This window comes from Centrocercus urophasianus, unplaced genomic scaffold, assembly GCF_019232065.1.
Source record: "Centrocercus urophasianus isolate 14NV4802_14NV808 unplaced genomic scaffold, USGS_Curo_1.0 seq_12, whole genome shotgun sequence".
NCBI lineage: Eukaryota > Metazoa > Chordata > Aves > Galliformes > Phasianidae > Centrocercus > Centrocercus urophasianus.
Window position 1 is genome coordinate 251,742 of NW_024884364.1, and position 144,179 is coordinate 395,920.

The 144,179-nt window shown below is 40.8% G+C and overlaps 4 protein-coding genes across 9 annotated transcripts; 1 reads left to right on the forward strand and 3 right to left on the reverse strand.

Annotated features, from left to right (window-relative positions):
* Positions 1 to 4,209: 4,209 nt before the first annotated feature.
* Positions 4,210 to 69,894, reverse strand: TEAD4 (TEA domain transcription factor 4; the record flags this gene model as incomplete). The annotated part of the gene is made up of 12 exons (XM_042809597.1): positions 4,210 to 4,449; positions 6,962 to 7,114; positions 8,529 to 8,669; positions 20,956 to 21,129; positions 22,352 to 22,482; positions 23,252 to 23,307; positions 25,330 to 25,373; positions 26,134 to 26,268; positions 30,077 to 30,139; positions 31,001 to 31,065; positions 54,073 to 54,327; positions 69,690 to 69,894. Coding segments are annotated over 12 exons (1,536 nt in total), but the record flags the coding sequence as incomplete, so codon positions are not given.
* Positions 69,895 to 78,921: 9,027 nt separating this feature from the next.
* Positions 78,922 to 113,763, reverse strand: TULP3 (TUB like protein 3). 3 transcript variants are annotated; one of them, XM_042809970.1, is made up of 12 exons: positions 113,564 to 113,603; positions 98,366 to 98,417; positions 96,836 to 97,028; positions 93,072 to 93,234; positions 90,838 to 91,014; positions 89,020 to 89,153; positions 86,909 to 87,106; positions 86,302 to 86,414; positions 85,841 to 85,955; positions 84,506 to 84,604; positions 82,066 to 82,237; positions 78,922 to 81,560 (listed from the first exon to the last, which is right to left on the reverse strand). In XM_042809970.1, exons 4-12 carry the CDS (start codon positions 93,184 to 93,186, stop codon positions 81,427 to 81,429), a joined length of 1,257 nt encoding a protein of 418 aa, XP_042665904.1. In that variant the 5' UTR covers positions 93,187 to 93,234; positions 96,836 to 97,028; positions 98,366 to 98,417; positions 113,564 to 113,603; the 3' UTR covers positions 78,922 to 81,426. The 3 variants fall into 3 exon arrangements, with proteins under 3 accessions (XP_042665904.1, XP_042665903.1, XP_042665902.1); XM_042809969.1 differs by lacking the exon at positions 96,836 to 97,028 and having other exon boundaries at positions 89,101 to 89,153; positions 113,564 to 113,763; XM_042809968.1 differs by lacking the exon at positions 96,836 to 97,028 and having other exon boundaries at positions 113,564 to 113,763.
* A 200-nt stretch (positions 113,764 to 113,963) lies between these two features.
* RHNO1 (RAD9-HUS1-RAD1 interacting nuclear orphan 1) lies at positions 113,964 to 118,194 on the reverse strand. Of its 2 annotated transcripts, none has more exons than XM_042810555.1 (3): positions 118,137 to 118,194; positions 117,011 to 117,279; positions 113,964 to 114,786 (listed from the first exon to the last, which is right to left on the reverse strand). In XM_042810555.1, the coding sequence occupies exons 2-3, from the start codon at positions 117,176 to 117,178 to the stop codon at positions 114,157 to 114,159; spliced, it is 798 nt and encodes a 265-aa protein (XP_042666489.1). In that variant the 5' UTR covers positions 117,179 to 117,279; positions 118,137 to 118,194; the 3' UTR covers positions 113,964 to 114,156. The 2 variants fall into 2 exon arrangements, with proteins under 2 accessions (XP_042666489.1, XP_042666488.1); XM_042810554.1 differs by having other exon boundaries at positions 117,965 to 118,186.
* A 153-nt stretch (positions 118,195 to 118,347) lies between these two features.
* FOXM1 (forkhead box M1) lies at positions 118,348 to 128,839 on the forward strand. 3 transcript variants are annotated; one of them, XM_042811045.1, is made up of 9 exons: positions 118,348 to 118,428; positions 120,784 to 121,377; positions 122,383 to 122,531; positions 122,733 to 122,933; positions 123,352 to 123,480; positions 124,047 to 124,088; positions 124,981 to 125,059; positions 125,523 to 125,704; positions 126,807 to 128,839. In XM_042811045.1, exons 2-9 carry the CDS (start codon positions 120,831 to 120,833, stop codon positions 127,854 to 127,856), a joined length of 2,379 nt encoding a protein of 792 aa, XP_042666979.1. In that variant the 5' UTR covers positions 118,348 to 118,428; positions 120,784 to 120,830; the 3' UTR covers positions 127,857 to 128,839. The 3 variants fall into 3 exon arrangements, with proteins under 3 accessions (XP_042666979.1, XP_042666981.1, XP_042666980.1); XM_042811047.1 differs by having other exon boundaries at positions 125,523 to 125,686; XM_042811046.1 differs by having other exon boundaries at positions 124,984 to 125,059.
* Positions 128,840 to 144,179: the final 15,340 nt, after the last annotated feature.

Consider the following 144,179-nt stretch of genomic DNA (forward strand, 5'->3'; position numbering starts at 1 on the left):
TCATCTTTATTACCCTCTTTGGAATCTACTCTGACTGTCTGTGTCTTTCTTGTTCTGGGAACCCCAGATCTAGTACTCCAGGTGAGGTCTCATGACAGCGGAGTACTGGGGAGAATCACCTCCCTCAGCCTCCTGAACATATTTCTTTTGATGCAGAGTATGATTGTCATCCTGGTCTGCAAGCACATATTGCACATTCATATCCAATTGTTCCCAGTTTTTCATCCACCAGTATCTCCAAGACATTCCCTGCAGGATTGCACCTAATCAGTTCATCACCAAGTCAGTGTTGGTATGAGGGATTGTCTCAACCCAGGTGCAGGACCTTCTATATAGTCTTCTTGAATTTTATGAGGATTATTCAAGCCCACTCCTCAAGCCTGTCAATATCATTCTGGATGGCATTCCTTTCTTTAGAAATGTCAGCTGCACCTCTCTGCTTGCTGTTATCCACTAACTTGCACTTGATCCCACCGTCCACATCACGGATAAAGTTCTAAAGACATCAGTCCCAATGCAGACACCACTTGAGAGTCACCACTAGACCTGGACATTGAGCAACTGACTATGACCCTTCAGACACTGACATCCAGCCAATTCCTTATCCACTGAACAGGCTATCCATCAAATCCATGTCTCTCCAATTTAGAGACTAGGATGTTCTGGAGGGACCGTATCAAAAGCTTTACACAAGTCAAGCTAGACAATGTCCATTGCTCTTCCCTTGTACACCAGTACTGTCATTCTCTCATATAAGGCCATGTGGTTAGTCAGGCATGATTCACTCTTTGTGAAGCCATGTTGGATGTATTCAGTCACCTCCCCATAGAATAGAATCATAGAATTGGTCAGTTTGGAAAAGACCTTTAAGGTCAATGAGTCTAACCACAACCTAATCAAACTACCCTAATTCTAACAACCCTCCACTGAATCATGGCCCTGAGCACCACATCCAAACGGTTTTTAAACACATTCAGGGAGAGTGATTCTACAGCCTCCCTGGGGAACCTATTCTAGTGCATAACAGCCCTTTCTGTAAAGAAGTGTTTCCTAATATCCAACCTCAACTTACCCTGGTGCAGCTTGAGGCCATTTCCCCTCGTCCTGTCACCTGTGAGAAGAAACCAACCCCACTCTCACTGTAAGCACATGTCAGATATTGGAAGAGAGCAGTACTGTCTCCCCTCAGCCTCTGGTTCCCCAGACTAAACAGCTCCAGTTCCTTCTGTTGCTTCTCGTAGGGCATGTTCTCCAAGCCCTTCACAAGCCTTCTTGCCCTTCTTTGGAATTGCTTGGGCACCTCCAAGTCCTTTCTGTACTGAGGTGCCCAAAACTGAACACAGTACTAGAGATGAGGCCTCACCAGTGTCAAGTACAGGAGCAGGATTACTTCCCTAGTCCTGCTCACCACTCCATTCCTGATAACAAGCCAGGATGCTACTGGCCTTCTTGGCCACCTGGGCACACTGCTGGCTCATATTCAGCTGTCTGTCCATCAGTACACCAAGGTCCCCTCCTGTCAGGCAGTTTTCCAGCCACTCCTCCCCAAGCCTGTAGGGTTGCCTGGGGTTGTTTTGCCCAAAATGCAGGACTTGATACTTGGCCCTATTGAAACTCATGCAGTTGGCCTTGGCCCATTGATCCAGTCTGTCTAGGTTCCTCTGTCGTGCCCTTCTCCCCTCAGGCTACTAAAACATTTTACATATACCCTCACATAGTTTTCAGGGGAATCTGTCCCGTAGTTTTATCAGGCACCAAGGTGAGGCTGATTGGTAGTTAATTCCTGCATTTTCCTTTTTAACCCTTTTTAAAAACAAATGTTATATTTCCGCTTTTCCAGTCACTGGGGACTTCACTTCACCAATGCTTTCCAAATACAATGGACTATGACTTAGCAAACTTCAGCTACCAGTTCTCTCAATACTCCAAGGTGAATTTCATCATGTTCTGTGGACTTCAGCATGCTCAGATTCCTCAGATAGTCTCAACCCTGGTCTTCTTCTATGATGGGTGGCTGCCTTGAGATTCTGTGACTTGGGAGATGTGGAAGAGACAACTGCCAGTGAAGACTGAGATATTAAAAAAAAATAATAAAATTGTTGAGTAACGTGTCTATCTTGACTTTGAAGTTGAATTTTACTAGCTTGTTCCTTACTGTTGCTTGGACATGACTTCCTTGTGAGGAATGAATTCACCCAGCTTCAATACTGATTCAGAAATGATTATATTCAATCTTAGTTCATAAACTAAGTATTACAAACCCAGAGGCAGTATTATAGGCCTGAATAAGTTTTACACAGTCCGCAAAACCCTTTAACCATCACAGTGAGATTTGTAGAAGGGAGTACCACCAAAGCTCATTAATTCTCAAAAAAAATCAGATTTCATATGCATATGTCTGAAGTCCTCCTTACCTTCTCAAATTCCAATAAATCCTTTGATTTTAGACAGTAGCTCAGTTGCCTGAAGAACCAGTAATTATTTTTCTCTATGCCAGTGAGGTATCTTCTTGAGGTATTATGCTGCACTGTGAAAGAACACATCTAACACCACCTCTTCAAATCTGCACTAATAGACTTTACCTGGCCATAGGCAATAAACTGCCTGTTCAGTGACTGCCAGAGTATATCACTCCATCCGCCTCTTCCCTCAAAGTAACATAAATGGCTACCTTTTCCCCTCCGTCAGTAGCACTGTGGGAACCAAGACTATTAACTCACAGCAAGTGAGTTAAGTCAGTTACCTGAGTAAACAATCTCAATTTACAACTAAAGGAGAAGGGTTCGGTTTGATTACCTTGGGAACAGTGAGAGAACCACTTGTGATCTGCTGCCCAAATGGCATTCTTGGCAATACTTGTGCACCTCACTGTCTGCAGCCAACAGCTGTAACAAGTTATATTGAGATGGTTATTTTGTTGGTGTGTAAGGAAAGAGCAGAGTCTAACTCCTAGAGCAGGACTAACTGCATTGGGAAAACAAAAGTGAAAGCATGAGGAATTGTTTTAGTTAGTCAGGAGAGCAGATCTAACACATGCAGAAAACCTTCTAGGCAAGACAATATGGTTTAACAAACCAAGTTTTCTAAGCATAAATGCATTTTAAAGGCCAGTTTAAAAGGCCAAAGAAAGGATGCTCTCTCACTACTACACACAGAAGAGTGGGAGACCATGTCCAGCCTCTAACAGGAGGAAGGCTTAAGGAGCCTGTAGCTGCCTGTCTACTAAGATGGACAGGTAGGCCGGCCGGTGTGCAGTTTATATGTGCAATCTCTACACCCATGTTCCCATGCATATCTACATGAACAAGTATCTATATACAAGAGCTTATCTGAAAGTAATGCCTCATATTTTATTACGCTGGCCCACAACATCAGAAGCAGATGCTGGGGGTATGGTAGTAAACATTGATCCTTCCCAATGATAGTCCATTTTGTTGCCATGCAACAGATGGCAGCAGAGGGGCAATCTGACAAAATGTCATCAGATAAGGAAGTGCATGTGAAGGAAAGGTGTGAAATTGAATTCTTCCATGTGGAAAAAATGGCACCCACTGACATCCACTGACGTGGATGCTTGCTAAACATTTATGGAGACTAAACACGGTGAGAGGGTAGATGGTGCATTTCAGTAATGGTGACAGTAGCCATAGATTGCCTCCACTGTTGCAGATTTTTACAAGCATGGCATGCTGGCTCTTGCTTATTGCTAACAAAAATGCATAGCTAATGGTGGCAGCTACATTGAAAAATAGTGTTTTGTAGCTGAGAGTGTGCTCTGTCGGGAAGTGTTACTGTGCACGTTGCAGTTTCCATGGAAAAAATAGGAAGCATTACTTTCAGTGCAACCTATCAAAATGTAAGCATGCCTGTATGTGTGTTGACCTCCAGAGGAATGTATGTGAGTGCACACACTGTGATCAGACATAGCATACACCTAGCCAAGCTGTATGTTTGTGGTCCAGCTTGTGAATGCTGCCACCACTGCCATTACTGTATGTATATCACTCCTTCTATGTCTACAGTCACATCTGACGTGTGCTTTAAGGGCTAGATTGCAGAATGTGAGGAATACATTCCAGAGAATGCTGTTTAAGTGAAACTCTTAAGCGATTATTTGACTGCTTCTTTGACTCTAAGCCTTTCCACCATTTGCACAAACCTGGAGATACATACTTATTTGCCACTGTGAATCATAAAATAGATTGGAGGTGCTTTTCTGAAAATACACAGTATCTGCAGTTTATTTTTCAATTTGGTGAAAAGAGACAAGGGATATTCAAGCACAGACTTTTTCCTCAGATATGCATCTCATGGATGACTCAGGGCAGATAGTCTCTAGTCCTTCACCAGTCGGTAGATGTGATGCTGGGCACCATGGTCACTAGCTGACACCTCAAAAACATATGCTATGCACAGCAAGGTCTCCTGTGTGTCCCTGTTTGTCACAACCTAGACAGAAAATGAGAAAAAGCTGAGATCATATCTGCTATTACACTGCTTGCACATTTTAACACAGAGAGCAAAATCAGTAGTAAGAAAAGAACAGAATTCTCCACAGGAATCACACATAGCTCAATCATCACATCTCCCAATCCATGTGCTCACACAACCAAGCAAAGCACTTCTACAATGCTGGGGCTACAATGCAATGAAGAGATAGGGAGATGAGCAGAATCTACTGAGGATGAAAGAAAGTTGTGACCAAGCAGTGACCAACCAATATGCAGGTCTGCTATTCCCCAGCTCCCTGATGTTAGAGATTTCAGCAGAGAGAAGGGATTTCCAAAAAAAAAAAAGAAAAAAGTTTTTGCTCTGCTTGTTGTGTTTAGAGTGGCCACCTTCTGTGACACACCCATTCCTGCTCCTGCATTGGTATACCACAGCCATGACCAGTTCTTTCCCATCATCTGATCCTGCTTATTAGAGGTAAACATAGATAATGAGAATTAGATTGTATCTCATTTTACAGGAGACTGACACATTTGAAACTTTTACATCTCCCATTCCATCCATTGTAGGTATCAGGAGTATGGCTGCTACACTGATGTATTCTTACAGTAGCTAGTTATTTCTCTTTTCCCATTTCCTTTTTTAATGACACTCAGGAATATAAGCTTCTTTGCAGCATGTATCAGGCCCACTGTCAGCAGTACAGTGATGAAAAGTACTGTCCTGGTTTTAGAAGCATGTACTGCCTACACTACATTTAGGGACAAACAAAATACTGTACCCAGAGCTCTTAGCTGAGCTTTCCTCTCTCTGTCACCACACATTTTTACACATTCTTGTAATCTGGGTTTGTGCCTGGCTGAAGCTTCATGCAGTTCTCTCCTTTTGGAAAAGACTTTTTCTTCAGCTGTAGTACCAACTTAATTGCAGAAGAAAAGCATAGCTGGAGGCTTGCTCTGTACCAAAGCCCGACCATTCTTGTAAAAATAGAAGGAAAAGAGCTGTTCTCAAACTCATGAATAACTATTTCCTTCGTTTTGGCCTATTGTTTTCTTTTCTTACTTCATGACTTTTTTTGCAATTGAACTAAGCCTTCTTCTTTCTGCAGGTATTTCTGAGTTATGGCAAGACATCAGAGACTTTTGGTAATACTGTGCTCCGAAATCTTGGAAGGCTTGATACAAAACAATTTGCAAATCAAGATTTCAGCTCCCCAGTCAGTGTGTAAAATTTCCAGCCCATTGCTCAGGATTGCAAGACTACAAACACAGTATATAAAACACTGAGCTAGCAACCATATGAGATACATCTCTCTGTGACAGGAGGTGAAGAAAGCACATGAGATTATTCAGTGCCCCAGAGGGGCTAACTTTACACCAGTCTTTGGTGTGACTGAGGAAAGATGCAGGCAGAAAGCAGTTACAGCATTTCTCTGCATTCACACACATTTTCAAACTTTCCCTGCTCAAACCATACTTCTGCTCATCTAAAAACAAAAACAAAAACAAATCCTTTATGCCTTTATACTCCTTTTTTCTTCCACATGCTGAAGAGCTTAATAGAAACATAAAAGAGTAAAGCCTTTTTGCCTCATACTCTGCGAGATATAAGGACATCATTAAGCTTGTATTATAGCTGAGATTCCTTTGCCACAGTACGGAGTAATGAGTTGCCTGAAGTCCTACAACATCTTCAGAGGATGGGATGAACACTATTTCCCTTCTTTGATACAGCCTCCAGAATCAACTCCGCTCACCCAGCCTCAGGTTCTTTTTGGTAAAGATCTGCAACGCATCTTGCAGAGGTTAAAACTCATGGTCAACTAGGAGAATCCACTTTTTAAGATGACTTTGTCCTCTTCCCAAATTTGGCTGCATCTGAGCCTGGAAAGACTAATAGTATAACACAGACACTGATGCAATCTAGTTACGGCAGCCTTGCAGTACTGCCCTACCAAGGAGTTGCAGTGATTGATTCATTAAGGTTTTCTCTAACATGCCTCTTCCTTTTACTTCCCTCAGTATTCTTTTCAGATTCAGGACATTTTTGAGGAAACATGCATTTTAATTCCAGCTGATACGAGTGAAGAACTCTCACTGTGACAAAATTTTAAGGCCACTTAACAGTGTTTTTGCTTTCCTTTTTTTTTTTTTTTTTTTAACCTTGTGTAAAAGACCAACACACAGAAAGAATAAACATACACATCCAGTAGTGGAATGAGCACTTCCTTCACTATGACCACTGCATCTTTTTCCTTCCCATATCTCTCTGGCTTATTAATTTTCCCTTTATCTTTCTTTTTTTCTCTCTCTCTTACTGGAGGTCTGCTGTTTCTCTACATGAGCTAAGATCTCCCATGTTCCTGTCTTGAGGTATAGTACAACACTTGAGAAATATCAAGTACAGCTTGATACTGAGCTGAAAAAGGAAATCTGCTTAGACTCACAAGAGAGAACTCTTGCATGAGGCTTACATGTTTCCAAGTTCCAAGGAAAACGGTTCTAAGTCCCACCTGTAAGATAGTAAAGTTCTCCAGCACACTGTTCATCATATACTTCTCAGGAAGGTGCTTGAGTTTATGAATGAAATTTATCATGTATTCACAGAGAGGAGAACGATGAATGCGATAGGAATAGTGTCCATTTTCGTAGTGTGCATACTCTGTCTGCAATTTAGAACAGAAAAGGGACTTACGAGGTTAATGCTATCACATCAGTAGCAGTCATATAAACGAACTCCAAACAGAAAAATTATGACTTTTTCAAGTCATTTTACTAACAATAATGAGCTGATCAATCTACAGTTGTAGATTAATCTGATTTGTCTACAGTTCTCTGTACCAAGAGAAGACCTCAGTCTTCCTGAGCCCAACAATTTTTTCAGCTTGTTTTCTTTTCTCTTGAGAACAGAAATACCAGCTTATGAGTAGAAAACTGCCAAGGAACTATGAAAGGAAACTTAGAGGAGCAGGCCACTTGTCAGCTATGATATGGTATGCATCTCTGCTAGAAAAAAAAATTAAGTGTGAATAAATTGGAGAAGTCAAAAACTGCTGCTTCAGCAAGACCAGGAGGCTCCTAGTGATAGTGGTAACTATGCTCAGGATGCATCATGCCTGAAATGGACTAAGGCCTTTTGCACCTTTGAGAGAGAATACAGCATCTTTGCTATCCTTTAGGAGAATGTTTGGCCAATGTTACACAGAGGGATTTTTTTGTTAACATTAACATCTTAGCTTCTAAATATTTCATCTTCCTTTGAATAGAAACTAATGTTGGTTTGTATCATGATTTTTAAATGCCCTTTCTCTCCTTTCTCTCCTTTCACCACAACAGCTTGACCTCTTTTCTCATGCACTATGATAGCTTTTCTTGATCTACATTGTCCCATCATATGCAAATCCATAGCCAGATTCCAGATACATTTCTCATATGACTGGAGATGCTTTTTGGGAAATAATGTAGCTTGACCTGACTGCTGACAACAGAATATGTGGAGTTCTGCACACAGCTGCTCCCTCTGCATCTAAAAGCTCCTTGAAAAAAACAACAGGACAAAGCAAGTCAGAGCAGGTCTCAGCAGCTGAACGTAGCATTAGAAAGAATTTCTTCAATGCCACATATACATATAATTATGCTGCTACTAGAACTGTAAATATGCAAGCACTAAAATAAGCCTCATAAAATCACAACTCCGTATTCTATAAATGGTCACAGTCTATAGTCACAGACTATAGTCTATAGATGATCAATTTTCACCTTTCAGGACTAAGTAAATCCAGATTTCCTAGCTTTTCCTTGCTCCACAAGAAGTCCAGAAAATCACCAACACTTCAGAAACTGAGATTTAAGGAAAAAACATCAAATACTATCATATCTTCCATTGAGTCCTGAAAAATGCCATGCTGGAGGCTGAAGCAGTTTTATAACTTCATGTCTCGGAAATAATAATCTATGGCATCCATCTCCCTGGTGAGAAGTATGGGCTATATTTACCTTTAGATATATTCAGCATACAGATACTTGAAATAATAGAATAGCAGTCAGAGAGAACGTTGTACAAAGGCGCCTGCTCCTTACCTCCACTTTCTCCACTACCTGCTTTCCAAAGGAACACACTTTAGTGGAACAGGTAATGACCATGTTTTCTGGGCTCTCATATTGGCTGGAAACACCATAGAAAGATCTGGATTCATCTTCAATATTGGTGTTCAAATCAGCCTGTCAAAAAAAAAAAAAAAAAAAAAGGAACAAAAAATAGATGGTTATCAAGTACCCTTGTGGTGGCTTTTTTTGCCATGAACTAAAGTAATCTTCTTTAGCCAGAAGTTTCCAAAGATCCAAAATATATTGATGTGCATCAAGATAGCAGTAGAAATCTGAAGAGTATGTATTAAAATCTAGTTTGCACTTCAGAAAATGTTGGTGGAAATTTGCATATATTTGGGGGATAATGAACATTAAAAATGTACAACACAGTCTCTTACCTTAGCTGATATTTATCACTTGGTCAGTGCCAGGACAACGTGAAGGTAAACAAAGCATGTGGAGAGCAAATAAGAGGGCATTGTAAAGTCAAAGCAATGCAACAAGATAGACTGGACTGCCTCACTTAGGAAGAAAAATAAGGGTGCAGTAACTGTAATAAAGCTCTTCCACTCTGAAGATGCATAGAAAGATACAGAATAGGGAGAAGGAATATGTGAGTGCACACACATTAGCCTCAGATGTTATTTATACAATGATATGAATAATGTAAGTAAATAAGGTGCAACATAAAGAATGTACATTCTTCATGGATCCAGTCTAGTTCCATCTGAATAGAAACCCATCTTCATTAGCAGCCAGTTTCAAATGTCTGTGTCAAAGTTTGGCAAACTGAAGTCTTGTGTTGGGAACTAGCTCCTTAAAATCTGGTTCTTTGAAGTTTCCACGAGGGGGCATTCAGCTATGAAAAAAGAAGTGATAGTCGTTCCGAAAACAAAGGGCGTGTACGAATGTGCAACTTGGCTTCCTCCCTTTCAAAACTAAGAGAGTATAGCTTCTCTGTACTCTGTGAGCCTCGCTGCTAACTTACTTCAGCAGAAAAGTAATTATCATTTCCCATAGGCTATTTCAGCCTATTCTGTTCTTCATCATGAACTTGCTTACAATGAGACAGTACTGTTAACTTATTCCTCTGAGGTGGCAATTTCACAAGAGATGTTAGTCAGTCTACACCTCTGCTGCTGATAGAAAGTGCCAATCCAGCCTTCTCCCCCGATCTGTAGCCACATAAGCCTGCTGCTACCCTTGTGCTACCATTAGCAATTGTACAGCTCTGTGACTAAAGGAGAAAGCTAATTGCAGCCAAAAGAGTTTTTAAATTTTGTTCTAGTTTCCATAAGGTAGTTTCCAGTAAGACAAGAAAGCCCATTTTGATCATTACAAGGGTTAGAAGATGTGAGAACACATACACAGAAGGTGAGAGCACAAAAAGTGCCTATGCTGATGGCAACCCATACTCAGGATGGATCTTGGAAAACTGTATCTCATAGGTATATTTTGATGATTATCAGGCTGGTCCTTTCACCAGCATAGAGTAGTCTCAATGCCCTCTTGTTCCTCTTGCACTGGGACAAACTTTTGTGTAGCTGTATTACAAAACTCACTGAGGAACCCATAGAATCATAGAATCATAAAATGGTTTAGGTTGGAAGGGATGTTTAAGATCATCTAGTTCCAACCCTCTTGCTATAGGCAGGGGCACCTCCCACTAGACCAGATTGCTCAAAGCCTCATCCAGCTTGGCCTTGAATGCTTCCAGAGAGGGAGCATCCATAACCTTGCTGGCAACCTATTCCAGTGTCTCACCACCCTCACAGCAAAGAATTTCTTCCTAATATCTAGTCTAAGCCTACCCTCTTCCAGTTTAAAATTATTTTCCCTTTTTCCTTCACTACATGGCCTTATAAAAAATCTCTCCCCAACTTTTCTATAGACTCCCTTCAGGCACTGGAAAGCCACTAAAAGGATCCCCCAATCCTTCTCATTTAGGCTGAAGAACCCCAGCTCTCTTAGCCTGTCCTTGTACGAGAGGTGCTCAAGCCCTCCTCTGGACCCACTCCAACAGCTTGATGTCCTTATGTTTCAGGCCCCAGAACTGGATGCAGTACTCCAGATGGAGTCTCACAAGAGCAGAGTAGAGAGGCAGAATCACCTCCCTCAACTGGCTGGTCACACTTCTCTTGATGCAACCCAGGATACGTTTGGCATTCTGGGCTGCAAGCACACATTGCCAACTCACGCTGAATCGTTCATCAACCGACACCTCCAAACCCATCTTCTCAGAGCTGCTTTCAAGCCATTCTCCACCCAACCCATATCTGTGCTTGAGATTGCCCCAATCCAGATGTAGAATCTTGCACTTGACCTTGTTGAACTTCATGAGGTTGGCACGGGCTCACTGGTCCCAGCATCAAATCCTGAGGAATGCCACTCCTCACTGGTCTTCACTTGGACATTGAGCTGTCAACTGCAACATTCTGAGTGTGACCATGGAGCCAATTCCTTATCCAGCAAGTGATCCATCCATTAAATCCATTTTATATTTTGAAACTATGGCTGGAGGAAGACTGGAACCTTTTACATTGTCAGTGGTCACCAGAAAGATTGTAAGGCAGTGTTATGCTCCCATGGTTTGTCTAAGCTTGAGCAGTATATGTGGATAAATCCAGACTAGCTTTTACCTTGTAAAAAGGTGTGAACTGGAATGAGGCATAGGCATTACAAGCTTGATCATGATTTAAATTGCCTACTGAATTGTTAAGTTTATGCTGAAGACCTTCCTATCCAATTTTCCACACTGTATTTATTCAGCTATCTCATTTGTGCAACAAATATGCATATATTAGAGTGTGGCACTGTTCTCTTCATTCTGGTTTATGTTTCTATTGAGTTATCGCAATGTACAGGATAGTCAATTGTATTACTTATTTGCCCTATACACAAGCTGTCTGAATAAAAATTAATTCCTTCCCCTTTCTAAAGAAGAACAAGATTAGGAGTCCTTCACAGCATTGTACAGATTTCCCTTGGAGACAATAAACAAAACAAATGGACCCATAAATGGAATTCCAACAACTCCAGGGAAGGATGGAAGCAGCATATTTGCAGAAGAACAGAGCTGCAACATCTGAAGACACATACTGCTGGCCTTCCAGTTACAGCTTGCAGACACTGGTTCCCATCTTCTCATGGAAGCTACTGCCTTTGTATGAGAGATGATTTGACATACACGTTATGTGCTCCTGAATTACTTTCAACTTGGTTTATGTAAACTAAAAATGCCAATTATGCGTATGAATACAAATCCAAAGAACTGGAGCAACTCAGGAGTGGAATTCCAATCTGTTAACCTTCCTTGCTATGGAGATGATGACCTCCTTTAACAGAGAAAAAAGAAACCACTACTATCAGCAATAGCCGATTTAACTTCTAAATATCAGCTGGACAGTCCAGTAAATCTCTAACAGATGCAGTTACACTTCCCACAGTTGCATCAGGACAAAATCTTACTCCTCACAATGGAATATTTAATGGCCAAAGGAGCTACTGCTTTTAGCTAAATGTTTAAAAATTCTGCAGCCTCCATTCCTGGATTCTTATGAACCTCATCAGCGGGACTGGAAATGGTACTGATTCTTTGGCAAAAGGATTATTTCTTTCTCTTCATTTTCAGTGTTCCTTTCTCTTAAAAATATTTGTTGCATGTCACAACCTGTCATGTACCTACTCACATCTTTCCAGACTTTTCCAGACTGTACCAGGCATGAAGATGAGCAAAGGAAGGTCTGCTTTGCTCTGTCCAGTATATTCCATGCCTCAAAAATACAAGGCAATAATATTAACTATGACTTAAAGTGAATTAATCTTCTCATACTTCATCAATTAGGAAAGGCCAGTTCTCCCTGTATATTCTGGGAATAAATTAACTTGCTGAACTTGTTGGACTAAATGTGATTCAGACTAGCAGGATAAAAATTAGTCTCTGAGCAAACGCACCGTCAAATGCACTAGTATACCCAACAAGTGAAATAACTCGAGTACGTTCCTTGTGCTATCCTAGGCAGCCAAAGAAGTGACAGTGAAGATTTAGGAAAGCACTCACCCAGCGGTCTGAATTGCTTTGTCCCCACCCCAGGCTCCTACCAGCCACTACTAGCAAGGGCAGAATCACAGCAGGAGCAGCACAGCATTCAGCTGGCTGGGTAGTATCATCACTTAATCAGCTGATCATGACTCTTCAAGGGCAAAGGCAGAAGAACAAATAGGGAGGCTTCTCTAAAAGTAATGCCTTTTACTGTATTATGGTGACAGTGTGCGTGGCATTAGAGATTGAATCCTCCCAACGATATTCTGTTACATTTTGTTGTCATGTGGCAGATGGCAGCAGAAGAGTAATCTGACAGAATGGAGACTAACATGCAAGCATATATGAAGGTGTGTAATTGAATTCCTCCATGCAGAATAAGTTGCACCCATTGACATTCATTGATGCTTGCAGAACACTAATGGAGACTAAACAGCAGATGTTAGCACAGTGAGGTGGTGCATTTCAGCAGTGGCTACAGAAATATGGCAGATAAGCCATATTCTAAGCAACCATGCAGATTTTTATGAATGTGGCGTGCGCACCCTTGTTCATCACTGTCAAAAATGAACATGATGAAAAACAGTGTTTTGTAGCTCAGACTTCGCTATATCAAATAGTTTTATTGTACCATTTCATCTGTTGCGGTCTCCATGGAAAGAAATAAGAGGCATTACTTTTGGAGCAACCTACATAGAAAAGGCTACACATGATTCACAAGCCACCAACTAGACCAAACAACTTTATTGCGCAAAGTCAGGGCTGTTGCTTTCTGTACAGATGTCAAAAGGTGTGCACATTCTGGCTAGCTCATAACAGCAATCTGATGTGTCTGAGATGCATTCAACTTACTGTAGAAGTTCAGGACAGATGGCATACTTGTCTTCAACTTGCTGTTGAGTTCCAAACATGCTGAAATTAACAGTCACTGATATCTGCGGAAACAGATTTCAGATATCTACAGATTGTATGTAAGACAGCTGATCTGCCTGTTTGTGGGGTAACACCAGACTCCTTCTAGAGAAGCAAAATTTTTAAATATGTGCCGAACAAGATTTTCAAAGAGAAAAAAAGAGATTTTTTCAGGGAAGGGCATAGTAACCCTGAAAAAGGGTAGTATTACTTTCTCTCTTTTTTCAGATTATCTTGGTTGTCAAAGTTCTTAGCAGCTCTGCTGTAGACAGCTCTGAGAAGGCGGGAGTTTATCACTCAATACCTGCTACCCCAAGAAAAAAATGCTTACAAAAAACTTGGCATTGTGCAGTGTCCTAACCAAACTGAGTTTTCTTTCTGATCTTCAGTGGGAGTGAGTTTCACAACTGACTGCTGAGAAAAGCCTCATTCCTGCTAGGATGCAGCTGCAAATCAAAATTTCTCTGTAACTCTTCACAGAGAGAAATGTGACCCTTGAGGCGCAGTCTTCAGCTTATCTGAGGCGTTGAAAAACAATGACTAGGCAAGAGTCCAAACTACAGTAACGCTGTGAGAAACTATAGCTTTGCACATATGCCCCCTGTGGTCAGTGGAAAAACTGAACAAATCTTTAAGAATGCTTCAAAACTGGTGGCACTACCTCTAAGAAAGTGCAAGATGGAGTTTGTAACCTAGAAGGTAATAGAAGGCCTCACCAACAGTAAGAATAAATGCAACTTCGCTACTTCCAAGGACTGTGTCATTTAGATACTCAGTATCAATTGCCTCAGCAATTCGGTCTGCTTTCTGCATCCAGCAATGTCTTCACTGTTGAACGTTCAGGGGAATTACTTTGTGCCACTGACATAGAAATCCCTTACATACGCTATTGCTAGGTAAGAGGTTGAGATGTTGACTACAGGTGAAATTAATGGGCTGTCAGATCCATTCTCAGAAAAAAATGAGCAAAGATCATAAAAATCAGGATTGAAGGCATAGGGTAGATAAGAGAGGATGACAAAGAGAATTTGCTGCTACCAGGATGAAGAGGCGGACAAGACATTTTATAAACAGTTGAAGTCTCAAGGTCTCTCCCCCTTGTTCTTGTGGGGGACTTCAGCCCAGACATCTGCTGGATTTGTAATACTGCAGATAGGGAACAGTCCCAGAGGCTCCTAGATTGCGTGGGAGATAATTTCCTGATGTATCTGGTGAAGAAGCCGACAAGAGAAAGCAAAATCCGTGATCTGCTGTTTGTTAACAGAGAAGATCTTGTGGGAGATGTTAAGGTTCGAGGCCGCCTGGGGTGTAGTGATCACGAGATGCTAGATTTCTTGGTCCTCATTGAACCATGGAAGGGAGTCAGCAGAACTGCCACCTTGGACTTCTGGAGGGCAGACTTTAACATCTCTAAGACCACGGTTAAGAGGGCCCCTTGGGAGGTAGCTCTGTAGGGTGTGGGAGCCCAGGAAGGCTGGAAATACTTTAAGGAAGTAACTTTGATGGTGCAGTAGCTGACCATCCCCAAGTCATGGAAGACAAGCTGATGGGCAAGGAGGCCAGGCTGGCTGAACAGAGTCCTTTATCTGGAACTCAAGAGCAAAAGGAAAGTTATGGTCTCTGGAAGAGTGGGCAAGCTACTTATGATGATTACAGGTACATAGTAAAGCCGTGCAGGGACAAAATTAGAAAAGCCAAAGCCCAGCTAGAACTGAACCGCTAAGGTAAAGGACAATAAATATTTCTATAAATGCACCAACAGCAAAAGGAGGGCTAGGGAGAATCTCTATCCCCCGTTGGACGCCAAGGGCAACACGGTGACCAAGAATCAGGATAAGGCTGAGGTACTCGATGCCTTCTTTACCTCAGTCTTCAATAATAAGATTTGTTACTTTCTGGCAACACATACCCTTGTGCTGGTAGATGGGGATGGCAAACATAATTGGCCCTGCATAATCCATGATGAGATGGTTTGGACCTGCTCCGAAAGCTGGATGCTCACAAGTCCATGGGGCCAGATGGACTGCACCCTAGAGCACTGAGGGAGCTGGCGGATGTGGTTGCCAAGCCACTCTCTATTATTCTTCAGCAGTCCTGGCTAACCAGAAATATCCCGGTGGACTGGAGACTGGCAAATGTGACATCCATCTTCAAAAAGTGTGGAAAGATGATCCTGATAGCTACAGAGCTATCAGTCTCACCTCAGTGCTGGGGAAGGTCATAGAATGGATAAACTGGTGAGCCATCATGGACCAATGCCAAAGGCCAACCAGCGGATCAAACCCAGTCAGCATGGGTTTACAAAAAATAAAGCCTGTTTGACAAACCTGATTTCATTCTATGACAAGGTGACCTGCTTAGTGGATGAAGATAAGGCTGTTGATGTGGTCTACCTGGACTCCAGTAAGGCCTTTGACACTGTCTCTCACAACACTCTCGCAAAGAAACTGGCTGCCCACAGTTTGGATGGGCACGCACTCCACTGGGTAAAACGCTGGCTGGATGGCAGCACCCAAAGAGTTGAGGCCAATGGAGTTAAATCCACTTGGCAGCTGGTCACAAGTGCTGTACCCTAGTGCTCAGTACTGGGGCTGCTTCTAACATCTTTATTAATGACTTCGATGAGGGGATTGAGTGTATGCTCAGTAAGCTTGCAGATGACACCAAGTTGGGAGGGAGATCTGGATAGACTGGATCAATGGGCCAAGGCCAACTGCATGAGTTTCAATAGGGCCAAGTATCAAGTCCTGCATTTTGGGCAAAACAACCCCAGGCAACCCTACAGGCTTGGGGAGGAGTGGCTGGAAAACTGCCTGACAGGAAGGGACCTTGGTGTACTGATGGACAGACAGCTGAATATGAGCCAGCAGTGTGCCCAGGTGGCCAAGAAGGCCAGTAGCATCCTGGCTTGTTATCAGGAATGGAGTGGTGAGCAGGACTAGGGAAGTAATCCTGCTCCTGTACTTGACACTGGTGAGGCCTCATCTCTAGTACTGTGTTCAGTTTTGGGCACCTCAGTACAGAAAGGACTTGGAGGTGCCCAAGCAATTCCAAAGAAGGGCAAGAAGGCTTGTGAAGGGCTTGGAGAACATGCCCTACGAGAAGCAACAGAAGGAACTGGAGCTGTTTAGTCTGGGGAACCAGAGGCTGAGGGGAGACAGTACTGCTCTCTTCCAATATCTGACGTGTGCTTACAGTGAGAGTGGGGTTGGTTTCTTCTCACAGGTGACAGGACAAGGGGAAATGGCCTCAAGCTGCACCAGGGTAAATTGAGGTTGGATATTAGGAAACACTTCTTTACAGAAAGGGCTGTTATGCACTAGAATAGGTTCCCCAGGGAGGCTGTAGAATCACTCTCCCTGAATGTGTTTAAAAACCGTTTGGATGTGGTGCTCAGGGCCATGATTCAGTGGAGGGTTGTTAGAATTAGGGTAGTTTGATTAGGTTGTGATTAGACTCATTGACCTTAAAGGTCTTTTCCAAACTGACCAATTCTATGATTCTATGACCTGACTGGATTTACTTGGAATGAGAGAGAAAACGTGTGCAGGACATCTCTCCCACCTACACCTCCAGCCCTTTCTACAACAGTATAATTTATTTAATAGAAAGAATCCGCTCATTAATTTAACATATTCACCATGCCTATTACTGATGAGAAGCTATGACATACATTCGTCACTGGCAGAAAAGTTGTCTAGGCTCTTCCACTGGTAACACTCATCTGCAGATATTTGCTTTAGTAAAGTACATTCAGTCTTGAACAGTCTTGTCTTAATTTTCCCTGTATCTTCTAGCCAGAGTTTCACAACTTCTGAAAGCTCTACAGTGCAAGTACACCATTCTAGTAACATGCAAAGCCCTGAAAGCTGCTCTTCCTTAAACTATTAATAACGATGCATTTAGGAGGAGTTCATGGAAAGAAAAAAAGTAACAGGTGGCAAAGATAATATTACACTGGAAAAGAGCAGAGCAGCCACAGCCCATGTGTTGGAAGGTTAATGTCTCATATTCATTGTCATGTGCTAGAACGTACTTGGAACATGAAGAAATGTCATGGAGATGTCATACACAACTTGCCAATCCAAGTCCAAGAGTTAGTTCATTTTATCAGGCTCCCAAAGCCAAAAATCAAGGCAGAATTACAAACACTATTTATGTTTCAAATTAGTCAACTTTTAGCTGTTAGCTGTTGTATAAGTAATTTACTGCACCACTGAATAAATGCACTCTTCCCCAGCCACACTATCTTCTATGCAATGTTAAAAAAAAAAGAAAAAACAAAAACAACAAAAAACATCTGATGTTTGGAGTTGAACTTCCAAAGCACAATAGATTATCTGGAATATTCACTGCTTAGTACGGTACTAGCAGTTTCCAAACTCAGGTTCTTCAAGCCTAAAACTATATAAATATAAAAACAACTTATTCAAAGTCTTAAAGATTTTTTTTTTTTTTTAAACGTCTTTGCCACATGCAAACACTAGTTCAGAACCTCTGAAAAATTATATATTCGTGTCTCAAAGAAACCTTCAAGCATTTACCTACCCACACAAGAAGATTATCAGCAGTTTGCTTTTGAATAATGGTTTCACCTTAAACAACACCACAAATTCAATAGTATAGAAATTATTTTATCCAATAGTGTACTTGGTACAGTTGTCCAGAGGGATCAAGTAATAAAACAGTAAAACAACCTAGGCATATATAGAGATGTAAAAACACAGGGAGATACAATAATTTCAGCTGAAATTCAGTTTTCTTCTGAAAAACTTTTTAAAACAACATTACTTGATCTGGTTATGAAGTGTTTATTTTGGCCTGGGATGGATTGTCACAACTCTTACCCAGAATCTGTAGAATATTTGGTCAAGTCTACTTATGTCTGTTTTTGGAAATACCAATATAATGTATTGCAGAATTTCCAGATTTTGCTGCTTTATGTTATCTGGTCTCTCCTGTTGAGTGGAGTTTGACTACACAGATCTATTGCATCAAATTCAGGATTTCTAAGACAAATGTAGCATGTTGAATTACAGGCATGGCTCACAAACTTTATATATAAGACTGCACTACCACAACGTTTGAAGCATGTTGAATTATACATATTCCAAAAAAAAAAAAAAAAAAAAAAAAAAAAAAGTGCTGGAGTTCTGGAGTTCTCCTGAAAAAATGGAAATTGCCACAGATTTTCAGAAGTAAACTATATTTATTTATTTAAACTAGTTCTGTTACGCTGACCTGACCTGGAGATCCTAGCTGAAATCTTACAAAAGGAATGATGTAGAGTACACCTATGTGTACTTTGTACACAATACGAATCATATTAGTGCTTCAACTTTCTCCTCCGGAACACCACAGCAGAAGTCATGCTTTCAACTCCTACTGCCTACACTGAGAAACAAATAAAAGACTGAATGATTTATTTCATACAAGTCTCAGTGGCTTCCACTCAATCAGTGACTTCACCTGTCAACTTATCTCACTTGTAATAAACAGTTGTCAATATTTCCATCAACAAAACTGGATGTAAACTCCAAGCAGGAATTCAACAATTAAAGAGCATCCAAAAAAGAAAGAGAAAGGGTAAGTCAGAATATTAAACCATGCCCCAGAACATCATTTTCTGAAGTGAACCCCAAGGCATCGTGCATAGTATCACTGGCTCTGGAGTAAAGATTTTTCAAGTCCTGTGGCACATCTTATGAAAATCAAATTTCAGTGAGTTGACACTCTTTGAAAACCAGATAACTAATGTGGGCCTAGTGACAGCAACCTCAGTGACATTCCACCATGTAAATCTTCACAAGCCTAACTTAGGTTGGTACGACATGGTACATAGGCCACATTTACCTTTCTCTTATGATACAGACAAAGTCCCCAAAGACAAAACCACAAGCACAAAAACAGCATGCTGTCGGTTTAGATAAATAAAATCACAGTTGCACTAAACCACAAATTCACTATGATTTTTCTTCCCTTGAGGAACTCAAAGTGTTATAATCTTTCTGGTTAACACCTCCCTCTTAAACTTCCTGGTTTTGTTCCTGAAACTTCTAAAGCTCTTCAGTGTGATTCCACAAAGGAGACAGTATACTTCACCTTGGCATGAACATTTGTTTAGGACCTCTATAGAACAAAGCAACTGTGTGTTGCAAATCCTACTTTCCCAAGGACTTTTTCCTCAAAAGCCACCCCCTTTCTTTTTTCCCCTTCTTTTGTCAAATCAGACTTCAGTTTCCTTTCTCAAACAGTTCTTAGAGCAATTACTACACAAAGTAGTTTGTCAAAGGAGACCACTCCCAGCAAGGTGCTGCTCTCTCTAATATCTTCCATTCATGCGCAATCAGGGCTGGTATTTCAATTTTTGTTTCAATTTTCTCAAGCAGGTTTAGTAGTACTCTGACAGAGACTAATTCTTTTAGGGATCAAGTTTAGTAGTACACAATATGGGGGTAGTAAAATTATGTCTGCAAGAACTGCTGATAACTAATGCTCTAAGCATCAGACATTGAAGAGAAGACTTCTAGCGAGCATTCTCCAACTCAGTTCTGGAAAGGTTAGGCTTGAGACAGCTGGGAAGCCACAATTCAAGGCACATAAATTAATTCTTCTTCCTTCTGAAGACACTAGTTAAGAGTATTTCTAATGTCAGTTTGCACAGAGATATGGAAGCTCATTTTTCATCATCTCACTCCTGACCTGAGGTTGAGGTGTAAGCTGTAACTCAAGGTGAAAATCTCCAAATGCCATTACACATACCTTCAGCCATCTATCTTGCATCTGCATCGAGCTCTTATTATTTTTAACCATGTAATACATTGTTTGTATGCTGAAGTACAACGGCACAGTTTTTGCAAATTTAAGTTAATTCATGAAAATCCTATCCAGGCTAAATTAAGAAAGTTTTTGTCGAGCTGATTTCTGCCAACATATCAGAAGTAAATTCAGTAAAATATCAGCAACATAATACAATTTCATAGTATATCTCTTATCTTTTGTCTATCACTGTACCTGCAGTCAATGCATATCTGTTCATCATTGGCACTCACTTAGCACAAAATGCAGCTAGTGAGATAGAGACAGAAAAATGTTGCCGTTGCCTTCGACTGAGAATTACTCAGCACTGAACACAAGTGCACAAAGAAGAGTTTTCTGTGAATTCTTCTTATGTGTATAAATGAACAATTCAAAGTGTACCAGTCACCATTACCAAACATACTCCCTAGACCTAGTCAAAAAGAACTGTACAGATGACACCATGAAAAATATGTCTTACTCCAGGGTAGAATTAGGACCTTGTACAGTTAGGGAAAGAACCCAGAGAGAGTTGTGACTATCTTCTGCTCAGTGAGAATTTTTTTGAGAGGTCTTCTAGCCGTCATCTAACAGACAGTGAGGCCACCGCTTTTAAAGTAAGAACTTCATAGCAAATGGATACCTCGCAAAGAGTTCTTCCCTTACCCAGAATTTGACAAGGAAGAAGGCATTTGCTGGGCCCCTTTCAAACAGCTCCTTCAGGCCTCCTTTTTTCTCAGGGAACTTGTCATAGATCTGTCGGATATCCACTGCCTCAAGGTAGGGATCACTGTAGCTGGGATTTGACTGCCCGATGTGCACAAACAGGTGTTTGTTATACTGCAAGAACACGAAAAACAAGGGATTAGGGAATTTTTCAGTATATTCTGAACATACAACTTTTCATGAGAGAAAAGCTGACGTTTTAGCGAACTGGGTGAGTCCATCCTATCAAAGAAATCCAAAAAGCTCATAAGACCACTTCAAAAGATCTTCAAGCCCAGAAAGCATGCACCTCTTTTACCAGTTGATGCAGAGAGCATTAAGAGTGCATGGAGGGCTGGGTTCTGAAGGTGGTATGAATGATTACATGGAAAGGTCTGTACCCTCACTCTACACATCACTGTGACAGTAGGTGCTCTGTCACCTTAACTTAGAAGGAAACAGCCAAAAAAGCTTGACTACAGGAATTTTCTTAGAATTTGATTAGCACTTTCTAATTTAGTAGAAATATTAGCTGAAAGATCTCTGGTAATATGAGTTCATGCTGTTTTTAATTTCTTAAGAATACATCCAGCTTCTTGTTTCTTCTGAAGTAATTCTATATTTTTTTCCCCTTAAATTCACTTCTAAATCATTGCCTTGTATAGCTGCTGCTAAACAGTCTGGAATTACCTGAAATGCAGAATGTTACCTGTCACAAGGCACTCAGCCAATAAACATCAAAGCTCCTTATCCTGAGAAGAGCTGCCTGAATTACCACAGCAAGGTGCCAGCCAAATGCAACTGTCTTTTTTGCACTGCAGTTTTCCTGTCTTAGAGAAAGGAAGTATAACTGGCTCATCACCAGTGTATTTCTCAAGATGCAGTATCACATGGCTTTGGTGAGACAGGCAAGTCTTATTACTCCTATTTCATATATGTTCCACAGAAACACACAGATGCAAATTTGTCCCAGTTGACCCCAAATGTAAGTTCTCAGCACACAAGAGAGACTATGCGGGTCCACATGATCTAACCATCACTTGATTCTGGATCTGTCCTCCTAGGCTGAACAGGATAGCTAGAATAGCTCTATAGAGGCTGTACTACTGTCTTATGACCCTGGAAAGGGAGGCCAGAAGGACATGGCACATAGCTGGCTATACTGTGGTAAGCAATTCTGTCCTTTAAGAAAAGGATCTGTTTTAACTGCGTTCTTTGTTTCCCAAAGGTGGCTTCCTATTCTCAGTAGAGAAAAGAAGCAAATATTTTCATACACATATAGCACACATTCACAGTGCGTAGGAGCTACCTGAATACCAAAGATATATGAGGAGTGGAAGTCAAAAATGTATCTTACCGTGTCTTGATCTTGCTGCTGTTCCAAGAATGCAGAGAACTCTAACATCCAAAGTTTGGAGCTAGCAACTCTTCGTCCTTGCCAAGCTGGTGCTGATGATGAAGGTGGGAGGCCAGTGGGAGAGTCAAACCCTAATTGTACAAGATTTATATACCAAAATTTAGAAACAGGTAAGTTGTAATAGCTCTTCAATAAAGATCCTGTTGTCAAATCTGACTTATAACGTTTTCTTCTAACTTCGCTCATCATGCAAAATACCATTCATACGTTTCGCTCTCTACCTGTGCTGTAAATGGCTTCTCAGCCACATTCTGCTAAGCCAGCAATTGTCGGAGTTGTACCAGCTGATGTAGAAGGTAATCTACCTAGTTTTGACTTCACAGAAAACATGTGACTTTAGGAAGACCTGGATATGCCCTAAATGAGCAGTGAAATAAGCTGGCTTAGTATCAGAGAATGAAGTATCACCATCAGCATGATTAATTAATTTCTCAAAGTGGTGAAACTGAGAAGAAAATACATTTATTATTCCACTTAACAAGGAATTGGAAAGGCAATTGTTATGATGGAATACAATGTTCTAATGCAGGTGGAAGAACAGCAGACAAATATAAACTTGTTTTCATTCTGAATCAGGAGGGAAAAAAACCCCAAAACAAACAACAAAAGTCAGGACTAAATGTTGCATTTAAAAAAAAAAAACAACTGTTTGAGCACTCGATATAAGGATGTAAACTAAAAATAATTATTAAAAATAAGGAGAAACTATATGAAATTAATTTTGTATCCACTGAAATGTTTCGGTAGGCAAAAATCCTTTTAAAAGTAACTTATTTTTTTAATGAGTGTTAGCTATTTTTGAAGCTAACACATAATTTGAAAGAAGTAACTATTTCTTACCTGGTAATGGCAGTGAAGGCTGTAGAACATAGGGTTGTTGAGAAAAAGGTTTCACACTATAAAGTATGCAAAGATAGTTGACAGAGAGGAGGAAAGAGGAGAAGGAAAATACATTTGGTCAACTGTTGTACAGATTAGGTGACTTCAACAAACACTTTTCATTTCTCCCAGAACAGTTTCCAGTATTTTATGAACCACTTTTCCCCACAAGACAGCTTATTAGTTTCTGTTCCCTGACCTGCCTTACGAACATCAGCAATAGAACAAGAAGAGAGCAAGAACACATAGCTGGAGTGAAAAGCATAATCCTTCCAGCCACTTGCCATTAAGTTGTCTTAAATTTCCTCACAGAACATGTCCTGCTAGGTTATGTGATAAAAAGTTTGTCTCCACGCACTTGAGATAGCACGGTGGAACAAGAGAAGGCAGAGTGATCTGAATAATATTCTGACATAGCTACATCCAGGGCCATTACCAGAGAATCATCAGCTAAACTCTTGTCTATGCACTGCAAAGGGGGAACCCCAATAATAGAGTCATAGAAATAAAATCCCTAATTTTATCAATCCATGCTGTCAGGGAGTCACCATCCTCATTGGCTAGGTAGGAATCCAACTCAACAAGTCAGTTGGGGTTTACAAATCAACTACCTTAGAAACTGAAGGAACTAATGTCTAGATAGCATGGAACACACTGAGATAAAATGAAAGAGCATTTGGGAATTGCAAAAGATTTATTTTGGAGACATTTAGGGCAAGTACAGGAATAAAAGATACATGTTGCATATTAAAGGATTACTACATTTGTCTGGACATGTCCTGCACATTACCATTACAGTCTTCCCTGTCTTCTAATTAATTTCCTGGATAAGGGTCTCTCTGTATTCTGTAGTGCCTGTGGAAGTCTAAGTGCCATTCATAGGACCAACTTATGGGTTACAGGGGCCATGCTTCTGTAGCGTCAGAAACTATAGCAATTAAGAGTGTGCTCACTACTGAGTATCAAGCTAGACTAGCCAGCAAATAGATGACTTTGGAGCCAACTGTATGTCTTCAGGGGCAAAGAGGAGGCTTGAAACTTGAGGAGGCTAATTTGAGTTTGACAAAGAGGTCAAGACCACGTGACAAAGAGACTGCGAAATCTGAAGGGTGACTGAAAGCCAGGTCTGTATGTGTTTATCTCTGCGGGTGGCAAACTGGGGAAGGGTGAAGAGCCAGGACCATCTACTGGGTGGACTATATATCTTAGTTATATATCTCAGTTAGCAAAGAGATTCCCTGTGTTCGCATGCATGTGCATTTATCTGTGCATGAGTGAGGGATCTATGCCAGTAAATAGAGTGGAACTGCAGCCTCTAGTGTTCAGATGCTGATATGCCAGCAAAGGGGGAGATAATGGATCTAGGATAGCTACTGGACAGAGTGCACAAACCCAGGTAATGGATGGATACACAATGCATTTATATCCTCTTAACACACCTTCACCAACATCATCCAGAGAGGGATACAGAATGAGGCTGTTGGTGCTGTTTGTATTTATGAGTGCTAAGTTTGCATTTTTTGTGGGGGCCATTGTATATCTGCATGTATGTATTTATCTGTTTGTATCTGTTTCCACCAGGAACACATGCTCAACCTCACTTGCCCACTGGGAATACATGCTCAGCCTCCTGTGCTGGTTGAAATTGGGAACATGAAGATGCAGCTGCCTTGTCTCAGGCTGCTAGATTCAGCAACTCATTAAAATAACCCACATTAGGCTGAGTTGTGGGGCATGTTAAAGGGATACAATCCATACTAAAAGATACCATATGAAGACATGGGATTTTATTTTAAAGGGATACAATCCATACTAAAGATACCATGTGAAGACATGGGATTTTATTTGTTTAAGAATGTCTTGTGACTCTAAATTTATCTTCAGCCTTAGAAGAATGTCAGGCCTTAGGTCTCAGATCCACAGTCAGGGAATCTGTCTAAGAACAAGGATTACATTCACATTTCAAAAATCTTGAAATAGCTAATGTCATTCCTCAAGGAACATGTAGGAAGCACCTGTTCAGACAAAGGAATACTCACTCTTGCAAAGATCCAGCTTGGCTTGGCAAAGCTCCTTGCCAAAACTGCAAGAGAACAACACACAGGCAAAGGTGATTACTCTTAATATTGAGAAAAAAAGCCAGACTTGCCCCTGTCTGAAAAAAGAAACTGCAAGCTCAGACTTAAAGATATGATTTAGCTGCAGCTCCTCTTTCTGCTTTCCTGATTTAATCCTTGGAGGGTATTTTCCACACAGTAATAGTAGTAAAAGCAAATGACCAAATAGTATTTTTAAATGTAAAATTGCATGTATGCATTCTTGCACCTCTGTCTCCAAAGCTTAAAAAAAATGCTCCCCCTCTTCAATGGGCCACTTTTTTCCAGAACTCCACAGAAGTATTTTGGAAGAAATCAATGCTGAGAAAATCTCGCTAATCTCAACATGAAGGACAGGGAATGGTGACAGGCTGTATGTGCTAAAAGTTTTGTGTAAGAGCCATCAATTTGTGATCTAAGCACACAGGATGAGCATGGGGATTATGAGTTTGACAAAGGGTCAGGATGGTCCAAACTGCTTCTTGGACTGAAAAAAGGACACAGACACCTTAAAATATTTCAGGCAGCTGAAAATCCAAAGGATATGATTGTTCTCTCACTTGTGTCATTTTTAGAAAAGCATATAATGAAACTCCGCTGTTTTATAACAATGTGAGCAAAGAATCAGACACAGTGTTGAAGACATTAAACATTTGCTATACAAAGAAAACATCTTTTGGCAGCTCTTAACACTCTTCCAAAGATTCAAGTGTCATCAGCCCAATTCTAACACATGGGTTCACTCACCCCTGAAATAGCAGGATAGGCTGGTCGTGGGAGACCTGGCAAGGCCGTTTTACTATGGAAGGGAGTTGCAGAGATAATCTGGGCAGATGACATTGTAGCCATACTCTGCATGGCTTTATCTTTAGCTGTCTGATCCTATGGGTAAGAGTAGAAAGAGAAAAGACAGAACAATTATAATAATAAATATGTTGCCTGATCTAGTGGTTTCTCACCAACTCCTTCATAGGGAACAAGCATCTGAAAACCTGAGCAGCAGACTCACCAATTGATATTTTAAGAATACTTCAAAGTTTAGGACTTTGAACCATTGCTATACCTTCAGATGAGGCTAATCTTACTTCCTGAAATGCTGGGATCATTGGTTTAGAGACTGCTAAGTGTTTCTCCTTTCTGTCTGAAGGTTCTTAAACTCCACAGCTAAAGTGTTTTCCCATGGAAATTAGGACTCTACTTCACTCCTGTGTTTTAATTACTGGTAAAGATAGTTAATGGAAAGACCCTTGATTCTCAATAAAATTCTAAAAAGCTCATTGTCAACACAAACAGCTAATCACTATCGTAAAAAGACTATCTCAGATCAGGAATGTTATTCTCAGGTAGAATTGATCACCCCTAGCAACGATGATTCTTGGGGAAACAAGAAATCCTATGGCAAGAACATATGCAAGAACATTGTTTTGTATTTTAGCAAGGTTGTGAGTTGCAGCAAAGAAGAGAGCTAATGTATGTTGAAAAAAAAAAAAAGAGCATTCTTTGTTTCTTCTGCAAAGAAGTCAAAGAAATAAATGGACACCATAAGTACTTCCACATACTCTTCCTTTTGTACTACAGTCCCATACAAGTAATCTCTATCCTTTAGACACTGTTTTTATCTGTGACATCGTAATTATAATGGCAATGTCAGAGGTGAGTTCATGGCTTGGAGAAGCTGCTGAAAGAAGTTCTCGTTCTCTTCAGGAATTCTCAAAGACACAAGCTCATTTATTTTAATAACTGCATTAAGTTCTCGCTCTTGGGTCTCCACTCTCTCTATCCCCTCCCCTAAGGTTTTCTGAAGGTCAAATCACAGGGATATTGATTGATATAACACAAAAACATTTTGAGGTAACAAAACAAAAGCTCAAGAATAACAACTTTAAAATGAAATTACACATAGGAATGAGCATAACTTAGGAGTTTTTTTTGTTTGTTTGTTTGTTTTTTACAGTACCTGTGACTTCTGTACCATTCAAGTGCATGGAAGAGAAGTATTTTAATAACTGACAATTTCTAAGTTTCTCTAAAGCTAAGAGAATTTTTTTCAGACTACAGTATAAATGATACTCCAGAGATTACCTGCAACATTTTAAGGCTACATTTAGCTCTCCTTACCTTTCCACTGGAAAAGTCATTTGTCTACCTGTGTTTTGGGGGGAAGGAGAACTGAAATTACTTGCAGATTTTTTAAAGAAAATTTAATTATAATAAGGCAATTAAGAGGGGAAAAGTTTTTATCTATCAAAGTCTTGTTTCATTTTTCTGCTTTGTTTAAATGCCAGACAATGTTGGAAAACAGCATGGTTTTGCTAGAGACATCTCTATTCTTTTCCAACTAACAGTTCTATATTCATTTGTATCTGTATTTCCAGTACAAAAGGAGAAAAAAAACTTTTAACCAAACACTTGCAGTTTTTGTCTTTTGTTTTATTCCTCTCAAAATACACTGGAATAAATAATAATAAAAACACGAATTTCTCTCTTCTTCTTTAGTATAGTATCTATTAGCCATCCAGGACATAGAAAACTAACTGACATCTGAGAACAGGGTTTTCTTTGATCTTCTACCCTACTTCCCCACATCTATCTACAATAGATACAGTGCACATTTAAAGAAGAGACCTCAATTTGTGTGGGAGAAATTATTATTAGACTAATTGCTTTGAAAAATCAGTATGTAGCTGCACAGATCTCTAGTATGTAAATATAAAAAAAGTATACTCAGAATGAGAAATGAATAGTGATGGAAGAACACTCAGCTATCAGCTAAAAATGGAAGAAGGGTAGTAGCTTTTGTGATTCCTTTTCCTTGTTTTACAAAAATGACTAGGGAAAGTAGTATATGAGTTGAAGTAGTGCTACGGACTTGCCTCTGCAGGCCAAAAGAAATGCTCTGGTACTGGTGAACAGTTCACTGCATGCAGCTAGGAGAGCTCTCAGCATGACTAGAGGTAGTGTAAAAGGAGAATAAGCAATGGCTCCATGCTGCTCCCTGAGACACCTTCATTCCCTGAGAACAAAGACTGCCAGCTCTTAAATGCTAAGTGCAAACAGGTTCATCTGACTGGCTTTTCAATCATACAAAATCCCAGAGCTGTGACACACAAATGGTGGAATCAAGGTTACAGATACAATCAGCAGGAAATCTTTTAACAACCTGGGCTGTTGTTTCCTGCTCGCTTTAACTTGCCTCTCTACTTAACAGTACCACAGACTTAAAACTTAGGCAGTGCTACCTAGAAGCACAGAATTAATTGTAATTTGTGGCTCCCTCTCTTCACCAGAACCTGGAAACACAATAGGCAAATTATAGACACAACAGTGGTTTATAAAGTGGACCTGGAACTGGTGGTGGAAGGAGGGTAGTGCTCGTTTATGACAGTTAGAAGTAATCAGTGCTCATGCCAGAGATGCATACACTCCAGCACTAAGTGCCAGTGTCACTCACAGACAGTCTACACCTTGTGTAGCCCAGCAAAAAGCTGTCCAGACAGTGCAGAGGAATCACATACTAACAAGTGTTTACTTGATAGTCGTGACTATAAGGAATGTTATTCTCAGGTAGAATTGATCATCCCAGTCTCATGACTGGACTGAGATATCAACAACCTCATTGTCACCTGAAGTATGGAAAATCAGGGAAGCAAGTGTGCTTCTCTTCAGATCTCTTACTGCCACATCAAATCAGGAAGGCCAGCATGAATCTTCCTTCCTTGGCTGTCTCAATGATTTATAACAAGGACTACAGAAAGGAAAACACAGATTTTACTTACGCAGATAGACAGAAGTCAACCATTTTCCTTCTATTAAGAAGGAAGATAAGCCCAGGACTCTTCAAATCAGGTCTGAATTAATCACAGTGCAAAATCTGTTCAGCTAGTACCACTTTACTTGAGAAGATGACAGGTAGCTTTGCAATTTCCTTCCAGTAGTTAGTATAACTCAGATTCTTTCTCAGGCACAACTACTAGTAGAACTAGCACACCAGTACCTGTAAAGTTACCCTTGCCAAGGCACAGAAAACACTGGGAATGATTACAGGTCAACATTTGTAAGCATAAGCTCCACCTTCTCAGTTGAAGAAATGTTTCAAAGTCCAAGAGATGCTCAAACCTGGTAGACAGCAGTATAAAGTGGAGGTAGAAATCTGATGCATTAAAACAAAACTTATTATTTCTTTATTCCTTAAATAGAATTGCCTTAGAGATCACAGAGCTCCAACAATACAAATGTTTGGACAGCACTTCCTAGGAAGTAGCTTTACCTTCCTGGTCTTGCACAGTTCAGTGGTGTACAATCAATGAATATACAGGTGTTATAATTATGAAATATACAGGAGAGTTTGGCTAGGCAGGTTACTACACTAAAAAGAATAGAGGACTTACCCTTGTCCTGAACTCTCTGGAAAACTCCAAAGAAGGGATCGCTAAAAAAAGAACCTTCCCTTTGGGTAGTCAGCTCTTACATGGAGTCTTAATGGTGGAGCCAAGCTCCACCCCTTCTGGCAGCACAGGTGAATTGCCATTTCTTGCCTCAGGTGATCAATCAGAGGTTCAGGCTATGACTCAGCAGCTCCCATACAAGCGGCTAATCTCACCCTTTTTTTTTTTCAGCTCTTCTAAGATAGAGAGGATGAAAGAACGAAGACTCAAGGAATGCATGATATGATAAAGGATACCCATTGTACCTTGAGCTTGGCTTGAATCTCTCTGGCTTTCCGCCTTGCCAGGACCTGAATGTGACTAGATACCTGCATTGAAAGACAAAATTAATGTTCAATCCTGACAAGTATTTGGTAGCTGTTTGCAGAAGTAAAGTTTACTTTAGACACCTTGTGCAATAGGGAGTTATTTAGGTTGATGGATGGAGAGGAGTTGTGGCAGTGATGAGATGCTTTTCTAAAAGTAACTGTGATTAAGTGAAGTGAAGTGAAGGATCAACAGAGACAGGCCAATGAAGGCCTTTTACCATTCAAATGGCTTTATAAAGCCAGAGATCTTCTATGAAACTGAAGAACACATCCATGAACCTGAGGACTGAGAGTTTTTTACCTCTTTCCATCTTGGCATACCCTTGGGAAAATGTTATATGACCTTGGCCACTATATATTGATTCTTAGAACTTCAGAATCCGAGCTGAAATACATCATAGAAAAAATTAGGTTGGAAGGAATCCAGTCCTTTCAGTCCTCTACCCTAAGTACGTCCAGGTTTGTGAGGGCTTTGTCCAGAATAGGCTGTACTGTCATTCCCAAATCACAGAAACGTATTTTTCATCCCATCTGCCATATGTTTTCAAAATCACCATTGCCGTCTGTATGTCTGGTCTGAACAAAACCTTGCTGTTTATGTTAGCTAAGATGTTCATTAGTAAACAAAACAAATAAAAGCCCACACTGTTTAACAGCAGAAAAATTGTGTCATTAGGTGGATGAGAAGCACTGTAGTCATAAAATTCTTCTGACTTCCTACAATTCTTATTAAACTGTAGCCTCTTCCTAGGAAAGCTAGAAACGAATAGCAAGTGAGTAGCAAAGAATTTCTCTTATGTCCTCACAGCATGTGTAGTGGTCCTAAGCACCTAAAGTTTAAATGGAATACTTTACACTTACCTGTTTCCTTGTGCGTGTTTTCCCTGTTCTCAGCTTAATATAACGGGCAATCAGTTCATTTCGGCCTGTAATATGGAAAGAATGCAAATACAAATTTAGAGATTTTTTAAAAAACAGTTCTATCTATAAAGATTGGCAGTGTGGTGATTTTAGAAATGTACTGATTAATTCACATGGTAAAGGTCTGAGTTTTAGGCACTGAACTTTGCGTCACCTTGTATCTATTTAAAATTTTCAATAAGAAAGTAGAATCAAATGTTTAGCTTAATACTCCTACTACCACAGCATGTAGAAGCTGTAGACATGGATCCAAATCACCATTAGGAACAGAAAAGTAAAAAGAAAGCCACTCACCTTCAGTCATTCAGAAAGCCAAGAAGGAATAACCACGAAACAACAGGCCAGTCAGCCACACATCAACACCTGGACATCAACACCCATTTCCAGATACACAAAGGACAAGAATGAGGTTGAAAGTAGTTCACATGGATTTACAAATGGGAAATCATTGTAATCCAACCTGATAGCTTCTACAACAAGATCACCAGCTTTATGGATGTTTGGAGAGCCGTAGAGATTGTGTACTTTACTTTAGTAAGGCATTTGACCCTATCTTCCATAATATCTTTATTGACAAGCTGAGGAAGCATGGGTAAGTTGGGTAAGTAGGTAAGAAGGTGAACTGGAAACTGTACAACCGGGCCCAGAAGATTTTGAACAGTGGCACCAAGTCCCATTAAAGTAAAGTTTCTAGTCATGTACTGGGGCCAATATTGTTCAACATCATCATTAATGACCTGGACAACAGGACAGAATGCACTCTCAGAAAGTTCAGATGATACAAAACTTGTGAGATTGGTTGATAAAACAAAAGGCTGAGTTGACATTCAGACAACTATTGATGGACTGAAAATATGGGTCAACAGGAATATCTTGAAGTTCAACAAAGGGAAATGTAAATTTCTACACCTAGGGAAAAAGTAATCCCTGCATCATAAAATCATAGAATCACCAAGGTTAGAAAAGCCCTACAAGATCATCCAGTTTAACCATCCACCTATCAGTATATGCTGGGGACAGATGATCTGGAAAGCAAGCTTTTTCTTGAGGAAAAGGACCTGGGTGTCCCAGTTGACAGCAAACTGAATGTGAGGTAGAAATGTGCCCTTACAGCTGAGAAGGCCAACAGCACTGGAGGCTACGTTAGGAAGAGCATCGTCAGCAGGTCAATGTAGATGATCCACTTATTCCCCCTTTCTCAGCACTGCTTACATGATTTGGAGTATTATGAAAAGCACAAGAAAGACATAGACATAGACATACTAGAGTGAGTTCAGCAAAGGTTCACAAAAAATGGTTGAAGCACTGAAGTATCTTTACACAAGACAGAAAAGAATCAGGGGTAGTTTTATCATTGAATAGAAATGCCTAACTGGGGGGAAAGAAGAAAAGGGACACACTCCCCTTTCAATACTGCCCAGTAACAGGACAAGACAATGAGCATGAAATGAAACACATGAAATTTTCTCTGAACATAAAAAAAAAAACACCTTGCTTTACGGTGAGAGTAATTGGTAACACCAAAGCAGATTACCCAGAGAGACTGTGTAGTCTCCATCCTTGAAGATACTCAAAACCCAACTGGACACTGTCCTGAGAAATTTGCTGTAATAGAGGAAGAATCTCTCAAGAGATATCTTCTAATTTTAATGTTTCTGTCACTCTGTGATTCGAAGTAGAAGAAAACAAACAAAAATGGAATTTAGCAGTGTGAAATGATACAGTGAATTAAAACACTTTCAGGTACTGGGTGACATTCAAAAAAAAAAAAAAAAAGGAAAAAGAAAGAAAAGAAAAAGAAAGTTTTTTTTGAAAGATTGTGGGAAGGTAGGGCACTGCCTGGAAGAAATGAAAAAATCCATGTCTGAATACAGACCAAGTAGTCATTGCAGGCTGAAGATAGTTAGAAGATTTTACATCTCAATTTTAAGAGATGACACAGGGAGACTAGGCCTTTCAGAGCCAAGAGAACAAGTAGCTTTATTTTCAGTGTGGGAGAATGAGAGGGCAGTGCAGGAAGGCAAAGAAAAGGCAGTCAGTGACAAATGAGGGAAATGGTATTAACAGCAACAAGAAAGAAAAGTGTAATGAAACGAAGTTTTGCAGTAACTTCAAATTGCTTGGAATGAGGGCAAGAAAATGCAGAAGACTGAGATCCAGGATTTAAAAATCTGGAAGAGATGCAGAGAAGGCTGAGCTTCTGACAACTTCAGAAGTAAACAGGTGTACAAAGATTAATCCACAGAACTGGGAGTGGCCGTCTAGATAAGAGGCAGACTGTGCAGGTTCCATGTATCAAATCTGATCAGATAACCAGATTTGCTTGTGTTCTTTGAAGCAAGAGTGTGATCAAGGAATAAAGAGCGGAAAGAAAAACAGTAGTTATATATCTGAACCGTAGGTTTGTTCAAGGCAGGAAACATGGCAGAAAGAGCAGGCTCTGCAAAGTGATACATCTCTGGTGGCCACACTAGTGATACAGTACCTCAGTTAAAATTGGAAGTGGGATCCACAAGGCTGTAAGACATCCTATATGGCTACAACTGTTTGAGGAATGGAGCAGGGATAAAATGGGAAGCAAACAATCACTTGCGTGAAGTTTATCAATAACTGTTAAAAAACATTTCATTGCTATGAGAATATGTATGTTAGGACATCACAGACATCAAAAAGGCAAGCAGTGAAAAAAGATGTAATTTTTATTGAGTTTATTATTCCATACACACACACAAAAAGTTTTTATTATAAAACCTTGTTAATTCAACCCTGCAAAAAATGAATGTAAGGAAGAATTCTATGCTAGAAATTTACCATTGAATCTTTAAGGCAAAGGCTGGCTGAGTTACTAATACAATCTGTTTCAGAAAGAGAATAATGTAAATATCCTTGACTACAGTTAGACCACTTTGTGAAACACAACCAAAGCACAGGAAGGGACAGAAAAGCATTTTACATTTACAGATCTTAATCCATGGATGTCCAACCTTTTGGCTTGCATGGGCTGCACTGAATGAATAAGAAACATCTCGGGCTGCTCTGAAAATAATGTCTCCTATTTATTTTCATGGAAACTACAAGATACAAGGAGCACATTAACTCTCGTTGATAAATTTTCTACGGAATATTATTTCACATTTTCATCACTATTTGCTATGCATTTTCATCAGTGATATGCAAAAACCTCACTTGTCAAAACCTGCACCAGCAGAGGTGATCAACTGTTACTTTCATCACTGCTGAATGTACCACCTGCTGCATCACTGTGTTCACATTCACTGTTTGGTCTCTATCAACAGTGAGCAAGCATCCACAAATGTCAGTGGGTGCCATTTTTCTTGCATGAAAGAACTCAATGACACACCTTTATGTTAGACACCATTTTGTCAGACTGCTGCTCTGCTGCTATCTGACACACAGCACCAAAATGTAACAGAATATTGTTGGGAAAGCCATATCACTGACATCCGCCCTGGACATCATGGACCAACATAATAAAATAGGAGGCATTAGTTTCTGAGCAGCCCTTGTAAAATATAATATATAGTTATAGTATATAAGTAACAAAATTTATTTTAAAATTTTGATTATTCTTTATTTTTAATTTTTAATATTTTATTAAAACATCAAAAAAGAGAAAGCAACAAAAACAGAAAACCAGTGGGATATTTGACCTTATTTTTGTGAAGGAAATTCATTGATGCCTGGTTCAACTGAAGTGGTTGCAATTCACAGTGAGTTCTCAAGGTGTTCATCAGAGATTTTTTATGGAATTTGACTTTCTGTACTTCATCCTTGACAATAATTTTTCACAAATGTGTGTGTGTACTGCCAAAAAGTGATAATGTGAATAAGGTATGATTGTGAAGTGAGGGATATTTCTGTCTGATGAGAAGGAGAGGTCTTAGAAAAGTCTGGTAAAGAGACAAGATTGGATTTTTTAGTTGAATGTATGATTGAAACTCTATATGCTCCATTTGAAGATCTGCAGCTGATGTATTCATGTCAACTGAAGATGGAGTTGTAAATATAAATCTATGATTTTTTTCAGTGATCTTGCAACATATTCTAAAATTTCCTTACCAAAAAAAAAAAAAGCTGCAGATTTTTCACTGTTCATGGGACAGTGTTAAGCCACTGTATCAAAATGCATAAAATTGTTTGCCATATCATAAGTCAGCACTGCTTGGTTAGTGCTGAGTGATGGCAGTATGCCTAGTGCTGGGCCAGGACACTTGGCGGAGCAGAGCTGCCTTCATGATGGCATGGAGGTGGGGCAGCTACTGGAATGGGATGGGCAGGGGTGTAGCTTGGACATGCCTGTTTTTGTCTTTTCATAATGGTATTATTTCAGAAGAACTCCTTATTCTGTGTGGGGAAGGATCAGGTGTGTATCTGATACAAAAAAGCAGTCCCAGCTCCTCTACGCACAAACTAGGAAGTATTTTTGTGCTGGATGTACAATGACTAACATGTAACCACTGACATTTTTAGTTCCCAGCTTCAGCAAAGCATGGTGACTCACCTAAGACTTTAACAGGAGCAGATGCTGTTGTTGCTACATTCCTTCTGACTGTTTTCCCAACTAATGCAAACATTTTTACAAAGCTCATATTGAACACTAGTGACACAAACTTTCTCTAGTGCAAAGAAGATTATTTAATTAGCATTTGATATGAATCCACCACGCAAAGTAAGAAACAACAGAAGTGATGAGAAAAGGCACTTATTCCACAGACGTTGGCTTACCCAGAATTTCAGGACAATTTGATACACTTCAGATGTGGAAAATGGGTGGAAAACAGGTTTTGAACATCTTGTATTATCCCCAAAGAAACAAGGAGGGAAATGTATACTTATCAAACGGACCCTTTGTGGGCCAATGGGAAATGAATGAATGGAAGAGATAGGAATAAGTAGCATTGAAAGGAGTGGATGTGAAAAATTTTAGGCAGACAAATTTTAAAGGATACAAATTGGGCTATAAAACAACGTGAGCATATAGAAAAGCTCCAGGCACTGGCTAAAGTCACCCTTGCACAATTAAATTTTAATGGATTCTTAACTCAGTATAATAAATATTATGGATCCTAATTAGGATTGTTGTGATTTCACGGAAGTCAAGAAATTTTTAGACCGAGCAGTCCAACAACTCACTACTGTTCTTCAGTAGTAAATAGCTGCAAGGCAGTCTGTGCAAGAGGATGACATGAACAGCCCATTGTGCACTGTTAATTCTAGCCATTTCCAAAATGGATGAAATGTATCGCATGCCAAAACTTCAGTCAGAGGGGCTTATGCCACTTTTGTTCAAACTTTTCAGAAAGGACAATAGCCACTAGAGGCAGGAGATGTATGAAGAGATATACAAAAATAAAAACAAACAGGAGAGGTGAGGATGTACGAAAGGAAACATGCAAGATGTATGAAAATGCACATCTGGAGAAGAGGAAGAAGAAGGAGATGTGGAAGTGCACATTGCTGGGGATGTGGCTGGCTAAATATGTCCCATGGCAGAGAGAGTACAGTTTGAGGCAACTGTAGTCCATGGAGGATCTAAATCAGAGCAGGGACAACTCTGACATTACTACAGCCCATGAAGAACCCACGTAGGAGCACTGGAAGAAAAAAATGTGCCATCTTCCACCTCAATAAAGGAACTAGAAGGGAACTAGAGAATAAAACTAGGGAAGCTGAGACTAGGAAGTGGAGAGAAAAGGCAATAAATTTAGGTTGAGTCTGGAGAAGTGAGAATTGTTTTTCCAGGTACGTGTTTAACTGTTTGTCTTTGACAACATTAGCAAAAATTGCAGAGCTGTGGAAATTACGCATATTAGAAACTGGAATTCTTTAGGGAGAGCATTTATACATGGATTTAGAATTCCAGATTTAGAATTCACTTCCTACTTGCCACCTTTCAAATAAACTACAGACTTTCTCTTCCAGAATAGCATCCTCTCAGAGCCAGGAAAAAACACAGGGGTGGAAGAGTATTTTAAGCTAATAAAGATGTTGGTAGCAAAAACCAAGTCACCCCAAAAAGACATTAATATCACAAGGGCTACTGAAGATAGAATTATACAAACAGTCAAACACAGTAACCTCTGCATCAAGAATATATTAAATTACCATGAATAAAACTGCAGGAGAAGCATGTATCTTTTGTTTTCTTATCAGAAGTGAGATGTAAGCAAGTACTACACTGCTGGAAGTCTGAAGGCTCAAAGCCTATGGAAAGCACTTTGTTTCACAACTCTGGCTGTGGGTGAAGCAAAGTCTAACACTCCTCACTTGGCCAGAACAGACAGAGCTGTCATAAATCTTCAGATGGTTCGTATTTTGGAGCCATGTAAAGTGCTCTTCCGATCCTATATTCCTAGAATAACTTCTGCTGAGGCCTTCCATGGTCACCAAAATCTGCCAACATTCATACCTCCTGTGACAAAAATATGTGTTGGGTTTCATGAAGCTTCAGCCAAAATCGTCCCCTGAAGCGTCCTCTTGGAAGAATGGCATTAAAAAACAAAAAAAAAAAAAAAAAAAAGCAAAAAAAACCCCTCCCTAATTCCCTGATGTTCTTTACCTCTCTTTTCCAAGGGCAATAATTTAGCTTTCACACCCCATGAGGCTGAATTGCAAAACGGTGCATTCAATTCAATTCAGCAACTACAAGAAAGGATTTTCTTTCTCTCTCACTGTATGAGGAAAGAAATATCTACTTCTGAAGGGGAAAAAAAGAATCAAAAGCACTCCCACAGCCATAAAAAGCATTTCCAAACCTATCTCAAAGCTTCATGCTGGCTTTCAGCTAGTAATGTTATACTACTGCTTGTACAAGAGGCAGATAAAGCTTTAAGCCTTGGTGTCAAATTCAGGTAAAAGAACCAAAAGGCTCTTCTGGAGTGGATGAGAGCAAAGAACTTGAGATTTCTGCAAAATCCTGTCAGTGGGAAGCTGAATGAAAATACCTGCTTCTTGGTAGATATATCTGTCTGTTCTCTAAGCTACTGCATGCACCTACCTATCTGCGAAGTGCAGCAAAGACATACAGAAACAACTGTGCAGATATTTTCCGTAAAAGTCAAGGAAACCACCTCAACTAGCATTTCAGTCTGTCACTTAATGATAGTTTCTGTGATGTAGCAGTCCCCTGAACTTGCATCTTGTTATGAGCTTAGATCTTGCATGAACTAAGCATCTTGTTAACTGTAGATTAAGATAAAGATATAAATAATGAACTGTGCATCAGATGTCACATGACCAATAAATCTAGACACAAGAGGGAACTTAAGTATACTTCTACTGTCCACCAAATATTAATATTTTTCTATGCATACAAAGCAAAATACAAAATAAGTCTTTTAGGTTACTTCAGAATGACACTTAAAACAATTACACTGTTCTCATAAACATGTACAATGAGTCCTTAATTCCTTGCAGTCTTACTTGCTGTCACTCATGGCATTGCTTCTTCCTCCCAGCTACACTAAATGCCTTTCTGGGAGTCACCTTTTCCACAAACAGGGCTGCATTTGTCAAAACCACATTTTAATAATTCTAATCACTATTACCATTCTTTCGGCAAGATACACAAACACATAGCTCTTACTGATATCATCCTTAACATAAATTTTAATGTTAACCTCATTAGATCCCTCTACCACAAGTCACCAAAGGTCTGGTGAATAACTTCTCGTAGTTTTCCAATTTTCTAGCCCAGCTTTTCTGAGGTTAGAAAAAATTATGTGACATCTCCTTTTCAGTTCTGGATTCGCTTCATCCCTTGCTATCTTCATTGACTGCTGACAGTCATTTATGTCTTTCTTTATTACTCAACTTGCTCATTTTCAACCTTCAGATCTCCTGTTTTGTCTCTAAATTATCTATGAAGTTTTAGACTTTGGCCTCTATGTCTCCCACATGTCCTTCTCATCCATCTTTCAGATCTTTGTCTTCATATACCATATATACAATACACTGGTGATGTTCAGCACCCAGTCTCCTCAAAAGGTCTAATCTTTCCCTCCCTCTCTTTTTCAGCTCCTACTTTTAATATTAATTCAACCAACAAAGCTGAGGCTATCCTCAAAGTCAAACATCCCTCTATAACCATTTCCTTTTTATATGCCTTCGATATGATCCCACACCACATCCTTGTGTCTAAATTTGAGACAGGAATTTGAAGGGTGGTGAACTATTCAGAGAATAGGTCTGGTGGTCACAGCCAAGGGCAGCCAAGGGCTGTGGCTTGTGTGCTCTATGTAGTGGTGGAGGCTGGTCATGAGTGATGTTTCCTAGGGGTCTGTCTCGGAATCAAGGAAGTAGGATTCAGTGCGCCCTCACCAAGCTTTCTGATGACAGTAAGCTGAGTGGTGCAACTGACAAAACAGAAGGAAGGGATGATGTCCAAAAGAGGAACCTAGACAGGTTTGAAAAGTGGCCCTTGTGAACATAATGAGATTCAACAAGGCCATGTGCAAGATGTCCCCACTCGGGAGCAATCCCAGATATGTCTACAGACTAGAAGAAGAACTCATTGAGATGTGCCTTGCCGAGAAAGACTTAGGGGTTCTGAAAGCTTGTCATGGGCCAGCAGTGTGCACTTACAGACCAGAAGGTCAACGGAATCTTGGGCTGCATCAAAAGAGGGGTAGCCAGCATGAAAAGGGAGGTAATTATGCCCCTCTACTCTGTCATAAGGCTCCATCTGGAGGACAATGTTCAAGCTGTGACCCCCAGCAGAAAAAGGTGTGGAGATGTTGGAATGGGTCCATAGGATGGCCACAAAGGTGATCAGAGTGCTGGAGTAGCTCTCCTATGAAAAAAGACTGAGGGAGCTAGGCTTCTTCATCCTGGAGAAGAGAAGGCTGTGGGGAAACCTAATTGCAGCCTTCCTATATTTAAAGGGAGCTTGTAAACAGGAGGTTAACGAACTTTTTACACAGGTAGATAATGACAGGATGAGGGGGAACCGTTTTAATATAAGAGAAGGGATTTAGATTAGGCATCAGGAGAAAAATTTCACTGAGAGTGGTGAGGCACTGGCACAGACTGTCCCGAGAAGTTGTGGATGTCCCATCTCTGGAACTGTTCAATGCCAGGTTGGATGGGGCCCTAGGCAACTCATTCTAGTGCCTGATATAGCGGCTGGCATCCCTGCATGTGGCAGGGAGGTTGGAAGTAGATCACCTTTGAGATCCAACCCAAGCCATTCTATGATTCCATCATCCTTATCTTTCCACCTCTTCCTGGTAGCCTCCAACCTTTGCTTCCCCACCGTTAATTAATCTGTCAATTCTGCTGTTTGTTCTTCACTGTTCTTGTGACTTCAATAGTGCTTCTAAATTTAACATACTGAGCAACTAGTGTGGTATGGTGTCATGTTTTTTAAATTCATCAGGACTGCAACTGTGGCAAACCCCTGTGGCAACAGAAGCCAACAGCAGTGTAGAATTTCAAAAGCAGCATGTTGATTTTGAGATAAGAGGTGTAGACAACTCTTTAAATGATTTATTAACAACAGCAGAGTTAACTAATCAAATTCCTTTCACTATTTTTAACAAATTGTATTTTTCTTCCTAAGTTCTATATTGAATCCAGAAACAAGACATGTATTCAGTAAGCAATGAAAGAACATATAATTATGATCGTCACACTAGCACTGTGCATGAAAAAGATAATAGAAAATCATTTAGATATAGAATAGAAAATTACTACAGTGCACTAGCCAGTTCTATGAAGACATTTCTCCCCTGTCACTGTAGAACCATAGTGCTTAGCAGTCAAGTTTGAGCCCCTGTAGCACAATAGCACACAACAAAGGATTTTATATTCAGCTAGAAGAGAGTTTTATCTCTTTGATCATTCATCCAATGCTCAAATTTGCTCCATTTTTACCTTCCATAAGAAACCTTTCTGAGCACATTGCAGTCAATATAATAAAATGTTGAGAAATTATCGAAACAATCAGATTAATGCAAATACAATAATGAAGTGATTAGTACTACCTCATCTTCAGCTGTACCTTGATAAATCTGTGTTTAGTATTTGACTATGAAAGGGCTGAGCTCCTTTCCCCTCTGAAATGATGCAGAAGTTAAAGCTTTATTTGCTGGAGCAAAATGTATTACTTAAACTAGACCAGCACCTTTTCATAAGAGAACATACACTCTCAGAGAAAGAAGATTCTACACTTCTCAACTATGAACTTATGGATGACAAAATATCATTTCTTCCCTTCGCATAAGGAGAAACAGGTTAGGCTGATCCATGGTCATAAAATGCAGATTTTTTTTAATTTACTAACTCATCTCAACACTGAAGCCCTCTATCCTGTAAAAGACCTTTTTGCTAGGAAGCGTAAATGTTTATTTCTCTCATTCACTATATAAATTAAATCCTTATCTAGGAACGTAAGAAGGGCTATCAATATTCTGAAACTGTTGCTTCCTGATGGCCAGTTTAAGACACTCCATGCAAGGTGCAACAAATGAGGGATAATAATTACAAGGCCTGCAGTTTTTTTGTAGCTTCGTATTGGTACACAGCAATGAGTGGAGATAGATGAAAAGTCACCAGGTGTGTTGTTGCAGCAACAAACTTGAAAAGCTTCCCTTCTCCCTGCTCCCTAAAATTTTTCATCATTTCCTATGTGCGGTCATACTAAGTAAATTTCTGGAATTAGGAAAACAGAGGAAGCAAGCACATATCACTCTAAAATAATTACCAAAATTAAAAAATAAGCCACTCAATTTAGATTTTGTGGGATTTGGCTTGGTTGGTTGGTTGCAGGATTTATGATTGTGGTTTTTTTTGTTTGTTTTTCCTTCTCCCTTCAGTCTATTTTTAATTGGATTGGTTATCAAGTTCCTTTTGTGACCACACTGTAAAGAGAACAGAGAAAGAATCAGGGCAGAACTTCTTAAACCTGTTTTGCAACCCGAGACACCATAGCCTGGAACTGTATTCCGTCAACCCCTAGAACACATATACACTGCCAAGAGAACAAGCAATGTTCTTACTGTCCTTGAATCTTTGCTTTGAAGAGAGTTACCTCCTAATCTTTCCCAAAGGTACATGGGATTATTCTCTGTAAAGACGATCTTTTACTAAAGTGTAGCAATGTATTCATGTAGCAATCCCTCACCATTATTCTAACAGGAAGCGTTAGGCTACACAACCCTGTACCAACCTTCAACATTAAGTACAGTATTTTCAGTGCATTAAAAGTCAGTGCCCTCATCAGCTGTGTTCTTCCACATTATCACCTCAGGCCACTGATAATCCATCCAATAACCCTCATATACACAGTAAAGGTTGCGACAGCAACAGAGCAGTTCTGATACTTTCCCAAGTGAGAGTAATGAACAATTAAACAATTGACACATTTTGGCTGGGAAATTCCCGGTCACAACAAAGCAGCTGCATATAGTAATATGAATATTTCATATGGCAGAGAGTATATCAGGTAACACAAAAAAAAAGCCATAAAGGATTGTATGTGGAAAAGCATGCCAAACTAACAGCTTTTAGTCTCTTAGGACACCTGAGAATTACAGTGTTAAATACACGTAAGCATATTCTACTCATGTTAGAAAAACATGGCCACTGACAGTAGCGTAGAAACTTATCTTTAATAGCATTCTCTAGTGCATGTGAGTCCAGGCTCTACATTATACACTCAGACATCTGCTTAACTCTTCCTTAGGTCAACAAACGTATTTTCTGCTTGTTTCAACAACTGCCAATAGCTGAGGAGTATGTGAAAGCAAATCTCAACTTCAGTAATCCCTCAAAGGATAGTGAAAACTTTGGCATCTCTCTTCCTCCTCATTTTCTACCCAGCTGCCCCTGTTGGCACCGACAGTACTCAGTTCTTCCAGATTTCTTTCTAGATTAGCCCAAGTGCTAATCTAATCTTGTTCATGTGTCCACATGTCAGGCTAACCAAATACTCAGCTTTAGTTATCAAGAAATCAGAGCTAAAAAGTGGTCTATGCAAATAATTATTTAATTAATTAAATATAATTAATTAATAATTACTTAATTAATTATTTGATCTATGAGATTAATTATGCTACACAGACTACACCCCTGGTGATTCAAGTGGAGACAGTTAGAGAACTCTTCCTTCATCTGGACTGTCACAAGCCCGTGGGACTGGATGGGCTTCATCCTAGGGGGATGAAGAAGCCGGCAGGGGTGATTGCTGTGCCACTCACAGCTATCTACAAGCGCTCCTGGTTATCTGGAGAGGTCCCAGAGGACTGGAGTCTTGCTGATGTGACTCCCATCTTCAAGAAGGGCCATAAAGAGGATCCGGAGAACTACAGGCCTGTTAGCCTGACCTCGGTACCAGGGAAAGTAATGGAGCAAATCATCTTGGGAGGGATCACACATGGTGCCCAGGGGATCAGGCCCAGCCAGCATGGGTTCATGAAAGGCAGGTCATGCTTGACCAACCTCATCTCCTTCTGCAACTGGGTGACCAGTCTGGTAGATGACAGTCTGGGCTGTTGATGTGGTCTACCTAGACTTCAGCAAAGCCTTTGACACAATCTCTCACAGGCTTCTTCTGGGGAAATTGGCTGCCCATGGTCTGAACAGGTATACACTTCTTTGGGTAAGGATCTGGCTAGAGGGCCATGCCGAGCCGGTCGTGGTGAATGGAGTTAAATCTGCTGGCGACCATTTATGAGTGGTGTTCCTCTAGGGGTTGGTACTGGGGCCCATCTTGTTTAATATCTTTATTGATGACCTAAATGAGGGGATTGAGTACACCCTCAGTAAGTTTGCAGATGACACCAAGCTGGGAGGTGGTGTCCATCTGCCTGAGGGTAGGGCAGCCCTACAGAGGGATCTAGATAAGCTGGATTGTTGGGCTGAGACGAATGGGATGAGGTTCAACAAGGCCAAGTACAAGAACAAGGCCGAGTCCTGCACTTTGGCCGCAATAACCCCATGCAGCACTACAGGCTTGGGGCTGAGTAGCTGGATAATGGTAAAGAGGAAAGGGACCTGGGGGTGTTGGTTGATGCTTGGCTGAATGTGAGCTGACAGTGTGCCCACGTGGCAAAGAGGGCCAACGGCATCTGGCCTGCATTAGAAACAGAAATGGCCAGCCGGAGCAGACAGGTGATCATCACTCTACAGAATTAGGGGCCCTGGAACGTGTCCAGAGAAGGGCAACGAAACTGGTGAGGGGTCTGGAGCACAAGTCTTATGAGGAGTGGCTGAGGGAGCTAGAATTGTTTAGTCTGGAGAAGAGGAGGCTCAGGGAAGACCTCACTGCATTCTACAACTTCCTGAAGGGAGGTTGTGATGAGGAGGGGTTTGGCCTCTTCTCCCAGGCAATAAACAGGATCCAAGGAAATGGCTACAAGTTGTACCAGACGAGGTTTAGGTTAGACATAAGAAAAAACATTGTCTGTCAGAGAGTGGTCAGGCACTGCAATGGCTGCCCAGGGAGGTGGAGTCGCAGTCCCTCTCAGTGTTCAAGAGGTGTCTGGATGAGGAGCTGTGAGATATGGTCTAGTGCTTTGGTAGCATGGTGATGGGAGGACAGTTGGACTACGTGATCTTGCAGGTCATTTTCAACCTTGCAATTCTATGATTCTATGATTCTATGAATTCAGCCAGTTGCTGCATGATCAACAAAACTTTGTTCTCAAGCAGTTAGCCTGTTCTGGCTTGGTACTTGCATGAAGTTCTGACTGCTACAGTTTCCGGCATATAGGACCTAGTTCTGCCCCACTAACTAGAAATTATGCAGTAGCTTAAGGACAGCAAAGGTACTAAGAAACTCTTCTTGTACTACAGGAAGAAATGAATACGGATTTTGTATGTAGAAATTAGTTAAAACCAACAAGTCATAGCTTCATGAGAAGCTGAACTCCATTGAATGGCTAACTACTGTTGAAAAACTATTTGCCTTTTCACCTAACTCCCTCTCACCATATCCCACGGCTCAGTTCAACTCATTCTGTAAGAGGTGGATATGAAGTATTGATTATTGCCATTTATAAGAGAACGAGGACAGAAAAACTTCACAGAAAGTCTCACAGAAATGCCTCACAGAAATGAAGGCTAGGCTGTTATCCAGAAACGTGTCTGGATAACAGTTGAATTCTGCCAAGCTCATAAAATTTCCTAACAGTAGCTTGTGATTTTTCTTCTCTTCTTTCCTTCTGCCTATCTCTGGAGCAGTTCTGTACTTCTTTATTTAAATACCTGTTCTTTGACACTTTACAGTTTAGCCTGACAGATAGCTGGGCAACTATTACTCAGGAGGTGACAAGAAAGCAGGAACAGGAGGCTGACAAAATTATTTAAGCTACAAGTTTTACCTAAGAATGCATATGGATCCAAAAGGAAATTTGCAAATGTTGAAATGTTTCAACTAACTTCTAGGTGAAAGCTGCTATATATAAAATTACTTTCCTCCAATTTTAGCCATAAAAGTGTCGGGCTGGACACAAACAGCTTAAGTAGAGCTGACCTCCTTCTCCGCACAGGAATAGATAAGATGACCATCCCACTCTCTCTCTCTCTCTCTCTCTCTCTTTTTTTTTTTTAATGATTCTACAATTGAAGATGATGATGTATACATATTGTAGGGAGGCTCATAATCACTAGTTAAGGTTTAAGGTACCACTGTGCTAAATAACACACTACCACGTGTGTTTCCCTGAAATATCATGCATAGAAGTAGGCCTCTGCCTACCACAATCAATAACTTTGGTCACACCTGTTGAATAAACAGCTCTTGCTGAGGTAACAGAACACAACAGCATTCCAGTCCATAGACAAAACCTAAGTTCCTAGAAAGGAATTTGCAGTTAACTGCGCAAATTACTCTATAGAGAAAAGAATAGGGATAATTAAGACGTTTCAGATGGAAGCATTTCAATGGAAACAGTCTGATTTCCTCTTCCAGAAGCTAGCAATAAGACATGACTGTGTCTGTGTGCATGCACTGAGACCCAGAGAATTTGAAGGAGTACTCAGAGAATGGGTCAGAAGATCAAGGCGACAGCAATGAGAAACAGCTGCTATGTACATTTCAGCAGCAGGTTTACCCTGGCCCCAGAGTTCCATTATCACCAAGACTTGCAAAACCATCCATTTAGGCATAAATTTCACACAGCCTTCCCAGTTTTGCTGCCCAGACATTTGCAAAGCACAGAGAGTACAGAGCTTGTTATGCTAACAAGTAACTGTTTCAAGAAATATAGCGTCCTAGTTCTTCTGTGCTCATTATCTGGATCCTATATGAATGAAAATACTGCCTCTTCTTTTAGCTTCTTCTTGCATAAAAGTGTATGAAAGCCAATCTATAATCCATCTCATTTATATAAAACACAATCACATCAGGCCACTCCTTAAGACTAATTTTACAAATACATTCCTTGTGATTTTATCTGATACATTTTAAAAGTCTCCACATCTTCATTCTAACTCCTATGGCAGAGATCTCTAAGCACTAAACTCAAGATATGGAGAAGCTTCTTCTAATATTCATTCTATATTCCTTCTCCCTCCGCAGTTAATACTAGTCCTGCTCATATGTTCCATATAAAATCCCTCTCTCCTAAATGTTAACACCCTTCAAATATTTTTAGACTGTTATTATGTTTCCTCTACCCCAGTACCACTCAGTCATCACTTAGCCAAGCTAGGTATATTCAGCTTCTTTAATCTTTCCTCCTAAATCAGGAGAAATCCTCCTAAATCCTCCAACTCCCAGAGCTCAGTGTTAAGACTAGTACTCTTATTGCTCTTAGAACTCTATCCATGTTTGTGAGATCCTTCTAGTAATGTTTTTGCAAAAGCCTGGACAGAAGAGATTTACGTGTTCTTGTTTTCAGGAATAAAAATAAACCTAAGGCAGTGGACTTGATTAACTTTTTTTCCTGTATCTGATATTATGCTCAGGTTTCGAATTCAACCTGAAGTTGTAATTGAATGTTTTGTTTACTTAAGAGCAGATTAGCAACTGGAAATACTTAGATCCAATTGTGAAAGAAAGGAATATTTCAGAAAGTAGAAGGAAACACTAGGGATTTTTATTATGCTTTTCAGAAAACAACTGCAAATGTGTAATTACCCAGAATCACAGTGACTTGTTACAAGGGAAAAAGCTGACAAATAAAATTGAAGTAATCTCTCAGGTAACAATACTGAAGAGTGGATGCAATTACAGAGTATGTAAGGCTGGTTTACTAAACTAGAAGAAAATTAAATGCACTGTGCAGTCTCCAACATAAAGAAGCAGAAGTATTTTGCTGATAGTAAACTGCTTTTTATTGGAAAATACTAAATGTTTGAAATTTCAGAATGAAAAAGCCAAACGGAGAGCCAAAAGAGTAATGCTGTGTGGCTGCAGATCTGTATAGTGGGAATAACTTAATCCCATACAGCATACTTGCTTTTAGGCCTGACATAAAAATGGGACTATGAAACTGCTAAAATCACAAAGGATCAGTACCCACTGTTTAATCAGCAGAACAAAGGAAAAAAAAAAAAAGTAGTCACAATAATTTAGATAACGTGTGGAGCACAGCAAAACTGCTGATTTACTTCTGTACACTAAGCATGTTAAATAAAGATGACATAGTCATTGTTTTTTATTCTATCAATTGCATATGCAAACAGTTTCCTGTCTGTTAATTAAGCATTTCAGAAGTAGTAAATTTTTCAATATTCAGGCAATACTTGGAACTTAGAGAAAAGTATTCTTTCTTTTCACATTGAAAAAAAACCACTAGTTAAACTGACAGAAAATTTAATATGAATAACCTTAAATTCATCTTAGAAAAGAGATGGAAGCTTAATCCATCACAAAAGCCTCCAGAAATCAGGTTTCACCTAGTTAACAATAAAGAACTAAAACCACACATAAACAAAGAAGAAAACTGACATGATGAAACTAAACCTTGTTATTAAGCAACTCCAAAAACATCACACCTATCTCCAGAAAAAAATAAAAGTATATGTTCTGACAGTTTGTTCACAAATCTAAGTTTGGTCTGACTTCTTGTATTTAGAATGGCAGATTCCATTTTGTTTTCAAAACTGTGGGATAAAGGGCTGTTCCATAGTTCATTAGGTCACAGTAATGAAAGAGAGGAACTGCAAAAGTAGCTCTCCGAGGGACATCACAGCTCAAAACCAAATTTTGCAGTTACCTGGGCCAACCAGTTCAGCACTGAGTGTATCTTCAGAGTGGTCCAATTGACTGAAACAAAATCAGGTAATATGCTATACCAGATATAAAGAAAGTACTACGATCTTGAAAGCATCAAAAATATTGACTTTTCTATTTGTAATAGATGTAATGCTCCTCCACTCAAGAAGGAAAAGTATTTATGAACTAGTACAGGCAGTAAATATTTCTTTGGGCTTGACTGCTGTTCAGTTTAACTTTACAGTAATTTTTGAGGCTGGGGAAAAACATTAATCTGTAACATATACCTCTGAACTGAAAACAGTATTCTACAGATTTACCTACACACTTCAAAACAGGGATAGAAAGAACTAGCAGGTGGTTTTCAACTTCAGAATGACTTTTGAAGGTCACTCTGAAGGTACGATACTATCAAATTAATGCCTGCTTCAGGTTTTAACTGGTAACATGGTTAATTATATTTCTATTATTAGTCAGCCTCTGAGTTTTGGACAACTTAAAATATTTTCTCTCAGCCATATCAGGGCTTTAATTAAAAAATAGATGGGCACTGGCATGAGAGGTGAGTGCCCCTAGCTGTCTGCCCCACACTGCCCAACTTAGAATTAGCTGTTCATAAACCATGTGCTGAACTATTGCCTCCTTCAGAACATCATTCTAACAAATACTCACCAATTCTAGCACATGTTACAAAAATGTGCCCAAAGCCAGATTTTTCTTTACTGGAAGGGAACATTGTACAGCTAAATCAGTAACTCTAGCACTTGTCACAAGCTCTACCTCCTCACCTACCAAGGTTTCAGTGATGCTTTATTAAAATAAATCTAACTTTGCTAGTTACTTTTTATTTCTCCATGTTCACTATTGATGGGAGATCCTGTTTCTTAAGCATCTCTATGCAAATCACACAAAGCTACCAAGGCTTTCTCTCCCATTTCTCCAGATAGTACTGAAGGTACCAGAAAGTGCTGATTCAACTTTGAACTCTGTGATTTATCTGGTACGGATACTATAGGTACCCCTTTCCTCAGAATAAGATATCAGGCAGATGAGGCAAGAAAACCAGCATGGTTAAACAAGGATCTGCAGGTCAAACTGAGGGAAAAAAAAGTATAAGCAACAGAAGCAGGGATGAGTGACTTGGGAAGAATATCGAGGTGCTAACTGAACATGCAGTGATGGGTTCAGGAAAGCTAAAGCATAGACAGAATTAAACTTGGCAGGAATGTGAAAAATAACAAGAAGGGATTCTTCAGATACATTGGGTAGAAGAGACAGGCAAAGAAGAGTGTACCCCCTCTGATAAACAAAAAGGGAGAGCTGACCTTCTCAAATATGGAGAAGGCTGAGGTACTTAATGAGATCTTTGCCTCAGTCATCATTGCCAGTTAGGCTTCCCATGCCTCTTGCATTCCTGAAATTGTAAGTGGAGGTTGGGGGAGCAAAATCCCCAGTGTAAGAGCTGAGCAAGTCCAACACCACCTCATGAGGCTGAATGTTTGCAAGTCTACTGAGCCAGACAATATGCATCCCAGGGTCCTGAGGGAGCTGGCTGGTGACCACATCAAGACACTCTCCATCATATTTGAAAAATTGTGTCTGTCAAACAAAGTGTTCAGCAACTGGAAAAAGTAAGACCAAGACCCTGCCAAATACAGGCCAGTAAGCCTCACCTCTCTGCCTGAGAAGATCATGGAACAGATCTTCCTGTAAGAGATGTTAAGGCTCATGCAGGACAAGGAGATGATCCAAGACAGACAGTATGGCTTCACCTAGGGCAGATCATACCTCACCGATCTGGTGCCCACTATGATGAAGTGGCAGCATCAGTGGACAAAGGAAGGGCAACTGATGTTTTCTACCTGGACTTGTGCAAAGCATTTGACATGGTCCCACACCACATCCTTATTTCTAAATTGGAGAGATGTAGATTTCAGGGCTGGACTATTGAATGAATAAAGAATTTGTTGGATGGCTGTAGCCAGAGGGTTGTTGTCAATGGCTCTATGTCCAGATGGAGGCCGATTATGAGCAGCATCCCCTAGGGGCCCTTCCTGGGACCAGTGCTCTTTAACATCTTTATCAGTGACCAAGACAGTGGGATCAAGCGTACCCTCAGCTCGATGTTTGCTGATGACACCAAGCAAACAGTGCAATTAACACAAAAGAGGGGAAAAACACCATACAGGGGAACATAGACAGGCTTGAAAAGTGTGCCTGTGTGAACATACTGAGGTTCAATAAGGACAAATACAAGGTGCTCCACTTGGGTTGGAGCAATCCTAGATATGTCTACAGACTGGGAGAAGAACTCATTGAGAGCCGCCTCAGCTGAGACAGACTTGGAGGTTCCAGTGGATGAAAAGCTGAACATGAGCCAGCAGTGTGCTCCTGCAACCTGAAAGGCCAACAGTATCTGCAGTCAACAGGCTGCATCATAAAAGGGGTGATAAGCAGGGTGAAGAAGGTGATTGTCCCTCTCTGCTCTGCCCTTGTGAGGTTCCATCTGGAGGACTGCACCCAGTTCTGGGTCCCACAGTACACCAGTACAGGAAGGATGCAGAGTTGTTGGAGCAGGTCCATAGGAGGGATGAAGATGATTAGAGGGCTGGAACATTTCTCCTAAAAAGAGGATAAGGCAGTTGAGCTTGTTTAGATTGGAGAAGAGAAGGTTCCAAGAAGGCTTCATTGCAGCCTTTCAGTAGTTAAAGGAAGCTTACGAGCAAGATGGTAGGCAACAGTAGTTACTAGCAGGTAACAGTGCAATGAGAATTGTCCTTGCAGGACCTTACTAGTACCAGAAAGCACTAAATCGGAAAGTTAATAGTGCCCTGGATTTACTGATACAAATGTCAATACAATGGTTAGAAGAAAGATAGGATCTCATATCAAACAAGACAGCTTTCTATGCCTCACAAGGGTGTTAAGCAGAGACTACTGGAAAAGACAGCGAGGGCTTACATTATGAGCACTGCTGCAGTGTAAGTTTATTCAGTCAATATGCTGCCTATAATAGTACAACATATCTAAGAGGTAAAAAAAATGATGGAAGAAAAAAAAATCAGAAGCATCAAGAGTTTCACTGACTTGCAGAAGAAGTAGGAATGATGTCTACTCCATACGCAGCACATAAATCAGTAAAGAAGTACACAGCAATAAAGACTGTCAGCTGAAGAGCTGTAAGAACATGAGCTCTGAAGATGGTAGGAAACATGAGCATGAAGCCTCAGGCTGAAACTCATATTTTTGTGCAATTTTAAATGGATTGAAACTGAGAAGTGAAAGTTTTTCATAATGGTTTGATGTGCACTAAGTTGTTTGAAATGTTTACTGGTAAATGCTACTGATTTTCATCTGATAGCAGGTTGTATCTCAACAGGTGAGAACTATATGGATTGCACACAGTAGAGATTCTGGGAAATTGAACATTATGCAAGAAAGATTAATATCATATGAGCCATTCCTTACTGGGAAACAGTGAAAAGGTTTGGCTATATGGAGTAAGTAGTTGGACTCAGTGATTTTCATGGTTCCCTTCCAACTCAAGAGATTCTATTACTCTATCATTCTATAGTTCCCATTTTAAAGGGAAAGGCGCTTATATGGTTCTGTGTAACATTTTTTCCTCACTGTTTCAATGAATTGTGTGCAGATTAGCCATGGAACAGCTAACAACCTTCCCTTGGAGGCAGGACCTGCTCCACATACAACATATCCTGTTCTGTAACCTGACTCAGAAACAGTAAAGATGCGATCAGGGACTATATTTATTCTCCCTGTCATGTCATATCTTTCTACAGATCCCAGACAGGGCCCCACTTCCTTGGCATGGATCCTAGAGACTAGTAAGCAAAGGAGGCCTAGGATTTTGTCAGGAGTTCACTGAACTATCCATGATGGGAACAGGTGCACTGAAGGTAAGCAGGGACACTGTCCTGTCTGGAGCAGTGGGAAAGAGCTTGGTTCATTTCTTCTCCCAGAGGCAAGCCTAGACTTTTTACCCTACAGGTAGGTTATTTACTTTCTCCACTCACAAATGTAGTTAGACAGACTTACAAAATGTCAAATCAAAATCCAGATAACTCTCACAGTATTTTGTAGTTCATTCTACTTCAGTTTTGCTTTTGCTCTCTCATTTATTTTCCGGTACCTTTCTCTCTCTGCCCTGACACACTGATAAATCTGTAGTTAGAAGACTATACATAGAATGATTAGTAAATGAAGACAGTCTCAAAACAGCTCTTTCACTAGTAATTTTAAAAGCTAACTTGAAGAAAACTAGCAGACTTAGAGCAGTAAGAAGCATGTCTCTATCTCTTCTTCATTACCATAAGGCACCACAAAGTAGATTGTCAGGTAAGATTTTACTTTGAACATTTTAAGCAAGCTTTTCTTCTGAAAGAAACAGTCCTATCCTCACTTAAACTATAACTTCTCATTCCCATTTCCACCATTCCTTCTCCAAATTCTGGCACAAGCTGGTCAGTGAAACGAATCTGCAGGCCTATTCAAACTGAAGTTCTTTTTTTCCTCCTTTTTTGTTTGTGTAAATTTTTAGCTGGATCAGTTCAGTGGCACATCCATAACAGTATTAGAGGCGTCATAGATCAGAAATTGATATGTGCATCAGAATATTGACACTTAAGGAGCTTCAAGGTGATTAGACTTACTGAAAATATATTACATGATTACATGATTACAAATATTATAATGCATATAACCATTAAAATGATCAATTGTAGATAAGGCTGCGTAAATAAGACCCCACTGACGCCCTCAGTGAGAGCAACCTAATACCCTAGCTCAGGGAACAGCAGGTGGACAGCAAACTGTAGAATGACTTCGTAAGTGCTCCATGTGAGACTTCAGGGCATGGCCTCCCATGAATGGGCCTTCAAAGAAACAGATCCAATTTCAGAAGTGGAAAAAAAAAACACTGGCTGGGCTACGGGAGGGTTGTCTTCCGTAAGATCCATGCTAGTGTACAATTTTAACCTTGGACTTCTAATGAAAGGCTGTGTACTTTCAACTCAGAAGTACACAGTCATAGAAGCACCAGGAGGCTCCTTCCAATACCATGAGCTAGAGGTTCCAGCCCAAATCTGCTTTTTGCGGACATGATCAAGAAAGAATTTTTAACTTTGGAATGGGTCAAAAATTCCAAATCCTGTCTACCACCTGAGAAGTGGACTTCTGCTGCAGCTGCAGGACAGTGTTGCTCTGTGTTCAGGACTGAGAACAACCCACTGATGAAAAGCATTTGTGCCAAAAGATAGCAAACTACAACAAAAAAGAGAATCCAGAAGGGTCTGTTTTCTGCCATTCTTGAGGCCTCAAAAGTATAGCTAGGTAACAAACTGCAGCTGCTTGCGAATTATCTACAGGGCCAGTCAGGGGACTGGGAGTTGAATTGTGGCACCAGACACATGAGCCTTTACCTGTTAGGAAAAGGATTTTGGAGACAGCAGTGAGAGATAACTCAAAAGATAGACTTAGTCACATGGAATGATTATACCTATCCAGAGTTTAGTTCAGCAGCATGCCCAGGTCCCTCAGGGGACCTATCTTACTGATTCATCTCTGAAAGTAAAGCACCCAACCTATAGTGGGTTTTTTTCTGATTTGCAGATTCTTCCTGATTTTTAGAGGATTATAGAACCTCACGCTAATTAAAATCTTCATGGATTTTCTTAAATACAACTTGAAGTGACAAACTACATCAATTTGGGATAGCTTGAGAAGAAAGACTGCATTCAAAACATGGAACGGTGGCTTGCACAGAAATGGTGGCTGTCACAAATTCTGTGATATGTCCTTTCTTTCTCCTTACCATACATCTTGCCTTCGTCTGACAAGATAATCTTCCGCCGTCCACATGGTGGGTAGATGGCTAACGCTTCCTGGAAGCTCTGCTCAATGTCTGGACTCCATACACCCTCAGCATCATTGTCAATTGGTTTGTCCAAGGCCTCACTGCCCCCTGAATCGTTGCTCCCCTCAGGGGAGGCAGGAGAGCTCCACTCGTTGGAGGTAATGGTGCCAGCTAGAAGCTCCAAGGTGCCACGTGGAGAAGCAGACTCAGAACCTGTGATGACAAACATATCCCATCTGTCAGTTGAAAATTCTTATTAAAAAAAATGAGGTGACACTAAAGAAACTGAAACATCCCTGTGAGGAAGGATTTTACTTCAAGTTTATCTTAAACAGTAAAGCAGTTCTGGCGTTGGAGGTAAAAGCCTCTGCAAATCCTTCTATAAAGCCTGCTCCAGTATCTGTTTGGTTCGTTAACTTTTTATCACTTCCCCACTCTCCTCAGAAATAATCTTCTTGCCTGTGCCTTTATCTCCTAATTTCCTTTTCCTTCTGCAGTGATTAACTTGAAAGCGTTATTTAGCTTACTGAAACAAGTACAGTTATTCAGTCTATGTTAAAGACTACACAAAGTGAAGTAGTGATTAATAAATTAGATGCTGTTTCACTAAATTGAATCTAGTGGTCAGTGCCATTTTTAACACTGGCATTTCTCAAGGATGAACTGCACTTCTAAAAAGCGGTTCCTGAAGTGAGGCAGTTTAATGCAGTGTCTCTCAAATCTCAACAATTATAACCTGGCAGAAGTCAAAGGCACCGGAAGTAAAAAATAAGGCACTGGACTTCAGTTTAAGTGTCCAAGTTGCTTACAGTGTTTCTACTGCTCATCTTCAGAACAAGTTTTAGCAAGTTCCTTCAATTCTCTATGCTCCTCTGTCCTTCTATCCTCAACCATTTTTAAGCTATTAGACTGTCACAAGGCAGGAGCAGAAACTGTTATTGCGTGGAACCTAAGCAGGCAGCTGCTAGCTCTTGAGAACTACAACAAATTTTATAAAACCATATTCTATTTATGAAACCCTGCAATGGAAACTGAAGTTATTAAGCAGAGCTGCTAAAACTTTTATCCAGAAAGCAAATTCAGACAGTACAGACACTGTATTGATATTAACTCCAGTCAATCATATAGAAGACAAATGGATTCTAAGAAAACAATCTTACTCCCCTGCCTTCATTGCAAAGTTGTTTACCTTTTTAATGGTTTCATTATCTGAACCACAGAGATAGAAAACCACAAAAATTCTTTTATCAAGAGCAACAGAATAATCAAAATTGCACTGAACCAAAGAGTAAGGAGAGCACCTAGTCAGACTAGCTAGCACTATCACAGCAATAATTTCTGAGGAGAAATTTGTGCATGATCTACGTCAAAAACTAGTTAGAAAAGAAAAGCATCATTATTCTTTCCTGTAGATGATTTAAAATATATATAATTAGTATTATAATAAACCACAAATTAGCCCAATGTGCTCAACTTTGGAAGTTCAGAAAGCCAGAGTTCAGGTCTCCAGAAACCTCCTTGACATTGGATAAAAAATATTACAAAATATACTCCTTTTTAGCTTCTTACCTCTTTCAATTTGTTGATCATAAAATCTTCTCAAAGACAATAGTTTTGGGTGGGTTTTTTTTTTTTTTTTTTTTTTGGTTACGTTTTCTTTTTAAATAAAAAGATTAAATTCTTGAGATTTTTTATCATTTCAAGAGATGAAGCTGTAAAAAGAGTTGACAACACTAGCTCTCAGATAGTTTTGGTACTCTTTTAATGACATTAAACAGCAGTAGATTTTTACAACTCAGTAGCCCACCAAATGCTCAGGAAATGTATAAAAGAATTCTGAGAATTTTAATAATTTCTAGACACTGTACACTTCTTACTTCATGATGCAATGTTTCAACAAATGGTTCACACAGGAATTCAGAAAAGCCACTGTAAGATTTATCTCCTAGAATGTTTGGAATATATGAGACTCAGGTATAGCCTACTACTGACCATCTATCCATCTTGCAAGAGCAGCTGACATGGTGTGGCTGTTGCAGAGGCAACAGCGGGAGATTTAAATGGGCACAAACCTGTAAGAAGCTCTTGATCACCAAGGAATATGAGAGGGAGATTGTTGGTGCCAAACCCGGAGACCTTGGCAGCCAGTTGAGGCTCCACATGGAGCATGTCACCCCCTGCCACCTTACAAACAGGTGATAGAGGGGAACCAGCAGGCAGACAGTGTTCCTGCTGCTGTGAACACCCTGTCCTCTCCTGCCCCTAGCAAGAATGGTGAAAAATTGGGCGGGATGGGGCACTTTGTAGTCAGTTGGGTGAGGTCTCAAGGTCTCTCCCCCTTGTTCTTGTGGGGGACTTCAGCCCAGACATCTGCTGGATTTGTAATACTGCAGATAGGGAACAGTCCCAGAGGCTCCTAGATTGCGTGGGAGATAATTTCCTGATGTATCTGGTGAAGAAGCCGACAAGAGAAAGCAAAATCCGTGATCTGCTGTTTGTTAACAGAGAAGATCTTGTGGGAGATGTTAAGGTTCGAGGCCGCCTGGGGTGTAGTGATCACGAGATGCTAGATTTCTTGGTCCTCATTGAACCATGGAAGGGAGTCAGCAGAACTGCCACCTTGGACTTCTGGAGGGCAGACTTTAACATCTCTAAGACCACGGTTAAGAGGGCCCCTTGGGAGGTAGCTCTGTAGGGTGTGGGAGCCCAGGAAGGCTGGAAATACTTTAAGGAAGTAACTTTGATGGTGCAGTAGCTGACCATCCCAAGCCATAGAAGACAAGCTGACAGGCAAGGAGGCCAGGCTGGCTGAACAGAGACCTTTATCTGGAACTCAAGAGCAAAAGGAAAGTTATGGTCTCTGGAAGAGTGGGCAAGCTACTTATGATGATTACAGGTACATAGTGAAGCTGTGCAGGGACAAAATCAGAAAAGCCAAAGCCCAGCTAGAACTGAACTTGGCCACTGACAACAATAAATTGACAACAATAAATATTTCTATAAAATATTTTGAGCCAGGGTAAGTTTATTTTGGATATCAGGAAACACTTTACAGGAAGGGTTGTTATGCACTGAAATAGGCTCCCCAGGAAGGTGGTTGAGTCAGCATCCCTAAATGTGCGTAAAAATCATTTGGATGTGGTGCTCAGGGGAATGATTTACCAGAGGGTTGTTAGAATTAGGGTACATTGGTTAGGTTGCGTTTGGACTCAATGATCTTGAAGGTTTTTTCCAACCTGAGCAATTCTATGATTCTATGATTCCAAGATTTCAATCCTTACATTAGATAACCTGAATTCTCTTGACCATTGTTACAGATTTTTAGAACTTTATAATAAACTTGAGAAGGAAGAAAAAACTGTGAGGCTGAAGGGATCAGAAAGGAGAGATCATATTTGGCCTCTAACTCTGGGACAAACATTTGAAGCACACTCTGAATGGCACTAAAGCAGGCAATATGACTTTAAGATGCCCTGAAATGAACAGTAACAGTTGGTTCCATCACCAGTTATCCATCACTGATACATCTCTTTTCACTGGCAGGTGTTCATTAAAAAAAAAAAAAAAAAAAAAAAAAAAAAAAAAGGTAAATTCAAGATATTCTCTTGCTGGAAAATGAGAAGAGATAAATAAGGTTTCCAAAGAGTGAGTTGGCATAGAAACAAAAGCTCTCTGTTTCAGTTGTTCTTTTTTTGATGTTTCTCTGAGCGCACTTATTTACTGGTGCCTGTTGACCCTCTTCATATTCAAAGCACATTAAAATTATAGAATAATAGAATAAATTAATGAGCACATGAAAATAATAACAGAATGTCTTGGGTTGTAAGATCACATAGTTTGAAAATCCTTGCTGGGGGCATGTTTCCATCTGCAAGAACAGGTTAACCAGGGCCCCATCCAACGTGGCCAAGGACTAGGCATTGCACAACTCTCTAGGCAACTTGTTCCAGTGCCTCACCATCTACTAAGTAAAAAAACATTCCCCTTAATATCTAATTGAAACCTCCCATCTTTCAGTTTAAAACCATTCTCCCTCATCATATCACTATCAGACCACGTAAAGTTGGTTTCCCTGATGTTTTAAAGGCCTTTTTAAGTACTGGAAGGTACTTAATGAGGTCTCCCCAAAGCCTTCTCTTCTCCATCTCCCACAGCCTTACTTTGTGTGAGAGGTACACCAGCATTCTGATCCCATTTGTGGCCATCCTATGGACCCGTTCCAACATCTCCACATCTCTCTTGTGCTGGGGAGCCACAGCCTGGATGTGGTCCTCCAGATGGAGCCTCACAAGGGCAGAGCAGAGAGGGACAATCACCTTCTTCACCCTGCTTACCACCCCTTTTATGATGCAGCCCAGGATACGGTTGGCCTTCTGTCCATAAGTGCATACTGCTGGCCCATGACAAGCTTTCAGAACTGTTAAGTCTTTCTCAGCAAGGCACATCTTAATGAGTTCTTCTCCCGGCCTGTAGACATATCTGGGATTCCTCCAATCCAAGTGGGACACCTTGCACATGGCCTTGTTGAACTTCATTAGGCTCACAAGGGCCACTTCTCAAACCTCTCTAGATTCCTCCTTTGGATGTCATCCCTTCCATTTTATCAACTGCAACACTCAGCTTACTGTCATCAGCAAGCTTGCTGAGGGTGCACTCAATCCTACTGTTTTGATCGTTGATACATATGTTGAATAACACCAGTACCAAGACAGATCCTTAAGAGACCATGCCTCCACCTGTACACAGAGCCATTGACTACGACCGCTTGGTTGTGACCACGAGACCAATTATTTATCCACTGAATAGTTTACCACCCTTCAAATCCCCGTCTCTCCAACTTAGAGATAAGGATGGTGTGGGACTGTGTTAAAAGGCCTTGCTTAAGTCCAGGTAGATGATTTCATTTCCTCTTTCTTTATTCACTGGTGCTGTCACTCCATTGTAGAAAACCACCAGATTGGTCAAACACTATCTGCCCTTGATGAAGCCATGCTGGCTGTCTCAAATCACCTCTTTGCTTTTCATGTGCCTTAACATAACTTCCAGGAGGATCTGTTCTGTGATTTTCTCAGGCACAGAGATGAGGCTCACCAGTCCATAGTTTCCTGGGTCTTCCTTTCTACTCTTCTTAAAAATGAGAAAAAAAAAAAATTTCCAGGTACAGGGGAATTCATCTGGCAACCATTACTTTTCAAATATGATGGAATAGCTTTGTAGCTATAGCAGCCAGTTCTCCCTCAAGAACTCCACAAACATTGGTCACAGACTGGTTTTAACTTCAGCTACCACACTGAGAAATGAATGGAGTTCAGAAAGAAACTTAAGGTTTGACAAAGTAAATGCATTCATAGTACAACCTGCATTTAGAGATGTAGGTCTAAAACAGACAGCAGGTGAGAAGATTCATACAGCTTAGCAGTTTTGTGTCTTTCAAAGCCACAGTCACTGGAAGCTACGATTTCTGTTCTGAAGCCAAAATCCCTATCAATACATACAAGTAGACAAAGTCATCTCCTAGGGAATATATGGCTATCATAAACATAAAAAGTACCCATTTTGAATTCAGTTACTTTCATCTCCTCAAGACCCATACAGATACAGGTTAACATCCAGTAGATGATTTAATCACAATGTTTTATGACAGTTTATATATCCAAAGCATAGCTCCTTTTTCCAGCTCTGCATTCATATGCTAGGAATTGCTGCCTGATCATCCGATGTTGTACAAGGCTTCATATCTGTGCCAAGCTCCTTCAGTGACAGAGCAAACTTCGGGTCTTTTCTGATGCAAGATCCAGAATTAAGTAATAGAGAAAACATACTTTGAATTCAGTTCTGTGTCAACCCGCAAGACTGTCTTCTCCCAGTACAAAAGAAGAGTTGTGCTAACTTCAGCGGATGTCACTTGTGTGTTCAGGAAAGTCCTCAAAGCAAAAGACAGCATATGTGATCCTTATTTCACATTGGTATAAAACAAGAGAGATGCAGAATGTAAAAGCAATGAGAGAAGAAATTATATTAACATTACTTTCTTGCTTTTCATTCCTTGACCAACAATGTTAGTCCTATTTGTTTCAAGATACAGCTAAGTCAGTAAGCATTAAAATATGCAGTCATGGGGATATGAAGCAGGATGTTTGGCTATCTCCAGCTGAAACCTCAAGAATCACTGTGGTAGTAACACCACTTAGCCTTCTTTGTGATAACTTCAGAAGATATTCCATAGATTGAAAAGAGTATTAAAATCCTTATAACATTAGCATCTTACTGAACCAGAGATACAATGTTTTTAAGAACCTGCAAGATTATCCTAAATAACACTGCTAAAATAGTAAGCTTTATGTGCAATCCCACTCAGCTCAGAGCTCAACTTCGGAGTTGTCTGGTCTGTAGCTTTCTTCTTTTGCTGAACACTTCAGGCCTCCAGTTTCCCAGTCTGTTGATGTGAACTCTGAATTCACTGGTGGGAAAGGTGGCGACTTATTAAACAAAGCCATGGAGGAGCTGGGAGACAAATTCTATGTTAAATAGGTTTATTGGTATGGGAAGCTGAAAAACTAAATCATTTTCCATTGAAAATGTGTTCTGAGCAGAAGTAGAGAGTTTTGTAGAAACATGGTGATGGTGAAACTATTACCTATTACAAGAAAGGTATGAATAATATTAATTACCAACCACTTAGCTTTAACAAAATACATATGTTTTTAGTTAGCATCTAGCTTTCAGTTTGCTTCAGTTTTCCATTCAATCAAAAACCAAGCACATAAAAGTTGGTAACTTAAAAGTATGGTGTTTTCTAAAATATGTAATTCTAAGTGTTCTAATATCAGTAAGTATTTCAGTACTTACAAGCTTATTTATTTATAAATTCTGCTTTTGGAAATGCTTGTAATCACAAAGCTTTTTTCTGATGTGAATTTGATTCTGAAATCACTAAATAGACATTCCAGTTCATAGGCACAATCAGCCAGTTCCTGCCCCTTCTGAATCCCCAGGACAATTGTTTTGTACGTCATCTGATCTTTTCTCATTTCAGCAAACATGCCAGAGGTCCTAGGCTTTACATCTGTTCTCTTCAGATCCCATCATTATGAACCTTACGCTACTCAGTTCTCATATTTATTCTCCTATCTTATAGTTGTTCTTATTCTGTATTTTACTAAGATGATTTATCTACCTTTTTTTTGTGGGCTCCAGGATCAGACACAAGCACCTCATAGCACTTCCACCTCGGCACCACTCTACTTCTTTGCTACATTTCTCTCTGTTCAAACACTGTTTCTTATTTACTCCTGATCTCTGTTCTTATTTATGTCATGGTCTCATAATACAAATCACTCACAAAGGCAGACTTTGAGTTCAGAGGAAAGCAAGAGTGTGGAGAAAGCACAAATTTTTCAGCTCCAGCAATTTCAATGTAATTGTTCTTAAGCTGGCAATTTCAATGCTAACTCTCTCTTCTTTCACACATGGCATCTCATGGTGATTCAGAGATCCTGCAGAGCTAGACAGCTGTCATAAACCCTTCAATGAGATCTCAGTGACAGGGAGCATATTTTTAACAAACTGTAGTCTAACACATCTGCTTTCTCATATCAATTCTACACTCATTACTGTTGGTAACAGCTCCCTATTAGGTTTTTGTGGCAGATGCTTAACTCAAAATCATACTTTCCTAAGGATTTGAAAAATTGCAGCCAGCTGTTTGGTTTTTCTTAGAGTTGTCTAAAAGACTCCCCTACTCCATGTCTACCATCTTTGTCTGCTGAAACTGATATCAAACACAACCCACTATCCAGAGATGTCCCCATCCACTTTGCCCAGGAGGCAATGCTTACTAGCACAGTCTTGTGGAATCTGACATTACAGTTCCACTCTCGCTAGCTGCACCTTTAGCAATTCAATTAATTATACATATCCCTTCAACTTATGTTTCATTTCATCAGACAAGCTGTTGAGGCAGGGACTACTTCTCATTACAGGTATTCCTCGATGTTATTGCAATACAAATAAAGATGAACAATTCTGGCATTCATTACTTTGATTACATGAGTCAAATACCTGAATGAGCATCTGATCCACAACATTTTCATGTCCCATCAATAGTAGAGTCAAATAGATAACTTCAAAAAAAAATCATCCAGAAGAGAGTATGTTCTGCTGCATAAACTAGAACTTTAGAGAAGTACTATATATATATATATATATATATATATGTATATATATATATATTTTTTTTTTTAATGGAGACAGCAACGACCAGTTATATCCATTGGGATCATGCTAATAAATGAGCTTACACAATGAAGTCATGCAAGGATATCTGGGTTTAGAAAGTAAGAGTTTGGAACACAGGTTTCTCTGAAATTAATGCTTCCTATTTATTTCCTCGAAAACTACGACAGACGCAATTAGCATAATAGCACTATTTGATAGAGAAAATTCTCAGCTACAAAACATTCTTTTTCAACATAATTGCCACCACTAGCTAGTCATTTTTGCCAGCCATGGACAAGAGCCTTCATGCTGCACTTGTAAAAGCCTGTACCAGCAGAGGTGCCCCGTTGTTGCTGTCACTACTGTTGAAACACACCACCACCCCCTTCATGGAGCTCACATCTCCTGTTTAGTATCCATCAGCATTCAGCAAGTGTCAGTGAATGTTAATGGTATGATTTTTCCTGCATGGAGGAATCTAATTCCACATGTTTTTTTCCCCATGTATTTCCATGTCAGATGCCATTTAGTCAAATTGCACCTCTGCTGCCATCTGTTGCACAGCAACAAAATGTAATGGAATACTGGCAGGAAGGATCAACATCTGCTGCCATACCCCCAACATTTGCCTTTGATGTTGTGCACCAATATAACAAAATAGGAGGAGCAGTCCTCATATGTTTTGTAGGGTACAACAGAACATAGTACTGAAACTTACCAGAGAAAAAAAAAGGCTGGAAAATTCTATAGGACACCATAATAATAGTTTATTTCCTCAGAAAAAGAAGTATGACTGCAGTCAGTAGATTAGTATCTGCAAGGGAGTGCAACTCAATGATTGCAGGGGAAAAACATTACGGTAAGAGGAAAAGGTGGGAAAGCAGTTATACAGCAATAACTGAGGTCTGATAAAGTTTGCAGACAAAACAGCAGGGATCATTAACATGCTTAAAGGAACTCTGCAGTGAAAGATGCAACTGCAGCATGGCCAAATAGCTCTTAACTAGCTGTCAGGGTAAAATACTTTTGCAGCACCCCAGCAACCAATTGCTCAGGCTGCCCAAGAAATAGCGCTCTAGTCATTAAATCAGCCTGGAGCCAGTGCCATTCGAAGTTGCATAAGAAGGTCCAGCATCAGTAGCAGAAAGTGGGAACAGTTGAATGAGCTTTTTGAAAAGTCTCTACCTGCTCATTCTATTAAAAATTTAGCCAAATAGTGAGACTAGCTACAGTCTTAGCTTTTGCTCTGAGACTTCTGCAGTCCTGGAGCAATGCTGATTATTACCTGTGAATACTCCAATCCACCCAGGACACTACTGCTGTGAGTAGAATTCTCTGACTAAAACCAGTTAAAGTAGGTGTTACATGCTACAGGTGAACAAAGCGCTCTTAACAGGCAACAGTGCCAGGCAAGGAAAAAAGAACTGTATACTGTGCAAGGTAATATAATCATTACATCTACAGACTGCCTTGTGAGTCTCTGTCTTATCTTTTGTCTCTGTCTTATCACTGCATTAGACTAATTTATAAAGGAACATAAACTACTGGCCTTAGATCATATTCAATATATGGTTGGGCTCCAGCAGAATGCTTTTATGCCTTGCACAAAATTAGGCTTCGGTTGCTTGCTACATTGAAATTACCTGCAGCAACCACTGTTCAAGAGGCACCTGACTTCCCAAGTGAAGTAAAACAATGTTTTTAATTATTGTAGTAAATGAGCTTCGGCTGAAACGAGGGGGATGTAATATCCAACTCAGTGATATAAATCAAAACATGGAGAGAAGAGAACTTCTATCAGTGTAAACCTAGAGAATGCAGATTCAGATACAATCTCAGCTCAGCTTTTTAGTACATGCTCCATCTAATACATGAAGCAGAAGAGTTCAGAAGTTCCACAGAAAGCAAGTGAAAACTATGACAGCCTGTAAATACAAGTCGAACCCTCAAACTGGAATTGCTAGGCAAAAACATAGAAAAAATAAATGGTAAAACTGAAAGAAAAAAAAAAAAGAAAAGAAAAAAAGAAACAAAAAAAAAAAAAAAAAAAAAAAAAAAAAAAAAAAAAAAAAAAACCAAAAAAAAAACCAAAAAAAACCCAGTTAACTTCATCCCTAGATATCACAGAAAAGCACAAACATTCTGATTTCTCTCTTTGTTCCTCCACCTCTTTCTCCCAGGAGGGTCAGCATCTTTTATATCTTCTGCTGGATTAATCTACAGGAGGACAGGGGCAATTAGCCAAGCAAAACTAGATTCTTAGGGACACAAACAGACTTACAGACTTAAGTCCAGGTTACAGACTTAAATCCACTTTTTAAAAGAAGTTCTTATAAAACCAGTTGGATACTTCTTTACTTATCAGTTAGCTTACTTGTGGATAAAAGACATAATTTACATTGTTCCCCCTGCACAGTTATTTTGTTCTGTTTGTGTAGATCTTTCATAAATAAAGGAACAGAAAATAAATATTGTGTTTTGTTTTTAAAAAGATAAATTAAAGCATCAAGTATGCTTAAAGAAAGCCTTCTTATGCAAACCTCTCTTCCACACCTCTCTCTTTTTTTTTTCCTTAAACTGACAAGATTTTTACAACAAGAGAAGCTCTAAATCCCGCTAGGCCAGTATCAGTAGTTGGTGTCATGGACCTAGCCACAAAAAAGTATGACCAGGCAAGATGAACATCAGCAAATCCTCCCTCCCTTTCCATTTTCAGTATACACATGTTCAGTGCTCTCTTGACTTTTTTTCCTTCAGTTAAAGTACAGCAGTCATGGTTACAAGAGATTAGATTTTGTCTGGACATCTGTCATTAATGGTTACTCCTGTTTGAAGGAAGGCATTGAGGACTATGCTAATTTATCTTGCCTTTGGCAATAGCAAAGCAGATGCTTCAAGGGTTTGTAACAAGCCACTGTCACTCATGTCTCAGTACAGCAAAAAAAAAAAAAAAACCACCTTTTAGCAATCATATTCTAACAAAGGTAGAACATGGTAATCATAAACCTACAATGGAACAGAAAAACAGAGCCAGTGACTCAGACAGTAGCACTGGGAAGTGGAAAACCTGCCCCTCCCTAGCAGGAAAATGTGTAATTCATACAGTGTTAAAAACAAAGGAGAGTGAATGCATCATCTCCAGAAAAAGTAGGACCCACGGGGCAGAAGGGAAAAAAAAAACAATCAAAACCTACTACACCAACAAAAAAACAATGACTTCTTTGATCATCTAAGTCTCATATCTTGTAATGAGCTCCATCCAGGCAAATTACCAACTTTTTACCAGGCTCTTTCCTAGATCATGGCTCTACGAAGTCAGGTGTAGGGCATTTAGCATGTTGATTGATATAACGGAGAAGCTGGGGCAGAAAAAGTGTGTACCATAACCACTAAGTAGCATGGCTTTGTGAACATGTGTTCAATCTTAATAAACCTGATTGCTTTTCAAATGAGGATACAACTATCATGAAATTAGAGAATAAAAAGAATGGAAATGCATGATGTTTTAAATTTAGATTTATAAAAGCATTTGCTACTCACTAAGGAAATCATGGCTGAAAAATTAATTCAAGTTAGGTAGCTGAATAGTACTGCTCATATTACTAGAAAATGAATGTTTCAGAAGTGTCATGATGTACGCCAATGGAACTATCAAACACAGGAGACATCTACTGTGTTGTTGTAGGGATCTTAGGTGGTCCAATTTTCATTGACATCATAATTAATGATCTAAGACTGAACAAACAAAATGTTAATTAAACTTGCAGATGATACAGAATTAAGTTTACAAACAACAGTGGGTAAAGACAGCTCAAACAAGAGAATTGGTTGAGGGGAAAAGGAGAAGGTTGGGACACAAATTAGACTATCTGGAAAAAGTAATGCCAAGAAATTGAAGCAACTTCAAGAAAAGAAAAAATGAAAAATAAAGCAAACAACAACAAAAAAAAAACTGCAGAGACAAATCAAGTAAAGAAAAGGACCTGCAGAAGCAAGAGCTAAATACATGAATGAGTGAGAAAGCTGAACAAATGAGATTTTTATATAAAGCACATTCTTCTACAAAATGACCAATATAACTTTTGTCTGCCTGCGCTCAGTTGTCACTTCAGGCAACAGAGAAAGATAAATCACCTCCAACACGTGGAATATCACATATCATTCTGCAAAAGGAATAGAGACTAATTGAATAAAATGACTAGTACAAGGAATAATCATTAGACCTAGAATAATAAATGTTGCAAAATACAAAAAATTTAGTCTCAATGGTAATCTGTAATAACTTAGAAGTAGCAAGTGCAAAAAGAGAGGGAAAAACAATAATTTCACAGAAACATGCCAAGGCAAAAGCTATTGCATTAGGCTAACAAAAATTAGCTCAAATTTCAGGAAATCCCTACTGATTTTAAAATACATTGGGCTATGGAAAAGCTGTCCAACTAAACTACTAGAAGACTCATTGCACGACATTTGGGAAGAAAAAAAAAAAAAAAAAAAAGAAATTGAGTGAGGATTATATATATATATATATACTATATATATATATATAAAAGATATAAGTATATGTATATATATTTTTTTTTATTTTTGTTTTAATTAAGTAACATGGAATTTTTGTTTTCTTAAGATACAGCCGTGTGGCCAGATGAGACAGGTATCCCTAGACTATCCCAGTAACAAATTATAAATATGGTCCAACAGCTCAAGGTGCAACAAAACTACAATGTTGCTTGAAAACCATTCCCATTCTTCTCTTACACCCAACCCACTAGTCACTGTATCCACTTCTCCAGACACAGCCCCACTTACGTGAACGTACATATGATTAATTTGTCTAGGGAACAGGTATGGCTGAAAACTAGCTTGCTGAAACAGTGTTTCTTCTGATTTGGGTCTGCGTACATACCACCCCACACAAAGGAAAAATTTAAGACAAGTACAGAAATGGACTGTCTGTGCAGGCCAGCTCTGTCTTCAGCAGTACCAGCCTGCAGTATTTGTGGATCTACTCCTGTAATTCTATTGTGATAAAAGCAAGACCTAAAAGAATCAGTCCAAATAAAGCATGGAATATTAAGAAAGATAAGTTGTGTCATTGCAGAGATAATCTCAAGTATCAACTTGAGAAACTGTACTTTTCAATGACCTTCATAACATATTTGAGTTCTGTGAAACAAATATCTGAGTAAAAGACCCAAAAGCAACCATTATTTTATCTTAAACCACATTCAAGATTCTGCAAATTGGAATCTTTCTTATCAAGAGTCTGTCATTACTATTCTTTTGCCATTTTCCCCCAGAAGTTCCATGGTATAGGAACATTAAAACACCACAGTAATAATCTGAAGTAATTTAAAACTATCAGCAAAGTTTTTTTTTAAAAAAAAAAAAAAAGTAACAGGAAACAAGAGAGAAAAGAAATTTGTAACATCCACTATCAACAGTAAATTCTCATGCTCACTAATACATCCCACGGTCACTCAAGGGGCAAGAACAATGAGCTGATACTCCAGCTTAGAAATAATAGACTTGCCAAATACTCGAATTTGAATAGTCCAGACCAGGATTTAGAAAAACTCTGCAAGGTAACTGTACGGACTGGCTGGCTGCCTTTTGGTCTGTGAACTAAGAGTCCTATATGTGCCAGAGACCCTTGGCATCTAGCAGCCTTAATAAAGAAGATCCTCTGTATTCATTACAAGACAGCCCAAACTTCTCCATACTGAGAAAAATCTATCAAGTCCAAAAGTTTTCAGTTGTATCAGCAATAGTATAGCATTTATCATGGCCCTAGCCCAGTTAAAAAAAACACGTCTTTTCACTTCACCCCCTTCTTCTTTTCATCTCATTCCTTTCCCATCATACTGCCCACCTCCTGGAGAAGGAAACATAAAATGTCTTCCACCTTCACAGACAGACGGGCAAACAAGTGAATAGTCCACTGTTTGGACACAGATAGTGGGATATAGTCTAAGGGAAACAGATCCGTTCCAAGTAATAGGAAACAAGAAAAAAAATATCTTTCCTGCCATCAATCCCCCATGCGTTCAAAAAGTTATTTTGTGTTGATTCTTTGTAGCAGACCTACAGAACTCTGCTCTTAAGGTTAGAAAGTAACAGGAGTATAACTTCAGGTTGAATTAAAAGCAAAACAAAAATGGGTTCACTTAGTCCACAAAATACCTACTTGAGCTGCACTGTTGCACTCTTTCCCTCATTCCAAACAAAATAAAGTAAAATTCTGCACAAGATAAAAGGTTACTTGGGAGAGTAGGGTTGGTTTTCACTTGGTATTTTCCTTGTGTGTGTGTGTGTGTGTGTGTTTGAAGGGGGGGGGGAAGGGGGGGTGAGGAGAGGGGGGAAGAGGGTTGTTTGTTTTAAAATCCTTTCCAGGAGCATGCCACCAAAATTGAAGTGTTATGACTTCTGATTAAAAAACACTAGGAAAACACTATTTCCTCATCTTTTCCTGAACGCATTATAACAACCCACATGTAATACCACGGATGTTTTTTGCTTATTATTGCTAATTTTGTTTTACTCCAAAGCACTTTCCGTAGTTTACAATAGGATTTATATCCTTACTACAAAAAGTTCTGTTTCTCCCTTTAACTGTCCCCCCCAGATCAACTCTATAAAACAGGCAGAAACTATTTTTTCCACGAGAAGTGTTAGCAGTTCTCTGCTGATGCACCAGCAGCAGAGTTCCCAAAGTCCTGCGCAGGCACAGGAAGGGGAAAGGAACCAGTTGCCTCCGTTGAGAATTTTCTGATCACTTCCTTCGTACGTTCACATCTGCTCTGTTGCACGTGACCAACTTCGAACCCTTTCTTTTACCCTTTTTTTCCAGCAGGCACTCACTCCCCACTACCCCGCGGGAAAGAGATCGGGAAATAGCATGTCCTGACCTGAGAAAGGGAAGAGCAGCTGCTGTTACACTGAGGCAGTGAGGACCAGCTTGAAATCCTCCTTCTGCTCCAGGACTTCATGCCAAAAGAGCAGATAAAACTGATTACTACATGCCTCTCTCCCTTGCTCGATCCCCACCCCTGGGTCCCCAGGGCTTTGGACAGGGAAGCGTATCAGCTTCTCACTCAGCATTGTTACCAGCGAGCCAGAGAGAAAGAAAGAAAGAAAGAAACAAAGAAAGAAAGAAAGAAAGAAAGAAAGAAAGAAAGAAGGTTGCCGGGCTGGTTCCCCTCGGGGCGGCTCCAGAGCGTATTCTCGGGACTCTCCTTTCCCGAAGTCCCCGGGAAGGCAGGAAGTGGAGACGGGCTGAACAATGCCGGGCCTGGCCGGCCGGGCCGGAGTTGAGCAGGAGCACACAAAGCGGCGCCGGCCGAGTGCCACCGACTTACCTGAAGAGCGCGGAGCGGCGAGCAGGACGGCGAGACTGCGCGGCGGCGGGGGGAGGCAGCGTTCGGGCCGGAGTTTGATCGGAAAAGCGAGGGTTTTTATTTTCCCTGGAGTTTGAAAGGAGTGAGTGAGGAACGCGTGGAATGAGAGTTGGTATGAAATGAACGCGACTGAGGGAGGGCACTCCCGTCTAATGTAGAGGATGGAAGAGGGTTAGGGAGGGGACTGGCCGGGGGCAGAAGGGGGAGGCGAGAGAAAGGCCGAGGCGGGGTTGTGAGCAAAATCCAGAGGGGATCGGCCCTCTCCGGCTCGGGGACGTGCGCGCTCAGGGAGGGGAGGGGGGATCGTGGGGCAGCGGCCGGAAGAAAAGCCCGCAGGGGCGGGCTGTCCCACAATCGGGAGCGGAGGAAGGAAACTCCAGGCGGCCGCGAGGGAAAAGCCGGGAGCAGAGCCGAGCGGGCTCGGCTGTCGGGAGCGGAGGGGACACGGCCACCTCCAGAAAGCAGTGCGGCGGTGAGGGTCGGCAAAAGAAGTTGCGATCGCTGTTCAGGACGGCTCGGCTCCAAACGGCGGACAAGCCGCGGAAACGCCGCCGCTTGCCTGTTGTTTTCCCGGGCGTGGGGGTACGCGGACGAGAAACCAGCGCCCGCGCCGGAAGCCCCGGGGCTACAGAGCGTTCAGTCGCAGCCCGGGCGGTCGTCTAGCAGCTGCCAGCCCCCGTGCAGTCCCCTTCGGCTGCCGGGTCAAGCGCTCTTGAGAGCCACGCTTCGGCCCTTCAGCGCGGTGATCGCAGGCCAGCACAGCCCCACGTCTAGCCCCTTGCAGCCAGGCCTGACTCACAGGCTTCTTCGGAGCTACTTCAGGAATGCGGCTTTCACCCCGCGTAGCTAAACGGCTGCAACACAAGCCAGCCCCAGCACCACAGAATTGCGTGTTTAGAGACAGTTCAACTGTTTCGAGAGCATCCGAGATAGGAAACTATTCGCGTAACACCAATGGGATGTCCTGTCTGGCTTTTCTCAAACCACTCTTCTAGGTAGTTGACTTTAAAATGACTCCCACTGTTCTGTGGGGGCTCTGTGCATCCCTTCTCCCTTTCTGCCTTCTCTTCCCAGTCTTCCCTCATCTGCAGAGCACTTTCCATGACCAACCCATCGCTGCACTGAAAATATACATTCACACCTAACTGGCACGGCAGGCAAAGTAGGCAGTCCCAGCTCCGTAGCAGTCATTTGTCCTGTCATGCCTGCCAGACTTGCCTTGGGGCAGGTTTGAATTAGATCTGACAGCTGGTCTAGTTCACTACACAGTTTCTCTTTTCCTATCTCATCAATCAACTTCATCTCTTAAGCTAGCCTCCTAACACATCTATTTCTGAATCTTCAACCCTCCTTACTAGCCCACCGTGCTCACAGCGATCCAGAGGAGAGCCACTGAGTTGTTTTCCTGAATACCTATTTTATCATCTCTCCATTCTTTGCCAACACTGCTCATCTCTTCTTCGCAGCAGCAGATACACAGCACATCGTCACCATTAAGTCCCAAAGGTCCTTCTTGGTCTTTTACAAACGTTCCTTTCTCAACGGTCATTTCTAATCAGTGGATCAGTCTTCCACCATGCTGATCTTCTTTCTCCTGATTTTACATTTGGACACGGATCATTGTTAGCACCTGAGAAAGCAGGATCATAGTCAAAAACAAGCCAAGGGAATTTACCTAATTCTCCTTCAAGCAGTATTACAGTGGCAGCACTTTTTCTCTGCCTGGTTGTGTTTATCTCATTTTTAATTATTTGAATTAACTTAAAACAAAACAAAACAAAACAATTTACTTCATTTATTCGCGCAGAAATATCCCTCCCAACTTCAAACTCCATTATGCATCTCATGAGACCTAAGGAAAATTTTCTTTGGACAATTGAGATAAAGCACTATCATACTAATAGGTTTGCCCAGCTCCTTCCTAATGTGCTCCTACTTGTCTGCCTCTGTTGTTTCTTGTGTCCTAAGTTTTATTTAGAACATTTTAAGGAAGAATTCATCATTGTGTGCCAGATGAGGCCCACATCTTATTCAGTGGGGTTGCTCTCCAGCATCTCATTCTCCAGTCGGTATGGAAAAAGGCATACACCAGCCCAAGGAAAAAACTGAATGATGCAATGGACTGTTAAAGACTGTTCTAAGAGCTGTGGATGCAGGGACACTTTAAGAGCACTGAGATACACATTTAGTAAATCAATTGAATCAAGTGAATTTAGTGAATCAAGACAATGTGCAGAGGTGAAGGCCATTTAAATGGCCTTCCAATGTTGCTGCCTGGCATGTCATGTAGCTGCTCCTATATCTGAGTTGGGCCGCTGAAGAACATCAAAATATAAAGCAGGTGGATCGGGCTATTAAAATTGAAGTGGTCCAGGAAGATCTCCACTGGCAACATAAGGGTGAATTTTTTATAGCTTGATAGGTCCACCATACGTCAGGCCACCTAGCAAAAGATGCAACATACAATGGGCTCAAACATGCAAACGTTCGAGTGGAAGACTTGACCACGGACACTACTGCACAGGTTATCCACAAATGCACACTGTGCTTCAATCAAGGAAGCCAAGTGGATAAAGCCTCTCTGGTATGTAGAACAATGGCTGAAATAAAAATACGCGGTGAGCTGACGGATATCACACTTCCAACAAATCTGATACAGTAAGCACCACATGCTTACAGTGGTGGAGGTAACCACCAGGTGGCTAGAAGCAAATCCTACACCCCATGCCACTATCCAAAACACTATCCTGGGCCTTGAGAAGCAAGACTTACAGCTAAAGGCACCCAAGAAAGAACTGGCTTAGACAACTGGACTCATTTATGAAAAAAGATTCATGATACCTGGGCCAAAGAGCACGGCACTGAGCGGGTAAATCACATCTCCTGTGTCATGGCTTTATCATTTTTTGTTATCAGCATTCTGCAGTATAACATCATGTAGTGCATTAGGATTTAAGAGTTAATGCTCCAGTTCCAGGTACCTGTCCCAGAAGAGAAGGAGAACTTCTCTTTACGCTGAGGCAGTGTAAAGAGAACTTCTCTCCCAGAAGAGAGCAACTTCTCTTTACACCGATGGCTATTGCTGTTCTGTTACCGTTTCTGCTCAGAGGGAAAGACAAAAGCTGTCCGGAAGTCACTTGACCTCCCCTTTTGATCTTCTGGCTCATTTCTGCTCCCAGCCGTATTGCATCATCTTGCTTAGAGTAAGACCTTTGGCTTTTCGGACTCTCTCTCAATTTATTTGGTTTATTAACTTCAGTTGTATTATATTGTGTTATAGTGTGCTATCTTGCATTCTGATATCTTCTTTAGTAAATGAGCGTCTTTCTCCTCAGGTTGTTGCCGCTGCCTTTTTTTTTTAGGCCCATCTCTCTACCCTTTTCCCTCTTCCCTTCCCTGCGGCATAGGTCCCCCTGCCTCACTACTCATGCAACCGGGCCAAACCAGCCTGTAAACCGTTGACATCCTATCACACCAGCCCACGGAAAAAACTGAATGATACAATGGACTGTGAAAGACTACTCTGGGAGCAATGGGTACTGGGACACTTTGGGAGTGTTAAGGTACACATTTAGCAAAGGCCACTTTGTTAGTTAACACTAGAGGATCTGCCAATTGAGCTGGCACTGCCTAATCAGAACCCCTATGTGCTGTAGAAACAGATAAAGTTCCCCCAGTGCACATGATAAAGAGCATGCTGGGGAAAATAATCCGAGTTATTCCTGTTTTGGGCAAGCCTACCCGTGCGACTACTTTGCTCGAGGACTGCGGTGGATGTTGTGGGTAACATGGTAGGATGGGGAATTCTGATGTGTACCTCGGGGGGATTTGATTCTGGGGGGAGAACACACAGTGGTAGTGCCTCCTATTTATTTCCATGGAAACTACAACAGACACGGAGAGCCCAACGTGTGACAGAGCTACAGAACAGTATTTTTCAACATAGTCACCACCATTAGCCATGCATCTTTGCCAGCCACGAACGAGAGTGCTGCACTTGTAAAAATCTGCACCAGCAGAGGTGATCCACTGTTGCCGTCACCGCTGAAATGCACCGCCCCCCCCTTCACTGCACTAACATCCACTATCTGTTATTTATAAATGCTCAGGAAGCGTCGATGAATGCCATCGGAGGCAATTTCTTCTGCATGGAGAAATTCAATTCCACGTCTTTGCTTCATACGCGCTTGCATATCTGATGCCATTTTGCCGGACTGCCCCTAAGCTGTCATCTGTCACACAGCAACAAAATGAAACGGAATATTAGCGGGAAGGTTCAGCCTCTACTGCCATGCCACCAACATCTGCCTTAGACATTATGGGCCAACATAATAAAGTAGGGGGTGTTACTTTTGAAGAGGCCTTCATGTGTTAATTGCTGTATCATACCGTATGTCATCACCAGTGTGGTTGCTGTATCAATATTACTCCTGTAAGTTACACAGATTAACAAAGGATGAACCTTGATGGAACCGAGCAAGGGTGGTGGTGATTAACCAGGGTACTTTGGCAAGTGCAGGACCGGAAAGCATGATGTAAACGGTATGGAATAAGAGTGGATATTGTCCTGGTTTCGGCTGTGATGGTCACCTGCCATTACTCAGGTGACTGGCTGGGCATCAGTCAGCAGGTGGTGAGCAACTGCACTGCGCATCATTTCCTAGACACACACACACACAGGCTGCTCCAAAAGAAATGCCTCCTGTCTTATTACGTTGGCCCACAGCATCTGAGTCTGTAGTTCTCCAGTCCACCAGAAGTGGATTTGCTCTGTGTTTTGTACCAGATCATTGCGTAAGACAAGCCAGAGATCACACATGCAGTAGACAAGTCCTGAATTCCAAAACAGAGGATTCAACTTCACGCACTTGCCCTCTGCATCTCTAGCGGAGCTTCTTGTGATACAGCTGTGGGTGAAAAGCCTAAAGTAAATGCTTGGCCTCTCTCTTCCTTTTTAATTTCTTATAGCTTTTCAAGCTCTATGACTGCTTAAAGGAATTTCATTCCTATCCTCAGTGCTTCAGGTAGGATAACGAGATTCCAAGAGATTCTGTTGCCTGAGGTAACAGAAAATTTCAGGATAACTTACCCCCATCAGGCAGTAAGAGACTTTCAGGGACTGTCACTGGCACCATACCAAGAAAGATCGCTAAGATTTGGAGAAAATTCTGAGGCAAGGTGTGTCTGCTGCTGTCTTGTAAGTAGTGACACACAAGTTGAAGTTTGCCCAGATCGTGGCTGTGGTTGCTTGGCCTGCTACTGAAGCTAGTTTATCAACAGCCCTTTCGCACAAAGCAGCACCCCTGTATGGAGTGGTTCTTAGAAATGCAGACTTGTACTAAACACATCATCAAGGGAGTATCAACACATTGATACTCTCCCCTCCCACAGCAACCTGTCTCTTTCCCCAGAACTAAGATCCAAGGCTAAAGCCCATGGCAAGGCAAGCAAAGGCATTTGTTCACACTCTGGTCCAGCCAAAGCACCTTGCTAGAAGTGGCTGCAGTAAAGATGATACTCAGCTGTGCCCCTGCAAAAACTTTATTGAGTATGTAGATGCATGAGTCATCATTTGTCTGGAAGTAGAAGGATTAGCTCTTTCCATGGCCATTTCCTCTCTTGACATGAGGTCTAAAGAAGTGGGAAGAGTAGCCCTATTGCAATGGGAGAAACATACCTTTCATTCCCAGAGGTCAATTGCCAGTGAAAATACCAGTATTCACTTTACAGGTTCTGTTTCACGTTTTCAGCTGATGTCTGAAATGAAAGCTGCTTTAACCACTCCGTAGAAATCCATCTTACTGCAACTGTGAGTCCACTAAGCCCTCTACGTACATATTATGAGCTGGGCAAAAAAAAACAGGATGAGGTTTAACAAAAGCAAGTGTAGAGTCTTGCATCTGGGGAGAAATAATTGCATGCACCAGTACAGGTTGGGGGATGAGCTGCTGGAGGGGAGCTCTGCGGAAAGGGACCTGGGTGTCTGGTGGACGACAGGTTGGCCATGAGCCAGCAGTGTGCCCTTGTGGCCAAGAGGGCCAATGGCATCCTGGGATGCATTAAAAAGAGCGTGGCCAGCAGGTCGAGGGAGGTGATCCTCCCCCTCTACTCTGCCCTGGTGAGGCCTCATCTGGAGTACTGCGTCGTTCTGGGGTCCTCAGTACAAAAAAGACAGGGATCTCTTGGAAAGAGTCCAGCGGAGGGCCACAAAGATGGTGAAGGGCCTGGAGCATCTCCCCTATGAAGAAAGGCTGAGTGAACTGGGTCTGTTCAGCCTCGACAAAAGAAGACTGAGAGGGGACCTGATCCAGGTCTATAAATATCTAAGGTGTGGGGGGCAGAATGGCGAGGCCGGACTCTTTTCAGTGGTGAGTGGAGACAGGACAAGGGGAAACGGCCGGAAACTGCAGCATAGGAAGTTCCGCACAAATGTGCGCAAAAACTTCTTTACAGTGAGGTGACGGAGCACTGGAACAGGCTGCCCAGGGAGGTGGTGGAGTCTCCTTCTCTGGAGATGTTCAAGACCTGCCTGGATGCCTACCTGTGCGACCTGCTGTAGGGAACCTGCTTTGGCAGGGGGGTTGGACTTGATGATCTCTGGAGGTCCCTTCCAACCCCTACAATTCTGTGATTCTGTGAATACCAGTATTCACTTTACAGGTTCTGTTTCATGTTTTCAGCTGGTGTCTGAAATGAAAGCTGCTTTAACCACTCCGTAGAAATCCATCTTACTGCAACTGTGACTCCACCAAGCCCTCTACGTACATATTAATAGGACGATAGAACCCAAAGAGTTACAGCTCTTCTCCATTCCAGCCTGGGAAGGGAAGGAGAGCTGAGAAGGAAAAATGAACCAAGATTTCATGCTGCAATTCAGTTAACCATTTTTTTTCTGTTTAGCTTGAGTAGGCACTCAGTCACATATAGATGATCCTTCAGATTTCCGCCTTGGCAACTTTCAAGGCCAATGTGTTTTTGGATTAAAAGAAAATGGTAGTTTGGGCTCTCATCTAGAGGAATACAGGGCAGGTGGAACATATGGACAACACTAAGCTAAATCATTTGCCAACTCAAATATTCCCCTAACAACGCTACAAGAATAAAGTTACCATTGTAATAAAGAGCTAGTAATTTAAGGCATGTATAGGGCTTAAAGCCATTAAACCTACACAGAAGATGCTAATAAGATGAGAACAAAGTAAAATTAAGTAAGGACAGAGAAGGAGGAAGTGCTCAGAGCCTTTCCTACTGGACATAATTGAGGAGTGTACCCATTTCCTCTCATACCTCGATTAGCCAGGGCTGTTCAGGGCCTATCTAGATGCTAACCCCTCTCCAGGGACTCCACTCTAGCACCAGATTAGAGAGGTTCTATCTTGACACACATAAATAGTCCATTGCAGCTCAAACAGGCAGCTCATAGCAGCCAACCGGCCCATTTCCCAGCTTAGCAGGAGTCAGTACTCCCACAAATGAAGGAATTGTCTAAAAAGACTGTCTGCTTTTCATTATGTCAACAGATCTCAGAAGAGGAGTGCTTTCTGTAAAATCCAAATAAAGCCAAATTCAGTCTTCCGGACAGTTTACTTCAGTTCAGGTATAAGCTGAGACCAACTAATGTCTGTTCCTAAGTTTTCATCCTCAAGACCGGGAAAGCTGATATCTAAAAGAATTTTGCTCAAACTGTCATTCATGGTGTCCAAAATCAGGCCCTCCATGAGCGATCGGTTTTCAGTAAAACTAGAGGCTGGTAGTTCAAGAGGCAACTGCTTACTAGATTTGTGAATAAAAGATGGAGAGCTCGTGATCCAGATCTATAAATATCTAAGGCGTGAGGGGCAGAATGGTGAGGCTGGACTCTTCAGTGGTGAGTGGAAACAGGACAAGGGGAAACGGCCGGAAACTGCAGCATAGGAAGTTCCGCACAAATGTGCGCAAAAACTTCTTTACAGTGAGGTGACGGAGCACTGGAACAGGCTGCCCAGGGAGGTGGTGGAGTCTCCTTCTCTGGAGATGTTCAAGACCTGCCTGGATGCCTACCTGTGCGACCTGCTGTAGGGAACCTGCTTTGGCAGGGGGGTTTGGCCTCGATGATCTCTGGAGGTCCCTTCCAACCCCTACAATTCTGTGATTCTGTGATTCTACTTAATCATATATGGCAACTCACTCAAGGATAACTGAGGTGTTTTTTCGCTTATTTGTGGCTGCGTTTTTTTTATTTTTTTATTTTTTATTTTTGTTGTTGGTGCTGTTGTTGCTGACATTGAAGCAAATAACTTCGCTTAGGTCAGAGAGCAGAGGGAGCTGGGTACCTTGATAAGACCAATTCCCCTCTCCTCTGCATTTCTTTTCCAAATGATTTTGATATCTAACTTTCAAAACAAAGTCACATTTCACAGTGAAGTACTATTACTTTCCCCTTAACGAAGGGCTCTATTCAATGAAGCATAAAAGGTGAATCCTCTGTTTTCTTCATCATTTATTTTGATTTGTTGCAGATGGTGCAATGGCTTCTCTCCTTTGAAAATGTTAATTAAGAAATGATCACCCATTCCCATCCTCTAGAATATGTTCACCTGTTTATGTATTTTCAGTTTAAATATTTACAGAGTAGGTTACAGTTATAATAACATTTACCTTAATTGTTTTGGTGAAGTTAGCTTGCTTCTGAATTTGCTTTCAGCAAAGAATAATTCCACACAAAACATGTTAAGAGCAGAATTCAGCAGACCATGAAGTTCAAGAGATCAAGAGTTCAAAACTAACAGTGGTTACAGTAATCAGCTCTTGATTTGCAAACCAGGGGAACGGTTTTTCTTGCCTTCTTTAACAGGGGTAAGATACTAATTTCAGAGGTAACTGAGAGATTTACAGGTATCAGAATGTAGAGCAGCACAGTAAGTATAAAGCAGATATTTTGCTGATAGTAACAAAGAATCACCATTTCAACTTGGTGTTCCCCCTAACCATCTTAGCTCTTGATTCAGAAATACACCGTACTGTACTTCAGTAGCAGAACAGGTTCAGATGGAGTATAGGAAAATGTATAACAAACCGTCTCAAAACCACTATCTTGAGACTGAGGTAAGCATTAAAAACATGAAACTAAGAAGTGCAAGCAGCTCAAAAAAATAATCAAATGGGAACCACAAACTATACCAGAAACCTTGCTTTGGGAAAAAAAACAAAGACATTAATAGACAATAACCTTACATTTATTCCTAGGCTTCTAAGTGTATGAAGAAAACATCACAACAGAACAGAACTGAGAATAACAAAGGAAAAGGTGTATAAAAGAAGAGAGTAAGATACGAGCAGACAGGAAGAAACAGTGGAAGTAACTAGTACAGGAGGAACAAGTAACAGCCACAAGTGACAAAACCGTAGCAGAAAGAAAACAAAAAATCTTGTTTAGAATTATTGAGTTTTCCAATATATAAATTATTTATTTGCATTGAGATATAAAAATTATAAATACAATTGATGTAAAACAGTATCTGATAAAAAAGCACTTATGCAGTTAATCTGTCCACAGAAGTTGACCAAGCGTCTGAGACTTTGGCCCAGTGAAGATCATCTGACATCAACTTGAAGATCCACTGCTAATTAGCGTAATTGTCAAGCAATGCTACCATGACTTTTTGAGAACAGAGTAAAATTATCTTGAATTGGAAATCAGCATTCAACCTTCAACACCTTCAAGTCACATCAAACTAACACAGTGCAGTTTCTTTCATACTGTCCTAATCAGAAAAAAAATAATCAGATTACTATCAGCCTTCTTAGTATTTCTGGATGAGTAAAAGTAAGGCAGAACCACCAGTCAAAGAACTCAGCCGAACATAACTTGAGAACACTGCCAGATCTTGTCCCTGGCCTGATGAGCAGGAAGTACATGAAGGCACCAAGGATATTCATGGTATCAGTTCTCTTCACTGACTGATGTGCTGATGAGATCTCTCTGAATACAATGGCTCTCCAGCTAACACAGAATGGGTTTTTAAGATTGGGCTTCCAGCATTTTGTAGAGTTGGTCCTCCCAGCAACAGTTTATAATTTACAACTAAATACAAAGTTTACAAATGATTACTGTTATTTGTTGTTTGTTTGTTTGTTTGTTTGTTTTTCCTGGGCAATTAAACCCTGTTAAGTCATCTTCTGTTTCTATTTTGAAAGAGTGATACTTTCAAAGTGATAACTACCTGCAAAGACTCTGGAGACCAAAAACAGTAAGCCTGCTTCTTAGGAGCATGAAATAGAGCGCGTCTGCTGATAATAGTAACATGTAAAACTGAAGAAAGCTATTTCTTGTCTTAATGGAAGATACAGTTTTCCAGACTCATCGTGGATATGCATAGTAGCCATGGAAGTGGCAAGTTATTAGCTGTTCTGCTTTAGTGCAGAGCAGATGTGCGCACTGAGGCTCGCATGTCAGCGTGCAGCGATTCACTGATAAATCAAAGCCGTATGAGTCAATGTTGTAACCTACAGTCTCCAAATTGTACAATCTAGCATTTAAATGGGAACATGGGAAAGAAACATTATACAGCCCCGTGATACTTTTTTTTTTAAAAAAAAAAAAAACTCAACTGATGCCTTTGAAAACATCAGTAATCTCCTCTTGAGGTATCTTACTCTTACAGGCAGATTCAAATTATTTACATGAAACCTACAACTGTGTCCTAACTTGAGATAATCTCACATTGAACAAAAAAAAATTGAAATGAGTCACATCTCGCTCGTTCCTAAAAATGTAGAAAATTTTACAAATAAAGGACAAGTTAAAAAGTATTTCTGATCACCATAAGGTCTAGATTCAGATGTTCAGTCCAAACAGTGCTTTTCAGGAGCAGTACAATACTACTTTCAGTCAAAGTCATGTTCCATCGTCTATTCAATCTTATATTTCACATAGTTCAAAATAAGAGATACACCAATGGATATAATTTTGCCAAATTAAAAAGGAGTGATTCTTCATTTGCTAAAAAGTGTATCAAGGGACATGGAGCAATTAGGATAATGAAAGGGAAATGGACTATAAAGTTTAACAGAGATTCATTCTGCAAAATAAGAGAAACATCTTTCATTAGAGCCAGCGTCTCAGTCCACTTCTGTGTTTGTTGACCACTACCTACAGTTGCATGTAGGCTTAACATGAATCCTTTTCCCTTTCACTGTTGTTAACAGGCTGCAAAATGCTGCACAGGGCAAGACAGAATATATGCCATAACTACTCTCCTTTTTTCTTAATTAATCTCATCAGAAACTCAAAGTAACATCAGTAGCATCATCTCCATGGGCATTGCTGAAGATTCAAGGTACGTGAACACTAAACCATTATTTTTCTAATTCTAGCTGCAATGGGTTTCAACTAGTGAAACAAATTCCTTTGCCTCCTCAAGCAGCAGCTGATGCAAAGATTCTGAAAGCATAATCAATTCTGACAACAAAAACATCATCTGTGTTCCTTGCTCTTCCACAAAGTGTACAGAGACCACTCAGTCTTGAGATAGTCTCCTAAGATGGTCAACTGTTAAATACCAAAATGCTCTCAGGATTGCTGTTTACTTTCCAATAAGCTCACAAAAGTTTGTCTTCCAGTATCCTTCCACCCCCAATGTGCTTTCCATTACTTCACCTGGAATTCTAACAAGATACAGAGGCGGGAGTGAGTTCTATGTCTCAAGTCTGCTGTTTCTCATTCACAGGCCAATTTACTATCAAAGCTGGAGAGTCCAATAGCAAAAGCCTGAAGAGCACAGAGAGGATAGTTATAGTCCAGAGTGAAAACGTCTTCTGCTACACGACCGAACTGCATCACAATGTAGTCAGCTGGGGAGAAAAAAAAAAAAAACAGAGACCAGCAATTTTTAGAGGTAAGCAAAGAAAATAGACAAAAAGAAGTTTAAAAGTGTCTATCAGTCCCAAACATACGCAGTTGGTGTATCCATCTTTCTCACCACACTGGCTTTAAAATCTGTTGACTGTAGTGACTGTGGCATTCTACAGATTACCTTCCTTCTAAGAACCAAGGCTCAAACCACTCTCACATTGCATTGGAGGTGTGATGTTAACTCTTTCTTTCCCCTGCAAGAGACTTGCAGTTCCTCTCTCTCCTTTTCATGCTGCTATTGAAAGCAGCCTCTCTGCACTCATCCCAAAAAAGTCAGGTCTTTTGTAGTTTTCTCAACAGAATTCCCCAATAATTCTAAGCTAACTTCCTTCACCCAGTCTCCCTTCTCCAGGAATATTGTTCTATTCCTCTGAAACCTCATGAAATATACTGTTTTTTTCCTGTTTAAATAACTCCCTCCTCCACTCTTCACCAGACTCTTACGGTCATTGTCGTGGACAATCTGGAAGTTCTTCACTGAGGCCTGAGTGACTCTCCCATGGAAATTCAAAACATAGGACTGAGTATCATCATTCCAGACTGGAGCCTTGTTGTGCAACTCAATGAGGTTCTCTAAATCTTTAGTTTGCCATTTTGACAGAAGACTCTCATTTTCCTATTTAGAAGAAATAAACATTTTATCAGATTCAGAATGACTCTGCTTTTGAGCACTGCCTCTCTCATATGTGCATTCTGTGACTTCAGCGTCATTTCCTACTAAATGAAATGCTGGCATTTAAACTCAGTCCTACTGAAAGTATCCTGCAAGTAACAAGAAAATACTTTCCAAGCACTCCTTTCTACTCTATAAACTATTACCATATCTCTACCCAAACAAGAAAAAAGTGAGACAAAAAGCATGCATGTGGACAGAAAAGACAACAATTCACACATCACAGATGACTGCCATCCTGCTAGCAGGAACCTCCTTTTTGAGATTTATATGGTTTCTGTTCATTTGTAAACCTTCTGTTTTCAATATTCTAAACTTTGAAACAAAAGAAAATAATGTAAAATTAACTACGTAGTTAATGCATATGTCTCGTGGCTGTGTTGTGTGTCATGAGGTGTTTCCAAAGGCTGAAGGAGATGTAAGTACAATGTGAGTAGGTTAAATGTCATCCTACGTTGTCTAATAAAAGGTGCATGATACGAAAAACATACAGAGAAATAAAAATTAAAAGATGCAAAAAGTAGGCAAAATAGTACAGTAAGACTGAGAAAAAATTACTTACAAGGAACTGGAAACTGTAGTGAGATACAAGATGTGATTTTATTTTAAAAGCTATGCAACAAATAACATAAAATGTAATAATATAAGCTAAAACTGACAAGAAAATGAATCCAAGAAGTTTAAGTTATTTAACAGGAAGGAGGTGATCAGAAAGCAGTATTTTCAGGCTGAAAAAGCACTGAAGTGCTTTAGTATTGCAAACAGATAAAAAATAGATTATTCCAAAAAATTCATTTTCCTTAAAGTAAAGCTTGTTCTGATTAAGATAATTATTTAATGCACTTATTATCATCTTCATTTTACTTTTATAAAGGTGCAAAAAGAACTTTAAAAATTGGAACAAACAAGTTGTGTTTAGATATTTGTTTTTGTTTTAATGTGCAGGCAATATTACTTAATCAGAGGCATCACACTACAGCAAAGGAAGACAAAAACAGTTAAACTTCTCAGCTTTGTGGGATGGTCAACATGCCTGACAGATGAGATATCATCTAGAGACACCTTGACAGGTTCCAGAAGTGGGCCCAGGTGAACCTCATAAAGTTCAACAAATTTAAGTGCAAAGTCTTGCAACTGGATCATGGCAATTCCCACTATCCCCACTACTAATACAAACTGGGGAACAAAACAATGGAGCAAAAAGGACTTGGGTACACTGGTGGATGGCAAGCTAGACATTAGCCAGCAATGTACCTTCAAAGCTCAGAAAGCCAAGCACATCTTGTGCTGCATCCAAAGAAGCATGGTCAGCAGAGCAAGGGAAGTGATCCTGCCCCTTTTTACTCTGAGCTGGTGAGACCTTATTTGGAGTGCTACATTCAGATGTGAGGTCTTCAGTACAGGACAGACATGGGCCTGTTGGAGTGTGTTCAGAGGAAGAACACCTCCACTATGAGGACAGGCTGAAAGAGCTCTGGGGAGACCTGATAGCACTCTTTCAGTATCTAAAAGGGGGCTATAAGAAAGAAGGGGTCTGTTTAGCAGGGTCTGTTATGACAGGACAAGGGAAATTGTCTCAAATTAAAAGGGGGGAAATTTAGACTGGATATATGGAAAATGTCTTTCACAGTGAGGGTAGTAAAACATTGGAACAGGTTGCCCAGAGGAGGTAGATGTCCCAGTCCTGGAGACAGTCAAGGTCACACTGGACCAGGCTCTGAGCAACCTGATTTAGATGAAGATGTCCCTTTTAATTACTGGGGAGTTGGACTAGACGACATTTAATTGTCCCTTGGAACTCAAACGATTCTGTGATTATAAAACTTTGGAACAGCTTCATGTTTCAGCCTTGGCCACAGTCACTATGCTTGCCTGCTAACGAAGCAGTAGATATAAAGGGTGAGAAAAATACATTAAGGGCCTTTGATGAAAAGGGGTTGTACTTGCAACAGCAACAAGACAGAGTAGCCATTTGCAATAGCCAAGTAAGTAACATTTAGGCTGCCTAAAAGACAAATAAGAATACAAACAGGATTCAGAAACTTACAAGTGACATAAAAGGCAAGAATAAATTCATCATCACCTTTGAGCAACACTGTTACTGCCCGTTAGACTCGGTAACAGCCACAGCCATGACCAACCACTCTCTATCAAGAATGATTGTCAGTAACACCCACACTTCCTTGAGAAAGTTTTAACTCCGTAACTCACATTTTGTGGCTGGACTGGAATTCGCTTATGATTCATATTCATTCCTGGAATGATCACAGACATTTTTCTGGGACCTTTGAATCCTAATACATTGGTTTCCTGAAATACAAGGAAAGACACTATTTTCAGGAATGGATATACTCCATCACGCAGAACGAAAGACAGCAAAGCTGAACTTGAATTCACATTTATGTTATTTTCAGAGATTTGCTGGCTATAACTATGCTAGCTGGATATCACAAGAATGTTCCTAAAGAATGACTGGCATTTTTCTTTAGGTTCCGTTACTTGTGTTTACGAGTAGACATACTATTTTCTCTCATTTTTATTCTTTGATTAAGATTAATGATTAAGAATAGAACTAGAAGGCAAGGTAGTCATCATCCATTCAAGCCTCAATCTTAAAACAAATAGATTTTTCCAGAGTACTGCATGATTCTGCTCCATGTAGAGTTAATACAGAAAGCAAAGGAAAGAAGTCTTTCTTGGTATTCTTAAACCACTTATTTAATAATGTCAACCAAAACCCAGTGGTCTGAAGTGATCTGTACCCATGTCAGCACTTTTCTAAGACAGAATCTTTTAGAATCGCTGAATTAAGTGATACAACTTCTCCTGATGTGCTAGTGCATTTTAACAGATGAAGAATAAAGCTCTTCAGAGTTGCAATCTCTCTTATTTCATTTTAAAAGATCTAGGAACATAATCGAGAACAAGAGCACTGATTTTATTCATATATGAACTTCACAAAACTTCATATGAAAAGTACTGATATGTGAAAAGCTGACTTTATATATCTGCTATACTCATTTTAAAACCTTGCTCTGTACAGTTAGGTACTGTATGCAAAGGAAAGATCTGCTGATATTTCTGTGAACAGGTTAGTACTCGAATTATCAAGTCCATTTTTTCCCCTACATGCCACTAGGATCAGTAGCCAAAAAAAAATTAAAAGCATGCTTCAGGCTAATGAACCTTTAAATTTCTGCTACTGTACCCATGATAAAAGATAAAAACTTCTACATGACTGAATTGGATTTTGTGAAGTATCTCAGATTTTCCTTAAACCTCAGGATTGGAGTCTAACAATTTTTGTTCAAGTAACAAGCTCGTTACAACATTAATTTGGGTCTGTCTCCCTCTGACATCAATGAAAAAAAAAAATCAAACTCATAAGAAATTATATTTGAGGCTTCTGCCCTTTATCTTACCTGGTGGAAATCAGTTCTAAAGTTTAACGGAGGAGGCTGCAGGCAGCATCATTTTGTGAGCCTTGTCTCCTTAGTAATCAGCCTACAAACTAGAAGGAGGCAAAAGGGAAGAGGCACTACTTACATAATAAATAGCTGCGAGTTCTTGTCGTGTATGAGCCTTTTCCACTTGACCCTGTGCCTTTATTGGGCTTACTCCATGGTCATAGACTGTAAATTTAGTTCCCATGAGGTTTGACCTAATGTCAGGTTATAGAAAGACAAACAAAAAGAAAGAGGCATCAGTAGAAATTTTTATTATCTTCCAAAAGCATGTGTGCATGACAGAAAAGTTAGGCATCTCCAGTCACCTAGTCTTTCTCCAGTCATCTCAGTAAGGAATTTCAGTAAAGAGCCCCTTGTAAAACTGGGCACATAACCTGTCCTGAAAAGCACTGAGCCAGAACTGCCAGAAGTGACAAATTGTTTCTCTCTGAATAGAGAGCAGATTGCTATCCATAACTCTAACTAAACAAATATGTAAATTCCATCTATCCCACTGCAGAATATGTAAATTTTTCTGCAGTTTTTATTGATTGTTCTTACCTGAGTTTTCCAATGAAACTTTCCCCTTCCCGGGACAAATCAGTTGGGTCAACTGATATGACATAATTGGACGTTTTGCTCTTTTTTCGTTTTCTACCTGCAAGAAGAAACATCTGGAAATACAAAACTTTTATCAAGACTGGAGTTTTGAAAGAATGCAGAGGCACTGCTATCCAGACTGTTACCTCTCTATTTCCCATATCCATTCCCACTTTTGTTCTGAACTGTTATTACTGTGTTGCTGATTTTGACCTCTCACACAAGTATATAACCTGAAATCCTGTTCTTCCAATTAAATCATTCAGCATTCTAGATTAAAGGCAATTGTCTTTTCCAGTTGTTCCCTCTTTTCATCTGGAACAGCTCAGTCTCCCTGCTTTTCTTTAACCCTAACATTTTAAAACATTTTAATTTCATCTTTCTTTGTATTTTGGCTTCTAAACTTACAAACATTTTCCTTAGTGTCTTGACCAGATATAAGTTTCCCTCATCCTCATGTCTCTCCTCTGCTTCTGGTTTCTTATTGATTCATGCAGTGTTCTTCATTACACTAAAATGTTATGTCTAGGAATACAACAGCCAAGACACTGTACACTGCTTTCAATACCTTTCTGTTGTTATCCTTTTCCAGATGCATGTAATAAGTAGGGAAGAGGCCTCGGTCCATTCCCTTCTTATCTCTAGTGACTCGACACTTGACTGTAATACCACGGGGTGCAGGGCGCAATGCAAATTCCTCCAAGTTCTCTACTTCTCCCAGATGTGCAACCGCCTGAGGGGATGGACTACAGGAAGCACCTATTTCCTACAGGAAAAACCTTCGTATTAGAAAACCAACATCAGACCAGAGATTTCAGTATTCCCCACAAGAAGGAAAGTCTGCTGAAACAGATGTCCCAAGAACATATTTGAGAAAAGAAAGCTGAATGATAAAACATCTGTGTATCTCCGAAGAAAGTGGATAAAAACTTTTTTACTCTAGCTCTCCTAGGGAAGGAGAGAAAATGAAGCTGTTATCCAGAGTGAATTACTAGAAATCGGAAAACAGGTTGAGACACTGTAAACATTCTAAACAAAGAGCTTCTCTGCCTCTAGAATTTCAAACCCTGTGGTAAATAAGGCAGCATGATATGCCGGATGGATGCTGCAGTAAGACAGACTGGTGTTCTCTGGCTGAAAAAATCACTAAGCTTATGCTGGTTCAAAAAAGCAGCAGAAATGGAGTAAGACGGCAGTGCTGGAGATACCTTTGAATAATATATACAGTTAGGATGCATACTGTGGTCATCAAAGAAACTGGAATTCTAGCAGAAATATATCAGATATTAAAGTCATTTTTTTAGAGGAAGCTAGCTTAGCGACTGGTGTCAGCGCTAACAGCAGAGCCATGACATGGGGCTGGGACAGGCCTCACCATGCTGCTGGGCACGGCAGCGAGGAAAGCTCATTCAACCCAGAGTCCTGGGCCCTCGGAGAGGAGGGAGGGAGCCCACTGCCCTGAGTTGGGTGCTTCTCAGTCCCTTTCTTAAGAGAAGAGGAAAACATGGGCCAGCACCTCCCAAACTTCCATTTGTAGGATCCGAGGGAGTGGCACAGAGCTGCATTAGGGAAGGGTGATGTTGGGTGTTTAGTTTGATTCTTCTCTGAGAGGATGCCTGGTCATGCAACAGGCTTCCCAGGGTAGTGGTCAAGGTGCCAAGCCGCTAGAATTCAGTGTTGTCCAATGACTGCTTGGACAATCAGACACACGGTTTGAATTTTGGGTGGTTCTGTGGGGAGCCAGAACTTGGAATCTGTGATCCCTACAGGTCCCCTACAGCTCAACATGCTCTGTGAAACCTTGTAGACTGCAAAATTTGGAGTATTCCTCCTTCATCTTGGAGATGAATGAGTTTGCTCGTTTATCCCTATTAGCAGCTTCATACAGTATAAAATCTGAGTGAGTACACATACAGACTCACTTGAAATTCCCTCATGAGGAATTTCCAAGTCATCTCCAGCAACTGTCAACCACACCTCAGTTTTTTGATTTACTAGCAATTAGATCTCTTGTATTACTCACTGGCTAATGTAGCACAGTATACACACAGCCTCCTCACAAATACACTCAGTTGGGTCACTTGAATATTAGCATGGACTTCCAGGATCAGGATCCCTGGAGCCTTTTATCCTCTCTGTTCACTCCTTGTTCTCTTACGCTTGTTGTCTCGTGACTCAACTTGATCCTCTTCCCTTGTGTCCCTCTCTCTAGCACCTCATAGTAAGCTTTGTACAATCCCAGAATTTTCCCTACTCCATCCCAAAATTCTGTTCCCCCTTGCATCCCATCCCATGAAACCTATAATAGAGGTAGCAATCTCTCTTAATTTGTATGGCATTTCAGAGCTTCTCTGAATCATCTTAGCAGATTTTGAACCAGAGACAACGATCTAATCTTTCTTCTTTGAGCATCACAGGAGCACGTGATTCAGAGTGTTTCCCTGTTCACTGATTAGGTTACTTGGGTCAAGTTTCTTCACCCATCATTGTTCCTTTGATGACTACCAGGTCTTCCTATTAATTACATGTTCTTCTGTTAGGTAATCTGACAATACTGTCCTTTGTCTTCAAGGATTAACGATAACTGCAAAATAGTATTTTAACACAGTGCTAACGGGGTTAGTAGTAAAATCAATAACATGCCCAATTCTCATCAGAAACTCATTTCAAAACACCTACTGCAAAGGATTTCTCGACAGTTGCAGAATGAAGCCTCTCAGATTCAGGATGTGGTGACTGAGATGCTGGTCTCTTACTTACTTCTTCCTCTTCTTCTGTGTCCTCCTCATCAAAATTCAAACTGCCTGAAATTCCTGTCAGAATAGAGAATCAAGCAGATAACCTCTAAAACAAAGTGTCATGAGTATGTGGCATCACTAATTCACATATAATCTTTGTGTAACTATTATCGATTTTTTTTTTCAAATTGCTGATTTTCTTCTTGTCCTATATCATTTTCTGAGCATTGTAATTCTGATTATACTATGTATATAAAACTGACAGCAGTAGAAACATTTTACAGCTGTCAGATTGTGGCTGATAAAGCTTTCATTAATACATATTTTACCAAGCAATATATTATATAATCAACGTGCTATCATGAATTAAATTTTGCTTATTTTTATACACAAAAAACCAACAACCTCTCCATAGTTCAAGAACAAAAAAGGCAATCCAACTCTATAGTGGTAGGTAAAACCTACCCTGTAGGTTGAACTCTGTACAGTTTACATTCTTTATAATTTCCTCTTAGTGTTATTGAAGTAGATTATGACAATTCGTTAGTTAGAGCTTATTCTGTTTTATATCATCAGTACATCAGTAGCAATAACTTACCAAGTCTCAAATACTAATACTGATTTGATTGTCCCAAAATATATTTAATATTAATCACAACTATATAGAGGTGATGTAGATAAATAAAATATCTGTATGTATCACTGTTTGGTGTTTCCTCTCTACACAGAGTTACGTTGTTTGTGATTCCATTCTTTAATTTTGCTGTAGAATGGAAAAGTACATAATGAACTATAGAAAATTAATAGGCTTAGTCTGCTATAGCCAAATTATTTTCTGTGAATCAATTTTACAATAATGTTCTAATATAGGGGGCATTGCTGGGAATTCTTTATCTCAGATAAAACAGAAAAACATCTTAACGATCTGTCTGTAAACTTCTCAAAGCATGCTTAAAAGAGGAAAGGTGTTAACCCTAGTACTCCAGGTCAATGTCATCATTCACAGTCAATGTTTTACCTTCACTAATTTCTGCTGAAGTTTCTGGATATTCTCTCCTGCTTCTTTCCCTAAATCTCCTGTGATGTTGCTATTCATATGTAAACAGCTGTGGGATGTGACAACTGAATAAAACTATTCCTACACATGGTTGTAATTATGAAGAATATTGGAAACATTCTGGGACACAAGCTCTTCTAATAAAATAAGCTGCTGTATTAAACACTACCAATTATTTTGTTTAGGCTATGTTCAACAAAATGCCTTCCTGCAGTACTGACAGCCATGTAAGTCACTCAGCAACAGAGATGGACGCTCCCATGGGAAAGTACTCTGTGGGATACAGCCTCTGACTCAAGAAGAACATCTCTCTTATTAGACTTCTCAACTGTTAAATTAAAGCATTAGTGGTTTAAGAGGGTTCTACTGTTATGAAATTATTCAAGTATCATATCCAGATACATAATACCTGGAATTAAAATGCCCTGAATTTTAGCAAAATGTGAAACGCAGAGTTGTGTCACTAACTTATTTGAAAAGGTCAGATAATTATACAGCACATTTGTATCCAGTTAATAACAGAAGAAGAAACTGCAAATCTGCATTTCTGCATTCTGTACAATCTACTAGTTGTGAATGAAAGCCATACAAACACTTGTTTCATTGTTTCTTAATTTTCTAATTATTTTTAATGCTACAGAAAAAAAAAGATTACAAGCAGAGGAATCCTAAAAAACACATCTGCCCATTATCAACACTTACCTCGTTTCTGTAAGATTTCTTGCAGATCTGCATTGCCTAACGTTTCTGTTAGAGCGTGTCCATTGTTTTCCTCATCTGCATTTTCTGCTGTTATGGAAGATCCAACAGAGAAAGTTTGGAGTTTGGTTCCTAAATCTTGCACTTCTGATTTCAAGAAAGAAACTGGTCCATCAATGCCTGCAAGCCAAAATGAAACAAACTGTAAAAGTTTCATTTTTACAGATAAAGATATATTCCAGAATGGTTGTTCTTTTCATCCGTTCTTACTTAAGCATGCTTTAAAGTATTAACATATTCTTGTTGAATTCAACTTTTGTCAAGCTAGGCCTTAGTGTGATACAGATCTCGTTCCTTCCAACGCTACATACATCAGTTTCCCCTTTTATAAATATGGTGATTGCTTTTATTTTTTTTCCAATGGCTAGAGCAATTAAGATGTATGGTATTTGCCATGCAAGTTGTTATGTGTAATTTGGGCAATTATTTTTTTCTCTTGCTCCAACCTTCAAACTCATTGTTTACAAGTAATGATGTTAAATGAGCGTTCTAAGTAAACATCACCAATCAACTTGTTAAGAATATCCAAAGGCATAGGCCAAACAAAGAGTAAATTGATGCCTTCCTTAGTTTCAGTAGAAATGTAGAAATTATATTTCCAGGTTTAAACACGTAACACAGCATGCACTGCACTTTGTAATTGGGGGAGATCTCTTGATGTCATGGTCTGGCATAATATGAGGACTGCTCTGAAAGTGCAGCCCCCTATTTTATTATGTTGGCAAATGGCATCAAAGACAAACACTGGTGGTATGGCAGTAGAGAATGAACCTTCCGATTAATATTCCATTATGGTTGCACATGTTGCTGTGTGACAGCCTGACAAAATGGCATCTGACATGGAACTGCATTTGAAAAGTGAAGGTGTGGAATTGAATTTCTCTCTGTGGAAAAAATCATACTCATTGACGTTCATCAACATTTCCTAACTGTTTATGGAGACTGAACAGTGGATGTTAGCACAGTGAGGCGACAGGTGGTGCATTTCAGCAGTGGTGACAGCAATAGTAGATTACCTCCACTGGTGCAAATGTTCATTTTATTTTTCAATTTTACAAGCACAGAATGCAGGCTCTTGCTCGTTGCAGGTCAAAATGCACAGCTAATGGGAGTGAGTATGCTGAAAAATAATGTTTTGTAGCTCAGAATTTGCTGTATTAAATAGCGTTATGGTGTTCTTCCTACCTGTTGTAACTTACATGGAAATAAATAGGTAACTAGGTAACAGGTTATCAACTAGGTAACTCTGGTTTGTTTGTTTATTCCAAATTTTACCCCACAAATTAATTTCCTATTAGTCTAAGAGTGGCAATACAACATTCCGCATTTGTATGCCTCTCAAAGCCTATTTGCTATTACTTTCTTGATAGGCTGACAGGATCTTAGCTATCATAAACTACTTCCTGACATTTCTGCTACAATCCAGGGGTTAATTGTTACTCTTTTTTCCATCCTATGACACGCAAGTCTTTAAAGCTCTCATTAATGCATTTCTTTTCATTCTCAACAAAATGGCTGCTATTTTACTGTAATTACTTCAGACCAGGGGAGGCTTTGGCTCCCTGATTATGTCATGTTTGTGCCTTTCTGGACCCCTATAACTTGCTTGTCATGTTTCTGTTGTCTCCCAGAAGGCCTTAGGAAAAAAAAGAAAAAAGAAGAAAAAAAAAGAGATAAAAAACAGCCAGAATCTAATCTGGTATTCACAAGCTCTTTGTTTTGACTATTTACGATTTAGTCATACCCAATTTTGAAAAACAGCATACCATGATACCATGAAGAACAGTAAAGGCTGTCAACACAGGACTATCCTCTTTTCTTTGTCCTACTGCTTCAGGAAACTCTCTGACTTTTACTTCGGGATTTGCACCTCCCTACCTATACAGAAGTTCGTAACCCATTTCTACAGTTCTTTTTAACCTAACAAAAGGGAGAGACTACTCAAAAGCAGATGAAGATTCTCAGCTGTCACAAAATTGAAGATAAGATTTTTACTTGTTACACACTTCAATATTTCTCTGTCATATTATACAGCAGTTCTATTGCTGTACATAAGAAGATTTGTGATCCGTCTACCTTATGGCTTGACCACTGTCACAGCAACACAGGTAACCACCTATGACATAAAATGCATGCAGTGGCATGCTGGCAGAACACTGTTACAATCAGGTACTTACCATGTAACACAACATTATTGTGGAAAGTGGTAGGAGTTTCTACTAAAGGAGTCTGTTCTTCACATCCTTTGGGCTTTGACCTGTGCAGCTTTGCCTCAGGATTTGGCTGCACCATCAGGGGATCAAGACGTTTCTTCTTCTGCTTTTTCTCTAGAAGAGCTCTCTGTGAAATAAAAGAAAAAGCATGAAATAAGGATAAGTACCCAGAGAGCCAGCACCTCAGCCACTGATGAGGATTTCCAATCAACCTAAATAATGTGCTCCTGTTATCACTCACAGAAATCCTGGGCAGAGATACTACAGTGTCTGGAGTGAGACGCTGCTTTTGGCTCTCCACTGATGGGAGACCTATCCTGAGACCATCAACAGATAATTTTAACTCCTTTTCTCCAGACAAAATTGCAGTAAACCTTAATATAAACAGCCAAATTCAGTAGTCACTTAGAATCCACTGTGAAACATTTTATAAAGTATATGTTATAACATGTAGCATGTACTGCAAACTTTATTACTCCATTCATTATACTGAAGCTGACAGAGCAAACCAACCAGCTCACAAGGACTCTCCACTCCTTCCAATGTAGTTACAATTAAATTACTAAACTTTTTGTCTCCTAGGACAACTGCCCGAGCATGCAGAGAATGTATATTTTTTCCTCATTAGTTTGTACAGTAAAACTCAATTTGTACAAAAAAAAAAAACTATCACCTAGATAGGTGTCAGAATAAAAGCTCCTGTCCTGTTGATTACATGGCAGTTAAGTTTTTCATAATATAAGCTAATATAAGCATACCATTTCTAATCATCTTTCATCGGCGCTCACTCTGCCACTGCAGTTACAAATGCTGCCACAACATTTATAACAGCAGTAAAAGCAGTTCAAGATTTGCAAAGGACATGGCCTTTGTGACAAAGGCCACAAACTCACAAGAGGATATAACTCAGAAGAGACAGCTCCCAGAAACTAATGTTAAGAGATAAGACAGAGGAATAAAAGAAACAAAAAAATCAGTCATTAAAATAAGACTGATTTAGTAACACAAAAACTGATCAGCCCCACAAAACATTTGTATTTAATTCAGGATTGAAAGAAATTCAAGTGTTAGCGTTAAAAACAAAATATTTTTCCATCATCCATACACACTTGATGCTCATGATTTCCTATTAAATGTAAACAGAAAAACTTCCAAGCTCAAAGCAAATACAGGCACTGCATCATTTTAAAGGCAGCCATGCTTAAATCTTAAAAATTAAGATGATGCATGATGAAGAATTGCAGACCACTTGCCACAGATGGAGATTAATCATGACACCATCTTTAGTACTGAAAAAAAACCCTGACAGTTCCTCCTGGGACAAAAATAAACTTGCTTCACCTAATTCTTCTCAGTCTGCAAGAATCCATCAGATAAACAGTATCAATAACTCAATTCACTTGAGATACAAACGATTTTCAAATTCTTTCCTCTCCTGTTATGATTCTTCTATCTCATGGGATTTTTCCTTTCCTGCTAGGCTTTTTATCTCTGCTTGCGACAGTTTCACACGCAACCACTCCTTTTAAAAATTCTAGCACAATTCAGTTCTTGGCCTTTTCTTTATTCTTTATGCTTTTCAGGTACTTTTCTCCAAAATACTTAAATAAGCAAAAACCCACGATTACACTTTGAAGACTAGACTGCAACACACGTAGTATTACATACTGCAGAATTATTTGCAAGGATCGTCCTAAAAATACATAGAATTGCACTGAGATTATCAGATCAGTCTAGAGAAAAGTAAGATAAATTGAAATTCTAAGAAAATATTCAGTTATATTTTTTCTCTAGGAGAATAGTCAGATCAACCAGAAGAATGCAAGTCTTCAAGGATATATTTATACATTAGGATAAATTAATGCCAAGTGAAAAAGTTCTTCTCTATTCTCTAAATCTTTAATAGTTAACATAAAAGGAGAATGAAAAAGACAAATTACAAAAAAATAGAATAAGTATTTGAAAAAAAATGTTGCCAAGGCTTCTGTACCTAGTAAATGGACAGGTGAAAAATAAATACATCCTAAAAACAGTAAGAAAGTACATAGCTACTGTTAGAACTGGAAATTGAAACTGGAGTCAGTGTAGCACATAATGATTTTTAAAGTTACTTCATTGGTTATTCTACAAGATTAGATATTTTTTCAAGCATATTGGAACATATACTTTATTGCTGGTAGATGTGACAAACCTTTTCACAAGAATTTCAAGATAATCAAAGTGATGAAACTTGACAGTGATTTAAAAAGGTTTCTCTCTAAAACTTTGCTTATTGAGATGAAGAAAATTTACAAGCTAATGGATGGGATGGTTGGTAGCAGCTCTTTCTCTTTACACAAGGTTGCAAAGCAGTCTTACCTTCAGCACTGTGTGTCTCTAGACTCATTCCACTAAGGTCAAGTTTAAAAAAACATGCTTCTGTCTACTAACCAAATCCTTTTCTCCAGCCCTGTGTCACAGTAAAATTTTATGTAAAATTACAAAAAATCACGACACAGGAACATTTAACTCATTAAATAAATTACAGGTGCCAGTATTTTGCAAACTCCACGTATTGAGTACCATAGAAAAGCGTAACTAAAATTGAAGAAATGCTTAAATGATCACAAACCATCAACTCTGGTTCCAGTGAGTTTCCAACAAGCTGCCTAAGAAGCCAGATGCATCAGATGCATACACCATAGCAGACTAGTCTGGTGCTCTTCCTACTACTACAATGAATAGGAAGATGGTACACAACAAGGCTTCAACCACTCCTCTTGAAGGTGCAATATACTATTTATTACTTGATGTGATCTACTTTAGTAAGCCATAAGGCATGGATTTCTGAGGCATAGCCTCTATTCTTTCAGCTCCTCTTTAGTTCACAGTAAGATAGCAGGGACAAATGCTAGTGATGATGGCATTAACAAAACTTAAGCGTCAAGACTAATGTCATATTAAATGCAGTCAGAAATGAGCCTTCAGCTTTTACTGTCTCCATCCACAGAGAGCTAGCAGCAGTACAGGTTGAGCTGCTGAGGAAGTAAGCGCCATCTGAGAAGTCATCCCCTCTCTTCTCAAGGAAAACGAAGTACAAAACTTGACTAGACAAAAACTTTGGGGCAGACAGATACGACCCACAGATAGATCTTGATGTCAAGCATCATTATAAACAACACAAATAATAGTGTTCAAAATACATCATAAAGATGGATGAGAGACACATGCCCTTAATACGTCAAAGGTTTATTCTAGATTCTCCATGTGGTCAAAGATGCTAAACGCAATCCTGCTGTATCTCACAAGAATATTCTGCAATTCTTATCTCAGTCCCTCTAAACATTAAGGAAAATTGCTTAAGCATGACATCTGCTACAAACAGTAATGAATCCATTATGTCTAACTGTGATCTGCTATTGACCTTTAGTGCTTCAGAAAGAATGGTACTACTGGTGTAAAAGACAAAGGCAGACTTTCAAAGTTAACATTCAAACTTAAATATACAATTGTAAATAAGAGACTGTTAGCATTTCTTACCAAATATCACCAACCTACAGTGGAACTGGGGTGTTAAAATATATTTTAATGAAAGTTTCTAGTTGTCAGCTTCGTTAATGCTTGCAATCTCGATCAAATTAAAAAAAAAAGGGAAAACAAACAAACAAACAAACAAAAAAAAAACAGTACCACAGAAAACTCTGAACCCTGAATCAAACTGCAGAAGTATATGAACTCTATGAATTTACCTCTCAGTTGCTTAACTGGCAGTTGCTCCAAAGGAATTCTGTGATTCTGTGAATTCCATCCAGCCCAGCAGCTTTGTTTTGTTGGAACAGTGATGCATCTCCATGACAATATCTCAAACTGGCATACATTGACCACAGTGCCTAGCAATAAGAGCCACTTGTTGCTACTGGCTCATACCCCAAGCCAACAGTCCTGAAACGGACATCAAGGTTTGTCAACAAGTAGTCAGATCATCCTTATGGGAACTTGTTATTAAATGGCATTTAGCACTACGTTCTCCTTTACAAATTACTTCCAAGACCTTTTTCTCAAGCTAAAGCTTTTCATTATCTTATTGTTTTCTCTTTACAACATGTGTTATTAGAAACTTTACAGGTAGCTTTTACAGATACAACCAAGAATATTTTTAACTCCCCAACTCTGAAGTGTGTTAGATAAGTGTCCATATGTAAATGGAGGTCAAGTCAATAATGAATCTGTCTGGATTCAAAGCTATATAAACTCAAATTAGAAATAACAAGTTTTGAGAAAGAGGGCTATTAACTGATGCATTAGTTCCCTGAAAAGTGTTATGTCTTGACTTAAAGATCCTCAGATGAGACAGAATTTCTAAAAAATGTAATTTCAACACAACTTTATGTTCTACCTTGATGAATTTAATCTATAACATAATACAGTGAATTCCGTTTCATGTGAAATGGACAGCTGAATAATTATAACAATCTCACAACTTCTAACTTTTAGGTAAGCACTTGAAATTTCAAACGATGTATACTTTATTGATTTGATGAGCAAGTGATCTTAGCATCCAGCAAACAGCACCCAGCTGCTTTAAAAAAAGAGACAAAATCTAATATTAGATAAATGCTTGGCTGCAAATGTGTTGTTTTGTTTTCTTTTCATTTTTTGTTTGGTTTGCAGGGGACAAAAATAACAGCAAGTAGAAAGAAACCGGATATCTTTTTCAAAAACAGTATTACACATCTTTTGGTTGCTCAGGGAACCTTTTACTTTGAGACTCAAAATGCTAATTACTTACAGTCTTCCAACCTCATTATTCATTCCTGCCTTGTAGTGATTCAATCCCAATGAAACGAGTAAGACGCGCAAAAAATAAATGCATAAAAGAAATCAAACCTACAAGCCATGCAAGCTATTTAATAGAAGTCAGGCAGAACTTTAATGAAAAATGTTAGCAATCAGTTCTGCTTTTATTCTTCAGACCATTTTTAATCACTTCACATCCAGTTCTCAAGCCTATGACACTATGACTTCATCTGCAGCCTTGCATATCACAACAGAAACTGAACAATGTGGCCTAGACTCATGGTTGCTATTTACCTTATGTATTTCTGAGCAACAAATTACAAAGTAAATGACAACAGGCCAGGTGATCAAGAGAAAAAGTGGGAAGTGAGAAGAAGGGAGAAGAAGAGAAAACAAGGTCTCTAGCTTTGCTTTCTAAAATAAGATGACTAATGTTTGTTTTCCTCACATTTATTTTTGCCAGCTTATGCACAACCACTTACTTGATTCTCTAGTTTCAGCTGTCGTAGTTTCATTCCTTCATCCTCAAAGATACTGGAAAGGCAAGAAACAAATAATTATTACTAGAAATTAGTTTGCATAAGAAAATACAACATCCACAGACTACAACATAGCTGTCAAGACTTCAAAACAACTGTAAAGCATGATTTCTATCCTGTGGGAAGACCAAGTTATAAGGCACTATAAAAGAAACATACCTCATTTTCTGTCACAAACAGGACCAGTGATTCAGTCACTGAACTAAACTGCTCTAAAAACATTTTGTAAGCTAAAAAACTTTCATTGCTAATGGACAGATTACGAGCCACTACTGAAGTGGGCTTTCAGACAATTTACAGCTGAAGACTTAATGAAGTTCAAAGCAATTCATCGTAGTCTCCCTTCATAAAGGACCCAACTCCAAATTAACTCACAATTTTAGGTTTCATTGTGGGTCAACGTTACATTATTTTCTCCTTCTACCAGAACTACTCTTAATATCTTTGAGTATGTGCAACTATTCAATTCCTGCAGATATAAGAAATAATTATTTTCCTATTTATTTTATAGCTAATTTTCATAACAACTCCATTTTTTAGTTTTAAAATGTGATTCATACAGTCTTCTCTTTCCTTTTAGATGAGAATGAATTATTACAAAAACTGCAATTTAGAGCTTTCAACTCTAAAAAGAGAAAGTTAATTAATTGACATGAACACATACACATTGCCTATCACAGCTGTACACTTCCTACATAGCTTTGATAAAGACCTCTCTTGAAGTGAAAGAACAATACTGAAGGAAGAAGTTATTTAATACAGGAAACAAAACCTATGTATTTTACTGATGGCATGCAGGGCTAGAAATGACCAGTGATGAGAAGTCACAAGCTGGCAGATGGTGCTGAATGTAACCCCAAAAAAGGAAAACTGAAAAAAGGCACAAGGAGAGAGGTAGAGTGAGGTTTCCACAAAACACAAGCCATTAAGTTAACTTCTATTCCTTCTTGCCACTAAGTTAAAAAATTTGAACTCTGTTGAGGAAATACTGGGTACTTTCAAGTTAAATATTCCAGAACTATATCAAAACAAAAAATGAAATGCAAAAACAAAACAAAACAAAAAAAACTCAAAGGCTGAAATACATGCATATGCTTTGTCATTTTCATAGCTAAACAGATTCCCCAACTCAGAGAAATAGGAATATCATGCAGAAGAAAAAAATTAAAAATAATTATAATAAACTGAGATACCTGTGCTATCAAAAAGCTTTTGCTACAAATTATGAACAGATTGATAATGAATTTTGTTAGCTAATGAAAAGAGAATAGTGTGAATTTAATCTAAATCTATCTTTGCAACACCATGTTGTCCATACTTACTTAATACAGGCAAAAGTTGTTTGCAACCCTGTCATCCACCATATTCAGCAGTGTTGTGCAGATTTTCTATTGCGCACTGTTCCCCGCCTTACAAACAGCGGGGTTGCACAGAATTCAGTTAACACACTTCACTGACCACAAGTCAGGTGGTTAACTGTACATTTATTTAATACAATGTCCTTAAGCAATTACAATCTCAGTTAGCAAATGCTCAACAGGTAACAATTCCAAACATATACTAACAAACAAATCGTCTTAGCAAAGCATACAACTTGCTAAAGGGCAAGGGGGCATGCTGAATGTGATGTGCACTCCTAGCTCCCCACCAAACCATTAGATAACTCACGGAAACTCTGAAAGTTTATGCCACACTCCGTGAATTGCCAGGTAAAGGAGTCTGTCAAGGCATGGTATTTGACTGAATTCCTTGAGAGAGGGCCATAACCAATATCCCCCGGCAAGAAGGGAGATTTCTAAATACTGCTAGGGAGAGTAGTATGACCTGATGTTTGATGGTCAGTTCAGACATTGGTGCATGTAGTGTGAAGGTCTCAGTTCAGATCAGGGGAGATCCCACTCAATAGTGGTCCCTACTCTGCTGGCATCTGGTCTCTGCTGATATTGTTACTTAATTGCTACAGTGCATGCTGCTTCTGCAGTGCGAGGTTAGTCTCATAAGCTATGTGTAGCCCGCTTCATAAAAGAGCAAGGCCTCCCCTGGGTCCTGCAAGAGTTGGTTACACTTCTTTTACGCCTAAAGCCATGGAACCACATCTGTGAGTGCTGTCATATGGTTTTGGCTTGGTGCAGCACCGGCTTGACGTGAAACAACATGACAACAGTGTGGCACTACATTCAGCAAGAAGTTGCTGGGTCAGGCTCTTGACATCAGTTCAGATCATGATCAAGAGGGGCAGTCGGGTTTATCGGTTCTCTCAGCAACACAACTGCCATAGGCTATGCACCAAGATGGCAAACAAGACGATTATGCAAAAAACTGCTATCAGACCTTTGACTGGTCTTCGCCTAATTATGTCTTTCCCTTCAGCATACCTTTTCAGGAGAATCCCACAAACCCCACCATGCAAAGGGGTTGGAAATACATCATTTTAAAGACTCTTCAAACCCAAGACATTCTACAATTCTATAATACCATTAAATGCAAAACAACCTAACACTAAGTGAAATACAGGTGAAAAGTAACAAGCTGTTCCAGTTAAAACAGTTGAGTAGGAATACATTAGACTTGGCCAAAAGGAATTCTTTCAGAAATTCATCTTTTTGGAAGTGACTATCCACATGTCAGATATAACGAGGTAAACAATGATGCAGTCTAGTATTGATTAACTGCCGCTAAATTAATGCAAAAAAAAAAAAAAAAAAGAGTATTTATCAGTATAGAGGAATCACAGAATCATTAAGGTTGGAAAAGACTTCAAGTCCAATAGTCAACCCATCAACACCATGCCCCCCAAACCGTGTCCTTCAGTGCCGCAACTATATGTTTCCTGAGCACCTCCAAGGGATGGTGATCCCACCACTTCACCGGATAGTCTGTTTCAATCAACATCTGTCCACTCTTTCTGAAATTGTTTTCTTCCTAATATCCAATGCAAACCTCTCCTGGTGCAACTTGAGGACATCACCTGAGTACTGCATCCAGTTCTGGGCTCCCTAGTACAAAAAAGACAAGGATCTCCTGGAAAGAGTCCAGCAGAGGGCCACAAAGATGATAAAGGGCCTGCAGTACTTCTCCTATGAGGAAAGGCTGAGCAAATTGGGTGTGTTCAGCCTTGAGAAAAGAAGACACAGAGGGGATCTGATTATTGTGTGTAACTATCTTAACTGTGGGAGTCAAAAAGACATGGCCAGCCTCTTCTCAGCGGTCTGTAGAGATAGGACAAGGGGAAATGACCATAAACTGGAACAAAGGAAGCTGCACACCAATATACAAAGGAACTTCTTCACAGTAAGGGTGACAGAGCACTGGAACAGGCTGCCCAGGGAGGTTGTGGATTCGCCTTCTCAGGAGACATTCAAGACCTGCCTACCTGTGCAGCCTGCTGTAAGGGACCTGTTTTGCAGGGGGGTTCAACTAAATGATCTCTAGAGATCCCTTCAAGCCCCTGCAATTCTGTGATTCTGTGATTTCCTCTAGTCCTAGTTACCTGGCAGAAAAGATCAACTCCCATCTTGCTACAACCTCCTTTCAGGTAGTAGAGAGCAATAAGGTTTCCACTGAACGTCCTCTTCTCCAGAACAATCACAGTTCCCTCAGCCATTCCTCATTCCAGACCCTTCATGCACTTCATTGCCTTTCTTTGGAGGCACTCCAGCTCCTTCTTGTAGTGTGGGGCACAACTGTACACTGTACTCAAGGTGCAGCCTTACCAGTGCAAAGTACAAGATGATGTCCCAGTCCCCTAGTCTTCCCTAGTCCCAGTGGCTATGGTAATTCTCATAGAAGGTGGGACATCACTGGCCTTCTTGGCCATCTGGGCACACTGCTAGCTCATGCTCAGCTGGCTTTCAACTAACCCCCCCAGATAATTTTCTTCCCTGCAGTTTTCCAGTAACTGTGCCCCAAACCTGTAGTGATGCATGGGGTTACTGTAATCAAAGTGCAGGACTTCGCACTTGATCTTGTTAAAGTTCATACAACTGGCATCAGCTTATCAATATAGCCTATCCAGATCCCTCTGCAGAACACTTCCTACAAGCAAATCAACACATCCTCCCAACATGGTGTCATCTGCAGCCTTACTGAGGGTGCACTCAATCCCCTTGAACAAATCATCAATAAAGATACTGAACAGGAGTGGCACCAATATTGAACCCTGAAGAACACCACTAGTGACCAGTTGCCCACTGGATTTAACTCTATTCAGTATAACTCTCTGAGCCCAGCTGTCCAACCAGTTTTTTACAAGGGAGACAAACTTTTGTTTCTTAATAAAGATATTCAAATTGTATTACAGGGTAAATGACACAGGAAAGGTGAAATAGTCACTCAAAAGAATTACCTCCATCTATCTTCAGTTTCAAAACAAGTATTTGTGAAAGCATGAAGCCCTAGAATAAAATTATGATCTTCTGAATGGAATGGAATATTATTTGCACTTTCATATCCACATAAACACTCTTTGAAATAAGATAAAAACTAATGTAGTAAGAGATTGTAGCATGAACAGGAACATAACAGTAAAAACAAGAAGTAAAGGATGGAAAAAAAGTTTAATTATGGTGAAACAAAGACTAAAGCATATGTTATCCCTTTTTCAGAAATAGCTTAATGCTGTTTTGTTTGACTAGCTGAGCTTGAGTCATCTACGTACCCTCATCACAAAGGTGTCCTACAGCACTGAGGGGTGTGTTTACAGATGACACGAAGTTTGGCAGGACTGCTGATCTGCTCAGTGATAAGAATACTTTGCTGAGCGACCTAGGTAGGTTAGATCAATGAGCTATGTCCAATTGTATGGTATTCAAGAAGGCTAAATGCTGTGTGCTACACTGGTCATAACAATCCCAAACAGAGGCAGAAAGCTGCCTAGTAAAAAAAGATCTGGAGCTGCTGGTCAACACCCATCTGAACATAAGGTATCAGGTGACTAAAAAGGCCAACAGCTCCTAGCCTTCACCAGAAATAGTGTGGGCAACAGGACTAGGCAAGTAATTGCCTTTCTGTACTCAGCACTAGTGAGACTATACCTCAAATACTGTGCTCAGTTTGGGGCCCTCACTACAAAGATGGATACTGAGCTGCTTGACCCTGTGCAGAGAAGAGTAACAAAGCTGGTGAAGGGACTAAGAAACAAGAGTTATAAGGAATGACTGAGGGAACTGGGGCTGTTTAGTTTGGAAGAGGAGGTTGGAGGGGAGATCTTATCACTCTCTAAAACTACTTGAAAGAAGGCTGCTCCAAGTAGGTTGGTGCTCTCTTTTCTCAGTTGACAAGTGACAGGATGCAAGGCAATGGCCTCAAGTTGTGTGTGGGGAAGTTTAGATTGGTTATTAGAGAGAATTTCTCCACAGATTGGGTGCTTAGGCATTGGAAAAAGCAGCCCAGGGAAATGGTGTAGTCCTCATCCCTGAAGACATTTAAGAGATGTGTGGATGAGGCACTAGGGACATAGTATAGACACAGACTTGGAGAAGATGGTTGTACTGAATGATCTTACAGGTCTTTTCAAACCTAAATGATTCTAAGATTAGGGGTAACACTGTCAGCAGGTCAAGGGAAGTGATCCTTTCTCTCTGCACAGCACTGGTGAAGTCAGTGCTGTGGCCACTACTGGGCCCCCTGGAAAATATGGATGCACTGGTGCAAGTCCAGCAAAGGGCCACAAAGTTGTACTGAGCGACTGGAGCATCTCTCATATGAGTTGAAAGAGCTGAGTTTGATAAGATCCTTCTGGAACCATCTCCTTTGCAGGCTGAATAAGGTATATAAACAGCCAATGAGAAGGCATAAAGAAGATGGAGCCCCTAGTGCCTACTGTCAGAACAAGAGACAATGGGCACAGTTTGAAACATAAAAAATTCTATCAGAATAAAAGAAAACGTTTTTTTCTTGTGAGGCCAGTCAACACTGGAACAAACTGCATATCGAGGTTGTGGAATGACCTTCTGTGGAGATGCTCAAAAACTGAGTGAACACCACCCTGTGCAACCTGCTCCAGCTGACCCTATGGAGCAGTGGGGTTGGATGAGAAGATGACCAAAGGCTCCCTCTAACCTTCTGTGCCTCTGCCTCTGTGATTCTGCCTGTCTGGGTTCTGGAGATCACAAGATAAACAAATAGTTTAGAGTCCAGGTTTCAGAGGATGACTTAGGTAACAATAAACTGTTATCAAGCTGTTACAAGAAAATAATACAGAAACACTAGCCTCACAAAATGGTTTAACTATCAGCTCAGGACAGTTTTGACTAACACACTGCTCAGTATTTCATACATTGTTCAAAAGCAATACATCAGGTACCAAAACAAAAAAAAAAAAAAGCATAGCTCCTACTTCCTGGAACAAGGGAATGAAGCAATGAACTTAGAAAGAAACAGTAACAAATCAGTTAAATGGCACAAAATCTCTAATTCAGGTAGACAGCAAAACTTTTATGAAATTTACCACTCTTCATGCCAAATTGCACTTGTTCTATTTTCTGTCAAAATAAAAATGAAGGAAATAAATGAAAAGAAAAAATCTGAATTAACATTCTAGAACTCACTGTGGAGTTTCAGTCCATGTCCAGCTTTTTTTTTTTAGCTTGAATGGGAAGCTATTACTAAGACTGAAATGGCAAAATGTGATTTCCATCCTGAAGTAGGATACACAGCTACTAGATTCAGATTCTTGTCCTACTTTTCTCTGGAATTTCACATAAGAATGTTTAATGGGAATGGAGTGTATGAGTGATGAGACACAAGCTGTTGGATGATATCCCATAGATGTTATGTTTTGAAGAACAATAGAAGTAAGGGTAAATGTTCTTGCAGTAGACTAAGAAAACACTTCTAGGCATGTCGGCAAATGCATTCACAGAAGCATTCATTCTATGACCCAATTACCACACAGTCAACAATATTATTGTGTAGATTGTAGATTGTCCAACTGTGTCCCATTGACAGAACAAGAGACTGAAGCAATCCCAGTTCAAGTCTATCCACAGAAAGTTTTCTTACACCACAAAGTAATAAAACAGTAGACTATCCAGGACTGGAAGGGAACCGTGGAGATAAACAAGTATGACCTAACAATACAAACCAATTGAACTTAGCTGCTCATCATACACCACTGTCCTATAGAACATGACTGTCCAACCTTTTGGCCCACCTGAGCCATACCAAGCAAACAGGAATTGCCATGGGTCACACAAAATGCATACAAACTCAATGTATTTAAGAAACAAATTTTACATAAAAAACAGGGAGGAACAAAGGCATAAAACTAGTTGGATGTCTAACTTTGTTTTTGTGGAACTAATGCATCAGATTGGTTCAATGGCAGTGGTTGCCATTCCTAGTGACTTCTGCACGTGTTCATCCCAGATTTTTGATTAAATATTACTTTTCCTGTGCTTCATCCTTGACAACAATTGCTCACAAATGTACGTACTGCCAAAAAGTAATGACATGAATAAGGTGTGACTGTGAAGTGAGGGATATTTTTCTTTGGTAAGAGAGCGCTTATGCAAGTCTGGTAAAGAGACATGATCATTTTTTTTTCTTTTTTTAAAGTTGAATGTCCGATGGCAACAATATGCATTTAATGTGAAAATCTGTAAGTCATACATTTTTGTTGGCCAAATGGACTTTCAAATATAAAAAAAAAAAAAAAAAACCAACCCTGAAATCAGAAAATCTAATCTCAAATTTCTTTATCAAAATAGAAAGCACACCTGCATATTTTTCACTGTTCATAGAACTGTTTTAGGCAGTGTATCAAAATGCATGAAATTATTTGACATAACTTGATCTTGCCATAATTTAAGTTTCATTCCAAGCACTAATATTGTCAGAAACATAGTACAGATAAGTTGATTTTCACTTTGAAGACACATGTTCAACTCATTCAAATGAGTGGCCAAATTCAGCAAAAATGCTAAATCTTTGAGCCATTTTTAATCTCCACATTCTGCAACAAATTCTCCTTTTGATTCCAGAAAGGACATGATTTCACTTTGCAAAGTCTTTTAGCATTTTACCCTGAATTAGCCACCTTCATTCAGAAAAGTCAACGATGACCTCATAATCAGCCTCTATGCTTTTAAGGAACTCCTAAAACTGGTGATGATTCAGTCTCTTGGGCTTTATGAAATTCACAGCTTTGAAGATTCGCGTGGCATTCATTTTTAAAGCTTTTACACATACATTTTCTTGATGCCTGATGCCATGATATTTTATCTGAGTTAGCAGAGGTAATTGCATCATCTTCTATTAATCTTGCAAGTCCCTTTTTTTTTTACCAACAACCACTGGGGCATCATCAGTAGCTATACCACATATGTTGACAAAGAAAATTGCTGTAATTTTTTTTTTTTTTTTTTTTTTTTTACTGCTTCATTCAAAAGAATAGATTTAGTTGTGTCTTTCAATGGCATCAAAGAAGTCATTTCTTCATTTCTTCAGTGATATCATATTTGTTATCAACATCTCTAACAAAAACAGCGAGTAGAGCCATATCTGCAGCATCAGTAATTTAATCTATCATCAAAGAATAAAATTTGAAATTAACAGTTTTACACTCCAAATCTTTTTCAATAGATTTTTCTATTTCTTCACTTCATCTGTCCATAGTCAAATGGACATATAATATATAATTATAATGTAATATAATCAGTCAAATGGACATATAATATTTGTCATAGACAAACTGATTTTAGAAAAATATGCTTTTTCTTTTTTTATCATAACACGTTATATCTGCCATGCTTTCTATCCATCTCTTAACAAACTCACCTAAGTAAATGGTTTTAATTTCTTTGCAGATTTTCTATCACATGATTAGCTTTTATAACAGAGTTTATGTGAGTTTTAACTTTTTTGAAAATGTTTTGTTGAGGTAACAGACCTTTTTCAGTTCCATTAATTCATCTTTACGAAGCATTCCTTGATGTGCACTGAATTTGGCAGCATGTTTCTGCATATAACGTCTTTTCAAATTGTAATCTTTGAAAACTGACACTATTTCCTTACAAATTAAACATAGTGCTATATTATTTGTCTGCACTGCACTGTGCCCTGCTTGTGCCCTGCAACTAGGCCAGACCAGGCTGCTCGAATGGGGCAGACCTGCAGCCATGATGATGCAGCAGCAGGGGGTGAGGGCTACAGAATGAGCTGAGCTGGACTGCATGCGGGCTACAGGCCAGATATGCCTGCTCTAGACCCATCTCAATCTTCACAGCCCTCCTTTGAATACGCTTGAAGAGTTTTAAGTCCTTCTTACACTTCAGCACCCAAACACACACACAGTGCTCAAGGTGAGGCCACAGCAGTGAAGAGCAGAATTAAACAACCCCTTTCCTTGACCAGCAGGCAGTGATGGACCTGATGCACTCCAGGATTCAGATGGTCCTTTTGGCTGCCAGCGCATACTGTCAACTCAGATTCAACTTGCCATCAACCAAAACCCCCACTTCCCTTTCCATGGGGCTGTTCTCCAACCTCTTGTCCTTCAGTCTGTACATATATCTAGATGTGCATCTGCATTAACCTATATGGCTACTGTATTAGTATATTATATAACAGTTGCACAAAGATTTTGAATAGAAATAATTTATACCAGTCATACCATCTCTAATGTCAGATCAGAGCACTTCTCCCTTCTACTGATGCTAATATCAACAGTGGTTTAAAAAAAAAAAAAAAAAAAAAAAAATGCAGAAGAAAAAGACAAATACAGTCTTTATAAGGATGGGTCCTCAGTAACCTAAAATGTAAGAGAAAATAATTTATTATAAACTGAAAAGACAATTCCTACAATCTACAGTTTTATAAAGACTTTCAATGTTCTAACACTCGCAATTACTGAGTGCAAATTTTGTGACAAGAACATGGTTTTGCTACTTTTCCCCTCTCTTGCCACTGCTGTCTACATCGTAGGAAAAGCGAGGATTATTTCTTCATTCACACTTATGAGAGTTAAAATTGTTGGGTTTTTTTTCCCCCAACCTTACATACCAGCTAGGGTATGCTTAGATAAAAAGATAAGCAGATAGTGAGAGACTCAACTGTAAAGATTAGAGAAATGGATAGTACAGACATGATAAACAAGAGATAACAAATTACAAGAGAGAGATTAAAAATTGGTGGAATCAGGCTGTAAATACCATAGCAAGCCCTAGATAGATTGTGAATCTGGAGTACTGCAATCACAAAAAATATTCTCTTCTTTGAATACATCTCAGTCACATTTATTCAATATTGAAGTGTAAAAATATTAAATATCAAAAATGCTAAAAATGCAATCAGTCAGTCCCTAATACAATGATATCACATTCTGATGCACATGTTGTAAAGGGCAGGTTGTACAGGGTCTCCATGTAGAAGCAGATGTCCCTGGGGTTAACGCTAACTAGTGCAGGATTATGGTGGTATGTGGCCGCATGTCACCGCCGGGCTGCTGCCACTCGGCCCTCCCTCGTACAGTGGGAGGAGGCAGGGAAGCCGGTGACACTTTCAGCAGGACTGGCCCGGGCCTCCAGGCATTGCCACAGCATCGTCTCGCTACGCCTCGTTGTGTCACTCGCCTCCAGCGAAAGCCCCCATAACAGAACTGACCAGCAGCCCTGCGCCTGCGCAACCAATTACGGGAAGCGGAGCCGGGCCTAAAGGTAGGTGCGGCACAGAGCTGGCAGGCTTGCCTCTTCGCAGTGAAAGCTCATGGAACAGAATATCCCAGAAGCTATGCTAAGAAACACGGAAGAGAAGGAAGCGATATCAAGCAATCAGCATGGCTTCACTAAGGATAAATTCCACCTGACAAAGCTAGTGGCCATTTATAATTTTTTTTTATTTATTTATTTTTAAACTCAGCACTGGTGAAGTCACATCTCAAGTACTGTTTTCAGTTTTGGGCCTGTCACTACAAAAAAAAAAAAAAAAAATTAAAAAAAAAATTAAAAAGACATCAAGGCCCTTACAGCATGTACAGAGAAGGGCAATGAAGTTGATGAGGGGTCTGGAACACAAGTCTTACGAAAAACAGCTGAGGGAACTGGGATTGTTCAGTCTGAAAAAAAGGAGGCTCAGGGAGGGACCTATAGCTCTCTGCAACTATCTGAAAGGAGGTCGTGGCAAGTTGGAGGGTGGGGGGAGTGGGAGGACCAGCCTCTTCTCCAGCACAATTAGCAATAGGACTAGAGGGAATGGCCTCAAGGTGCCAGCTGAATATTAGGAAAAATTTCTTCTTTGAAAGAGCAGTAAGGCACTGGAACAAACTGTCCAGGGAGGTGATTGAGTCACTGTCCCCAGAAATGTTTAATAAACATTTAGATGTTGTAGTAACAGATACAGTTTTTAACAGGAGAAATATTGACGGCAGGTTGAACTGGATAATCTTGGAGGTCTGCCAACCTTGGAGATTCTCTGATGGTGCAACTGTATCCGTGGACAAGGGAAGGGCCACTTACCTCCTTTATACTTCAGTAAGACCTTTGACACAGTTTCCCATTACAACCTTTTCTCTAATCACAGAAAGACAGATTTGATGGGTGGATGGCTTAATAGATGAGAAACTGAATGCAAGATTGTACTCAGAGCATGGTCGTCAATGGATCAGTGTCCAGATGGAAATCAGTAACACCTAGACAGGTTCAACAAAGCCAAGTGCAAGGTCTTGCACCCGGACCAAGGCAACCTCCACTATTGATACAAGCCAGGGGATGAAAGCATTGAGCACAGCTGTGATAAAAAGGACTTGGGGGTACTGATGGATGGCAAGCTGGACATGAGCCAGCAATGTGCAACCCTATCCCAGGCTGCATCCAAAGAAGTATGGTCAGCAGGACAAGGGAGGTGATCCTGCCCCACTACTCTGAGCAGGTGAGACCTTACCTGAAGCACTGCATCCAGATACGAGTCCTCAGTACAAAAGAAACATGAGCCTGTTGCAGTGTCTGGAGGGCAGCTGCAAAAATAATCCAAGGGATGGATGCCTCCCCAGTGATGACAAGTTTGAGAGAGCTGGGGCTATTCAGCAGACAGAAAGCTCTGGGGAGACCTGATAGAGGCCTTTCAGAAGGGGACAGGCTCTTTAGCAGAGTTTGTGGTCAAAGAACAAGGGGAAACTGTTTCAAACTAAAAGAGCACAGATTTAGAGTGGATATAAAGAGTAAGGTTTTGGTGGTTTTGTCTTTTGTTGTTGTTTTTTGTTTTTGTTTTTTGTTTTGTTTGTTTTGTTTGTTTGTTTTTTATTTTTGTTTTTGTTTTTGTTTTTTTTCTTTTACAATAATGTAATGAAGTACTAGAACAGGTTGCCCAGAGGTGGTGGATGTCCTGCCCCTGGAGACATTCAAGGTCAGGCTGGACAGGGCTCTAAGCAACCCAACTGAACTACAGATGTCCCTGTTCACTGCAGGGGAGCTGGACTAGATGATCTTTAAAGGTGCCTTCTAACTCAAATGATTCTATATTTACAAATGTATCACATTGAGATGGAGTTTTTGGTTAATGCTCAGACTTGAAAGGGATTGTGCAAATAAAATGTTAAGTCAATTCTCTTTTATCTAAGGATAGCACTTGCACAATTTTACAATTGTGAATTACCCTGTAGTTTACAAAAATTCTTGTTAATTTCAAGAAGGTCACCTGCATTCAAATAAAAATACCCAAGGACTAATAGGAAATTTAGGATTTCAGTCTTGTCTGGATTACAGATTAGCGATGATAATTATTAGCAGTTAACTGCTTTTTCCTAGAAAAACTATAGTTTACATGCATATATATAAAACAATCAAGCCCAACACTCCTGATAGCCTATACTAAGGTCTTCCAAATATGGAATGGAATGGTTCAAGGTGTTGCACTTGCATCAGTGCAATCCTTGACATATGGCATGCATAGACTGGGCGAAGTCATTGAGAGCAGCTCAGCTGAGCAGGACCTGGGGGTCCTCGTGGACCAAAAGCTGGACACGAACCAACAGCATGCTCTTGCAGCCCAGAAAGCCAACAGTATCTTAAGCTGCATCAACAGAGGGGTGGCCAGCAGGACAAGGGAGATGACTGCTCCCCTCTAGTCTGCCTTTGTGAGGCATCCAAATCTCAGACCCCCAGCACAATAAAGATGCAGAGATGTTGGAGGAGGTTCAGAAGAGAGCCATAAAGATCGGCAGAAGGCTGGAGCACTCACCTATGAAGAAAAATTGAGAATCTGGGCTTGTTTAGCTCAAAGAAGAGAAGGCTCTGGGGACATCTCATTATGGCCCTCCAGTACTTGAAAGGAGCTTATAAACAGGAGGGGGACATAACAAACAACTTTTTACATGGTCTGATAGTGGTAAGACAAGCTTTAAACTAAAAGAGGGGAAAATTAGGTTAGATGCTAGGCAGAAATTCTTTACTCGGGATGGTGAGGCACTGGAACAGGTTGCCCAGGAAGCTGTGGATACCCCAATTCCCAAGACGTTGCCCAGGTTGGATTGGACCCTGGGCAACCTAATCTAGCTGTCAGCAACTCTGCATGTAGCAGGAGGGTTGGAACTAAACAATCTTTAAAGTCCCTTCCAACTTAAGCCATTCTACGATACGATTTTGTGATAAGAGCCAAATTCCCTTCTCAATATTTTAAATGCTTACAATGATCTCAGTGTGAATTCATGTGAACGTCTCTACTTTACCCAACATTTTTAGCTTCAGATTTCCCCAAATTAAAAAGAAATGCATAGTACTTACCAAAACAATGAAATAATACAATCAACATTATTTTTATAAAGCACTGAGACACATCATATCTAGATGAAAGTCAATCAGACTTCAAAATGAACTCTAGCTACTACTTTAATTACAGTCATCTTAAATGAAAGACAGCATTGGTGGGGAAGTAGTAAGTTAACACAACACCATAGTATTAATATATATTTAGAAGGGGCCTAACCCAAAACCTCACATACCTATCCATCAAATAAAATTATTTATGTCTCAACATATCTTACATATTGCTGAATAGCAAGGGTATTTCATTTCAGGAAGAAAAAACAAAAATACTGACTGACTGGTTCCTTAGACTCAACAAAAGGTCTTAAATATCTACTTAGAAACTACGTACATTTATTTAGGTCTGTGTATTCTAGTATTCTTACATTAATCACTGCAACTAAGAAAGCTAACGAAATTGTTTAATAAACTGGGGTTATGGGAGAAGCAGCTAGCAGATGAAATTGCATTACTTTTCAGCTTTTTCTGTGAAACATCCATGAAAGTATACAAAACAAGTTCCATAGCAGAAAGAAATTGTATTATCACAATTGTTAACAGAAAAGCAGAATCTTCTCCTGTAGTTTCAATTCTGTCAAAATTTAAAGTCTAATACCTATGCCAGAAAATTTTGGGGTATGCAGCCATTATTTTTTTGTTCACTCATTTCAGAACAGAACTCGCTTTAGATTTCTTCTTTATGCTGACTTTGGTGTTTCACAGCATATTTGGCTGACCCAAGAGATCACAGGATGCCACCACATTCTAATGCCTTTTTTCACTCTCCAACTAAAAAATACCAAGTCTATTCCATCAACAAATACAGGTTTTGTCCTACGTGGGCTTTACCATAACTCAACCACTACACATTCCTTTGTTTCTCTCTTTACTGGCTTTTACATTGTGTATCCAAACATCAGAGGCACAAAATAGTTCTTTTTCTGCATTTTCACAATCACTTCACTAATCACGTTGTCAAAGTCTCTTTTCATTGCATCCTCACATTGGAATTTTCAGTAATTTGAGGTTCCATCTAATCTCCTTCCAAAAATCTCTCTTCCAAACTTAACATGCTTTTCCCATTACGTCAGTTAAGCTCCCTTTAGCTGTTCCTTCCCCCCCCCCCCCTACTCAGATGCCTAAGAGCTTGCTACCGCTTTCACATCTCAAAAGCTCAACTACGATCAGAAGCGCAAGAAAAAAAAAACGTTCACAGTGGTTTCTCTCCCGGAGACGCTGCCTCAACCAAAGCCGCGCCCGCCCGCAAGAAGCTGGAACCGGGGAAGCAGCGCACCGCATCGCACCTACCGCATCGGGCCGACCCCACCAAGACGCAGGGGCAACCTGGGACGGGACTCGTCGCAGACCGCTTCGCACCCACCTTGCCGCGCTGGGCCCCACTCACCTGCCCCCACTGAGCGCGCATCGGCTCCGCGCGCCTTCCATCCTCAGCCCCTCCTTCACTGTAGGACCTCGGCCGACGCACCCTGCCTCGGCCTCACCGCTACCCTCGGCGACGGAACTCGTAACTTAAGTCCTGCGCCATTGGCCGAAGGCACAGCACACTTCCCCACGACTGGCGGCTGCGCCCCCTCAGCTGGCAAGAACTCGAACCGCACATGCGCAGAAGCGGCAGCCAGGTCAGCGCCGAGCCCCGCCTCCTCCCCCCTCCCCCCCAAGCTCGCCAGTTGTCCTGGTGGCGCAGGGCACTAAACTCTGGAACGCACGAGGTGTGGGGGTGGGAAGACCCGTTGCACTTACTGCCCTCCCCCCACCCTCTGCAAGGAAGATGAGTCCGGAAAAAAAAAAAAAAAGTGCCACTCACCCCCTGAAAACAAGGTGCACCCTACACGTTGCTACGACATAGAATTAGCATGCCCTAGCACGATGTATAGCTTAAGCTATTGCCCCTCTTTATCGTTGAAAAGAGCATTTTGTATTTAGGCAAGTCCTTGTGCATAAAATTACTGTTTTGCCAATCAAGAGGCACCCTGACTTCTAGAGTTCAAGGTGTGCCTTCACCAGTATGTCAGCAGTACTCAGCTTCCCTCTGTCTCTCAGGTACTTAAGGAGATGAGGCCGATGCCTCCAGGTGACCTTTATTCCATACTCATGCTCAGGAGTATCCATAACTAGTGTTTCTGCCAATTGCTCCCTCCCACAGTGGTTGACGCTGGACAACAACTCAGCATGACTACTGATTTGTGGCAGTGCACTGCTGTATGCGCAGTTCCTTAAAGAAGGCAACTGTGGCATCCCCATATCTAGTGGGCTGAAGACTTCTGGCCCTACAGGCTGAGAAATAGGTAATGATGGCGTTTCACTACAGTTCTCAGAACCAATCACCTGGATGTTAGCTTTGGATCCTATCCCTTTCTTGCACTGGATGTGAGAATGCTGTGTGTTCTTTCCTGCATGACTCAGCATATCTGTGGAGCGGACTGAACATACTTCTGAATTCTCAAAAATTAAGGGAGGAAATTTGCAGGCCACAGATCTTCGACAAGCTGTCTCTGCACGAAGCAAACCATAGCTGACATCCCGATTCTGAAGCTTGTGAGAACCACGTCGCTTCTTCTGACACGCTCTCAAAACCAATGACTTAGTTGTTTCAGATTGTGGGCACACCTAAAAACACAGTAAGAAAAAAACAATATTTTTTCCAGACAGAGGAACACCAACCTTATTCTTCTCTCCCACCCATCCCATCTTCCTTCAGCATGGGAATTAAATGGGTAAAGCTAGCTTGCAGCAAAGCAAACTAGTTGTTAGCCAAGCTGGCAAGCAGGAAACACCTCTGAACCTCAAAGTTACATTCTATCCCTGAGAAGTGAGTGGGGTGCGAGTGAACTATCCCTGGGTAACTTAAAAAGAAAAGCACACAAGACTTTAAATCAGAAGCCTAAGTTGTCCAACAGGCATTAATGCCTTCAACACCTGCTGACTTAAAACATTTCAGAGCTGGATCCTACTTCTCAGCATAGCAGAATAAACGAACTACACTGCAGCCCAAGTATTTCTGAGCAACTACAGCTACAGTTGGGAGTAATATAATGTTAATCAGGCCTTCAAAATATCCCATTGAAACATGTTTTCTTTAGATACACTACAACACAAAGATTAACAGATGACCACAAAGTCAGTTCTACTAAAATCAGCTTTCTGTAGAAGACTATCGATGAAATACAGATTATTGAGCTTTGAAAGACTTTGTGCACTTACAGAAGATTCTTTAGGGAATCATGGCTCTAGTTTCTTAATAATTGTATCCTGGTACAAACTTAAAATAACGTAAGTGAACAATTGATTTGGACTTCCTTGCTTCAGAGAACACACCACATAGGCTTTACCAGGAGCCTAGCAGTCAAGAGGATCTGAAAGAGCAGAAATTCAGTTGCCAGCGAAACAAGTGATATCCATCCGTAGAGGACGGTTCAGGGAATTATAAAAAATACCAATATTTTCTAATATCTAATAGCTTCAGTGCTGTTGACTTCAAAGAAAACACTGGATATTTAGAACACAGAACAATATGGTTATTTTAAGCTCTTCCAAACAAAAAGCATACATCTTGACAGCAATTATTTCATGCAGTGTTTTAAAAGCCATAGTACTAACCTACCTATATAAACATTACAGGGTAAAATAATAATTAAAAAAAGAAAACACATAGAATCATTTGAGTCGGAAGGGATACTTAAAGGTCATCTAGTTTAGCATTAAACGTGGAGGTTGGTGGCCCTGCATGTGGCAGGGGGGTTGGAGATTCATGATCCTTGAGATCCCTTCCAACCCTGGCCATTCTGTGATAGTGCAATTCCCCTGCAGTGAACAAGAGCTACATCAGGTTGCTCAGAGGCCTAAACAGCCTGGCCTTTAATGTCTACAGGGACAAGTTGTTCACTACCTCCGTATAACTTGTTCCAGTGCTTCACTACCCTTATTCCTTATATACAGTTTAAATTTCCTTTTTTTTCATTTGAAGCCATTTACCCTTGTCCTATCATAAAAGGCGCTGCTAGAGAAGCTATCCCCTTTTCTCTTAAAGGCTAAAGGAATGTTTCATATGGATTTGAAACCACACCTCAAGTCTACTTTATAACAACAGAAACACAAGGTCAATAAACAGAGCTCTAAGAGCTCTCCTAGATGATAATTACTGTTGTATAGAAATAGTCTGCCTTTGCAGCTCCCGTTTTCTTTATTGAAGAGAGAAAAAAAAAAAAAAAAAAAAAAAAACCCACAAAACAAAACAAAATGCAAACATAAAACTTTGTAATACGGATATAAAATATGGACTCAGGACACTGCAACCAGTCCCTGGAATATTCTTCAGACTATAAAAGGAGCTCATGAGAGAGAAACTATTCTAAACACACAGAATTAAAAAGACAGCAATTTAAAATAAGTAGTTCTGAAGCAAAGGCCTCTGTTCCCTAAATTTAGTGGTGTCATATTTAAACAAAACATGTTTTTAAACAGGTAACTTTTAGCTTTCAGCAATTTTGAGCAGCAAAAGATTTCCTTAAAAGAAAATTTATTATGTGCAGTATCTTCAATTGCCATAGAAAGCAAGCTACTCCTTCACTAGAATTAATTTTTCAGAAGACAAATAAAATCTGTGGTCTGTACACACTATAGTTTTATGCCTTCAAATACACAGGATTTTATTTTTTTATATTTGAATGTGAAAAAACTCACATGCACTTATTTATGTGTTAGACTCTATAACAAATTCAGGTCCATGCTGTTGACTTTCCTTATAAGGACACAAAACTCTCTGTTGCGATGTGGGAGAAAATTAAAAAAACTGTTTTTGCAAGACACAGAGAAATTGATAACATATACCAACCCAGGCAGCAGAGGTGTTCTGGTCTACAGGCTTTGTAGAAACATGTACTGGATTTTCAGCCACATACAGCGGAGTTTCACAGCAATGGATGGGTCCCTCCCATGGCCTCTCAAGGAATACCAGCTCTGCCTTTCTAGTTTTGCGGGTACACTTCTTTTTTGGAGGCATCAGACAGTATTACAAAATGAATTTGAAACCTCATGATGCTTGCTAGAACCAATTGGAGGAGGAGGAAAGCACTCTGAGAAGATGGTCAAGCACCCTCAAATCTGTTGAAGATAAACAGAAATTGACTTCAACAATTATTTGGAAACCTCAAATAAAGTTTTTGAGCAAAACACAAATACAGTAACACTGCATACACATCTCCATATAGACTGTTACTTACCAGTAGTTTTTACATCTTTTAATCAAATTTAGCACATACGTAGTAGAATGAGTAGTTAAGTGCTCTAAAGCTTCAAGAAGGCATAGCCAAATACATTGTGGTATACAACCATACAAACAAGGTAGAAGTGTCTAAGCATCAAAAGGAGTTCTGAAGTAGCGTTTTGAACAAGGCATAACATTGCAGAAGATATTATTTCCTTATGAAAATGCATACTTTAAATACACAAGCCATAAAAAAAACTCATAGGAATTTTTTTTCATAAAAACACTTCAGAAATAATTTGAAAGTCATCCATATTTAATAAGACCTGAGCAAAATACGAAAATATAGAACCAGCTATATTCAAAACTGAATTCAAAACTTCAGTTTGTTTTTTCCATTTAGAACCAGATTGACACAGGTGAGCAATTTCAAAGAAAATACCTTGCAAGAAGTACATTTTCTCGGTAAAGATATAAAGCTACATAACATCTTAACTGCTTACTACACATCATCAAAACAACTTAACAGCCCCTTTAGCAGATCCCATAAGGTTTTGAGATACAGCCTTAATGTTCACAAACCAGTGAAGTTCAGATGCTCTTTTCTGGAGATCTCTGGGACGGCCGCTGAACCTTCTCTTTCCTTCCACGAACACAGTGAACACAAACGCACGCACTAAGAACCAAACTTGGCAGTAAAGCCAGAGTCTCAGAGGCTCAGGCCAGGTAATTTCTACTGAAACAGATGACCCACCATCAAACTTAATAACAACCTCCTCCACCAGACCACCCAAACCAGGCTCTTCACCGGCAGCCGGGCAGATCCCTATGCTACTTAGCAACCACCCATTGGTCCACCTCGCTTCGCCCCGCCTACCGCTGCGTTTCACTGGTCCGGGCCGGCACGTGATACCAAGGAACCGCGAGGCGCCAAATTCAAACAGGGAAACGATCGCTACTGGGGGCGGATGGGGAGGACGGCGACCGCGACCGGAAGTCCTGAAGCTAACTTTTCCTTGCGCGTCTCCTGCTCGGCTGGGGAGGGGGTGAGTTGTGACCAAGGCTCAGCGTTCGTTCCTTGCCGTGCTGTGATCTCCCGTTGCTTGGGCGTTCCCCGTGAGGAGCTGGGTTGCCTAGTGAGATCTCCTTTGAGAGTTCGGAGGCAAATGCCTAGATGGAGGGATCCTGGGAGAGCGGGCGGGATTCACTGGCGAGGTCGTCGGGGTTGGCAGCACCCGGCAATCCGGGAGGTCAGGGTTGAGGTTTGGAGTGGGTGACGTAGGCTTGAGGGGGTACTTGCTTAGCTCTTCAGTATCCTGGTTTTTGCTTCGTTCTCATAGCTCAATGGAGCTGTGTGCTTCTGGTGTTACTCCCTGCTGCTGAAAACAGCGTTTGGCCTGTTTAGGAAATTATTGGTTCCTCTAGGAAGTGCGGTTTCCTGGGGGCTGGCTGATAGTTACGCCTCCGTTGTTGTCTTAAGGAGATCTTTCTGTAAGTGAGCAGAGAACCTTGCAAAAGGCTCTGCGTGTCCCTGAATGCTACAGCCTGCGTGTATGTTTCTGTTTCTGGCCTTCAGCTGCTGTGCAGCCTCTGAACCCTTTTATTCCTTCTCACAGAGCAGTTCATCTGATGGACGTTTTCCATTTTGTGTCTTTGCAGGTGATTCTTACTGTGAGCTTTTTTTTTTTTGTAAAGCCAGTCAAAACTACTAATGTAAAATGCCTTTTTCATTGTTCGTTTTTGTTCTGCCCACCTTCCCCAATGATAACAATAAGTGCAACTTTTTTTTCTTTTCTCCAGTGGCTTGCTGCAAGAGGCAATGTCTCTACATCTAATTCTTAAATGGCGTTATATTTATAAGTATTGTTCTCAGAAGATGTTCTCAGCTTTTTACCCTGAAAGCAGTACCTTCCACTGTATAATCTAAATTATCTGTCACCCAAAAACTTGAAATTTAAATTGTTTACTGCTCTATTATGAATCTATCTAGTGCTACACAAATCTACAGAAGAAGTGACTAAAGCACTTACTTTGCCTTTATTTTGAAGTGCCTATCTTCTGCTTTAGAAGTATTGTATACTTCTAATGATCAGGGCAATTTCTGCTTCCCACATCTTTTACCAGCTCTTAAATCCATTTATTTTTTTTTTTAGGTTGTGATCTGTTGCTTACAGCAGAGTGGTATTTCTGTGTTCTGGTTTCTCACCTCTCCAGCTTACTGGCTAGTGTGGTGAAGTCACTTCACAGCTAAGTATTAGCATCTGTAAAGCAGATACCACGGAATTGTAGAGGCTGGAGGGAACATCTAGAGATCATCGAGTCTAACCTCCCTGCTAAAGTAGGTTCCCTACAGTGGCTCACGCAGGGAAGCATCCAGATGGGTTTTGAATATCTCCAGAGAAGGAGACTCCACAGCCTCTCTGTGCAGCCTGTTCCAATGTGCCATCATTCTCACAGTAGAGAAATTCTTCCTTGTGTTAGCCTGGAACTTCCTATATTCTGGTTTCTGCCTGTTGCCCCTTGTTCTATTGCTGATAAAAGTTTGTCCCCACTGATTTGACTCCTATACTTCAGATATTTATAAACAGCCAACTAGAATGAGGAAACTGTATTTCTCTAGGTCTGAGAAATTAGAGGTGGTAGATAAATACAGAGCTAAGGAATGATTGTGAAGAAGAACAAAATGGTATCATAGATCCATGGAATTGTAGGGGTTAGAAGTGACCTCTGTAGATCAAGTCCAACCTCCCTGTTAAAGCAGGTTCCTCATACAGGTAGACATCCAGACAGGTCTTGAATATCTCCAGAGAAGGAGACTCCACAACAGCTCTGGGAAGCCTGTTCCAGTGCTGCATCATTCTGACAGTAAACAAGTTCTTTCTATTAGCATAGAACTTCCTGTTGTTCCAGTTTCTGCCCATTGACCCTTATTCTATTGTTGCTTGCCACCAAAGAGGCTACCCCCATCAACTTCACCCCTGCACTTTAGTTTATAAATATTATAGTTTTTATAACTATTTATAAATAGTTATGAGATCCCCTCTCAGCCTTCTCTTCTCTAGATTGAAGAGTTCCAGATCTCTCCCAGCCTTTAGATATACAGATATACGTGCTTTCCTTGTTATTAGATGCATCATGGATCTCAGCTTCTGATGCAAATATTTACTCTGCAAATATTTCTCATATCATGCTTCCACAAGCTGTTGATAAAAGAGGTAAAGTATATTTTCCTAGTCAATCTTGTTACAAACTTTCATTTTTGTTTTTCTTTCTCTGTTTTCTAGCAGCATGGAAATTGCTGAGAACATGTGTGCGGTGAAAGACCTGCAATGTATTTGCTGACCTCTTTTATCTATTCCTACTGTCTACTGTGCACTTATGTTGTGTCTTTTGTTTTGCAGGACTTGTTCCTCTCATTTTCAATGGAGAGTAACTGTTCAGATAAATAATGAGGACCAGCCCTCGCAGGCCCTTAATTCTCAAAAGAAGGAAACTGACCCTTCTACAGAAGGAGGTATCCAGTACTTCAGGTAGAGATGAGAACAATGGTCACGATGAAAAGACACCTAAGCAGGAGCACAGCCAGGAGGACCAAAAGGACAGTCAATGCAGAGACAAAATAGACTGTGGCCTGCAGAAATTTCCAGCGGGAATAAAGATAATGAACCATCCTACCATGCCCAACACGCAAGTGGTGGCCATCCCTACAAATGCAGATATCCAAAGCATCATAGAGGCCCTGACAGCAAAAGGAAAAGAGTGTGGCAACAATGGGCCCAATAAGTTCATTCTCATTAGCAGTGGGGGAACTTCTCGTTCAGCAGGTTTGATACTATCACAGCACCTTCCCTCAGTGGACAAACCTGGCGCAGTGGCTAGGTCTTCGAATAGTCAAGTAAGAGAGAAGAATATTTCACAGACACCTGAAATTGCAGGTGGATCAATGGACTGGCATTCAGGAATTGATTCTTCATTTGCACAGAAACCGGAGAACAGTATGTAACCCTTACCCTCTTCTCCTTCTGAAAGATAAAGGGATGCAAACTGGGACAATGAGCATAGTACTTGAATCTCAGTATGCAGCAGTGAAAGTTATTCAATTAACTACAAAATAGCTGTGCATGTGTAATGGAATCTGAGGAATCTTGATGGATATAATTTGAAAGAAACAGTCCTGGCATTTGAAAAAAAAGCAAAATTTCTGTACTAGATAAAAATTCTAGTCTAGAAGAACAAAACATGAGGCAAAGGACTCATGAATGGAGTGCCTTAGGCAGTGACAAAAGGGGGCCTAGACCTTTGAAAGAGAAATTATTCAGACCCTTTTATGATTAGGTAGCAAGTGCTTCTTTCTTGGCTGTCTCTTGAAGCTGGTGGGCAAATGTTAGAAATTGGATTGATTTTACTTTGACTTGCTTCTCAGATCATATTTGTATTTGGAATTTAAAACAGCGATATAGATTTGGGCTACAGCAAATCTTATCCCACAGGCTACTGCTATCTGAGAGGAACCAGTAGATAGCTCCAGTAACTGTATTACTGAAAACAACCCCACCATAAAAAAAAAAAAACCATTAGTTTTCTACTGTTGATGTTCAAAACCATGGAGAATTTTTGACTGCTACTTGGGTTATGTGCCAGGTTGGAGTTTATGCCACTTTCCTTGACTTTTGTTTACTTAATTAATCCTTTAGCTAAAAATGCTTGAATTCTCAAAGTGCTGGAGTCAACACTTTCCTGTTTTGGTTGAGAACAATCATTTGGTTTGAATGTTATGATTTGTTTTAGTTTTTGTTTTGTTTTTAATGGTACAGCTTTTTTCAGGAACTCAAGGTATATAAACGAGAAGCTTTAGCTTTGCAATACCATCTTGTTCCTATCCTGATTCAGGGATACCCTTTCAAAAAGTATCTGTTATTACTTTCCTTTTGGCACTTGAGATGAAGGAAGAGAAGAGACACTTGTAAATAAGCAGAGCTTTGGGCTTGTTTTTTCAACAGGCAGTGGTGAGACAATGAGCTCTGTGCTGGATAACAGTCTTACTAACATCCAGTGGCTGGGGAAGATGAGAACTGATGGACTAACTCCCTGTTCTGTGAAGCAAGGCACGGAGAAAGAGAACCAGATGCCTCTACGGGGAAGAATCAAGGTAAGTAGGAGAGGACAACAGTATACGCTAAAACTTTTGATGAGGATGCAATCCATCTGTATTAGAAGACTTGCAAGAACTAGACGTGACAATCTCTAAATAATCTGAGCACTCCCTTTACCAATTTAAATAGCAGTACATGGAATATCCAGCCCTTGTCAACTATTCAAGCACTCATACATTGTTTCTTCTGTCTCTCAGACTGAGAATTCTGCAGCTGTTGCCATTCCCTCCTCCTCATGGCAGGATTCAGTATCAGAACGACCTCCGTACTCCTACATGGCCATGATCCAGTTTGCCATCAACAGCACTGAGAGGAAGCGTATGACTCTGAAAGACATCTATACCTGGATTGAGGATCATTTCCCATATTTTAAGCATGTGGCTAAGCCAGGTTGGAAGGTAACAAGCAGGCCCTCAATTTCCAGTTGGCCCCCGGGTGAAACCTGTGAAAGCATTCCAGCTGAAAATGAAAAGTTGTTTCCCAGCCTGCAGAGCAAGATTGAAATTAATTTAAAACCCCACCCCAAATATCCTCTCCTTTCAAATGCTCCACATTTGAATTTTTTAATTCTTTTTCTCGTTCCATTTAGGCAAGGTGGTGGGATATTTGATCACTGAAGTAAGCAGGAGGATCTTGTGTATAAAGAGAATAAGAGACTTCATGGTAGAGTTGGCTGGGTTTGCAGTGAATAATAACATCCACTTTTGAGCTTTAGAATGGAATCTTTCTGCTAGACAGTCACGTTTGAGATAGACCTTTCTGTGCTGATAACAAAAATGCTGTTTTTCAACTTCTTCCTTGTTCCTTTCTCCACAGAATTCTATTCGGCATAACCTGTCCCTCCATGATATGTTTGTCCGTGAGACATCTGCTAATGGTAAAATCTCATTCTGGACTATTCACCCTGATGCCAACCGTTGCCTAACATTGGACCAAGTGTTTAAGGTGAATGCTTCATGCAAAGAAAATGGGACAGCTATCCAGTCCCTAATTGCCACACTAAACAGATGCACTTTAATTTGAAAGGAAAGTTAATATTCAGTGGCATCAGCCTCCATGTAGAAGCTAAATTCAGTTGCTTCTCCTGAAAAATAGATGATCTCTGTATTTGGAGGGAAAAAGAAAAGGGTGCTGTGGCTTTTGCTGCTGGAGCTTCTTTGGGATGCATTCATTCTTCAGGTATCACGCCAAATGTATTAGCTTGTTCAACCTGTTTCCATAGGACTGCGGTAAAGTTCTAATGAGAAGCTTTCCACTGACTTAGACCAGCATTTCCTCTGTTGTTTGACTAGACACTCACAGGATAGAATTGTTCTGTCCCAGCTGGGTTTCCCTATCTAGGAAATTTTTCAGATTTTTTTTAAGATGTTTTTAGTCTCTTCTATGTTTTGTGCGATGGGAGGGCAGATTCATTCTCTGGTTTGCTCAGATTATGCTAGATTAATTTGTCCCTTTTTATTGTTGGTAATTTCCTCTTATTTTTCTCCTTCTCACTGCCTTGCTGCCACTAGCCGCTGGACTTGGGGTCAACATCGTCTGAGCACTCTGAATCAGTAAGACTCTGCCCTGGGCTTTGGACTTCTAATCTCCTCTTGCTAGAAAAAGATAAGAGATTTGGGGAGGGGGACAGAATCACTGCTGCACATGATTGTAGAGCTCTGTGTACACCCATTTTTGGGGAATGGAGTCAAGCTAATTACCTTCAAGTTATATGTCCTGTCTACAGCTGGCAAGAGCTGTACAGTTTTGAGCAACTAGAAGTCTACTGCTAAAATAGGCTGCAGTGGGCAGCTTTCTGAGACTTCAGAGAGAGCTGAGACAGTGGGTTTCAGGTACAACCTCCACCTCTGAGGAAGCAGTCCCAGCCTGTTCTGAGTCTCAGAATCAAGAAGAATAGGATCTCTCTGTACTCTTTTTTAACTTCTGGAAACCAGCTGTACTGTGAAGGATAAACCTGTTTGCTGTCTCTTGAACTCAGCAGTTTTAACAGTGATGGATTTTCAATGAATTAATCAGACTATTTGTCACCACTACAGCCCTGGGCTTCATTCCTTCTGCTTAGACCATTGGCTCCTCCTGTGCCTTTGCTTGATTTTCAGGTCTATGGTTTGTATAGAGATAAAATACGCAAATAAGTGTATGCTAATCACATTTCTGCATTGAGGACACCCAAACAAGGTCAGCTCTACTGCAGACTGTTGTTGGAGCAGCTCTGTTGTACCATTTCTGTTTCTGTGTGAATTTTTAGTAGCTAGCCGTGAGATGGCATGGCTGTAAAACAGCAAGTATCACAGAGATAACACCCAGCACTCATGCTGGCTCTACGACTGCTGTTTCTATTAGCTCAGTACAGGCTTCTGATTTGCAGTTCTGAGCAAGGCAGCAGAACAAAGATGAATTCTTTTATTCTTCTCTCTTCTCTTTCTTATTTCACAATGTTTACAGCAGCAAAAGCAACATGTTTCAGATCCCCAGAAGAACATGGGAAGCAACAATAGCAGCAAAACTGAATCCCAAAACGCACGTGAGTGTTTACTTCAGGCTAGACTAAAAAGAATAATTCCCATAAATTTCAGGTGCTTTCACAGATTTTCATGGGAATAAAAATGTTAATTGTTATCCAGATTTGCCTGCTTAAAGGCTTCCTACAGCTGTTCCCATCCCTCAGCATTGGGGCTAAAAGTAGTGCTGTCCTCTCTGAGAGAGGATGTGATAGAAAGATGGAGGGAACTAGCCTTTCAAACCGAGTGACAACAGAGCTTGCCCCAGTTTGAGGTCTAGGACCTTAAGGAAGGTTATATTTTGCTCTTCATCAAAGCTTCTGGCTTGGGATTTGTATCCTCAAAACTAGCAAAGAAGGCAAATGGAAGTAATTGACCAAATGGTTATCTGGAAGTATTTAGAAGCACTTACAGTTAGGTGTCTGGTTCTCCACATGCAGTGAAAGAAGGGTAGGAGGCTAGCAAATCTATTCTTTTCTCTTCCAGGACGAAAGATGAAGCCTTTGCTTCCTCGCATCAACTCCTACCTTGTTCCGATCCAGTTTCCAATGAGTCAGCCTCTCGTCTTGCAGCCTTCTTTGAAGGTTCCTCTATCTACGGTACAGGGAGCATCCCACAACAGCTCAGAGACCTTCCGGAGCAATAAACGTGTGCGCATTGCTCCAAAGGTTGTTTTCTTTGTTTCTGTCTTTTTTCCTTCTTTGTAGGGGACTGGTGGAATGAGTGTTTGTGTTTTGTATGGTTTGTTTTCTCCATAGCTATTTTCTTCCATGGATTGTGTTTTTCATGTGGTTCTTTTATGCATCTTCACTGGGTCCTCCAAGCATGTGAGCTTCTGGCTAGGTGACAATTCTTGCTTTTCCTTTTCTGTCTGTATTGTGACTATACCTGCTGGTTGAATTGCTGTATGTATGTTAATTTAATTCACTAGAGGAGTGGGTGCTCTGGATTGAAAAGTCAAGACCATGTTTCTTCCCCACTCAGATGAAAACAAATAGGACTAGAGGAAATGGCTTTCTTCTGCCCCTGAAACACTCAGATACTTTTTTTTATAGCTCTAAAGAGGAAGCTGTGTTATAAGGCATTGCTTCTGAAAGAGCATCTATTTACAAGTTGAACATCTTAGAGGCTTCTAATAAATGCTTTTTGCTAATTTTGTAGAGTTCCTTGGTGTTCTGAGCTGAAGAAAAAATGTAATCGAACAGATCTTTCTCTATGTGTCTCAATGACTGTCTCAGGCACATAAGCATTGTTAGGCTTCTTCTCGTTCCATTCTTTCTAATACTGATCCTGTTTTCCTTTATGCATCTGCTCGTTTACATTCTCTCCTCCTATGATTTCTTTTCCTCTGTGCGTTTTTCTTTTGATAATTTTAATATTCTTATTTGATTTTTTCTTCATTTCTATGAAGTATGCCATCACACTTTTTGTTATTGCATACATAAATAGTGTAAGGAGGATCAAACACAGAAATGTTCATCTGCCTGTCCTCGAAGCTGCTCATAGCAGATATACTCCAAAGGTTGTAACTTCAAGACAAGTAGCTAAAATCCTTCCCATTATGATATCTCTGTGTCAATTTCAAAGGCAGATCAATGTCTAACTGTTGTTATTGCTGCCTCACTATGAAGATCCTCCTTTTACTTGTCCTGCTGTCCATAGCTGCTGGTCTTTCTTTTTATCTTCCACTGTCATTTGCATTATGAGTGGTTAAGATTCTTGTTTACTGACTGCATGTTGCTTGTTTTTGTTGTTTTTTTTTTTTTGTAGATGTCGCTCTCTATTGAAGAGTCATCCTCTTTACCCATAGCTGCGGCAAAGGAGGAGAGCCAATTTGATGAAGGATTTTTTTCCCCAACACATAGTCTGAAGGAGAACAACTGTCAGCTTGGTGAGGAATCATCTTCTTTCCCTGAGGCACTCTGCATTAAGGAAGAGGAAAGCTCACAGCTGGGGGACTGGCTGTCCCCTTTTGCTTCAACCATAACTGTAAAGGAAGAGCCAGACTTCTTCGTCCCAGCCTCAGCCATGACAGAGAAGAAATGTTTCACTATACTGAAGTCACCATCTAAGGGTGTTTCTGACACATTAGTTATAAAGAGATGTGAGAGGCGGGAAATGAGCAGATCCAGAAGGAAACAACACCTAGCACTGCCTTGCTCGGAAGAGCCTGTCGTCATCTTTCCAGAGAGCAATGAATTTGACCCTTTCCAGTTAGGGGCAGACCTCCCCTTACTGCAGGAAAACCAGCCTCTAGAGAATGTATCACAGCTGAGATGCCTGCAGGAGGAAGAGGGGCCTTTTAAAACACCAGTCAAAGAGATGTTCAACAAGTTGCCAGTTTCTTCCACTCCCTGCAAAGCAGCAACTACTACCCCCCCACTAGGGGGCCTTGACCCCTGGAAGTCTGCATCGTCAGCCAAGAGAGGTAATGAGCTGGATTTCAGTCCAGTGAGAACCATTCAGCTGCCAATCACAGCCTTCCAGGAGAACCAAGACTTGCTGGCTTTTAACAGCACGCCCCTTAAAAATCCTCTCCCCGAATCCTCTTGGGAACTGCTCAATACAGAATCCAACGACACAGCACATGTTCCCCTCACGAGCTCTCCATCTTTTATTCACAAATCTAGTAAGCAGTTGCCCCTTGAACTACCAGCCTCTAGTTTTACTGAAAACCGATCGCTCATGGAGGGCCTGATTTTGGACACCATGAATGACAGTTTGAGCAAAATTCTTTTAGATATCAGCTTTCCTGGTCTTGAGGATGAAAACTTAGGAACAGACATTAGTTGGTCTCAGCTTATACCTGAACTGAAGTAAACTGTCCAGAAGACTGAATTTGGCTTATTTGGATTTTACAGAAAGCACTCCTGAGATCTATTAACGTAATGAAAAGCAGACAGTCTTTTTAGACAATTCCTTCATTTGTGGGAGTACTGACTCCTGCTAAGCTGGGAAATGGGCCGGTTGGCTGCTATGAGCTGCCTGTTTGAGCTGCAATGGACTATTTATGTGTGTCAAGATAGAACCCCTCTAATCTGGTGCTAGAGTGGAGTCCCTGGAGAGGGGTTAGCATCTAGATAGGCCCTGAACAGCCCTGGCTAATCGAGGTATGAGAGGAAATGGGTACACTCCTCAATTATGTCCAGTAGGAAAGGCTCTGAGCACTTCCTCCTTCTCTGTCCTTACTTAATTTTACTTTGTTCTCATCTTATTAGCATCTTCTGTGTAGGTTTAATGGCTTTAAGCCCTATACATGCCTTAAATTACTAGCTCTTTATTACAATGGTAACTTTATTCTTGTAGCGTTGTTAGGGGAATATTTGAGTTGGCAAATGATTTAGCTTAGTGTTGTCCATATGTTCCACCTGCCCTGTATTCCTCTAGATGAGAGCCCAAACTACCATTTTCTTTTAATCCAAAAACACATTGGCCTTGAAAGTTGCCAAGGCGGAAATCTGAAGGATCATCTATATGTGACTGAGTGCCTACTCAAGCTAAACAGAAAAAAAATGGTTAACTGAATTGCAGCATGAAATCTTGGTTCATTTTTCCTTCTCAGCTCTCCTTCCCTTCCCAGGCTGGAATGGAGAAGAGCTGTAACTCTTTGGGTTCTATCGTCCTATTAATATGTACGTAGAGGGCTTGGTGGAGTCACAGTTGCAGTAAGATGGATTTCTACGGAGTGGTTAAAGCAGCTTTCATTTCAGACACCAGCTGAAAACATGAAACAGAACCTGTAAAGTGAATACTGGTATTCACAGAATCACAGAATTGTAGGGGTTGGAAGGGACCTCCAGAGATCATCAAGTCCAACCCCCCTGCCAAAGCAGGTTCCCTACAGCAGGTCGCACAGGTAGGCATCCAGGCAGGTCTTGAACATCTCCAGAGAAGGAGACTCCACCACCTCCCTGGGCAGCCTGTTCCAGTGCTCCGTCACCTCACTGTAAAGAAGTTTTTGCGCACATTTGTGCGGAACTTCCTATGCTGCAGTTTCCGGCCGTTTCCCCTTGTCCTGTCTCCACTCACCACTGAAAAGAGTCCGGCCTCGCCATTCTGCCCCCCACACCTTAGATATTTATAGACCTGGATCAGGTCCCCTCTCAGTCTTCTTTTGTCGAGGCTGAACAGACCCAGTTCACTCAGCCTTTCTTCATAGGGGAGATGCTCCAGGCCCTTCACCATCTTTGTGGCCCTCCGCTGGACTCTTTCCAAGAGATCCCTGTCTTTTTTGTACTGAGGACCCCAGAACGACGCAGTACTCCAGATGAGGCCTCACCAGGGCAGAGTAGAGGGGGAGGATCACCTCCCTCGACCTGCTGGCCACGCTCTTTTTAATGCATCCCAGGATGCCATTGGCCCTCTTGGCCACAAGGGCACACTGCTGGCTCATGGCCAACCTGTCGTCCACCAGACACCCAGGTCCCTTTCCGCAGAGCTCCCCTCCAGCAGCTCATCCCCCAACCTGTACTGGTGCATGCAATTATTTCTCCCCAGATGCAAGACTCTACACTTGCTTTTGTTAAACCTCATCCTGTTTTTTTTTGCCCAGCTCATAATATGTACGTAGAGGGCTTAGTGGACTCACAGTTGCAGTAAGATGGATTTCTACGGAGTGGTTAAAGCAGCTTTCATTTCAGACATCAGCTGAAAACGTGAAACAGAACCTGTAAAGTGAATACTGGTATTTTCACTGGCAATTGACCTCTGGGAATGAAAGGTATGTTTCTCCCATTGCAATAGGGCTACTCTTCCCACTTCTTTAGACCTCATGTCAAGAGAGGAAATGGCCATGGAAAGAGCTAATCCTTCTGCTTCCAGACAAATGATGACTCATGCATCTACATACTCAATAAAGTTTTTGCAGGGGCACAGCTGAGTATCATCTTTACTGCAGCCACTTCTAGCAAGGTGCTTTGGCTGGACCAGAGTGTGAACAAATGCTTTTGCTTGCCTTGCCATGGGCTTTAGCCTTGGATCTTAGTTCTGGGGAAAGAGACAGGTTGCTGTGGGAGGGGAGAGTATCAATGTGTTGATACTCCCTTGATGATGTGTTTAGTACAAGTCTGCATTTCTAAGAACCACTCCATACAGGGGTGCTGCTTTGTGCGAAAGGGCTGTTGATAAACTAGCTTCAGTAGCAGGCCAAGCAACCACAGCCACGATCTGGGCAAACTTCAACTTGTGTGTCACTACTTACAAGACAGCAGCAGACACACCTTGCCTCAGAATTTTCTCCAAATCTTAGCGATCTTTCTTGGTATGGTGCCAGTGACAGTCCCTGAAAGTCTCTTACTGCCTGATGGGGGTAAGTTATCCTGAAATTTTCTGTTACCTCAGGCAACAGAATCTCTTGGAATCTCGTTATCCTACCTGAAGCACTGAGGATAGGAATGAAATTCCTTTAAGCAGTCATAGAGCTTGAAAAGCTATAAGAAATTAAAAAGGAAGAGAGAGGCCAAGCATTTACTTTAGGCTTTTCACCCACAGCTGTATCACAAGAAGCTCCGCTAGAGATGCAGAGGGCAAGTGCGTGAAGTTGAATCCTCTGTTTTGGAATTCAGGACTTGTCTACTGCATGTGTGATCTCTGGCTTGTCTTACGCAATGATCTGGTACAAAACACAGAGCAAATCCACTTCTGGTGGACTGGAGAACTACAGACTCAGATGCTGTGGGCCAACGTAATAAGACAGGAGGCATTTCTTTTGGAGCAGCCTGTGTGTGTGTGTGTCTAGGAAATGATGCGCAGTGCAGTTGCTCACCACCTGCTGACTGATGCCCAGCCAGTCACCTGAGTAATGGCAGGTGACCATCACAGCCGAAACCAGGACAATATCCACTCTTATTCCATACCGTTTACATCATGCTTTCCGGTCCTGCACTTGCCAAAGTACCCTGGTTAATCACCACCACCCTTGCTCGGTTCCATCAAGGTTCATCCTTTGTTAATCTGTGTAACTTACAGGAGTAATATTGATACAGCAACCACACTGGTGATGACATACGGTATGATACAGCAATTAACACATGAAGGCCTCTTCAAAAGTAACACCCCCTACTTTATTATGTTGGCCCATAATGTCTAAGGCAGATGTTGGTGGCATGGCAGTAGAGGCTGAACCTTCCCGCTAATATTCCGTTTCATTTTGTTGCTGTGTGACAGATGACAGCTTAGGGGCAGTCCGGCAAAATGGCATCAGATATGCAAGCGCGTATGAAGCAAAGACGTGGAATTGAATTTCTCCATGCAGAAGAAATTGCCTCCGATGGCATTCATCGACGCTTCCTGAGCATTTATAAATAACAGATAGTGGATGTTAGTGCAGTGAAGGGGGGGGCGGTGCATTTCAGCGGTGACGGCAACAGTGGATCACCTCTGCTGGTGCAGATTTTTACAAGTGCAGCACTCTCGTTCGTGGCTGGCAAAGATGCATGGCTAATGGTGGTGACTATGTTGAAAAATACTGTTCTGTAGCTCTGTCACACGTTGGGCTCTCCGTGTCTGTTGTAGTTTCCATGGAAATAAATAGGAGGCACTACCACTGTGTGTTCTCCCCCCAGAATCAAATCCCCCCGAGGTACACATCAGAATTCCCCATCCTACCATGTTACCCACAACATCCACCGCAGTCCTTGAGCAAAGTAGTCGCACGGGTAGGCTTGCCCAAAACAGGAATAACTCGGATTATTTTCCCCAGCATGCTCTTTATCATGTGCACTGGGGGAACTTTATCTGTTTCTACAGCACATAGGGGTTCTGATTAGGCAGTGCCAGCTCAATTGGCAGATCCTCTAGTGTTAACTAACAAAGTGGCCTTTGCTAAATGTGTACCTTAACACTCCCAAAGTGTCCCAGTACCCATTGCTCCCAGAGTAGTCTTTCACAGTCCATTGTATCATTCAGTTTTTTCCGTGGGCTGGTGTGATAGGATGTCAACGGTTTACAGGCTGGTTTGGCCCGGTTGCATGAGTAGTGAGGCAGGGGGACCTATGCCGCAGGGAAGGGAAGAGGGAAAAGGGTAGAGAGATGGGCCTAAAAAAAAAAGGCAGCGGCAACAACCTGAGGAGAAAGACGCTCATTTACTAAAGAAGATATCAGAATGCAAGATAGCACACTATAACACAATATAATACAACTGAAGTTAATAAACCAAATAAATTGAGAGAGAGTCCGAAAAGCCAAAGGTCTTACTCTAAGCAAGATGATGCAATACGGCTGGGAGCAGAAATGAGCCAGAAGATCAAAAGGGGAGGTCAAGTGACTTCCGGACAGCTTTTGTCTTTCCCTCTGAGCAGAAACGGTAACAGAACAGCAATAGCCATCGGTGTAAAGAGAAGTTGCTCTCTTCTGGGAGAGAAGTTCTCTTTACACTGCCTCAGCGTAAAGAGAAGTTCTCCTTCTCTTCTGGGACAGGTACCTGGAACTGGAGCATTAACTCTTAAATCCTAATGCACTACATGATGTTATACTGCAGAATGCTGATAACAAAAAATGATAAAGCCATGACACAGGAGATGTGATTTACCCGCTCAGTGCCGTGCTCTTTGGCCCAGGTATCATGAATCTTTTTTCATAAATGAGTCCAGTTGTCTAAGCCAGTTCTTTCTTGGGTGCCTTTAGCTGTAAGTCTTGCTTCTCAAGGCCCAGGATAGTGTTTTGGATAGTGGCATGGGGTGTAGGATTTGCTTCTAGCCACCTGGTGGTTACCTCCACCACTGTAAGCATGTGGTGCTTACTGTATCAGATTTGTTGGAAGTGTGATATCCGTCAGCTCACCGCGTATTTTTATTTCAGCCATTGTTCTACATACCAGAGAGGCTTTATCCACTTGGCTTCCTTGATTGAAGCACAGTGTGCATTTGTGGATAACCTGTGCAGTAGTGTCCGTGGTCAAGTCTTCCACTCGAACGTTTGCATGTTTGAGCCCATTGTATGTTGCATCTTTTGCTAGGTGGCCTGACGTATGGTGGACCTATCAAGCTATAAAAAATTCACCCTTATGTTGCCAGTGGAGATCTTCCTGGACCACTTCAATTTTAATAGCCCGATCCACCTGCTTTATATTTTGATGTTCTTCAGCGGCCCAACTCAGATATAGGAGCAGCTACATGACATGCCAGGCAGCAACATTGGAAGGCCATTTAAATGGCCTTCGCCTCTGCACATTGTCTTGATTCACTAAATTCACTTGATTCAATTGATTTACTAAATGTGTATCTCAGTGCTCTTAAAGTGTCCCTGCATCCACAGCTCTTAGAACAGTCTTTAACAGTCCATTGCATCATTCAGTTTTTTCCTTGGGCTGGTGTATGCCTTTTTCCATACCGACTGGAGAATGAGATGCTGGAGAGCAGCCCCACTGAATAAGATGTGGGCCTCATCTGGCACACAATGATGAATTCTTCCTTAAAATGTTCTAAATAAAACTTAGGACACAAGAAACAACAGAGGCAGACAAGTAGGAGCACATTAGGAAGGAGCTGGGCAAACCTATTAGTATGATAGCGCTTTATCTCAATTGTCCAAAGAAAATTTTCCTTAGGTCTCATGAGATGCATAATGGAGTTTGAAGTTGGGAGGGATATTTCTGCGCGAATAAATGAAGTAAATTGTTTTGTTTTGTTTTGTTTTGTTTTAAGTTAATTCAAATAATTAAAAATGAGATAAACACAACCAGGCAGAGAAAAAGTGCTGCCACTGTAATACTGCTTGAAGGAGAATTAGGTAAATTCCCTTGGCTTGTTTTTGACTATGATCCTGCTTTCTCAGGTGCTAACAATGATCCGTGTCCAAATGTAAAATCAGGAGAAAGAAGATCAGCATGGTGGAAGACTGATCCACTGATTAGAAATGACCGTTGAGAAAGGAACGTTTGTAAAAGACCAAGAAGGACCTTTGGGACTTAATGGTGACGATGTGCTGTGTATCTGCTGCTGCGAAGAAGAGATGAGCAGTGTTGGCAAAGAATGGAGAGATGATAAAATAGGTATTCAGGAAAACAACTCAGTGGCTCTCCTCTGGATCGCTGTGAGCACGGTGGGCTAGTAAGGAGGGTTGAAGATTCAGAAATAGATGTGTTAGGAGGCTAGCTTAAGAGATGAAGTTGATTGATGAGATAGGAAAAGAGAAACTGTGTAGTGAACTAGACCAGCTGTCAGATCTAATTCAAACCTGCCCCAAGGCAAGTCTGGCAGGCATGACAGGACAAATGACTGCTACGGAGCTGGGACTGCCTACTTTGCCTGCCGTGCCAGTTAGGTGTGAATGTATATTTTCAGTGCAGCGATGGGTTGGTCATGGAAAGTGCTCTGCAGATGAGGGAAGACTGGGAAGAGAAGGCAGAAAGGGAGAAGGGATGCACAGAGCCCCCACAGAACAGTGGGAGTCATTTTAAAGTCAACTACCTAGAAGAGTGGTTTGAGAAAAGCCAGACAGGACATCCCATTGGTGTTACGCGAATAGTTTCCTATCTCGGATGCTCTCGAAACAGTTGAACTGTCTCTAAACACGCAATTCTGTGGTGCTGGGGCTGGCTTGTGTTGCAGCCGTTTAGCTACGCGGGGTGAAAGCCGCATTCCTGAAGTAGCTCCGAAGAAGCCTGTGAGTCAGGCCTGGCTGCAAGGGGCTAGACGTGGGGCTGTGCTGGCCTGCGATCACCGCGCTGAAGGGCCGAAGCGTGGCTCTCAAGAGCGCTTGACCCGGCAGCCGAAGGGGACTGCACGGGGGCTGGCAGCTGCTAGACGACCGCCCGGGCTGCGACTGAACGCTCTGTAGCCCCGGGGCTTCCGGCGCGGGCGCTGGTTTCTCGTCCGCGTACCCCCACGCCCGGGAAAACAACAGGCAAGCGGCGGCGTTTCCGCGGCTTGTCCGCCGTTTGGAGCCGAGCCGTCCTGAACAGCGATCGCAACTTCTTTTGCCGACCCTCACCGCCGCACTGCTTTCTGGAGGTGGCCGTGTCCCCTCCGCTCCCGACAGCCGAGCCCGCTCGGCTCTGCTCCCGGCTTTTCCCTCGCGGCCGCCTGGAGTTTCCTTCCTCCGCTCCCGATTGTGGGACAGCCCGCCCCTGCGGGCTTTTCTTCCGGCCGCTGCCCCACGATCCCCCCTCCCCTCCCTGAGCGCGCACGTCCCCGAGCCGGAGAGGGCCGATCCCCTCTGGATTTTGCTCACAACCCCGCCTCGGCCTTTCTCTCGCCTCCCCCTTCTGCCCCCGGCCAGTCCCCTCCCTAACCCTCTTCCATCCTCTACATTAGACGGGAGTGCCCTCCCTCAGTCGCGTTCATTTCATACCAACTCTCATTCCACGCGTTCCTCACTCACTCCTTTCAAACTCCAGGGAAAATAAAAACCCTCGCTTTTCCGATCAAACTCCGGCCCGAACGCTGCCTCCCCCCGCCGCCGCGCAGTCTCGCCGTCCTGCTCGCCGCTCCGCGCTCTTCAGGTAAGTCGGTGGCACTCGGCCGGCGCCGCTTTGTGTGCTCCTGCTCAACTCCGGCCCGGCCGGCCAGGCCCGGCATTGTTCAGCCCGTCTCCACTTCCTGCCTTCCCGGGGACTTCGGGAAAGGAGAGTCCCGAGAATACGCTCTGGAGCCGCCCCGAGGGGAACCAGCCCGGCAACCTTCTTTCTTTCTTTCTTTCTTTCTTTCTTTCTTTCTTTCTTTGTTTCTTTCTTTCTTTCTTTCTCTCTGGCTCGCTGGTAACAATGCTGAGTGAGAAGCTGATACGCTTCCCTGTCCAAAGCCCTGGGGACCCAGGGGTGGGGATCGAGCAAGGGAGAGAGGCATGTAGTAATCAGTTTTATCTGCTCTTTTGGCATGAAGTCCTGGAGCAGAAGGAGGATTTCAAGCTGGTCCTCACTGCCTCAGTGTAACAGCAGCTGCTCTTCCCTTTCTCAGGTCAGGACATGCTATTTCCCGATCTCTTTCCCGCGGGGTAGTGGGGAGTGAGTGCCTGCTGGAAAAAAAGGGTAAAAGAAAGGGTTCGAAGTTGGTCACGTGCAACAGAGCAGATGTGAACGTACGAAGGAAGTGATCAGAAAATTCTCAACGGAGGCAACTGGTTCCTTTCCCCTTCCTGTGCCTGCGCAGGACTTTGGGAACTCTGCTGCTGGTGCATCAGCAGAGAACTGCTAACACTTCTCGTGGAAAAAATAGTTTCTGCCTGTTTTATAGAGTTGATCTGGGGGGGACAGTTAAAGGGAGAAACAGAACTTTTTGTAGTAAGGATATAAATCCTATTGTAAACTACGGAAAGTGCTTTGGAGTAAAACAAAATTAGCAATAATAAGCAAAAAACATCCGTGGTATTACATGTGGGTTGTTATAATGCGTTCAGGAAAAGATGAGGAAATAGTGTTTTCCTAGTGTTTTTTAATCAGAAGTCATAACACTTCAATTTTGGTGGCATGCTCCTGGAAAGGATTTTAAAACAAACAACCCTCTTCCCCCCTCTCCTCACCCCCCCTTCCCCCCCCCCTTCAAACACACACACACACACACACACAAGGAAAATACCAAGTGAAAACCAACCCTACTCTCCCAAGTAACCTTTTATCTTGTGCAGAATTTTACTTTATTTTGTTTGGAATGAGGGAAAGAGTGCAACAGTGCAGCTCAAGTAGGTATTTTGTGGACTAAGTGAACCCATTTTTGTTTTGCTTTTAATTCAACCTGAAGTTATACTCCTGTTACTTTCTAACCTTAAGAGCAGAGTTCTGTAGGTCTGCTACAAAGAATCAACACAAAATAACTTTTTGAACGCATGGGGGATGGGTGCCAGGGAAGATTTTTTTTTTTTTTTCTTGTTTCCTATTACTTGGAACGGATCTGTTTCCCTTAGACTATAACCCATATCCCTGTCTGTGTCCAAACAGTGGACTATTCACTTGTTTGCCCATCTGTCTGTGAAGGTGGGAGACATTTTATGTTTCCTTCTCCAGGAGGTGGGCAGTATGATAGGAAAGGAATCAAGTGAAAAGAAGGGGAAAAAGAGGTGTTTTTTTAACCATAGTTTACTTGAATGTAGGAGTAGAAGGTGTTTTGCGCAAATCTGCTGATGATACTAAATTGGAAGGAGCTTTTGACTCCATAGAGGCTAGAGAGGCCTTGCAGAAAGATGGAGAAAAAATAGGGAGCTGGGCAATCACTGACCACATGAAGTTTAACAAGAGCAAGTCCAGATTCTGCAACCTGGGAAGAGGCAATCCTAGCTATATGTACAGACTGGAGAATGAGATGCTGGAGAGCAGCCCCACTGAAAAAATCTGGGGGTCTTGATTGACAGCAAATTGAACATGAATCAACAGTGTGCCCAGGCAGCCCAGAAGGCCAACCACAGCCTAGGGTGTGTCAAACATGGTGTTTCTAGCTGCTCAAGGGAAGTGCTTCTCCTGCTTCACACTGTAGTGGTGAAGCCCCACCTCGAGCACTGTGTGCAGTTCTGGGCATCACAGAAAAAGAACATAAAGCTAAGAGAGTGTCCAAAGGAGGACTACAAAGATGGATCTAGACAGGAAGGTGTATGAGGAGCAGTGGAAATCCCTTGGTTTTCTCAGTATGGAGAAGAGGTCAAGGAGAGACCTCATCATGGCCTACAGCTTCTTCACGGTGGGGAGTGGAGGGGCAGGTGCTGATCTCTCTGGTGACAAGAACTATGCCAAGGGAATGGCGTGAAGCTGTGACTGGGGAGGTACAAGTGTGTGGCACAAGCAGTGTCCCAGGCATGTGGATCTGAATGGAAGTCATCCCTTCTGCTGAGGCAGTTGAGCAGAGCAGCTCTGCCATGCATGGGGATCAGTTATGTTCTGTGTCAGTTCTCTGCACCAGTATGCCCTCCTGCTCCCACCGTCCTTCCCACCAACTGTCCCAGCTGCTAATGAAATTCCCTTTTTGGCAGGGGCAAGGCCTCTACTTAAATTCACTGTGACTGCACTCTATGCTCTTTCAGCCCTTCAGAGCAGCACATCTGCTTTCAGAACCACAGAATGGTTAAAGCTGAAAAGGGCTTTTGGAGGTCTTCCAATCCTGTTTTGCTCAGGAAGAGACACCCAGAGCACATTGTCCAGGTAGCTTTTGAAAGTCTCCAAGGAGGAAGACTCCACAACTTTTCTGTACCAGTGCTTGGTCAGTCACACAGTAAAGAAGTGTTTCCTGATGTTTAGAGAGAATATTTATGTTCCACTTTGTGCTTGTTTCTCTTATCCTGGCTCTGGGCACTACTGAAAAGGCCTAGCTCTATCCTCTTGGCACACTCCCTTCAGGTAATTATGGACATTGATGAGTTCTCTCCTGAGCTTCCTCTACTCCAGGCTGAACAGTTCCAGCTCTCAGCCTCTCCGTGTAGGAGAGGGTGCTCCAGTCTCTTAATCAACTTTGTTGCTCTCCACTGGACTCTTTTTTGGTTGACTCCATGTCTATCTTGTGCTGGAATCCCAGAACTGGACTCAGCACTCTCTGTATGATCTCTGATGCTGAGTAGAAAAGAAAAATCACCTCTCTTGATCTACAGGCAATACTTTGCCTAATATAACCAAGAATATAAATATAAAGTTTTATTAACAGAAAAGGCACTTTGCTGATTCATGTTCAGCTTGGTGTCTACCAGAACACCTAGGTCCTTTTCAAAGATTGTTCTCTCAGAGACTAGTAATGAGCAAGCCTCTGGATAAGAACATATTCATTGCCTGAGGTGTAACAGGGAGTTCACAAAAACAGCTCTTAGCAAGGCATGGCCTCTCCTGCCATGAAAGGAAGCAGGTCCTACCAAACTGAAGTCTACAAGACCTGGCAGCATAGGCAGGCTAGCAACAACCCTGTATGTAACATAATGCAGCAGCTCAGAAGTGGATAGTCAGACATATTCCTATGCTGTTCTTTGTATGTTTTTCAGTAGGAAATAGGTTGAGGAATCTTTTGAGTCTTCTAGTACTACATGTTTGCTGAGTCCAGGTACAAAAACAAAAAGAAACCTGTGTACCTGCTTTGCTTTGATATTGACTCCTATCACACCCTGTCCCAAAAATGAGAACTGTGTTGCCCTGCAGATTAGAGATGTCAGTCAGCCTTAACGATAATGGCCTGAATGAGGTCTCAAGTACTTGATCTAGTGAGATACTCCTTGTAAGAACTGCCTATTATTAGCAGCTCTGCTGATTAAATTAATCTTTCTAATCTTGAGAATCCCTCATGTGTGAACAGCATTCAATAGCTAAAAATCACAGTGTATTTCATTTATGGTCTGTAACAGAATGACTGAAACAATTTTACCATGGACCTGCTCACTTCTTCCGTATCCTGCTGTAAAAGGCAATGTAGGTTCTTCTGGAACTCCAACAATAAGAAATTATACATTTCAATGGAGACCTCACATTTCCAGCTTTATCACAACTATGTATGACAATTTTTTTAATGGAAAAAAAAGTTGCTGCATGAGCTAAAGCATTTTGAAAGTACTAAGAAAGTCTGAAGATCTAGCTTCTTCCCTCCCAGGAATCAGAATCCTCAGCTTATATCACTTCACTAATCATATCAGTGCCTTGAGATTTTACATCAGACAGTCTAAAATGATGAGCTGCACCAGGAACCTGCTCTCATTCTAAGAGCAGGTTTTCCTAAGAGTCCTGGGAAGGTCTCCCTTCCAGCTACCTGTCAAAACTCCCTTCAGGTCTTCCTTCATCATCTTCTTCTCATTGTTTCTTATCAGCTCAAAAGTGAAAATGTTCTCCCTTTCTCCATTTCACTGGTGATATAGAAGAGACTCCCCCAGGAGTCTGCTCTTGCATCAGATGCCTTCACAGTCCTGAAGATCAGCTACCTATCATTGCTTAGCATCTTCCCAGCCTGAGTAACAAGAAAGGGACACAGTGGGGAGATGCAAAGAATCTACTCTTTCTGTGAGAAAGGTTACAGGGAAAGGGAAAGGTTATTTGGATGCCAAAATTTGAGATGAATCAGAGAAGGGAGGATGGAAATTCAGAGATCTGCTGTCAGTTCCCTGCCTTCTTCCCATGGCCCAGATGATAGCTGGCAGCCAAATTGACACCATGCTCCTAGTATTTAAGGAGTAAAGATCAATAATCAACTGTGCTGTGGGCCTCTGTAGCGGGCCGGGAAAGGACCAGGAAGAGGAATTGAGGGAGTTTTTTACTTCACTTTTTCAACTACTGCATTGTAAACCATAAGCAGAATGTGAATGATCTGACTCTTTACCCATGAGTTGATGGGGAAACAGAGGCACAGGGGACTCAGCTCCATGCAATAAGCCGTGACAGTTTTGGCCAAAGAGTCAGTAACAGCTCTCCTGCTCCAAACACTGGGCAAAGCTGTCAAGTCAATATACTTCAAGTTGCAATTTATACACTTATCAGGCCTCAGCATTCTGATCAATTGCAAAGCTAGTCTGAGGCGTGCACAGCAGCCCAGCTCATTGGTAGTCCTGGTCTGCTTCAGATATTTTGCTTGCATGTTGATAAACTCCTATGTCAAACTGCTGCTCCACTTGGGAGTTTCTCCTTCCCTTCCCCTTTTTCCTTTCTCTCTCTTTTCCTTCTTTCCCTTCCAAAATATAAAAGCAGTTTTTTATGCTGTAGCATGTTAGCTACTTTAGATTCATTGTCTTTCTTCACAGTTGCTCATTTGCTCTGGAAGAATGGCCATGGGGCCTAGTACACGGAGCATGGACAAAGCTAGCTCCAGCACACCTGACTCACTGATGAAAACCATTGTTGATTCAGTAGTGTTGCAGGCACTGGAGGCACTGGATTAACACTGGTCAAAAATTAGGAAATACTGTTCCAAAGCAATAGTTGCCTGTGTGTGTATGCAGCGACAGGGCAGTAAGGTTTTCACCAGTTCCTCTTTTACTACAAATATTCACTTGTACAAATAAAGTTTCTGGAGTCCTGCTTTCTTACCATACATACACGATAAACATATTGTATCCCTTTCCATTCTCTCCCTTCCTTTTAGAAAACATGAATATGCCTGCTTGGGTGTCAGCACAGGCACACTCCCTAAGTAGTGTATTGCAGTATCTGGACAGCTGCATGCAGAGTGTGTGTTTAGCTGAAAGAAAGCATGCATTGAACACATTCTGCTCTGATAATTGCATCCCCGAGACCTGCTTATCACTGACAGTCCAATGCTTGAATATTATCATAGGGGCTACAGACAAATGCTTGGGATTTGAAGAATGTTTCTTGGAATATTCTTGTCTTGCATCAGGAAGATCAAGTGGACCAATCATCTGCAATCTGCTTTCCTAGGCGAGAAAATGTCCTAGTCCTTAGCAGCATGTGTAGCTGAGATTTCTCCTTTATGACGGAGACAGTAGCCACATAGAGTAGTGCAGCAGTACCTTTTGAAAGGCAATCTGAACAAGCTGCAGGGTGAGACCAGGGTTCAGTCTGCATGGGTTCAATCTCCACTGGCAAAAGACCATGACAAAAAGATGGAAAAAGCGGATGACAGGAGAAAAGAGACTTCAGCCCTGCTAATATAGTGCCAGACAAGGCAACAACATGGTGCAGCTGATTTCACAGTGATGGCTAATGCTCGCTAAGTTCCACTTGTGCCACTCCCAAAGGCCTTCCCAAGTTATTAATTGCAAAGCTAGCTAAAGCCAGAGAGAGTACAGTTCCTGCTTGGTATCTCCTAGAGTTTGGATTTAGTTCTTCAAGCAGACCAAAGAAAGCATTTCTAGAACAAACATTATAGTTGTCCATATTTGAAAATAAAATACCTTTATCACTCCTCCTTGCTTAGGAGGCCACCTTTCATGGGATATGAAGTACTGCATGCAGAATCAGCAAATGTTTCCTGTCACTTTAAGACAGCTGTCTTTCGATTATTTGTACAGACTGGATCCAGTCTGATGTCAAAAGGACCTTCTAAGAAAGTCATTAATAGTGCTCTGAATTAGTGTTGCATTTGTTGCATTTGTTTGAAGCTGTATTTTTAGCTCCCTTTTTTTTTTCTTATATCCACCAGTGCAGTAGAACACACTCCTCCCTGACAGTTTAAAAAGCAAGTCCAAAAGCTGTGACTCATAAAATGAGTTTTAGTGATTCATGGTTAGAGCTTTTCAGTTGGGAAAATTTTGCTCAAATGGGCTTGCCCAATTATCTTTATCCCAAAAAAGAGACAGAGGACAGTCTTTAGCTTGCTTTATTAAAATAAAGGAAAAGTCCACGGGGACACAGCCCTGTGGGGTCCCTTAGCACCTCAGAAGTCACTGCCTCTTTTTTATCCTTCTTTCTGATGCATTGTCCCTCTTCCTTTCCTTACTGAAGTATTTGGAGGTTACAGACTTTTTGGTCCGCCTAATATGTGTTCCCCTTGTATATTACCTATTAGGCCTTCACAATAAGTTCAAAGTTTGTTAAGTTCAGGTTTTCAGTATACCGTTATAACTAAAACCATTTCAGTGAGAATGTAAAGACCTTCTGGAAAGGAATTTGCAAGCTTTTGCACAACAATATGAGAGCAAGTGTATCTCACAAGTCTCTGTGTGAATGATGCTATTAGCAAGGGCATCTTCAAGCTTCTTTTATCTCAAGCAACCTGCAGATATAAGATTCATCAAGATATACAGAATGTTCAGCTGGTACAAAAATCTGTTTTACAGAAGTACCTATTTCAGTAACCTGTACTAAAAACATCTCTTGTTGGAGTCCAAAACCCACAGTTTCAATAAAAAACACATATGCCTTTGAAAACTTAGTTGACATGTTTTATTCTTACGAATACAGCCTGATATTTTCTGACATGTTCAAATCAAGTGTCTCAAAATTACACAGATCCATTGCCTAGTTTGTTTTCCAGTCTTTCCAGTTGTGGATAGGCATTGCTTACCCTGGTTTTTAGATTCTAATGTAGCTACATTAACATTGGGAAAACAGAGTAAGTAGGATAAATAGTATTCAACCTTCTCAACCAGCTGGATTTTTGTTTTATTTTTTTGCTTTTTTGGGAAGATGAAGGTATTTCATTTTTTAATAAATTTTCTGTATTACCCATTAAGAGGAAACTTATAATGATAAATAGTGTTTTTGTCATACCTCAAACAAGGACACCTAGGCATCATATATCATCACAAAGGCAGTAGCATCAGAATTCACTAATGGTTATCCTTTTGTGATTCTAATAACTCTACCCAGGCTGTCATCTATCTGACATGTTTCTACATGGAGGAAGGTAAATGGACATCATAGTCAAGTAAAAAAGTCTAATACTGCACTTAACTCTCCCTGAACTCAGTATTTTTTGCACAGTTGTTTCTCTCTTTGTCTGCTCTTCTTCAGAGCCAGTTATTGTTTACCATGATTAATTTTCCTATGTGTAGAAAAGGGAAACTCTCCTCCCTTTCTGTTTAGTCTTGATTCTTTTCATGTACATGTTTTTGAACTTCAAAAAACCTCACCTATAGCTAAGGCACCAAATAAAACTCTTTGGCTGCTCATGAAAACAAAATGCTATTTTTGTGGTTCCACTGCTGCCTGAGTCTGCTTTTCCTCTGTGCCAAAACAACCTGATTAGAGCTGGTTAAATCATCTTCTTAAATTCAGAGCTGAGGCTATTTCAGAAAACAAAGCTACCTATAAGTAATTATCCTTGCTTATTCCCCTCTCTCTTTCTTGGAAATCTACATAGTTCACATTTAAATAAAGAACAATGGAAACTGGTAGTAACAGACTGAAAATTCTGGGGAAGAGATGAGAGTGGGGAATGTGATAAAAGTCCTCTTATTCTAGGAAGGTTTGCAGCGCTCATCAGCTCACTGTCCACTCTACCAGGAATTCTTCTCAGGGTCCTGATAAGCACTCTTGACATTGTCACCAAATGAGAGAATCTGAATTATCCTTTTCTTTAGAGTAATCACTGTCCTGTTATATTTTAGCAAGTGTCTACCTTGCAACATTCCCATAAATCACAGGAATCTGCCTAGAGATGCAGTTGAGGTGTATTATCACAACAATGCTAAACAGCTCATCCATCTCAAGTCTGCCTGCTCCCAAAGTGATTCCTTAGGAATTGCTTTCCATAATTTTGGCCTTCTTTTTCCGAAGAGCTTTCTGTAGCTAAACCATGAACAGTTGGCTTCTGGGAGCCACAAAGATGGTTAACTTTTTTTCTCAGTGGGGGCAAT

What these genes read in the sequence shown, in the direction of transcription:
- TULP3 (XM_042809968.1), bottom strand. Translation starts at nt 113,604, where the DNA reads ATGGAAGGCGCGCGGAGCCGATGCGCGCTCAGTGGGGGCAG. An exon ending in AACTCGCAGCTATTTATTAT is followed by an intron (nt 84,605 to 85,840) that starts GTAAGTAGTGCC and finishes CTTGTATTTCAG; the next exon opens with GAAACCAATGTATTAGGATT. An exon ending in TTCCAGTCCAGCCACAAAAT is followed by an intron (nt 82,238 to 84,505) that starts GTGAGTTACGGA and finishes TCTTCTAAATAG; the next exon opens with GAAAATGAGAGTCTTCTGTC.
- RHNO1 (XM_042810555.1), bottom strand. Translation starts at nt 117,178, where the DNA reads ATGCCTCCAAAAAAGAAGTGTACCCGCAAAACTAGAAAGGCAGAGCTG. An exon ending in AGAACACCTCTGCTGCCTGG is followed by an intron (nt 114,787 to 117,010) that starts GTTGGTATATGT and finishes CTGTGTTTTTAG; the next exon opens with GTGTGCCCACAATCTGAAAC.
- FOXM1 (XM_042811045.1), top strand. Translation starts at nt 120,831, where the DNA reads ATGAGGACCAGCCCTCGCAGGCCCTTAATTCTCAAAAGAAGGAAACTG. An exon ending in CTCTACGGGGAAGAATCAAG is followed by an intron (nt 122,532 to 122,732) that starts GTAAGTAGGAGA and finishes TCTGTCTCTCAG; the next exon opens with ACTGAGAATTCTGCAGCTGT. An exon ending in GTGTGCGCATTGCTCCAAAG is followed by an intron (nt 125,705 to 126,806) that starts GTTGTTTTCTTT and finishes TTTTTTTTGTAG; the next exon opens with ATGTCGCTCTCTATTGAAGA.